At 44.1% G+C, this 144,179-nt stretch overlaps 1 protein-coding gene across 1 annotated transcript; it reads right to left on the minus strand.

Annotated features, from left to right (window-relative positions):
• Positions 1–67,950: 67,950 nt before the first annotated feature.
• Positions 67,951–101,632, minus strand: CRISPLD1 (cysteine rich secretory protein LCCL domain containing 1). Its single transcript, XM_066625066.1, has 14 exons — positions 101,375–101,632; positions 84,968–85,086; positions 84,045–84,177; positions 81,368–81,483; positions 79,519–79,619; positions 78,478–78,633; positions 78,321–78,381; positions 78,137–78,203; positions 77,591–77,721; positions 74,369–74,412; positions 73,693–73,765; positions 71,608–71,683; positions 68,521–68,651; positions 67,951–68,002 (listed from the first exon to the last, which is right to left on the minus strand). Exons 1-14 carry the CDS (start codon positions 101,630–101,632, stop codon positions 67,951–67,953), a joined length of 1,518 nt encoding a protein of 505 aa, XP_066481163.1.
• Between the last annotated feature and the right edge of the window lie 42,547 nt (positions 101,633–144,179).

The following is a 144,179-nucleotide window of genomic DNA, read 5'->3' on the forward strand; positions in this document are numbered from 1 at the left end:
CAATTTTCACAATGGAGAGAGGTGAAAAGCGGTGTGCCCCAAGGATCTGTCCTGGGACTGGTGCTTTTCAACTTCTTCATAAATGACCTGGAGACAGGGTTGAGCAGTGAAGTGGCTAAGTTTGCAGACGACACCAAACTTTTCTGAGTGGTGAAGACCAGAAGTGATTGTGAGGAGCTCCAGAAGGATCTCTCCAAACTGGCAGAATGGGTAGAAAAATGGCAGATGCGCTTCAGTGTCAGTAAGTGTAAAGTCATGCACATTGGGGCAAAAAATCAAAACTTCACATATAGGCTGATGGGTTCTGAGCTGTCTGTGACAGATCAGGAGAGAGATCTTGGGGTGGTGGTGGACAGGTCGATGAAAGTGTCGACCCCATGTGCGGCGGCAGTGAAGAAGGCCAATTCTATGCTTGGGATCATTAGGAAGGGTATTGAGAACAAAACGGCTAGTATTATAATGCCATTGTACAAATCTATGGTAAGGCCACACCTGGAGTATTGTGTCCAGTTCTGGTTGCCGCATCTCAAAAAAGACATAGTGGAAATGGAAAAGGTGCAAAAGAGAGCGACTAAGATGATTACGGGGCTGGGGCACCTTCCTTATGAGGAAAGGCTACTGCGTTTGGGCCTCTTCAGCCTAGAAAAGAGACGCCTGAGGGGGGACATGATTGAGACATACAAAATTATGCAGGGGATGGTCAGAGTGGATAGAGAGATGCTCTTTACACTCTCACATAATACCAGAACCAGGGGACATTCACTAAAGTTGAGTGTTGGGCGGGTTAGGACAGACAAAAGAAAATATTTCTTTACTCAGTGTGTGGTTGGTCTGTGGAACTCCTTGCCACAGGATGTGGTGATGGCGACTGGCCTGGATGCCTTTAAAAGGGGATTGGACAAGTTTCTGGAGGAAAAATCCATTATGGGGTACAAGCCATGATGTGTATGCGCAACCTCCTGATTTTAGAAATGGGCTATGTCAGAATGCCAATGCAAGGGAGGTCACCAGGATGAGGTCTCTTGTTATCTGGTGTGCTCCCTGGGGCATTTGGTGGGCCGCTGTGAGATACAGGAAGCTGGACTAGATGGGCCTATGGCCTGATCCAGTGGGGCTGTTATGTTCTTATGTTCTTATGACACCTCAATACAGCTCAGCAGCTGAGAGAAGTTGAAGGTTGTGCTGGGAGAGCCTGAGGGCTGGATAAAGAGCATCCCTGGCCGCATCTCCCCCCCCCCCCCCGGTCTTATGTTTGACACCCCTGGTATAGGCCAAGAGTACAGCTCCTTCCCCAAGCACTAGGATAGGCAGTCAGTAGAATATTTTCCTTCAATACTAGCTGCTGTTTTTCATCAACCAAATTCTGTTTTACTTGTGGTAAAGTGGTCACCTAGTTTTTTTTTCACAACGCTGAGTCATTTTATTACTTGAAGGCATGCCTCTTCTGAGGTTTCACCTGAGCTTGATCACTTTGGCAAACCCTAGCATTCATATGTGAATGCTGCAGAGGTCAGTAGCATGTTGAAAGCTAATACAAATGGAGTAAGTGCAGTACATTTTGCTACCCCCCCCCCCCAAGCAGTTGCCCCATGTGATCCAAAAGGTGCACTCAAGGATCCTATGCAACCATTGCCAGACCATGCCAGGGAACCAGTCAGGGCGCTGTTCAAGCTTGCACGATTGAAGTGTTGCATCCAGCATCTTCTGTGACTAGAGCTGGCCCATCCATGAGACCAAATGAGGCAGTTGCCACAGGCAACAGATTGGCAGTGAGTATCCACCTCCATCCCCCCACTTATCTCCACCATTCTGCCACTTTCCATTCTCTGTATTGGAAAAGGGAAAAGGAGATGGAGTAGAAGTGGGGAGGAGAGGAGGTGAGATCTGATGCTCTAGCTCAGGGGTGTCCAAAGTTTTTGGCAGGAGGGCCACATCATCCCTCTGACACTGTGTCAGGGGCCAGGGGGGAAAAAGAATTAATTTACATTTAAAATTTGAATAAATTTACATACGTTTACATAAATGAATATATTAAAGATGAACTTATATGAATGAATGAAGGTCTTGCAATAGCTCAAGGCCTATACGAGGCTTTGCACAAAGCAAGGCTGGCCTTTCCTTTTCTGCTACTACTACATCACAGATGTGAAACAGCAAGCAGTGGAGGAAGCCCTCATCCCACAGCTCACGTGAGAGGTCAAACAGTTGCCCTCACGTTGAGAGCAGTTGCATCCGGCCAGTGTGGGCTCCAACAAATCACTGGAGGGCCAGAGGCTCATTGGAGACTGGGAGCTCTCTGAGGGTCGCATTGAGAGGCCTCGAGGGCCGCAAGTGGCCCCAGGGCCGGGGTTTGGGCACCCCTGCTCTAGCTCATCACTTTCCTCTTTTCCATGCTTTCGCTTCCTCTCTTTTCCTCTCATCCTTTTACAGTTGAATAAGCAAGAAGAGCAGAGGCTATCATCACCAGATAAGGAGGGAATAGCATTTGGCATACTACCTCAGGCACTGAAAGATCTTGGACCAACCCTGCCTGTGACCCTGCAGTCATGAGGTTGCACTGTTTGGATTAAAATCCAATGTTTCATTGATACGTGCAATTATAGTGCCACCATGGAACAACAGCGTGGGTTTCTGCTGTAATCAGGCTGGCCTGGCATACCAAAATTTGTTGGTTGCTGGGTTGATTGTTTGTCCTGAATCATAGCTATCAGCAAGCTGCTCCAATATCTCCTCCTCTGTGCAGTGCCTCTTGGATTTCTTCCACAAGCCTTGATGATCGAACTGAGTTCTCAAGAATGCAGCCTAACTTAAAGAACAACCCTGTCCTCCTCCCTGCCCTGCTAGAGCATGCAAGCGTGCCAACACAGGCAGTACTGTATGCTATGGTGGGAGAGGCCTGTCAGGAGGCTTGGAAGATGCAAGGAAAAATAGTTTCATTTACACCTCCTTAAACCCCTTGATTGACTATGGGCCTCCTGAGACCTATGCCAGTTACATAGGTGGTGTATGTCCGAGGACAGAAAGGGGGCATGTTGGGAGGCTCCAAAGATTAGTATCCCAGTGTGCATTGCTCATGCCAGGATACACTCCCTCCCACCTCCAACATGCCTCCTGCCCAGACATGCCCTCCCTCACCCACAAAACACCACCCCCAGCCAATGCACTGGGACCGGCAGAGCCTCACCTAGCCCACACACAGGGTACCACTCACTATCTCTAACCACAGCTTGGAAGCACATGGCAACATGTTCAATTAAAACAGCATTGTTCCATAGTGCCAGTGTGTTCTACTGTCAGAATGCTAGTTCCAGCAGTGGAGACTGTCCATAGAATTGGGCAGTGTGTCAACTCTGCCAGTTGACTGAGCACCCAGTTGGCTGGCCCCAAGCGCCTTCACTCTGAGCACCATGCAGAGTTGCTCATCATCCAGGGAACTGAGGTGGACTATTGGGAATGTCAGACAGAGGTTGGCAGCACCATTCACATCCACTGCTGAGGGTGCAGAAGGAGACCACTCTCCCTATCCTGTTACCTTCAGAAGTACAGCAGTGTGGGTGGGTATGTGGCAGGGCTGCTTCTGTTTGATTGCTCACCCACCTGCTTGCTTCCATTTGTGTTTTCTTAATCACATGGGAACAGTTCATCCAGTTCTACTTTACTAATACTTGCAGTGTGTGTAGAGAGGTAGTTTGGACAAACTGTCGTCCGCCAAGCAATTAAGGAAACTGGTCTGGACATGAGGGAAAGGGCTAGGAAACCATGAGCGCAGATGTCCATAATCATGTGAGACTGGGGCAAATGGGAAGCCATCCAGCATAGGCCATACATTCCAATTTGAGTGCATTTCAGAACCGAATATTCAAGTCTAATTGGGCCTGAATAAACCTGTAGTATCCTTTTATTTGGCAGTCCGCCGCTCAGTGATCAGAACCAGAATTACAATATTAGATGACAGCACCCTAACAGTCTTTATAGTGTATGCATCTTCTAATGATTGCTTGATCCTCTGTTGACATGTAGACTTACCATGTGCTCACAGCTGTGAAACCATGCATTCTTACTAAACTAGAAAGTAAGTCCCATGAGACACAATGGGGCTTACTTCCGCTAAAGGTGTGCAGGATATCTGTGGGTATTTATTGTCAACTCTGCCAGTTGACTGAGCACCCAGTTGGCTGGCCCCAAGCGCCTTCACTCTGAGCACCATGCAGAGTTGCTCATCATCCAGGGAACTGAGGTGGACTATTGGGAATGTCAGACAGAGGTTGGCAGCACCATTCACATCCACTGCTGAGGGTGCAGAAGGAGACCACTCTCCCTATCCTGTTACCTTCAGAAGTACAGCAGTGTGGGTGGGTATGTGGCAGGGCCTTCATACCACATCAGACCCTTTTGACATCCGAAGCGGAGTGAAGCAGGGCTGTGTTCTTGCACCAACCCTGTTTGGGATTTTCTTCGCTGTCCTGCTGAAGCAGGCCTTTGGAACTGCAACAGAAGGCATCTATCTCCGGACCAGATCAGACGGAAAGCTCTTCAACCTCTCCAGACTGAGAGCAAAATCCAAAGTCCAGCTGAAATGTCTGCGTGACTTCCTCTTTGCCGACGATGCAGCTGTCACTACCCACTCTGCCAAAGATCTCCAGCAGCTCATGGATCGTTTTAGCAAGGCCTGCCAAGATTTTGGACTGACAATCAGCCTGAAGAAAACACAGGTCATGGTTCAGGATGTGGACTCACCTCCCTGCATTACAATCTCTGAGCATGAACTGGAGGTTGTCCATGACTTTGTGTACCTTGGCTCAACGATCTCCGACACTCATTCTCTCGATGCCGAGCTAAACAGGCGCATCGGTAAAGCAGCTACCACGTTTTCCAGACTCACAAAGAGAGTCTGGTCCAACAAGAAGCTGACGGAACATACCAAGATCCAGGTCTACAGAGCTTGCGTCCTGAGTACACTTCTGTACTGCAGCGAGTCATGGACTCTTCGCCCACAACAGGAGAGGAAACTGAGCGCTTTCCACATGCGCTGCCTCCGACGCATCCTCGGCATCACCTGGCAGGACAAAGTTCCAAACAACACAGTCCTGGAACGTGCTGGAATCCCTAGCATGTATTCACTGCTGAAACAGAGACGCCTGCGTTGGCTTGGTCATGTCGTGAGAATGGATGATGGCCGGATCCCAAAGGATCTCCTCTATGGAGAACTCGTGCAAGGAAAGCGCCCTACAGGTAGACCACAGCTGCGATACAAGGACATCTGCAAGAGGGATCTGAAGGCCTTAGGGATGGACCTCAACAAGTGGGAAACCCTGGCCTCTGAGCGGCCCGCTTGGAGGCAGGCTGTGCAGCATGGCCTTTCCCAGTTTGAAGAGACACTTTGCCAACAGTCTGAGGCTAAGAGGCAAAGAAGGAAGGCCCATAGCCAGGGAGACAGACCAGGGACAGACTGCACTTGCTCCCGGTGTGGAAGGGATTGTCACTCCCGGATTGGCCTTTTCAGCCACACTAGACGCTGTGCCAGAGCCACCTTTCAGAGCGCGATACCATAGTCTTTCGAGACTGAAGGTTGCCAATACAATATTGTAGTACATTACTCCTATCACTGCCACTAGGGGTCAATATAAGGTCATATTTGATAACTGTTCTCAAAGTGGCATTGTAATAATTAAGAAAATTGTTCCTTTCCTCTCATTGCTCTATAGTCTCTCCCGTACCTTTAAATATTTGTTATGACTAAACATATTTTTCCATGCTAAATATGTTAGCGGCAAAAGCCAAGTTACCAGAGATTATCAGTTTCCTTTGATTGCAACTGTATTTCCTTACATAAAGCAGTATGTTCAGGCCACACACACACACACACACACACACACACACACACACACACACACACACAGAGAGAGAGAGAGAGAGAGAGAGAGAGAGAGAGAGAGAACCGAGAAGACACAATGAATCATAATGAAATATATTTCATGCAAAATTCAGCAACACATTATTCTTTTTGATTTGCAGTTATCATGTCAGATGTATTAAAATTTGGTCTATACATGGGGAGGCAGGATAGATGGTTTATTGAGTTATTCCATTCATCTTATGCTGTCCAATATGAAACTGGGTTATGGTTAAATGTATTTAAAGATATTAAATATTTTAAACAAGAACTGTAAAATAAAATTAAAAAGTATGGTTTTGTCTACAACTTTTGAAAAGTCGTCCCCCTTATGAAAACAAGAGTCCAAAAATTAGTCCATGAATAAATCAAAGCCTATAAAACTCAGGAGTTCTGAGTTATATTTCAGGGGCGTTTGTATCTGTTCATTTATTGATACAAGTTGAATATTCCTATCCAGACTGCTTGGGATGGGAAGGTGTCTGGATTTCAGATTTGACTGGATTTTGAAATAATTGCATAAATATAATGAAAAATGCTTCCTCTTGCTGTTTTCACTGTTACCCCTACAGGTGTCTGCTGACGTCTTTGACATTTTTCAGCAGTGTCGGTACAGGTGTACATCACAGAGCAGACAACAGAACTTACAGCCTGTACTAGCACTGTATATGGGAATGAGCACAAGACCCTCTAGTGTTCACACTATAAAAAACAAGTCTTGGACAAAAATGTCTGGATTTCAGAATAGTCCAGATTTCGGATGTCCGGATAAGGGCTAATCTACCTGTACTCACAGCTGATCATTCTGTACAGCTGGATTGCACAATGGTTAAATCTGACTATGCTTTGAACTTTAATATTATTTTGGTCTGTCATCCAAATATAGTTGTTTTTTTTTGCGCAGAGTTCTTAAAAATGCTTTTAAAAATGACCATCACATTCTACCACTGTTTCTGTTGAAATTAAGTACCATTGCATTAGCGATAAATCATCATGTAGTATAGCAATGAGAATATTTCCAAATGACCAGCACTGAGTCATTCTATGTGACTGCCAAGCTAAAGGCCCAAAACGTAAGTGAAAAGCAGATTAATAATGTTGGTTGTGAACAGAGGTGATGAAAGAGAAGGAAACCCTCTGTGAATTAATGAGCTGGTTTATCCACATTCAAGAAAACACTGCAACATCCAAACATGTGTTTGGAAACCTGAAGGTGAAACATGACATGAAAGGAGTAGAGAAATGGAGGGGACTATATATATTCTGTAATATGCAATTGCAAGTATACGTGCAGTGAGTCCCTCAAACACCTTGCTTTGCTAAACAAAAAAGTGATGCTAAATGAAAGGGCAATGACTTTAACTAAAATTGTAGTCACTCACTTTTTCTTTGGGTAAGACTAAAAGTGAGTATGCTTTGGATGCTGAAGTGGAAAGACAAACTAGAGGTATTTTTTTTAAGTTACCCAACTCTATACATATTTATTTTTTTCCATTGTGGTTGGAAATCTATCCTCAGAATATCTATATTAATGCAACTTAATGATCCTGTGTTCTCAGCACATGTATGCTTTCACCATGTCATCAACAAGAGACTGATGTACTATGTAAAACAACAACAACAACAACAACAACAACAACAGATACATCAGATATCACAGTCTTCTTCGTCTTCTTTAGCCAGTTGTTGGCAACCTTCAGTCTCGAAAGACTATGATATCGTGCTCTGAATAGTGGTTCTGGAACAGCATCTAGTGTGGCTGAAAAGGCCGATTTGGGAGTGACAATCCCTTCCACTCTGGGAGCAAGTGTAGTCTGTCCCTGGTGTGTCTCCCTGGCTATGGCCCTTCCTTCTTTGCCTCTTTGCCTCAGTCTGTTGGCCAAGTGTCTCTTCAAACTGGGAGAGGCCATGCTGCACAGCCTGCTTCCAAGCGGGATGCTCAGAGGCCAAGGTTTCCCATCTGTTGTGGTCCATTCCTAAGGCTTTCAGATCCCTCTTGCAGATGTCCTTGTATCGTAGCTGTGGTCTACCTGTAGGGCGCTTTCCCTGCACAAGTTCTCCATAGAGTAGATCCTTTGGGATCTGACCATCGCCCATTCTCACAACATGACCGAGCCAACGCAGGCGTCTCTGTTTCAGCAGTGCATACATGCAAGGGATTCCAGCTCGTTCCAGGCAGCTATGATATGCAAGAGATGATGATGATAGTAAGACTGGCTGAGAATGACAGCTCAATCCTACCTAACTCCCCACATGGTGATGCAGAGGGCAAATGTGGCACCCACTGTATCCCACAGGGAAGTTTTGGCATTTGGGGGATGCCTTCCACATTGACCGATGTAGGCAGATCAGGCCTGGGAAGAGGGTTAGGATACAGCAGATGCTGCCATCACTGAACCTACCCTCTTCCTACACCTAATCCACCCTCCTCACCACCCTTATTGCCTACCCATTCTGCCCAATCCCCACACTTTTCCATTTCCTTCCTGCCTTCCTTCCGACCCCTGCCAGTCTCACCCATCAATGGCGGGCATCCACTGTCCAACATCATGCAGACCGGGCCACTTGCTGCTTGCATTAAGCCATTAACCTGGGACCAAGTCCCATTGGAATCAATTAGAATTTCTTCACAGTAGACAGTAAACATGCACAGGATTGCACTTTGCCCCATACAAATACGTACCCAAATCCTTAACATATATATGCGCATGTATCTTATATATCTTTTCCACTGATTTCAATTGAACCTGCCTCCAAATTAGTGCCCTTGGGATCACAGCTGTTGATAGAAAATAATTAATCTGTCTTGTTCCAGAGAGGACAGGCAGTCCAACAACATTACATAACTCTTCTAGTGTGCACATAAACACAAGACACTGCTGTGATGAATATGGCCCATTGCAAATTAGATTTATACTTCATGCCTAATTTCAGGAGAAGAACAAAATTAAACAAATAAAGGCTGCTTGCTGAATTTAAACTTTCTCTGCAAACAAACGACAACCTTTTGCATGGCTTCCTTTCAGTCATTACTATCAGCTTGGTATAGTTCAGTCAATATCTCTCCTAGGCCATGTGATCTAACAACTGGGTGAAAAGTTTGAATAACACAGCACTGGCAGAACTAAAGTACAGAAGGCCAGGAGTGCCCAAACCCTGGCCCGGGGGCCACTTGCAGCCCTCAGGGGCTCCCAATCAGGCCCTCCAGGAACCTCCAGTCTCCAATGAGCCTCTGGCCCTCCAAAGACTTGCTGGAGCCCATGCTGACCAGATGCAACTGCTCTCAGAATGAGGACAACTGTTTGACCTCTCACCTGAGCTGTGAGACAAGGGCTCCCTCCACTACTTGCTGTTTCACATCTGTGATGCAGCAGTGGCAGTGAAGGAAAGGCTGGCCTTGCTTTGTGCAAGGCCTTTCATAGGCCTTAAGCTACTGCAAGACCTTCATTCATTCATATAGGTTCCATCTCCAATGAAATTATTTATGTAAATTTATTCAAATTTTAAATGTAAATTAATTATTTTTTCCCCTGGCCTCTGACACAGTGTCAGACAGTTGATGTGGCCCTCCTGCCAAAATGTTTGGACATCCCTGCTCTAGACCATCATTTTCCTCTCCTCCACTCTTTCTCTCCATCATCCTCTTCTGTTTCCAATCCAGGCAGTGAGCTCTAGACCACCATTTTCCTCTCCTCCACTCTTTCTCTCCATCATCCTCTTCTGTTTCCAATCCAGGCAGTGAGAAGACGAGGAAGAGTAGAAGCAAGTGAGTGGACAGAGATGGGTGCCCACCGCAAATCTGCTACCAGAATTGACCTCAGTTTGCCTCATGGATGGTTGGTATGGTGTCTATGCAAATCAGAGCATTGCCTAATGAGTGCATGGTCTAGACCAGCGGTGTCCAAAGTTTTTGGCAGGAGGGCCACATCATCGCTCTGACACTGTTCTGGGGGCTGGGGAAAAAAAGAATTAATTTACATTTCAAATTTGAATAAATTTACATAAATTTATATAAATAAATATATTCAAGATGAACTTATATGAATAAATGAAGGTCTTGCAATAGCTCAAGGCCTCTAAAAGGCCTTGCACAAAGCAAGGCTGGCCTTTCCTTTGCTGCTGCTGCTGCTACAACACAGACGTGAAACAGCAAGCAGTGGAGGGAGACCTCATCCCTCAGCTCATACAAGAGGTCAAACAGTTGCATCGGGCCAGTGCGGGCTCCAGCAAGTCTCCAGAGGGCCAGAGGCTCTTTGGAGACTGGGGGCTCCCTGAAGGCCTCATTGGGAGTCCCCGAGGGCCACAAGTGGCACCAGGGCCAGGGTTTGGGCACCCCTGGTCTAGACCTATGGTATTCTCTAGCCATAAAGGAACCAGTTAATGATATTGCTGACTACAAAAGGAAGTTGCTCTTCACAATTTATCTCCCAGATTTAACCTTGAAGTCAGTCACAGGCTTAATGGAAGTAGACAGGCTTGGGCGTTAAGGCTCAGAATTACAGCCCAAATAGAGGACATTCAAAGTTATCAAAGTCAGTCGTCGTCCCCCACAGTAGATTGGAGGCTGATAACATGCCTGTTGTCTCTGGTTTGTTTTCCTTCCCTTCATTTCAGTCTTGCAGCTGGTCTCCAGCAGCGTCCCTGCTTGCAATTCTTATTTGACCTTTTTGTTGCAAAGTTATTGTGGAAGCTTTAAATAGTTCTTTATGAGATCTCAGTGGGCATTTCAATCTGAAATTCAGGAAGAGTTCTTGTTATAATCCCACGAATCAGCATATACAAGCTGACCTGCAGCTTAGTGTTCATTTTAGCCCCAAATGTCTATTGTCTCTCACAGTAGGAAAAGAAGAACACAACATATGGAAAGAAAACAGTTTATTAAAACTGCTGTGAAGCAAGCAGGAAATTTCAAATTCTTACACCTAGATGTCCTTGCCATCTTCTTCACCTTTCCAGCTACTATTAGTGCTTAAAGCAGAGGTGTCTTCCTCCCAAGCCTTTCCACTCCTCACAAGTAACATGATATATATTTTAAATCTTCTGTCCAATTGCTTGTAAATGCCTATTGTTTTTGTACCTATTAAATACAAATGGACCCTGGTATTTTACCTTGGGTGCAAGAGTTATTTTGTACAGAAAATATCTCTGTGCCGCAAATACATCCTACAAGGCAAATATAGCCTACAAGGTGGTTTATTCCTGCATTCAGCAGTAAATATGTTTGTTTCAGTATAAATTAAAATGGGGTGCATTGTTAATCAGAAATGTGAATTAAAATAATACTACTTTTTAAATACTAGTTGCATGCATGGAAAATATCCCCCCTCCATATTTGCCATTCTTCAACTAGTAGAGAACAATTACATTGTGGTTGCATTGTGTATAGTGGATAAAGACAGGAGACCACCTACCAGCTGGAAAATTGCCATGGAGTTCACATAAACACACACAAAGTCATTTTCCTGCAATATTCTCTCATTTTACCTAATTCTCCAGTTTCCCCATATATTTTATCAGTTGTTGATTACTCCACAGTACATTCATTGGCATCCTTCAGTCTCGGAAGATTATGGTATTGCGCTCTGAATAGTGGTTCTGGAACAGCGTCTAGTGTGGCTGGCCAATTCGGGAATGACAATCCCTTCCACACTGGGAGCAAAGGTAGTCTGTCCCTGGTGTGTCTCCCTAGCTGTGGGCCTTCCTTCTTTTCCTCTTTGCCTCAGTCTGTTGGCTAAGTGTCTCTTCAAACTGGGAGAGGCCATGCTGCACAGCCTGCCTCCAAGCAGGACGCTCAGAGGCCAAGGTTTCCCATCTGTTAAGGTCCATTCCTAAGGCCTTCAGATCCCTCTTGCAGATGTCCTTGTATTGCAGCTGTGGTCTACCTGTAGGGTGCTTTCCCTGCACGAGGTCTCCATAGAGTAGATCCTTTGGGATCCGACCATCGCCCATTCTCACGACATGACGAAGCCAGCGCAGGCGTCTCTGTTTCAGCAGTGCATACATGCAAGGGATTCCAGCTCATTCCAGGACTGTGTTGTTTGGAATTTTGTCCTGCCAGGTGATACCGAGGATGTGTCAGAGGCAGTGCATGTGGAAAGCGTTCAGTTTCCTCTCCTGTTGTGACGGAAGAGTCCATGACTCACTGCCGTACAGCTGCAGTACAGAAGTGTACTCAAGACGCAAGCTCTGTAGACCTGGATCTTGGTATGTTCCATGTTTCTGTGAACAGGCACATGGTTCTGTGAAGTACATGGTTCCATGAACAGTCACAGACCTGGATCATGGTATGTTCCATGGTTCTGTGAACAGTCACATGGTTCTGTGAAGTACATAGTTCTGTGAACAGTCACAGAAAAAAAAGGTTCTGTCATTTTCCCCTCAGTATAAATAGCAACATGGGTCCTATTCATATGTCGTGCTTCCTCCAACTAATTCCTGGATCTACAACCACAAATACTTTACGCACACTAATTGATTCCATACAACCCGTAATCCCCCAGAATCAGAACTGGAGACCTCCATCTGAAAGGAAGTGAAACCCATGCATAAAATGTTCACATGTTTATATTTTCATGTGGATCTAGGCACTCGTCCACATGCCAGGAGTGAACTCATTTCTGGAAAAAGTAAAATTTGAATTGGCCCTTACTCTGAGATGATTATAATGTGCAGGATTAGCCTGCAAAGCAGAACTTCCTGGACTCCACCATTCTGCAGAATTGGAATTACATGTTTGAATGCTCTCAACACTATCAGAAGAAAAGGAACACATATGAAAAGCTAGCATGTCACAGAGATTAGCCCAGCTTTCTCCCTGATATGCTAATTTTGCATGTAGGAGTTTACTATGGGAAACAGTAAATCATGAAGTCCCCTATCTGCAGGCTGAGGTATTGCAGTTACCAGTTTCACATACCTATAATGAGGTGTTCGCCTAAACAGTTTTAATAAGACCATTCCACATTAGTTTGAGGGTAATAGCTATCCTATGGTTATATTTTTTTATGGTGACTTCCAAACTGAATATTCTTTAACACTATAGGTACTGTGTATAACAATGACTACTAGCATTTAAATAAGTAGATATGAAGTTGGAGTGGGCAGAGTTGTGTCCGTCTAGGCCTAATGCAAGAATTTATATTTTTTATTTTACTTTTTTCACATTTTTATACTGCCCTTCCTCCAAAGAGCTCAGGGCGGTTTACACAGCTGCTCCTCCCCTCTTTCTTGTCTTCACAACAACCCTGTGAGATAGGTGAGGCTGAGAGAAAGTGACTGGCCCAAGGTCACCCAGGAAGCTTTGTGGCTGAGGGGGGATTTGAACCTGGATCATCCAGGTCTAAGTCCACCTCCCAAACCACTACACTACCCTGGCTCTCAGGAACCCACAAGGCACAACAAAGTAAACCAAGGCAAAGCAGTCATAGCTGCAGGACCTTGGAGAGCTCCAAGGGGACCTTTGATCTCAAGGAGTCCCAATTGCAACAGGGCTCTTTTGCACTTCAGAGTGAGGATCCTTAAAGGGGCATTCTTTGGACCTGGAGCCAAGCATTCCACTGCCCCTCAATCACCTCTTACCTGACCTATTCCCTTTTCAGTGAGGATGATCCTAGTAGGTCAGGATCTGACCTCTCAGAGGAATCTGGCTCAGGTGGAACCATCTTCAGGCAATTTGGTTGGGGCTACAGGGGCTTATCACTGTCTAGTCACCCTTCACACTCAGGGACTGGGTTCTGCACCTCAGCAACTGGTGCCGACCAATCAATCTCCTAAATCACTAAATGACAGGTTGTTCATTAACTGGCAGCCCAATCCACCATAGCTCCCTGTGAGGTGATGCAGTTGTGCCAACGTGGCATGTGCTGCATTCCACATAAGAGTTTCAACCTCCAGAGGTGCCCTCAGGGCAAGGGAATGTTTGTTCCCTTGCTCTGGGGTAAGCCCATGCCTGCCCATTAGGTCTATATCTTCAGTGATATTGCTAGTGCACATTTGTGTGGGCCCAGGAAGGTGCATTGGGACCAGGACAGGGGTTTGGTTTCGGTATGTAGCACTGACACTGAAACTGCCCCCTTCCTGATCCCAATTCACTCTCCTCTCTGCCTCTGTTGTCACTTTGTTCCATACACACACCCCACCCCATTCTGCACACCGTCACCTCCCTTACACTCCTGTGAATGCTCCCCAGGGCCAGGAGGCATCTGAGATCTGCTGGCATGATGAGCCAGCCACTTGTGGCTTGCATCGATGGTGGCCAGGCCACATGTTCTGGTATGTCACTTTTTGAAAGTGCCTAGAACTACTGGAACATTTGTTCTGGAGGTGCTAGGTGCTGGAAGGATTGCAACCAAAGACACTTAAGAAGAGATTCCATTACAAAGATAAAGACATTAGATGCTTGACACAAAAATGACGATTGTCAAACACCCACACACTGCATCATTTTCAAGCTGAAGATCTCTGAATGTCTATTGTCTGTGCACACTGTGCACAGGTTTTTCATGCAAGCTGCTATTATCACTCACAACACGGGCCTGCTGTTTTTTGTTTTTATTTGTAAATTGACACTTTGACTTTATTCTGTTTGTTCCAGTTTATTAGAGCTCACAATGGTTTTCGGTTTCATGGGGAAAAGGTTGAGATTTGTTTGAATTATTATTTTAGTCGTCTAAAACGAGTCTTAAAAGGTTTGCACGTTGGTTTACGTATCTCTGACACACGTGGGGGTAAATCTTCCATGTATATCAAAATAGCTACAGCTCCATAGGAAAGTGAGAAATGTAAATAATGCTCTCAAAGGTTCATTCCAGATATGCCTGCAAATGCATGTGTTCGACTCTTTTTAAAAAAAACTTTTTTAGCAAACAGCATGCAGAAGGCATGTGAAATGGTCCAAAATTGCAAAGGAGGTTAGGGGGACTTTAGTACACAGCTTCTGCCATGATTCCTAGCCTGATCTCACTTCCTATACTATTAGAAGTATAGCATACGTCTAATAGTTAAAAGGCAAGGAGAATGAAAATCCTGGAGAAGTGAGTTCCAGAATCAGGATGCAATGATAAAGACCTGACCCATGTGCCCAGATCACAAGGAGATGTCAAACACGGCCTCTGTCTAAGACCTCACAGCCCAATTCTATACTTCCTGGCATCAGCTGGAGCAGTGGCACCAGAACAGCTACTGCTGTATCCAACGAGTGCTAGGAAGCTGCCAGGAGTCTCCTTGGGGAAGGGGATTTTCATTCCCTTCCCCTGAGGGAAAGCCATGGCACTGACTATTTTGCTGGCACAGATGTGAGAGTTCAGGATCTGGCAAGGCAGGGCCCTGCTGGTTCCACCCTCTTCTCACCCCAGTTTCTCCCCCATCCTTGTTCTTACCCCCACCCCCACCCCAAGAGGCCACACCGCCGTCCAGCAGTCTCACTTACCTCTGGCAGCGGTGCAACCTCCTCCTGCCCAGCACCAGTGCTCCCTATGCTCTGGGTGCCGTAAACGTGCTTATGGCATATTTACGGCACCCAGTGCTGGCACTAGGGTTCAGGGCTGGCTCTAGGTAAGTATAGGCTTGTGCCTAAAGAGAGCAGATAGGTATGCAAGGAGATGTTCCTCAAGATCTTATAGTTACAGGAGGTTTAGGCAACTTCATTTTGGTCCATTAGGACAAGTGAGCTCCATTTTATTTCTGCCAGTTATAAGCTCATGTTGAAAGCAAAATGTACATTTTCACCTACCCAAGAATTTGGAACAATCTGGGATGGGGATTTGTGCCAGAAAAAGATCTAAGAGGTTAGAGGCAAATTAGGGGTGTGCTTGCCTATGCCATGTATTCAATAGGTAGCCATAGGCAAGCCATTCTTTCTCCCAAAGCCCGTCTGAGTCTCACTGCTGCAAAATGTTCACTTATCGTACATGTCTGTTGTAAGAACATCATCCAAATAAAAAATGTGAAGTGCTTTGTATATTCAACAAGAGCTACACTAATGCTAAGTATCATTCTTGCTGGATTATTATCCACTTGTATGTAGGATTGCAGCTTTAGTGGATCCTTGGAAGACTTTTGATTTCAGCTGCAGCTACAGACCAATTTTTTTCCAAATTCAAAGTATAAGGGGGTGCCATATCTGAATAAGATTCACTTATCCGCGGATGTGGCACCCCACGCCACATTATGAGAATATTATGAGAACAACTGCTCCTCCAAATCCTCTTTAAACTTCCTTAAAAATAATTGTCTGTCTTCAGTCTATGCTGATTAGAGAGTTTAAAACATTCTTGTGTTCCATAAATTAACACAAACTGCCCAAAGTTTTGGATACAGAATAATAATGTTTAAAAACCTATGACTAGTCATATTCTTTAAATGGAATGGCATAAATCACAGGGGATGAGCTTATCAAGGAAGGGCCATGTGTTCCGTATTCTTAAGTAAGGGCTGTTTATTCTGATAAGTCAATATGTTGTGGAAATTCCAGAAGGACATTTTGTTACATGAAAAGACTTGGATTGAAAATATATTCAGCTTCAGCCTTCATATTGGCCAACCTTTTGTTTTCATCTCTTATACCAGTGGGGAAGTGAAAATCCCATTTCCCAGATAGCACAAGCTGGCTGAGAGAAATCATTTTCTTCATTTCATTTAATTTCTCGTGCAGAATGGGCTAAGGATATAGCCTGGAGGCACCCTAGGGTTCCTTATACAAAGATGCCAAAGCACTAAATTTCCTAAAGAGGAAATCCAAAATAAAAGAGCGCTCCCCTCTCCTCCAGCCTGCAAACCGTGAAATGTACAAATATCAATTCAGATAACTGAGTCCTGATTACCAGCTTCCCCCTGCGTAGCTCTAATGCATACAACATAAAAGGCCATAGACATTTGGAAGGTTTGGGGGCTATCAATTTAGTACTGTAACGCTATAATAACCAAAAATACAGAAAGTACAAGGAAAGCACTCTGTCTTCCTTAAGCACAAGTTTCTAAAGGATTTTTACTGGTTTCAAAAATCAGAAGCTGGTCATGCAGACATTGAGACTTGGCTGACCTTTTACTGTACTGTGCCACAGTACTTGCACCTCTGAAAACCAGTAGTGTTCCAGATTGCTTAACCATGGTTAAGAGGTTGGCACTGGGCCTCATGCTCATGCACTCCCTTGCCTTCCTTCTCTTTAGTGTGATTTCTCCCTCCCTTTCTGGCCTAACAATAGTTTAATATTTTGTGCACCCTGGTGTCATCAGGACCAGCAGCAGGGGTCAGCCAATGTGGGCACTGGCTGAAGGTCCAGGGCCATCAAAAGGCTCACAGCCACCCCCTGAGGTCTTGGTCAGAAAAGATGGCAATTGCCATCACACTCCAAGCCATTGCCGCTCCCACCAGCAATAGGCCCATTTGCAGCACGTGACCTGGTACCAGCACTCCTAACCATAGTTAATGAAAACTAGGTTTCCTCTTAGCCAGGGTTTTCAAACCAGCTTTACATCCTGATTAGGATGGAAATGCAAATCCTGTAGTAATGTAACCAAAACTATGTTAACTTTTTATATGTGGAGAGAGAGATTTAAGAGTAAAATGATATCCAAGAAGTTTTCACCACCTTTCCAGCTTAGCTTTGCTCCAAAATGTTGTCCAACTATTATTTCTAGGGGGAAAAAACTGCCTTAGTTCTACTTCCAGGTAATATAGACATTTCAACAAGCTGTAGGCTGTAATGCCTTGGATTGCCCCCCCCCCCCCGTGGTGTTTAATTATCTAGTTATAATTGACTGCTTTGGTCACACAAGCAAACATGTGCCTAAAGAGACCTCTGACTGTATTTCAACACCAACTCTGAAATAGTTATGAAAGATTTAAGGGCCAAGAGTACAATAACTTTTATGAAGAGTGGGAAATGACTGATTACATTGTGGGTAAGCAATAAAAAGTGCCAAAGCACATCAAAGAAACTGTATCCAGTTTGCATTTGGAAATTTAAAACAGACTAAACCTATCCCCCCGCCAAACTTCAGCACACAGTTCCACTGCTAGAGGGATGCTATGGGGAGAGAGGTGAGCATTTGGCACTGGAGAGATAAGTAAAACTCTTTTTACCTCCTCATACTGGCCTCCGATAGGTCTCCTCAGGAGTGGCAACAAGAGTGGGGGTGGGGGGTGATCAGGCCTGGGTAGGAGACAGGTTTGGTGGAAGCAGTGGTGGCTGCTGAATTCCAACCCTCTTCACAGCCCCAATCCACCATCCTGGATCAACGCTGAATTGCGCCGAAGATTTTGCAAGTGCAGGTCTGTAGACCTCCCCCACCACTGAGGCTTAACCCCAGGTATGGAAATGAATGTTCCCTTACCCAGAAGGGACTCCTGTGACTGAACCCCCTCCACAGAATGCAGCAGTCACCTTATTGGCATTGCTGCATCAGTGGGGAGGGGAAATGGATAGGAGTCAGGCCTGGTTAGTACTTGGATGGGAGACCGCCTGGGAATACCGGGTGCTGTAGGCTGCCAACCATCTTTGACTCTCAGAAGATTCACAATCATCTGGTTCTGTGAAGAGCAGACACTTGGACTGGGCAGAGGGATATTGAGTTGGAAATAAAACGAAAGAGAAAAATCTCTCCATTCAAGAAACAGCACTGCGACACCAGTCAGGAAAAATGCTTCCTTCTTCACCCTAACTCCACCTGACCTGCTCTTCTGGACGTAATTTAAGGAACCTGAATTAGCTTGCTGAGTGTCCTCCAGATGTTCATTAAAAAAGTTCCAGCTCTTCAACTGCATCCAAAGCAGATTACGTCAATACTTCTTGTGCCTGATGGGAGCCTTCTTTTTAGCAAATTACCGAGGCAGGAGCTCCATGGGATGAAGTTGAACCAGGCACCAGGGTTGGGCCTCCCATAGGACTTAGAGATGGCTAAGAAGCATAGGAAATGTGTGCTTCCATGTTCTCAATGTTTCTAGATTCCATCACAAGCATCCAGAAATATACAAGATACAAAAGTAATTGACTGCAGAACCTGATATGACACCTTTCCACAGCCATCCATCTTGTTAGGGAAAAGAGGGGAACGAAAAATGGGTCCAAACGCTGAAGTGAAGCTTTCTTACCCTGAATTGTAGCTTAAATTGACATTAAATTGCCATTAAAAATGGCATAGAGATCATGGATAGAGGCGGGAAAATGATATCTGCTTTGAAATTTGCCCAATTTAGTCAAACACTGTTTAGGCAAGGCTAGGATTCTCTGCCCCCCCCCCCCCGCTACATTCATAACTATTAATTCCCTAGTTTTTGTCATGTACGTGAAGTGACTCTAATATTTGCACACCAGAAATACTCTGACATGGTACTCATGACTTAAATAATATCAGAAGTAACTGATTGCTGGGCAGACGGATATTGAGTTGGAAATGAAACAAAAGAGAAAAATCTCTCCATCTGAGAAACAGCTCTGCGACACCAATCAGGAAAAATGCTTCCTTCTTCACCCTAACTCCATCTGACCTGCTCTTCTCTCTGCATTCATCATTTTCAAAAGATTAAATGACCCGGAAGGCAATAGTGTTTCCTGCTTGGAAAGAGGCCAGTATTTTGAAATATGTTTCAACAAGTGTATAATTCAACAGAGACCCAAGAACTTTAAAAAATGTTTTCAGTTTCCATTTCCATGAGAAAAAAACATTTTCAAAATTAGCTAAATCCCTCATTCCAGTATATAGTGCCAGGAAAACTAGATAAACTGCAATGCAATGGGATTGGGGGGGGGGTGTCCTCAATATTTTGCCCTCACTTTTTGATCCCAATTGCAGGCCCTTCATTGTATGCTATTTTTAGTTTAAAAAATTCCCATTGATTATATCAATGGAAGAATTTTTTTTTTAAAACTGAAACTAGTGTGGGGTCCTTGATCAAGATCCAAACCAACATAGGGGTAACAGAGCCCCCTACCTCATTTCCAATTTTGCTCGTTTTCATGTTTTCATTATTAATTTTTTTTAAACTATGTACTCCTCCTCCTTATCAGGCTGCTTTGCATATTTAGGTGCATGCCTAATTGAGGGTCTTTAATAATGTTAAGAATTCCCTATTCTGCTGTTATCACCTATTCCAGATCAAGCCTTCCTCCCCTTTTTAAAGCCAGCATAGTTCCAAAAGTACTTGATATGCTTTACCAGCACATCCATTTGACAAATTTTATAAACTTCTTCTCAAAATCTGTCCTCTTCTTGGAAAAGGTACTCCATTTGCACTCCCCCCCCTCCCATTCAATTGCCTTGCGTGGGAAAGGTAGGATATAAGTTATTGAAATAAATGAAGGAAGGAAAGGTCAGAGGACGACTGGCACAGTTGTGTAGCATCATTAGTAAAGCAGAGCACCAGCTGCCACGGATCACAACAAAGTCATAAAAATAAAGAAGACAATGAAATAAGACAATCTTTCTTCTTGTAGGGGTTGCCATGAGAATGAGCAAACATTTCAACTGTGCCTGTTTCTGTTTTAACTGTGTTTCCCTCCCAAAGTAAAATCACATTTGGGAGGCATCTAAAGCTGACAATGTCCAATGGAACACTAGTTATTTTCCTAATTTGAGTTTACATTGGCTGTGGTTTGACCACCTTCTGTGTTCACAATTTATTGACACTGTACTCCGCCCAGATGATTTCAAAGATTAGAAGTGTACAGGTTTTAGCAGGAACACTGTCAGAGAAGTACATTGATTGTTGAGTTTCATCCAATAGTTTTACTTCAGACTAGCTGGAAAAGGCAGACATTTTGATAGTTTGGCAGTCTCCCTTTCCTCCCAAGCAATGAGAATCTGTTACATCATTGCACTCTACAGACAGGAGTGCACCATCTTGGTTTCAGCAGTACAAACTTTATTCAGCATGCTAGCAGGTGCAACAATGCTAGCTTCTCCTAATGTCTTATAAGGCATTAAAAATTTAATTCCTAGTTTCCCTCTAGAAATTGGTAGGGTGGTTTTTGTTTTGTCCCCCCCCCCCTTTTCAGCCATTCTGAAGCCTGCAGAGGCCACAGCAGATGTGCACAGCCTCTCCAGGCTTCAGAAAGTCCTTCAGAGGCAACCTTTGGTGCCCTTTGGAGGGTTTGAGGGGCTTAAAAATCTTTGGAGGGTCTAGAGGGCAGGAGGTCTGGTCTAGAGGGTAGAGCCTCCGTTTGCCTGAAGATAACATCTACAAGGTCGCCAGTTCGAGGCCACCGGCACCGTGCGACCTTGGAGCAGCTGACAAGCTGAAGCCGAGCAATTCTATCTGCTCTGAGCATGGGAGGATGGAGGCCAGAATGTGAAGCCAGATCAGAAAGAAACACCTTGAATGTAGTCGTTCTTGAAAGAAAGAACCTTCTTTGAAATTGTAAAAATCCCTATTTAATAGGAATTTAATAAAGCCTGCCTATGTAAACCGCCTTGAATAAAGTCTTGAATAAAGACCAAGAAAGGCGGTATATAAATACCTGTTGTTGTTGTTGTTATTATTATTATTATTAAAAATGTGGATTTGCTTATCTTCAGTTTTCTGTACCCACAGGGTCCAAGAACTGATTCCTCGCAGAAAGCGAGGCTCCACCTGTACTTCAATGGTCTAAGTAGCTCATCAGCCCATGCTTTATTTGCATCACTGGATCCAGCTCATCCTCCAGTGCAGCAATTTTCAACCTTTTTCATCTTCGTGGCACACTGACAAGGCACGAAAATTGTCAAGGCACACCATCAGGTTTTTGGCAATTGACAAGGCACACCATGCTGCCAGTGGAGGGCTCATATCCCCCATTGGCCCTCCTAATAAATGACCTTCTCCCAAATTCCTGTGGCACACCTGTAGACCACTCATGGCACACCAGTGAGCCACGGCACAATGGTTGAAAATGGCTGCTCCAGTGTGATAAATGGCATCACCAGCCAACAACTCTCTCTCAGTGTCGACAAACAATGCACAAGCCTGTCCCCCTCAGTGCATCAGTGGTCAGCACGAACAAGCTAGATGAACTACAGTAATTGTTTGAAGTGCTGTAAGTTAACTTCTTATGTTCTATGCATAGAATAGTGATTATGGCACTTTCACGACACTCCTGGGCCAGCGCAAGGGACTTGCGCCAGCCTAACATCATGTTAGGATTGCACCCTCAATTACATTCATTTAGGATTCAGTTGAGAGTAAGGTTGTCTCTCGAGGTGCTTTGCAGTCTCAGTTACTGGGATAGTCTTTTCCTAGGATCAGCTCTTCAGACAACCCTGCCTCCAAGAAAGTGGGGATAGGGAGAGTTCAGGCAGGCAGGGCTTGCTAGCATGCTCACATTAGCCCTTAATTGGAGAGACTTTCCACAGTTACAGTTTGTCTGAATTTGATGAGTGCCTCTTGCATTTCATGACCTCCTGGCAGCCCTATTTACCACTTGTTCATTCTGTAATCTGCCCACTGTGGATAACACTTCATGCAGCAAATAATATGGGCTCTAAGCCACAAATGTTTATGCCACAATAGACCAGTTTTAAGATGCCATAAACCAAATATTTGCGTTTGTTCTGACAAGTTCAGCTACCCTCTGCAACTTTTTCACAATAGAAAGTCAGAACTTCTACAGATGTCAATGTCTTATGTTTGGGGAAAGGGGAATCCCTCGCATAACAGCATATATCTGCAACCTTTTGTCAAACCAGCCCGAATTCTCCTACTGGAATTCTCTGAAATGATCCCTGGTTTCTGATACCCTGGACATTTTGTCACTTCTTACATAGAAATGGCTGCAGGTCGTTGTGTTGTGCCATCATATTAGGGATTGAGAGCTTTTGCATTGCACGAAAAAGGACATTCAGGGCATTCCTTTAAAGTTATTGTTGGGGGAAGGGGAGCTGTTTCAATGACAGGTTTTTTTTTAAAGTTTTCTGTGTTGTTTTTTTTTAAAATCTAATTGGAAGCAAATAAAATAAACACATTGACGAGCCAAGGGAGGTTCAGTGTTCCTACTGACACACGCACATGGAGGGAAAATGATGGAAAAAGTGGAAAAAATAGGTCTCTCTATATCCCAAAACAGGGGACAGAAAATAATACTGAAATCTGATGCATGTGATGCTGTTTTCACTGTGCATGTATGTGGGTGTGTAACACTGACAGGGAATGCTATAAAAAAGAAACTGAATAATCTAATAGAATTGTCAATAATAAGGAAAAGTGGCTTTGTTTGCATGAAGAAGAAATCACCTTTTAAACAGCCAAGTAAATCTCAATCTCCGTTGTTAAATGGTGTTTAGCCAAGCGTGGTTTAACAACAGTTCAATATTTACTGCCTCTTTCCTGCGTGGAACCTTCAGCCATACGGACTCCAGCTCTGAGATTCCCTTTTCCTGAGTGCTGTGTACAGCATACATTGGGGTGATAAGAAGTAGGTGCTCTGCAAAACAGGTGTGCCAATGGATGATATTAATAATGGCTTCTTCAGTAGCCATCCTTTCATCCCTTCCTTTAATCAAAACCAAGGTTTTCTGTTCTACTCTAGGGGCTAAATTAGCACAGCAAATCTGGGATAAACAAGCAGTTATGGTTATTCTTGTACAGTATTTTCTCACCGTGACCTTCTACAGAGTAGTAAAAGTCACAATATTGTGAAAAATGATTATGGCACAAACACTATTTCTTGGCTCCCATCTCTACAATAGCACCATGTGGGAAACCACAACAACTTTGAAATGAATTTCATATTCAAGATATACAGTGAACAAACTGAAAAGGGTATGTTGAGGTGGAGAACCAGGCATGAAGAATCATGGAACTTCTATACTTTTGGGGAGACAATCTATTCATTCCTACATTGGATACCTCCTTCTTCCTTCCCCATCAAATGTTTCTTTCGCCCCAGAGAAGACTTTTTTGCCGTACTACTATGCAAAGTCTTAAAAGGACAGAGAGGATGTGTTGACACACATATGCAAGAGATTCATCATACCTTAGGGCCAAGCTAGACGTGATGCATGGTTGGAACTCCCAACATGTCTTTTTGAAAAAGTAGCCATCGGGGTCTGTGGTTAACTGGCTTAGGCCTGAGGCATCAGGTGAGGTGGGGGAGGTGAACTGTTTGCTCCTGTGGCAGGCTCTGCCCCCTCCACTTCCTCCCAAGGATGTAGCTTGACATCAAACGGGGTAGGTTAAGGCAACGTAGGATTCATTTTAGTTAAAGGGAATGCTCAGCACCCAGAAGTACTGCAGGAAGCGTCTTCTATCAGATGCAATTCACAGGAGTCAGTATATACTAATCCTGCCTCCTTTCTTCTGTCCCCCTGAGTTCTTCTCACTCGGGGAAGTAGCACGGCCCTGTCTACAGAGAACTTTTGTGTGTCAGGAGTAGGGGTTGCCTGGAAGGAGGGGGCAAGCCCAGAAAGGAACCTTCTTCAGGGTGAATGGCCGACATGAGATGGGAAGAAACCAACAGCCTGGACCTTTGAACCTCTGCCCCCCTGTTGTGATCTGGAGCCAGGGCACCTATTAACCTGGCTCTTCTTAGTTCTGGCATGTTATTTTCTTCCTTCTCTCTCTCTAGCCCCTCCTTTGTCCCTCAGTTCTTTTACCCTTGCTTGTCTTTCACATTCTCTATCTTTTCTTCTCCTCACCTTTCTTCTTTCCATCTTCCCCCTTAATACCTCTCTCCAGCTTGCTACTTTGTCCTCTGTTTCTCCCTACTTTCCTGCCCCAGCCCTTCTTCTCTTTCTTCACCCTTTTTCTCTGCCCCTGCCCCTTTTGAATCTTGCTGCCTTGCTTGACCCTGCCCCCTCCCAATCGGCTGACCCAGCCAGCTGCCTTTAGTTCCCATTGACTCCCTGGTCCCCAGTGATGATATAATCCCAGCTCACCAGAGAGGTGAGCTGTCTGCCAGGACAGCTCAGCTTGGGCTGTGCTGCTCTACAGGGTGGCACAGTCCCTCACAGTCCCATTACCAACGTCCCAGTTTAAATCCTCCCCAATGCAGCTATTGACCACAAAGTGGAAAACTCACAGGCACAATTTTTGTGTCTATAAGATTTTCCCACAGCAGCTAATAACAGATTTTAGAGCACAGTTTGAATCCTGGTTGTGAGGAAAAACATTAGACCCCCCCCCCTTCTCACACCTACAGTGTCAATTCAAATTGTACAGCTGCTGCTTTTTGAAAAATAACAAGAAATCTGGTGTTTTAGTTGCAAAACTCCCAGAGAAATCTAGTTTGGCCTTGAGATTGTCTTTCTCTCCTTGGGCCCCCTCAAGCAGGCAGGGAGGGATGGTGTCAAGGGGAAGCCAAAACAAGCGCTGGTCCAGGGCACATAACCATCTGAGAGGCTAAGCATCTGAGCCAACCTAGATACCAAACTTTGGTTTTGGAAGCAGCAGTGCTCAGTGCCCCATGAAGAGGTGAACAAGGGGAGCCATGGGAGGCTCAGTGCAGGGCTTTGTCCCAGGACCCCCAGCAACCTGGCTCCAGTACTGTAGACAGGAATATTTATAAGATTTTCCTCATACTCTTTATTCTATGCAGATCATATAGTATCAGCTGGAGAAGAAGGGACTGATGGGAGCTGAGACACAGGCTGGTCAGTATAACCTTGCAAAAGGGTACGAAATATCTTTCAAGGAATCTCTTACTAGTCATTATGAATTTTCTGGTATAGCACCTGATACAACCTTCCAGAAACCTAAGCAGGTACAGCTGTCCAGGTCAAAACCATCTTCCAACCTGCACTTTGCCTCCCAGTCAAACGGAAGGGCTTAATTTTTTTTTTCCAGTTTCCACTAATGAGAGCAAGCTCTTTATCACAGGAAGCAACCACTTGTGAGAAAATCAAGTCCTGGAAAAGTTTCTGAAACAGCAGTATATAACTAAAATGAAATTAAAACGAAGAAAAGTGATCACAACCCACAGAATGAAAGTTTCCAACAGTTACCTAAAAAGAGAGGTTGTAGTCAAGAATACGTGAGCAGAATAGGATTCAGCTTTTCACAGCATCAGTTGCAATGTGAGCATTTGATATTACATAGAAAGAAACACTTCTTATTTTAACTGTGCTTCAGGATCCTTATCTGCCCTATTCTTTTACCCAAAGGTCACCGCAAACTGTGCAACAGAGATATAAAACTGGGATAGAACAAGAACCTATCACTTGACTTGAAGAAGGCTGGCTTTACAGATCAAATGATTGTTGCAAGATGTACCTTAATGCACTTTGGCTATGAATGTTGGAATATGGCTGGAGTGTTGCTCTACTTATTAAAAAGTGTTTATTTAAACCATTTTTTATCCTGCTTTACCCCACCCAAATGGTGGCGCTCAAAGTATCTTATAACAAAAATAACAATGAAAACAGCAATAAAACTTATCAAATTAACAAATGACAAAAGCAGCATAAATGAGAAAACATCAACATATAGCTGTGAGCAGAAAGAAAGATAGCAAGTTTATGAAAACAGTTAAACGAATGAATGAATGAATGAATGAATGAATGAATGAGCTGCAATGGGAACACTGGTAGAAAGGATGTCATCTCTGATCTCTATGAGTAGGGAGTTCTGCATGCAGGATGTAACCACAGAAGAGGTTCTCTCACACATCACTGGCAGCCCTCCCCACAGTGGATGGGCCATGTCACAAGAGGGGAGGCAGTCCTTTAGATAGCTCAGTCCCAAGTCATTTAGTGCCCCCTAAAAGAGTTCTTTTCCTAGCACTGCTGTATTGCACAGGAGCTCAGAATGAGACAACAGCTGTTGCTATTGCACAGAGAGAAAACCATGTTCTAGAACACGTGTGCCAACCCTGGGGCCTTCTGATCGACTCTTCTCTTGTATTGTTGCAAAGCAGTCGATCATGGGATTAGGCCATACATTATTTCACAAAGAGGGTCCTGTACCTACAAAAGGAGAGAGCCTAAAGACCACTGGAAAGCTGTTGCACAGCATGTGCTATTACCAGACTAGTCATGCTATTATCTGAGAATCGTTTGGTGCACATGATTTGGTATGGTTATGGTGGTCGTGTAAAAGGGAGGTGAAACAGATAAATGTGTCACATGGACAGAACCACATGCTGCCTTTTTGAACCAGAAGGCTGAGTCTGCAGAACTTCAGGAATCAGGAAATAAAAGCACCTGGTTATAATTTACCACCATTTTCTTTGGCAAGGCTAAACTGCTGGTCTTGTGATCTTTTATTGCTCTTGAATTCTCTCATTAACTCTTTCAAACTCCTTTCTTATTGCATTTCTTAGAAATGGCAACCATTTATTTCTTTGTTTTGTAGTAAAGATTTCGATCCCACCCTTCCCCCCCCCCAACAACAGGACGGCTTATTATAGTGAGTAAAATACAATAAAATACAAAGGCAACAACAGTAAAAAGGTTAAAAACAGAAGCTAGCATAATATATCATAAAAAAACATGAAAAGTGTGTACAATACCAAAAAGCATTAACCCGTTTCTGCCAGGCCCACAGGTGTACACATTTGGTCCCTGCTGTATATACGCAACGTTGAGCAGAAATGGCTTCAATAGATTGGATGTAGACCCAAAGAATGATATTTATTGTGCAGAGGAATATACTTCATTGTTTTTCTCAAAACAATGCCATCAACTAGAACAGGCCTTGGCAACCCTCTTATGCATATGGGCCAGGCATCAGGTCTATCAATAGTAAGAATGCATGAACTTTCAATACATGTGCATGAAGCTCCCAATTAGGCCATTAAGCTAAGAAAAAAGAGATGGGTATGGTGTATGCATGCACAGAGAGTGATGCTCAAAGTGATCTGTTGACACTGTAAGCCAGCCATTTTCAACTTTTTTCAGCTCATGGCACACTGTCAAGGCACTAAAGTTGTCAAGGCACACTACTACTTTTTAATTACATTATTATGTTACAGTTAATTTAATTAATACAACTAAGGGCACAAGCCTAACCAGGTCTACTCAGAAGTAAGTCCTATTTTGTTCAGTGGGGCTTACTATCAGGAAAGTGTGGTTAGGATGGCAGCCTTAGATCATTACATGACAATGAAAGAAATTCCCCAGAAGCTTGGAGAGGGAGGTGTATGTGGTTTCTGGAAAGGTTTTGAAGCAGGTCTGTTCAAACTGTTATCAGTTGATGTGCTCTGATATCCCAGGAAGTGGCAAAGAGATGAGACTGAGCACTGGAGAAATAGAAATGTGCTGTGAGGGACAGTGAGGAGATGTGGCTGAAACAAGTGCAGGAGTCACTGGGGTGGGGGGAGAGAGGGGGAGAGAGAGAAAGGGAATGGGAGGCACTTTCTGAACTTTGGAAGGTGGTGAAGAGGGAGGGGAGGGGCAGAAAGAGAGGGGTTAACTGCAATTATGACGGGGGATGTGTGTGCAGGAGGGGAGGAGGGGAGGAGGGGGGAGAAAATTATCACTTGCCTGTTCATTTATTCAAGAAAGAATGCAACCAAGCCTCTGTACGTCTACTCAGAAGTAAGCCCCATTATAGTCAATGGGGCTTACTCCTAGGTAAGTGTGGATAGGATTGTAGCCCAGTGCCTTTCCTGCCAAAGCCTTGCCAGGGGAGGCAACACAGGCAGGGTCACTTTGGGGCACTGCAGACAAGGAAAAGGGTCTCTCCAGGATCCTTTCCAGCTGCTTCTGGCTCCTACCTGCTTCCACCTTCAGGCTCGCTCTCACTCTCTCCTTCCTCTCGCTGCTCACTCTCACTCCTTCCATGTTCTGCCTGCTGGGAGCTCTTCCAGGCTTTTCAGCTGCCTGGCTGGCTGCCCAATCAGCGCGTGGGGCAGGCAACAGCAGGAGCATTCAAGCCCCTGTATGGCTGCCCCTTTCTCTCCTGCTGCAGTGTGAGGCTCCAATCCACCACTTCTCCCTTGTGCTGCTGCCGCCACTGCCATCTGACTCCTTGGACTTGCGGCACACCTAAGGCAGCCTCACGGCACACCAGTGTGCCACATCACAGCGGTTGAAAACCACTGCTGTAAGCCTTACAGGAATAGAATTACAAACTTTGAATTCTTTTTTAGGACTGCTGTGTGCCAGGTGAATATATCTTTTTGGACTATGGACCAGAAGTGTTTTGGATTTTTCCATATTTCAGAATACTTGCATGTACATAATGAGAGATCTTGGGGATGGGGCCCAATTCTAAACACGAAATTCATTTATGTTTCATATACCCCTTATATACATTGCTTGAACGTAATTTTATACAAGATTTTTAATAATTTTGCGCATGAAACAAGGTTTGTGCATGAAAAACAGTTTATTTTATTTGTAAAATACTTTTTCAAAAAAGGAAAAATAAAAGTCATTCTGGTTAAGGGTTACTCAACATGTACGTATGTACGTCTCTCTCTCTCTCTCTCTCTCTCTCTCTCTCTCTCTGTGTGTGTGTGTGTGTGTGTCCTCTGTACAATCAAGATGGTTCTTCACAGGATAAGAATTTTTTGCTTTGATGAAATTCATGAATGAAGTTTATATATCACATTTAACTGTCACTTTTGTACTCAAAGTTTCTGAAAGCAACACATACTATAGTCAATCATAAAATGCTTAAAAATCCATGCACACATTGTTACATAAGATTGCTTCCCCAAATTGCAGACCAATCATGAAAAACAACCCAAACTCTAAGATCACTATCCATGCAAGCTGCTTGCTGATCTTTAACTAAATAATGATTGAAGAAACCTACAAAAGACATGACACCAGTGGAGCTGCAAAAAAATGATGTTCACCAGCGACCACATATAGGACCACATGAAGCAACTTCAAAGCAGGAAACAAGACAGTTATGGACATGGTAACTCTACTCTGGTTTGATCTTTAAACTGAATGTCTGCAAGGATGACTCATGTCCTGGATTCAGTCAGAGTGTGTGGCAGGCTGTTCCACTGATTTATTCAACAACATATCAAGCTGATTGAGTAAGCCTCTGGAAGAAATCGCTGGTTAATGCACTCTTAGTGGACAGGTTCTTTGAAGAAATGTGAGCCATGGGCAAGGCTGGCACATCCATGAAGACAACTGAAGCAGTTGCATCACAACCCAATCCTATCCCAGATGTCACGGATGTGCCTTACGGCATGTTTGCAACACCCAGCTCTGGCACTGGAGCTCAGTGCCAGCATTCAGAATCCATAGGATTGGGCTCTTAGTCAGCAGATTGGAGGGCGCATCACTTACTTGCCTCTACTGCCCCTCCTTCTACTCTCTGGATTGGAAATGGAAGAGGGGGACAGAGAGGAAGATGATACGTAGAGGGGAGGAGAGTGCAGACCTAGAACATTGGAGAGAGAGAGGATCAGAGGCTGGCACATCATTGAGCAAGAGGGGACAGCATTTGGCACATCAACTCAAATGTCAGGAGGTCTTGTGCCAGCCCAGCATGGGGCATGGAAGAGAAAGGGCAGTGGAAAACTTGGAGAGTATTCACTACATAGCAGCACAGTGAAGTTCCTCTCTTGCAATAAGCATTAAAGAAAATTACATGGAGAGAATGCAATTCCCTGTGATAGGCTTGTGGATGCCACAGTGCTGCAAGGAAGATCAGCAATACCCAGTGCACACACACACTTCCAGTAGCAGACATTGATATGAAATGATTGGTTCCTCAATTTGCTTAGACAACACAGCCTGTTTTCAGCTGGCTCAAGAGGTCACACTTGCAGGCCATCTACAATGTAAACCTGGGGTGCTCAATAGGTGGATCGCGATCTACCGGTAGATCGTGAGGCAAAATGAGTAGATCAGGGAGCCCTGTCTCTCCAAACTGTTAATATGTCAGTTTCGTCTAGTGACTAGAAGAAACTGACATATTTAGCTAAACTGACACTGAAACTGACACTTTAGCTGCTCTTCAGGCATGCAGCAACAAAACTGACAAAACTGACTAGACTCCAGCAGGGGCTCCATACATTAAAGGGGGTGTCTGTCAGACGCTTCCTTCCCCCCTGGTAGATCTGTACTGTAATGAAATTCCTTCATCACTTCATACTGCTGGTTGGGATTTTCCATTTTCCATTTTCATGGAATGAAAATTTCATGAATGAAAATAGGTCAAGCTATCCTCACATTAGTTACTACAACTACAATTGCTTACATAGTCAATATTCCAAGTAAAAACTCATGATTATAACATTAATTTTAAAGAAGTTCATCAACAAAACTACAGCAAAAGAGTCCATAAGAAATTCTGCAAGCATAAATGTATGCATATGTACTCAGAAGTCCCACCGAGTATAGGGTAATTGGATATACACTTTCCTGGGAGTAAGCCCCACTGAATACAATGGGACTTGACTAGAAATGCATAGACTTGCAAAGTAACTTTGTGAACTGCAACAACAGCTTCCCCCCCCCCAATGACCTGAAGGTAAAGAAAGACACTTTAAAAAGTTAGCAAGAACTAGGGAGTATGGCGACATGAGTCCCACCAGTCAGCAAGACACTGTTCCCCACATAGCCCCAAAGATAGCCTGTGAATTTAATACTTATTAAAACCAAGTTCCATTTAAAAGTCAGCCCTAGAACTTTGTGTTGTTCTTGAGCATGAATTTTTCTAGGCCTTTTTACTGCTCCCAGGCCAGATGAAGCTGTTCCCCCAGGGTCAGAATTTTACACCATTACATTTTCAATATGGCTGGAGCCATCACATTGTAAGTTTCTGACCCTACCAGTGATTGCCTTTGATGTAGATTCATGGAAGAAAAAATTCACATTGAGATGACCCCAATTTACATTAAGATATCCTTGGAGGGCTCCCCAGACCTACCGGACCCTCCAGGACTGCAGCACTGGCTGCAGATAAACCATCCCATCCTCAGAAGCAGTGCAATCCTGGAAATCACATTGCGGCTTTTCCCTCCTCCCCTCCCCTTAAAGAGGCAGGGACAAGTGCTTCCCTGGCTGGTGGGTCACAACCCACCAGTTTGGGAACCACTGTTCTAGAAGTTGCTCTCTTCATCACAATGAAAAGGTCAAAGAGGTAAAAGAGCTTTTCATCTGTCCTGCAAATTCAAACTTGGATGGGCAGTAATAGGCAATGCGTTTAATTATCTTGGTTGTAGATCTGACTCTGAAATACCCATTCCTATAATTGAAAATAGATTTTATTGCAGCCAGCCTGGAACAATTGCTTACAGTAGTTTCTCTCACATTGACCTTAACTAACCTGACTTTGCTTGGCTCTTCTTTCTGCAGAAAGACGTTCCAATTCTTGATTTGTCCTGTATCCTCCCTTGATGGGGGCCTCTCAGGCTGGAAAGGGAAAATTACCGTAGTCACACTGAGAGGCTCAGTTCTCTTTCCAAAGTTTCAATTTTTCCTTTGCCTTATTCCTTCCTGGTTTTTTTCCTTAAATTATCTTCCTAACTCAATGTGAATTCAAGCACAACCTCTGGTCCGAATCTTCTCTTACCCAAGGTACGCTTGTGAAAAACCTCCAACCGGTAGGGGGTTCCATGTTCTATCTTGTCACTGTGTGAACCTGGGATGAGACACAATTCCAGCATATAGCACTTTATATTTATATCCCACCTTTCCTACCATAGGCAACTAAAAAAAGCCAATGATAAAAACATAATCAACAGCAATACGCAATAGCAGTAACACAAAAGCAAAGGATAACAATGACAGCACCAAAGCACATCCCTGACTCAACCAACAATCCACAGCCCAGTATCAACAGTGTAGAAATGGTGTCTGTATCAGTCCCTTTTAAAGGCACCCAACAAAACCTTCATGTTTTAAGCTGATGCCCGAAGGAACATAGTGTGAGGTTCACATGAACTCCAATGGGGGGTATTCTTTAAATCCAGTGCTGCCACCAAAAAGGCTCTGCTCCTGGTAGGGGGAAGGGCTGTACCTATGGTAGCCATCTCTGCCTGAAGCATCCCTCGAGAATTTGTTTTTCCAATCTGATGGAATGTTGGAAATTCCAGGAGGCCCTATTGAAATCTCCAGAATTGCTTTCAGTAGTTGATACAGATTCCTGGAGACTCCAGGCCAATCTCCAGGCCAAATAGTAACCTCAGCTATTATTGGTTACTTCTCCTGTTGGGTGCCCAATTTAAACAGGCTGTAACATCTCACCTAGTAAAGTTGAAGAGATCTTATCTTTTGTACTTGGGAGGCCACTGCCTTAATAAAGGCTGAAAGAGTTTTGAAGGGCAGCTATTAAGCCTGCTAAGCGACTATTATCTGACACCCTTAACCTTGTCTCTGAGCTTCATAGACTCTTTGAGCAGTTATGCACTGTGTCATTGTGGTATCCCCTTAACTGGAATGTTTGTTTGTTCACACTTGACTATATTTTGCTCACTCAACCTATCTTTACATTACTATAATTTGTCCTTTTCCCCTTTTTGCAAATGACTGGGGGGGAAAAATGACCACTCTCTTCATAGGGATCGCCTTCCTTTGTGCGGTTCTTGCTTTACAGTCATATCAGTAACAACTGTGACGTCTTTCAAATCCTCAGAACATGTGAAACTTATATACTTGAGGTTCTTACTCTTTCTCTCCACTCCTGACCCAAATTCTTCCTTAAAGCAATCACTAAACGTACCCTCTTTCAAAAAGCGCGGCTGCCTGTTCTTAGAAGTTTCCAACCCTTGCAATCTTGCCCATAATGGAAAGAGGAACTTTCCCCCCTTTAAAATAATCACTTCCTTGCAATTGGCATAATGTGCACTTTGAAACTATTTTGGCCACAGATTGTTTAGCGTCTCTCTCACCGAAGGGCAGCTCTCATTTGTTCCACAGACATTGCTATTTGCAACCAATAACCCTCATCCTTCAAGGGTCACAACTCAGATCGTGGTGCTCCAGGAAAGTGCTGTTCAAAATATCCACAAAATGGTGCGTTTGAAAGCAGAAGTGACCTTTATTCTAGAACAGAAGAATATTCTATTCATGGCTCGCAAGATAGTCACAGCTTGCCACTCCTTTCTTCTCTTGTTCATCAACCTAAGCGTCCTAGTTAAGAGTGGAGTTGAAGGTAACTTGTAAGGAGCACCAAGACTTTTTCTAAGTGAAGCCCCTGAACTCAGGGAGCCTGGTCAGGAAGATGGCACTCATTCCGATCAGCCCAAACCTCTTCTGAGTGCAGCTCCATTAGGCTGTTTCACCAATGGCTGGTTGCCATTCAGACTCAAAGCAGACTATAATAGACATGTATTTTCTTCCTCTGTACTTTTTCCAGCCAAAAACAGACCCCAGAAACTGCAAGTTTAAGAGGAGCAGTTGCAAAGCAATGTCCTACTTAATCAATTCCTCCATCATTTTCCTACTAGAGGGGGACAGAGAGTAGCCCATCTCACCCTCTCCTTCAGATGTTCTTTCCTCCCTGTCCTCTTCTTGTTTCTAATCCAGGCAGTAGGTGAAGGCAGAGGAACAGTGGACAGAAAGGGAGATGGGCATCCCCTGCTATCTTGCTGCCTGAGGTTACCATCTCAGTTGGCCTCATGTACGGGCCGGCCCTGCCTAGCCTATTCCTGTGCCATTAATAGCAAGACTACTTGTAGAAGTCTAACTTGTAGAAGTCAGCAGGTGATGCATTTCACAGTAGGAGGATCAATTTTATTCCCTGTTAATTGCTGTGGATCAACCTGCTGTCGAGCCAGTTCAAAACATCGGCCATGTCAACAAACTCCAGCGAGGAACTCTAAACTGAAGAGGTCTGGAATCAGGGATGGGAACGAGTCAGGCGAATAGCAAAAACACATTTTTTTTTTTTGCTGACTTGTGTACACTCAAGTCAATGACTTGATCAATGATTCAGAGCCCAAGCCTATGCATGTCTATTCAGGCATCAGTCCCATAATAGTCAATGGGGTTTACTCCCAGGAAAGTGTGGATAGGATTGTAGCCTCTGACACTGACTAAGGGCCCAATCCTATCCAATTTTCTAATGCCAGTGCTGCTATGCCTTTGGGGTATGCACTGCTTCCTATGTTGAGGAGGCAGTCACAGAGGCCTCCTCAAAGTATGGGAACATTTATTCCCTTACCTCCGGCCTGCACTGCGGCTGCACTGGTGCTGGAAAGTTGTATAGGACTGGACCCTAAGTGTCTAAGGTCACTAACTCGGAAACAAGTACCCCACATGCAGAGTCGAGCTAATTCAAAAAAGAAATAAATGTTCCAGCTGAAACAGAGAACACTTTTTAAAACGTCTGTGCCAAATCTTTCCTTCCTTCTTGAACATTTTAATTTTTTACCACAGCAAAGCACCAATTATGGAATGGGTTAATAAAAACAAAAACAGTATCTTTTATTGTGTTACTTTTGCTTTGTTACTCAAGATAATTTCCAGGTTAGCTTCACTGCAAGTACAAGACTCTCCAAAGAAAATATTTTTACTCTAACTGTTCTTTAGCAGTTTGCAAAAATGTCCAGTTTTATATTTCCTTCAGATAGACCAACTGTGTTCCAGCGACATGAATTAGCAGATTTTTTTGCTTGTACAGAGCATATTTCTAGATAATTAGGCTTATTGGCAAATGTAATATCTATAGTAAGGTTGAATGCCTATAGTGTTGAAATATCATAATAACAGATGATAATGATGTTTATCCTCAAAGTTACTGAATTGGTTATGCTAAGGCTCTGAATGGGAAAAAAAAGTTGACTGAGTTGAGTTGAATATTTTTGAGGCCATTAGGCGGGAGGGGGTGTTCTCTTTAATCTGTTATGCTTACTATTGTACCTATTTTAAGAATTTTGTTACTGAAGAGGAAACCAGGCTGGTTGAACCTATTGGGCTGCCTGAGCCCAATAGTGCCACCCTCTGTGATGCCACATCCTTTCCAAACTCTTGCATCCATTCTCTTGCTTGTGAGATTCAGAGAACGGATTGCTCCATTCAGATCCTCTAAGTGCAGAAATCTAGGCCCCTGCCACTTACTCCGCGTGGGCTCTTTAAGCAATGTGTGAAATCACACATGAGGGCTCAGTGGAGGAAGAGGCAAGGCCATCAGGCAGGGGGTTAGATTACTGCCCTCCCCTTCAAGGACTAGAACACAGTGATCCTGTTAGCTCACCCCTTCCTCTGCACAAGCTCTTGAGGGAGGAGATCAAGTAGGAAGCGGGGAAGATTGAGGTCAGGAGGGGACAGTGTCGGCAGCAGTGGCATCCTATAAGAACAGCCCCAGTGGATCAGGCCATAGGCCCATCTAGTCCAGCTTCCTGTATCTCACAGCAGCCCACCAAATGCCCCAGGGAGCACACCAGATAACAAGAGACCTGCATCTTGGTGCCCTCCCTTGCATCTGACATAAAATTCTAAAATCATTCATCTGACCATTTCTAAAATCAGAAGGTTGCACATACACATCATGGCTTGTAACCTGCAATGCATTTTTCTTCCAGAAATTTGTTCAATCCCCTTTTAAAGGCATCTAGGCCAGGTGCCACCACCACATCCTGTGGCAAGGGGTTCCACAGACCAACCACACACTGAGGAAAGAAATATTTTCTTTTGTCTGTCCTAACTCTCCCAACATTCAATTTGAGTGGATGTCCCCTGGTTCTGGTGTCATGTGAGATTGTAAAGAGCATCTCTCTTTTCACTCTATCCTTCCCATGCATAATTTTGTATGTCTCAATCATGTCCCACCTCAGGCACCTCTTTTCTAGGCTGAAGAGGCCCAAACGCCGTAGCCTTTCCTCATAAGGAAGGTGCCCCAGCCCTGTAATCATCTTAGTTGCTCTCTTTTGCACCTTTTCCATTTCCACTATGTCTTTTTTGAGATGCGGCGACCAGAACCGGACACAATACTCCAGGTGTGGCCTTACCATCGATTTGTACAACGGCATTACAATATTAGCTGTTTTGTTCTCAATACCTTTTCTAATGATCTCAAGCATAGAATTGGCTTTCTTCACTACCGCCGCACATTGGGTGGACACTTTCATCGAGCTGTCCACCAGCACCCCAAGATCTCCTTCCTGATCTGTCACAGGCAGCTCAGAACCCATTAACCTATATCTAAAGTTTTGTTTTGTTGCCCTAATGTGCATGACGTTACACTTACTTACATTGAAACGCATCTGCCGTTTTTCTGCCCATTCTGCCAGTTTGGAGAGATCCTTCTGGAGCTCCTCACAATCACTTCTGGTCTTCACCACTCAGAAAAGTTTGGTGTTATCTGCAAACTTTGCAACCTCACTGCTCAACCCTGTCTCCAGGTAATTTATGAAGAGGTTGAAAAGCACCGGTCCCAGGACAGATCCTTGGGGCACACCGCTTTTCACCTCTCTCCATTGTGAAAATTGCCCATTGACACCCACTCTCTGCTTCCTGGCCTCCAACCAGTTCTCAATCCACGAGAGGACCTGTCCTCTAATTCCCTGACTGTGAAGTTTTTTCAGTAGCCTTTGGTGAGGGACCATGTCGAACGTCTTCTGAAAGTCCAGATATATAATGTCCATGGTTTTCTCGCATCCACATACCTGTTCACCTTTTTGTTCAAAGGTTTGTGAGGCAAGACTTACCCTTACAGAAGCCATGCTGATTCTTCCTCAGCAAGGCTTGTTTGTCTATGTGTTTCCTATCCTATCACCCTTCCCAGTTCAATCTGCTTTCTCTGGTCCACTCGGACTTGCACAAGGAAAGTAGCAGGCCAGCAAAAGCTTACCTTCAGATATAACAATTGTTCCCTTACCCAGAGAAGACCTCCAAGACCTGAAACTCCCCAGCAGAATGCTGTGCACATCCCATTTGTGCAGCTGCATCAGCACAGGGGGAGTTCGGTAAGGTCAGACTGACTGTTTTTCCTCCCCATCAGTGACATCACTGGAGGGTGCAGGGGATGCAGACTGCACTGAAACAAACCACATTTTCATATATGTGTTCTATCAAAAGTTATTACCAAATAACCAAAAAATGAAAACACAACTGCCACAAAAATCTAACAAAAAATAGATTTCTTCAACTCAAAACTAACCAATAAGACTGATTATTCTGAGAGCCAATGAGATGTTATTATGACACGGCAGGGAACCAACAAGGTATCAGTATGAGTCAGCTCTCATTTCTTGATTTTTTCAGTGACCTGTACTGCTGTATATTTAAAATAAATAAATAAATAAATAAATAAATAAATAAATAAATAAATAAATAAATAAATAAATAAATAGTTAACCCTAGTGATGTCACTGCCTTTAAGTTGTGCGTATGTAATTGTAATTTATTCTGTATGGTCTGGTACAGGCAGAGATCCATCATGGGGGTGATGCAATAAGGTCTCATATGGGGAGATGCAAACTCTAGTGACGGCTCCGCTCCCCATTCCTATGTTACTTCATTTGTCACTGCAAAGCTCTCTTCCTGATTCACTAGCCCCACCAGCCCTGCTCTTCTTATTCTCTTTTCACCCTACCACCTCCATTGAAGCTACAGTTACCTACAGTCCTTAACAGTACCTTACAGTACCTTAAAAGAAAGAAAAATGGAACAACATGGATACTTGTCTCTTTTTTTCCTCACTGAAGCTAATGGCCAATTTTGATCAGGACAAAAAAAAAAAAACATTTGGGAGAAAAGGTTTAATGCGGGCTCCAAGCAAACCTCCTTAGAAAGGCAAGACAACATGAGCCCCGTGGTACTATGTTCAGGTCTTCTCAAAGATAATATCTGACTTTATGAAATTTAGGGTGCAGTCCTAATCAACTTTCTAGCACTGACCAAGCCACCATGCAACCCCAAGGTAAGATAACAAACATGCCTTTACCTTGAGGAGGCTCCCCTGATTGACTCCCCCCTGCAGGATGCAGTGCACGCCACACTGGCACAGCTATGTCAGTGCTGGAAAGTTGGTTAGGATTGCCCCAAAACCTTATTATGCTTGCCCAAGAAAGGCACACTTGGCATTCAGTGATTTTCAACCAGTCTGCTATGGCACGTTGGTGTCCCATGAAAGGTCCGCAGTTGTGCTGCAGAAGTTTGGAGCACAGCATTTGAAAATCACTGAAAAACTCTGGACTTAACACTGGGGGGAACCTTCACCTCTGCCTAAGTAAATTAGTAAGTAAGTAAGTAGAAGGCTGCAATCCTAGCAACACTGACCCGGGAGTAAGACCCATTGAATATCATTGTTAAAAATATATATGTAGTAACCTGTTAACAGTACAGATAGGTAACATTTCCCCAGATGCAGTCATATACCATAATAGCATCAAATCTATTAAAAATAAAATAAACACTGAAATGTATGAGGACTCAACTGAAATAGGCTCACGACCCACCTAGTGGGTACCGACCCACAGTTTGAGAAACTCTGGTCTATACCAATGCAGTCTGGGATGACAACAGAATAGCAAGAAACTTGGAAGTGGGTCTTTAAAGCCATTTTTCCACTGATTTCGTATCCATGGATTTTTTTAATCTTCTGAGGGTTCCAAAACAGAACCACAGTGGATAACAAGGCCCAACGTGTATTAAGAAAAGTTGAGGCCCCTGAACCCAAAGGATCAAGTACCATGAACAATGCCCAAGATTCCATGCTGGGAACCAAAAATGCTTTGTGTGCAATGTCGCTGATCCAGTAGGAGATGAATGCACAAACGTATGCTGCCCTCAGAGGATTGGAGCAATTTAATACTGGACAAACTGAGAAACATACTACCATACATATACGTATTATCCAATATCATTAATAAAAATGACAGGGTAGACATGTACCATAATTTTATTGTGCTTTTTGTATAATTATTTTCAATCAGTGCATTTATAGCAGAAGAGCATGTGTAGAATGAAACCACTTACTGATTCAGAATCTCCAGCCAAGGAGGCCACACACAGGCATGGTATATATCTGGCATTCGTGTGTTCCTTGAAGTTCTGGTACTGATTTTAAAGGAATTGGTAGAAGTGCTGTTTGCACAGGAAGGTGGTCATTTCCTTTAAACCAGCAACAAGAGGTACTAAAGACACATGCTTAACACATCAACAGTGATTGGAACTCTGGGAAATCTTGCATACCAAAGAACTGATATTTGGTTTGTAACCAAGAGCCCACTAAACTTTGGGAATTTTTCCCAATAAAATACAATGAACAGAATCCGGAAATTAATATTTTAAAGACATGCTTACAGTGCAAAGCTATACTTGACGGCAGAGAAAATAAATACATGTATGCTCATGTGTGTGCATGCGCATGTGTGTGGTTAGAGATGAACTGTTCAAAAATTTAATGAGCCAAATGAAGTTTTTTATTAATACATAAAATCTGTTTTGAAGTCTCTGACAGATGAACCATGATAATAATTTAGAATGAGCCAGTTAGTACTTCTGGTTTCATGACCAGGTTCACATGTGTGGGGCTTAAATGATCTGAAACACCAAGAAGTCCAGATATCATATGTTACAAAAGATGCCCACAATCCTTTGCAGACATCTTCCTGATTTCCTCTAATATCTACAGCAAAATACCACATGGTTTGGTATTGAAAAGTTAGCCTCCCAATATATACAATGTAAGCATTTCTTTTTATTTTAGTTGAGTCTGTCAAGGTTCTCCCCCTTCAGGAAAAAAGAAAAGCAGTAAGAAGGAAAGGATCTCTTATTTTATCTAAGGCATGAGCCAACAGCCCACATGCAACCAGATCCTGCTTTAGCTGCATCAGTCTGCATTATAGTCAGCTAGTTCAGAAAGTGTCATCTGACCAGCATAACAGTTGCTTCAGGAAGAATTAGAAGACATTTCCTTCTCCCACGCCATCCCTGCATAGTGATGTGGGGGTTGAACATGTGAACTGCTGATAGTTGGGCAGTAATACAGTAATATCATAACCAGAGGATGGGCAGCCCAATCCTACCTAAAGTCCCCCGCACCAATGCATTGGCGCTGGCATGAGCTTCGCTTCGTCCCATGGGGGAATTTTGGCTGCTGGAAATCTCCTTGGGACAAGGAGACATTTGTCCCCTGGCCCCAGGATAAGCCTCAGCAGCAGCAATAGGTCAACTCAGACCTGCACCAGCAGCATCACTGACACAAGTTTGCATTGATCTGTGTGGGTGGATCAGGCCCAGGAGGAGGGATAGGATATAGTGCAAGCTGGTGCTGCTGATCCCACCCCCTTCTGGGCCTGATCTGCACATCCTCATCTCCATCACTGCCCTCCCCCCATCTGATCCCCCCTTCCCCTGTTCCCTGGCCAAAAAAAAAAGGCAGATCAGGATTGAGACCTTGGTGGGAAAAGCTTTCAAGCCACCCTCAAAACATAGAGTACCACTTCAGATCAGTCTCCTTCCACCATATCTACTGTTTTACAAAGAAAAAACGAACATGCCTATTTCTCAGCCTCAGTCCTGTACCTTAAATATGACGATAATATAGACCGCTACTTTCTAAACGTGTGGCAAAGATCATGTGAAACACTTTGATAGCTTCAAAGTGCTACATAAATGCCACCATTTTTTTTTATGATGATCCTTACAGTTTGTTTCAAATGTCCATAGTGAACAGGAAAGTTGAAGGAGTGAGTAGTTAAGAGAGGGAAGCTCCAGTAAAGTTGATGCAGTTTTTTGTTTTGTTTTGTTTTCTATTTTCTGGGGTTTTTTGTTTGCTTTTTTTACAGCTTCAGGTGAATTTATGGCCCTGTTTGGTGTAGATTAGGTCAAGAACAAGACAGCTTTATTTCCCATACTGCCTATGCCAATCTTCAGCATGGGTGGCCTCCCATAAAGCTAATAAAACATATTTTTTGTACTGCAGCACATCTCCTACCCTTATACAGTCACATACAGTAAACTCACACTTTATTCTGAAAATTACATCGTACTGCAGAATTTTCTTGCAGAAGATTTTGCACACATGAGAAGAAAGCAAAGTATGTCTCATGACCTTTTGTTTCTTCGAGAACATCTGTGCATGAAAAAGAGAGGGTCATAGTGCTCCACACTCACACCCCATTTCATACTGCATTGTGCTGGAACTTGTGTTGATAAAGTATAAGATTCTCATTTCAGACTGAACCAAACACTCATCTCCTACTGTGAAGACATGTTCACTACTTCTTTCTTCTCTGTTTGGTGGTCCCCCGTGATCTCCACAATGATAGTTTCTCAACCTTTTCAAAAGGATGTTCCATAATGAAGGTGTATGTCCTGAAAACAGGACTTGCCTGTTCCTGAGAGAAACTGTGGTGGTTGCCTCAGGTACGGCCACCATCACTTCTGCCATCTTCATCCAGTTCCACCATCTCCCTCCACCTCTCCTGCTGTTGCTGCTGCTTCTCCCAGCAGTGTAGCTACAGGGGGGTGGAGCAGTTACATATTGCAGATGCCCCAATGCGCTGTATATGCAATACTGTCACTGCCCAGAAGGGCTCCAACAGCGATTGGGAGGGGCCACTTATACAGTGCGTTGCAGTACCTGCAATATTTATCATGCTGCCTCTGTGCAGACATGCTACTGACTCCTCCTCCTCCCATGCTTGAAGTATTAGGATAGGAATGGAGTGAAAGAGGAAGTTTGGTTGAAAGGCTGGTCCAAAACCTTCTGCTGCCTGAGGCAGTGTGCCAAATTCTGTTCCCCCTTACCTTGCGATGTGCCAGCATCTGCTCCCCCAACACTGTGAAGAAATTGATTGGGTAAGAAGAGGCAAGAATTGATTTCTAGAGGTTGTTCAAATGAGGAATGCAGGTTGGGAACCTTTGTCCTTGAATGGTAAAGCCAGCCTCAAAGGCTACTCAGCTTGGGTGTGTACGTGCGCGCAATTCAGACCTTAGAGCCAGAATGGGAACTCTCAAAATGAGTGATAAAAGCTCAATAGACAGCAACTGATTGTCTTCTCCAAGGTGCACCTTTAGTGCTCCTTCTACACTAAAAAGGGGTGGAGCTGTGGAATAGTTAGGACTGTGGCAACCTTTCTGTTAATGTATTGAAATAAAGATTGTGGCCTGTTTAAAATCCAATCTGCTTGTCTCATGTATTGAGGTGTACATGCAACAGATTTCGTCCCTCCCATCCCTCACCCCATGCAAGCAACATTGCACATGGACATTTTCTGTCAACAACCTCCGCCCCTCCAGCCATCCCACTGTGATCATCCTCTTGATAATAAATGAGCATTCACCATATTTTCCCTCCTCTGCCCCACATTTCACAATCCTAACAGTACAATCCTATGTATGTTTACTCCATTATGTGCAGTGGGGAAGAAGTCATAACTCGCTGGTAGAGCACATGCCATCTCCAGGTAGGGCTGAGAAATACCCTTGTTGGAACTCTTAGGGAAGCTCACGGCCAGTGAACTTCATCTAGCTCAGTGTAGACAGCACTAAGCTAGATGAAGAATGATCCTCAGTGTAGGGCAGGCTCTTATGCACCTAGTGAGTTGCATTCTGTATTCTACACATGAGTAATTATGAAAGTTCCCCCAAATCTTATTGTAGGAACAAACTGAGTGATAAAAGCTCAATACACCAACTTTCAATATTGAATGAGGCAAGCAGTTAACATTACACCAAGCCTGGTAAACCAGTTTGCCAATTCTACACCATGAGCCAATCATAATAAGCAGAAGCTAACCTTATACCAATTTGCCAAGATATACAGCTGAAGCTGTCACAAAGTTTCCATTCAATATTTTATATGACTCCTCACTATCCTTGCCCAAACATAAATAAACTTTTTTTTCCCCAAACATGAGCAACATTACATTCAAGCTATTGAATTGGGCAGGTTCCTTCTTGGCTTCGGGAGGCAACATTCTGTGTTCCCATCGACCTGTTAAAACTGTACGAGTGCCATCTGAGTCCTAAGAGTTGTGAATTTTCTTTTTTGCCTACTTTTAATTAAACTGGAGCTCTATCTTTGAAAGTACGTGAGGAGTGCCACTGTAAAATTCCATATTTACTTAGCACTTCTTATTTGCATTTGTCTGGTCATACTCCAAGCTAAGAGAAGCACTGTACTAGCTTGATAGTAACATACTGTAACTAGCGCAGGACTCAATATCTCCCCCCCCCCCCAATTTTTGCAGCTACTTTTGCAGGTGTAAAAAATAAGGAAGGAGGCTCATTGTTTTTATGGGGAGGCACTCACAAAAGTGACAGAGACCCTTTGGGAGACAGAAGGGTCACCCCGGTGGAGGAATGGTGATTCTCCTTTTTTAAACAGAAAAATGGCACAATTTCCACAAATTGTGACTACAGCAGCGCTAAGTGTGCCATCACTCTTCATGATGGCCTCCACCCATCCAAGTCTCTTTCCTAAGGAAGAAGTGGGCAGCAAGTAGCTGCCAGGAAGACCAGAAGTTACCTTCTGCAAAGGTAGCACCATTTTTTGTTTTAAAAAGAGAGAGTCTCCCCCTACCAGAGAGGCAGGTACTCCCCACTGCTAGTAAATCAGGCAAATTTCTGATGTCTTCATGGTTTCCCATGCATATATCAAAGTTTCAGAGTTTCTCCTACCACCCTGAAAGGCCTCCAGTATGGCAGGTCTAAGGATCTAAGGATCTAAGGTCTAAGGATCAAAATGTTTGGCCCAGCACTAATTGTAAATAAAATTGGAAAAATCACAGAGATTTACAGCACAAGCCTATGCGTATCTACTCAGAGGTAAGCTTAATTGAGTTTGATGGGCCTTACTTCCTGGCAGTGGCGTTGCTAGAGGGTGCAGGCAGTGAGGGTTGCACCAGGTGACAAGCACAGAAGAGAGTGGCACCACTATTGGCTAAAATTTTTAAAATCTTGGTATTTTTGAATAATACCATCATGTTATATATCATTCAATGTGTAATTTCATGCAGAATCCACTGAAACAAACCGTGTGCGCACATCTATCAAAAGTTATAGCCAAAAATCCCAAAGGGGGTGGGGCAATGGTGCATCACCACACCCACCATCTAGGGAATTGCCCCACCCACTGCATGGAAGGAGGTCTATCATGGGGGTGACACACTGGCCTCCCGCACCAGGTGACACAAGCCACAGCGATGCCACTGCTTCCCGGTAAATGTGCATAGGATTGTAGCGTAAAATACGGTACTCATTCTGCCATTCAAGGATAGGGCTATGTCCGTATTTACAAGATATAAATATTTTTGACTTTTCTCCTAAGTTACTCTTTTGCAAGGTACTTCCACTTGAACAAGAGAGGGTGATTTTCACTAATCTCCTCTAAACACTGCTGGCCTTTTTATCTCCAGATCCTAAGGACTGGATTTTTGGCAGGCACAGAGGGTTGCCTAGGCTCCTTAGGACACAACCTTTTGATTTAATTGTTTATTTGAATCTTGCATTTCCATCTAGAAAGGACCTGCTCCCCCAATAACTAACCATCAAACACAAACAATATAAAAGCAAATAACTAAACAGATAACCAACAACTAGCAGAATAAAATCCCACATCATAGTAGCAATGCTACAAAATAAATAAATATGGAGATAATTATTCTGACCTACCTCACAAGGGTATAAGGAGGAGGAGGAAGAGGAGGAGATGGTAACTGGGTTGTAATCTAAACTGCAGAACTCCACCACTCTACTCACAAAAAATGCCTCTTCCCAATTGTATTTACTTAATTTTAAAGTATTTGTAGTCTGCCTTGACCTAAGGCTCAAGGCAGCTAGCATCTTTAATGCAATAAACCTCAATGGAATACAAGAAGTGCAAATAATAATAATAATAATAATAATAATAATAATAATAATAATAATAATAATAATAATCAGGGCTTTTTTTCTAATGGAACGTGGGGGGACGGAGTTCCGTCACCTTTTTGCAGGGGCCCCTCCCCTTCGGAGGCATTCCAGGAGGCAGGGAGCAAAACAGAGGCATTCGCTGGGTGGCTGCTGGGGGGTGCAGGGTGGGCGGGTACCTGGCCCCTGCCTGACCGCACAATGACCCCCTCCTGCCCCCATCTCCTGAGCCCAGCCCGCCTCCCCTTCCCCCGCGCTCTGCTTCCCCGCGCAGCTTCCAAGCCGGTGGAGGGCACGGGGGACATGCGCCGACACCGAGGAGGAGGACGGACAGCCAGCCAGCCAGACGGGCTGCCACACCCACGGAACGCCCAGGTACTGGCTTGGCGGAGGAGGAGGGGAAGGAAGCTGGCTGGTGCAGCCCCTGTGCCAATCTGCAGCATAAGCCTAGGTGTGTCTACTCAGAAGTAAGTCTCATTGTGCTCAATGGGGCTTGCTCCTGGGAAAGGGTGCATAGCCTTGCAGCCTGAGAGCCCAAGCCTATGCATGTCTACTCAGAAGTAAGTTCCATTGTGTTCAATGGGGCTTGCTCCCGGGAAAGTGTCATAGCCTTGCAGCCTGAGTAAACAGGCAGAGGAGGGACTCTAAGGCTGCAGTCCTCTCCACACCTTCCTGGGAGGAAGCCCCATTGCCTCTAGTGGGACTGACTTCTGAGTAGACAGGCACAGGATTGGGCCCTGAGGCTGCTATCCTATCCACAGTAAGCCCCATTCACTAAAGTGGACTTCTGAGTAGACATGCATAGGACTGGGCTCTTAGGCTGCAATCCTAGGCACTTTCCTGGGAGTAAGCTCCATTGACTAGAACGAGACTTACTTCAGAGTAGACATACCTAGGATTGGGCTCTTAATCCTGGCAGAGATATATATCTGCACCTGTTTCACATGCTAAGGGCAGGTGAAAAGGGATTCTACGTGTGTACAATGTGCTGTCCAGCCTTGCCAGAGATCCTCCTCATCCTTCCCCCACAAGCATGCCCTCCACCAGCCAGCATTTGCAGCTCCTCTCTAACAATGCACAGCAGCTGCTCAGGGCAGCAGAGAACATACAATTGCATGCCAAGCGCCTTCCCAAAGACACGGAGTATTCTGATACCTGAATTAAACCATATTTAATCGCTTGTTTTCAAACGTAGCTGTTTCTATGTGCACCTAAGGACCCCTCTTGTGTAAGAATTCCTTTTTTGTTCTTACTCCCACAGTTGCTTAGAGTAATTTTACTACATGGAACTCATGTAAGCCATTTTTTGGAATCCATTCACTGGTTCCTCTCCTCAAAGTAGTGCCACACTACATACTACACGCTATAAGTGCACCTGTACAATATTTTTCTCCATGTGTAGAAAAAGTAGCTAGGGGGAAGGGGATGTGGAGTTTGACAGCCCAATCCTATGCATGTCTACTCAGAAGTAAGTTCATCTTTAGGGGGGAAGCACATAAAAAATATTTTATTTCTCCAATAAAAAATGACTTAAAAATAAATAAATAAATAAATAAATAAATAAATAAATAAATAAATAAATAAAATATTAACAAGTTGTGAGTTCCTGCACCTTTTCTTTTACAAAAAAAGCACTGATAATAACAATAACAATTATTACAACAATAGCAGCAGGAACCAAGACAAAAAATCATAAGAATGAAAAGAAATAACAAAACCGTTTTTAGGAACTTCTTGCCAAGCAACCTAGAAAAATGTAAAAAAAATCCAGCTTCAAATCCCATCCTAAAACAAGGAATCCATTTACCAGGGTACATTATCTAGAATTATCACAGCAGTTGATATCTAAGATAATTTATGGTAAAGATTTGATGCTTTTCAAATAAATCAAGAATCAGATGGTGAGGTATTTATATCAAATGATAATGATGCAGGAATGAATGGTAATCACTGTGGACAGCCTAGAGTTTGATAGCCCATAATTCGATATGGAACACAACAGATTCACATGTTCATCTGCAAATTAGAATTATTGGGTTTAGGCTGCCATCCTGTGAATGCTTGCTTGCTAGAAAGACCATGCAAGTCTTTTAGAATTATTGCTGTACAATGCTGAACACTGGGATGCCCTGCTATTTTAGTGCAATCACAGAAAGCAAGTTATACTCACCTGAACCCAAATACTAGAGTTACAGGTTCTGATTGCCCAGCCTGTGTTAACCTAATCACTTGCAAATGGTCAGAAATGATTCAGAAGAAATGATGGGCTGATTTTTCATCATGAGAGATAATTGTGCATGATGTTCTCCTGAAAAAAGGGGATCTTTCTCCAGCTTTGGAGATATTGTGCTCTTCAGAGTTTGGGAGGGGATTCTCTCCCAGGTAGCATGGAAGGGAGTGGAGATTGTGTGACATTTGAATTTAGAGAAAGTAGGGAGACAGAGAAGAGAGAACTGAAACTCCAGAGACAGATCTAATGATGTCTTCTCCTCATGCTTTGGAAAGTTCATGGATGTAGCAGCTCCCCTCAGCATGATGCCCAGGAACTGGCCAGCAGATGGATGCATTGTCCATGCTGGTAGAGCTGCAACAGTGAAGGAGAACTGTTGCTGGTCAGGTTGACAGGGGAGATGGGGAGCGGCTGCAGGGCCAGACTGTCCTTTTTCTTTCCCCAGCACCATTTTACCATGTCCCTGTGGTCCCTGTTACCATTTTACCATTTTACTGTGTCAGCAGGTAGGACACCTGGAATTTGTAAAATGGTGCCCACAAAGAGGTCTGCTGCTATGGTTACTGTCACCATCAGTTAGAGAGAGAGAGAGAGAGAGCTCACACTAGAAGTCTGACTGGAGTTCTGACATGGCTGAAGGTAACAGACCTCTCCAAGTGAAGGCCAGGCTCCAGACATTGCAGGTTGCCCTTTGGTTCCAGGTTGACCTCAGTTGTGATTAACTGAGCACAACCCAGGTGTGTTAAGGGACAGCAGAAGAGTGTGTGCTAAGAAACAGCAGAACAAACAGTGCATGCCATGGATCAGTGGACCACCCCATCCGATTGTGGTGGCAATAAATGATCCTGAGTGGGTACTGGCCAAGGGGAGTTCTCAAGGAGCAAAGGGCCAAGGGAAAAAAATGAACAGAACAATAGCAGGGCAGCACATGGGAAATTGAGGCTGGAGTCCTGATGTGTGCCTGTTGCCTCTGCCTTGAGTCTACAAAGACAATGCTACCCTGGAGTAGGCTTATATAAGTATGCTTGGAGAGGTGACATAGGCACAAATTAGCAAAGTAACATACTGAATTTTATGCTTCTCTGCAACCAGAATAAATCTTCAGGCTGTGTTGATGTCTTGAGACTCACTCTGAAACAGTAGCTACAAAAGAAAATATTTCTTTAGCCAGCATGCAATTATTCTGTGGAACTCCTTGCCACAGAAAGTAGTGATGGCATCTAGTAGTGGAAGTAGTGATGGCAGGAGGCCTGGTCTAGAGGGTTGAGCCTCCGTTTGCCTGAAGATAACATCCGAAGGTCGCGAGTTCGAGGCCACCAGCACCGTGAATGGCAAGACCTTGAAGCAGCTGACAAGCCCAGCCAAGTTATTCCACCTGCTCTTGGAGAGATGAAGGAGCTGCTTGTCAGAGGAATCTGGAGGCCAGAAAGTGATAACAGACCATAAAAGATCCATCTGAAATGTTGTTCAGTTCTTGAAAGATAGAACCTTTCTTCAATTGTAAAAATTCCTGCGGGGATTTAGAACAGCCTACTTATGTAAACCGCCTTGAATTAAAGTCTAAGGAGAAATCTGACGACCAAGAAAGGCGGTATATAAATGCCTGTATTATTATTATTATTATTATTATTATTATCTTACCTAGATACCTTTAAGAGGGGATTGGACAAACTTCTGGAGGAAAAGTTCATCACAGGTTACAAGTCATGGTAAGTATGTGAAAGGTAGAGGTAGGCTGCCTCTAATTACCAGATGCGGAGAGGGCACTAGGATGCAGGTTGTTGTCTGCTGTCTAGTGTGTTCCCTAAAGCATACAGGAAGCTGGACTAGATGGGCCTTTGGCCTGAACCAGTGGGGCTCTTCTTATGTTCTTATGACTATGAACTTCGCTATAAGAGCTCTGAATTGGACTGGAGCTTGATATTGAACTTAACAGTTTTTCGGGCTGGGTGCCATGGTCTAGCTTTTGTTTACCTAATGAACCTAAACCAATCCTAAAGGGGAGGGGGGGCTAACTATCACCAACACTAAAACTAAGTTAAAAACTGAAAACTAAAACTCAATCTAAAAAGCTAAAACTAAAACCAAGCTAAAAACCAAAAACACACCTGAAGCTAAAATAACTAAGGATTAAAACAAAACTAAACATCAAATAAAACTAGAGACTAAAGACTAAAACAAGAAGCTAAAAATTGAATCCTGACATTTCGCCCACAGCTTTGGTGAGCTTCCTCAGAGGCCACAGTTTTCCTCAGGCACAGGAACTTGGTGCTGTTCTTATACAGGTTGTAACTGATTGCCCATTGAATTATGGAACGTTGTTGTCAGCTGTTACCTGCCTCCTTACTCTCTGAGTAACATTTTTTAGGGCTGGTAGCCATGCATTACTAACCCTCATAGTTTCTTCTTTCGTCTTCAGATTGTTTTGATGCTTATATATTTCAATTGCTTCTCTAGACCAGGGGTCTCCAAACCCCGGCCCAGGGGCCAGATGCGGCCCGCGAAGAGCCTCTATCCAGCCCGTGGCCAGCCTCTGATCCCCTGTAGCCTCTGGCCCAGTTGACCAAACACAACCAGAGTTGTGCTTTTGGGGTGGGGGAATGGGGGTCCATTTAAGTGTGTGCTTTATTTCTTGGGCTGTGTTCATGCTTGGAGAAGTCCTGGACATTTGAGCCCATTCATTTATTCATTCATCTAAGTTCCATCTCTAATGCATTTATTTAAATTTTATATTTAATTTTTTTCCTGCCCTCGCCACTGTGCCAGGTATTTGCTGCGGCCCTTTGGCCAAAATGTTTAGAGACCCCTGCTCTAGACATACGTGCAAGATAATGTACAGTATTAGACCACAACTCAGTGTGTTCAAAATCCACTTTATGTCCTGTTGTCACTAATTGTTCTGCAATTGCTGATTTTTCAATCTATTTTAAGTGACGTGTCTTTCATGTTCCTTCACTCAGGTCTGTATGCTACTTTTTGTAGTGCCACTGGAGCTTGATACCTCTACACCAGCAAAGAAGAATCTCAGTTAACACTGCTAAGGGCCGACAGGGAGGCTTACTGGGACACAGCGGGAAGTAGGCCTCAGCCATGGCACTTATTTTCCTACTGCTTTTTAACAACTCCTGGATGCTGCAGCCCCAATGCAGAGTCACAGCACTAGATATTCAGAAATGGTAAAGAACGGCAGTGAGGAAGGAAGAAGAAGATGGTCTGCTGCCTGGTCTCCAGAATCTCTTAATGACCATCCCCATGGGACCTGGCTTACCAAGTGCTGATTGGGAGCAGCAGAAAGAACAAATCCCCATTGCTTCAGGGGTTGACCAGGAGGTGTGGACTCTTGCCTGGTGATGGCTCTCCAGCATGAGCCCTGGCTGGTTTCTGCTGCTCCCCAAGGAGCCATGACTCACAGTTTGGGAACCACTTCACTATTTATTTATTCATTCCTGCCTTTCCCATGCTGAAGCAAATGCCCAAAGTGGCTTACAAACTCCATAGTAGAGTACAAATGAGTTTTTACAAGTCATGTTCAGATGGAAGCCTTCACCATCACATCTGGCATCTGGGCACAGATGCACAGGAGGCACAGTTTCAGGTCTGCCAATTTGTAAACAGCAACTCCACCTGGCTCTGTCGTGTCACCCCAGCTTTATCATCTTTCATTCTCCCATCCAAAATTCAACCAGAACCATAACTGCTTAGCAGTTTTTAGGCAGGCTTTAGCTCAACCACCAAACCATACCTATTGCCTTCACCATTCTGGATCTCAAAATTAAGCTCCTAATTAGACAACGGTGCAGATGGATGTGCTTTAGGCCTTATGAAGCTCTTTCAATGCTTCTCTCTCCTTTAAACTGTAAGTTTGCTTGAGGCAAAGTCAGTAGCTGTCCTATCCCAATTGCAGCTATGTCAATTTGACATCTACTTAATCTCTGTACCAGTAGTGTGTGGGGGGACAGTAAGTACCACTGCCTGGAATGGCTCCAGTTGTGAGCGGGAGGGACTGCTTTCATGGCACATTGCAGAGCCTGCAGTTCTTACATCTGGCTATGCTACTGCTGTGCACCATCTCCTTATTGGTACATCTTAGGATGTGGTAAATTCGCATTCAAACTCCACTCCAATATTCTAGCACCTTTGTGCATAGAATTCACAGAGCATATTGTGTTTCATTGCCTAAGGCTGCAATCTTATACACACTTTTGTGGAAGTAAGCACTATTGAACCCAATGGTGCATACTTCTCAGTAGACATGCTTAGGCTTGTGCTGGAAATATCATTCTCCCAATGCATAAAGTTCTGTAACAGTGAGAACTCAAGGCTATGACTCAGTTTCTGTTTTTGTTTGCAGTGGAAAGGAAGCTGAAAATAAAATATGGTTCCTGGATAGTTAGTCTACTGTACGTGGAGGATAGGGAAAACTAAATGAAATCCATTCATAGAAGATTAAAGTTGGCCACAGGAACAGCTGATGTTGGAACTTTGCTAGAAAGATGATGTTGGCCATTTATTGACAGCTTCCCAAGCAGCAGGGATAAACAGAGCAGTAGGCTTTAATTTGGGGGTATATTTGCACCCCATTAAAGTAGAGACACCAAATGGCATCCATCTAAGCTAATTCCTGGCAACACTTTTTTTTAAAAAAACCTTGTTGATAGAGGATCATTCAGCACAAAAATGGTAAACAGGACATTGTGTATGTTATTATCCCAAGAGACCTCAGCAGCAAGTACGACCATTCAGATGCCCTGAAGTTCTACATTTACTTGTCTGACATTATGATACTATTTAAATCAAAGGGGTATACGTGCACCTGCATGCATGCATATTCCCAAACTGGATCACCTGATATAGATTGTATTCTGTAAACCAGATTCTGCAGTCCACTCAAAGTTACTGTATAATACAAACTAACTTTAAATGGAATGGAAAATCCCAGTGACTTCTCCTCTCCCACCACCATCTCCAATGATAACAGGAAATCCAAGTGGCAGCTGGGTTGGCTGTTTTCATTGGTGCCTCCTAAAAAGTATCAAAAATGTGCCCAAATTAAACAAAAAGCATGGCACAACTTCATATTTTCCTGATTGTAGAACTTTACACCAAATGGTGGCATTCATACTCTACCATCTGACACTATAGGTGGGTAAGCATATAGTTGATAGGGAATGGAAAGTATCAGTCTAAACGTAGGGTAACCAGATGGCTTGCTTGACAGAGCTGACCCCTGAATCCTTAGTACCAGTAGCAGTGGTTATTTTCAATTTGCCATCAGTGGCATAAGTGGACCATGGGGGCCCAGTGCAGGGCCCCCAGCAGCCTGTTGCCAGCTGTGTTGAGCAAGGTACATGTATGTACCTACACCAGACATTACACTAACATGATTCCCTTTTGAGGGAAACTCAAGCTGAAAGAGACTGGAATGGGGAAATCCCTTCGGGCTGACCACACAGGCAACCTGATCCTGTGTTGCCCAGCGCCGGTGCTCCAGTCCCACTGTTGGTGCTGGGCATTGTAAAAGTGCCAGCACTCTGATGCCAGCAGTGACCCTGCTGCACTGGCATAGAGGCCAGCACCAGTTGGCACTGGGCTTAAGCACTGGAAGGATGCAAGCTAGGAGTACCAGATAGTAAGTTTCCCTGCCTTGTGGGAGGCCTTTCGGGGTGGGGGAGTGTCGGGAAAGGTGGGGAAGGGTGAAACTGGGAGAGGGAGGGTGGGCCAGAGGGTGGATTGGGCCTGGGAGGGGAGCAGGGACGGTGGCAGAGGCTGCCACCAGATCCTGTTTCCCCCTCTTGAGCCAAGCTGCCTGACATGGGTCTCCTTGGTTCTGTACCAGCTCAAGGGAGACCTTTGGCAGCTTTCCTGACCCTACAGGATACAGTGGTGGAAATTTCGTTATGGCTGTACTAGCAGCAATGCTCTACCTGGGCATTTTAGCATTGGGCCCTAAATTGCAACATTATTTGAAGTGAGAGAAGGCGTTAGCCGTGAGAATTGCAGTTCCAAACACTGTTAAGTCTTCTTACAGCCAAGGTGGATTAGAGCTTCAAACCATTGCCTTCTTTTTATACTGGCCATATATTAGTCACCTGAAGAGACAGCACATAAAGGGGACACATTAAAAGGCCACTGTACAAATAACCTAGGATAGAGGATTGTGATGTGTTCCCAGACCACCAGCAAACAGGTTTGTATGGAGTGCAGCATACTGTCTCAAAGAGCACTTTGACCCTGATTTCCCTACATCTTCAGCCCACTCCCACCCCCAATTTTGTGTGTCTTTCCTTCCAAAAGAAACCAGATCTGGAACTATTTATTGCTGTATAGAACGTACTTATGCAATGATTTTACTTCTCAGTGACAAACAGAAAATACCTATGGATAAATCAAAGGCCACACACACTTTTTCAATAAATATAACTTTCTATATTTATAAAACACACAGCAGTCCCCCTCTTTATTCCAAATTAGATTTTAGTACACAATTTATTCTCCCTGGCATCTAGCTCAAGGGGCATTCTTGAAATGTCAAAGTGAATGAAAGAAGTAAAAAAGCTTTGTGGGATTAAGAGAACACTGTAGAAAGGTGCTTTTGTGGTATGCATTAAACTTTGACTGGCCCATTTAATATCCCATTGACGATACAAAAAAGAAATCTATGGAAAATTTGCCTTTAACCATAAATGTATGTAAGATGTGCTGCCTTAGGCACACAATAATTTACATAGTTATTTTTAGAAGGGGGTTAAGTGGAAATAATTGCACTAATGTATATGAAATCTTGGCTGAATCCAGATGTAGTTGGTTAGGATAAAGCTGATCATCGAAGATAGGGCTATCAGTTCCTATTAGTCATGAAAACTGCATAGAACCTCCACATTCACAGGCACCATTGCACACCTGAATAGTAGCAGTAGGGGACTAACAGCATATAAGGTCAATCACCTTTAAACCCTGCTTGTGGGCTCCCTGAACACATCTGGTAAGCCACTGTCGGAAAAAGGGTGCTGAGCTACTTGAGCTTTTGGTTTAATGCAGCAGAGTTCTTTCCTTAGACCCATTTGTTTAGATTTATAATCCATTCCTCCTCCAAGAGAGGAATTTATGGAGATAGTGTTCCACCCATTCTGGATGGGATTGCATTCCTCCTGAAGGATCAGGTTAGCAATCTGGGGGTGCTTGTAGATCCAGCTGTGTCGCTGGAGGGCTATGTAGCATCTCTGGCACAGAGCAGTTTTTACCAGCTGAGGCTGGTGCACACACTCTTGTCCCTTCAGCACAGAGACAGCTTGGTCATTCTATCCATGCTCTGATAATCCAGATTAGACTATGCTAAAGCACTGTACCCAGGACTGCCTTCAAAGACAGTTCAGAGATTGCTGTTACAGTGTAGACACAAGGTTCCTAACTGGGATGGGCAAACCAGAACACAGCTCCACTGACTGCTGTTCCATTTTGGAGCAAAATTCAAAGGGCTGGTATTTATCTTTAAAGTCCCCATGGGACCTAGGAACTGGAAGGCCCATCTACTTCAATCTATATTAGATAAATATCCTTATTATCACATGACGACAACAACTCCTCTGGCAAAAAAGGGCAAAAATTATACCAATAATAGTGAGTGCTTTAGGTGCTATTCCAAAAAACTTGGAAAAATTACACCTTAGGTATAAATGAAATTACTAGATATTTCTAGATTCTAATCTACTAGTTTCTAGATTATTAGATGTCCTAGATCCTTGAAAAGGATTTGATATTTAGAAAACACCAGCCACTATCAGGTGGGCTGTGTTTAACCAGATGGTGATGATGATAATTTACATGGGTATTCCTTCTTGATTTATAACAATTAAAATAACCCTGCTATATGCAGATGTATGCACATCATATCTTCTCCCACAGCACAATACCTCTGCACCACTCTGTCAACCCAATCTTGAGTTACCCAGAGTGCAGGGCTGCAGTAGCACCAAAAATAGCTGCTGTGGCATCCTAAGTGCAACTGGGCAGCCCCCAGCAGCTCTTCAGGGGAAAGGACATTCATCCCCTTCCTCTGGGGTAAGGTAAGTAGCCCCACGATGGGGCTACTCAATTCTGCAGCAGCTCTGGAGATGCCACAGAATCAAAGAGTTCCATGTCAGGCTGCGCAGCCTGACACAGAGCTCAGGGTCCGGTGGAGCTGAGATCTACTGGTCCTGACCTCCTCCTACCCTGCTTTGTCCTCCTGGGACACTGTTTAGCCAGATACCCAGTCCAAACTCCACCTGAAGAATTATGCCCACTTTGAGCTAATTAGCTCCCCTTCATTCCCCAAGAATGACCCTAGTTCTGCCTTACAGCACTGCTGGACCCCACCACCAGGATAGCTAGCCTGTTCCACCTCCAGAGGTCCTCCTTCCTCCCCTCTCCTCTCCAGCCAGCAGCTCCTCCTACCACTATAGCAGCACATTGGTCCTCCACAGGTCTTGGGCATGGCAGCCAAACACCAATCTCAGTGTCTCTAGCAGCCTGTTCCAGCAGTCTCCAAAGTCCATTCACACATCAGTCCAGCTGCAGTTCCAGTAGTCCATTAGCCATCAGTTCCTTAATCCAGTCTATCCTTCCTCAAGCTTTCCTCCTTCTGCTACCCACAACAAACTCACCCTTCATCAGGTGCTTTTATGCTTGAGGGCCCTGTTGCCTTCAAGTGGCTGCAGCTGTGCAGCACACTCTCTGCTGAATGCCCAGGCCTTAACCCTTAAAGGGGCCACTGCTGACACCACACCCTATCTCCTGGTATCTTGCGCATTTCCATTACACACGCCTCCTCCCCATCCCCCCATGCCTCCACCTACCTCTCCACCTTCCTGCAGTTCAGGTGACTGCTGAGCAGCAGAGCACCAGTTTTCCACCAGTGCAAACCCAGCATGAACTCCTGCTGGGCTAGCTCTGGTGCTGGGCTAGCGCTAAGCCCCACAGTGCGACATTGTGCACCTGCGGTAAGCCAACACGCAGAACTCAAGATTGGGCTCCGTGTCTGTGTTGTGTTAAATCAATTCCAATTCAACAGAACAACCAATCTCACATTCAGTCAAGCTCCTTAGACATCCAGAGGTTCTCAAGAAGCTTTAAAATAGATCTGGTATTGGGCACCAAATTGGTACTTTGAGATGCTGTGGTGTTTTGAATCCTGAGTTGCTCCTTCTCCAAAATGTTGTTTTCCTCAATGAAACATCAAATGTAAAAACATCAAATGAGAATGCAATGTTGCAGTTGACTTTGGCTTTCCTATTGATTCACAAGGGAGATCTTATATTGAAAGTCCTGTATTGTTGATCTAAACATGACAAAACATCAGCAGTATTTCAGCCCTGTTGTCCTCATACGTCCTGGAAATCCCAACAGAGAAAATGGCATACAATGCCATAGTGATGAAAAGCGCAAAGGCTTCCTGCTAAAAAGCAAAGTCCTTCACTTGTCTGACATTTTATGTGGGCAGAAAAGCTTTTACATTTGAAAAACAAATATTGCTTTAATCACATATTACAGATATTTTAACCATGCCTCTCTGAACAGCACATCTGTTCCTGTTTGCCACAGTGACGCAGCATGTGGTGACCTGTCCCTTCTATTTCTGTCAATCAGATAGGTCGTTTTGCACACTAAGTCAGACACACTATTCAGCAGAATAGGGTGACTACAGGGAGAGATGCCTCTTGCTGCAAGCAAATCAACTGGGGAGAGACCACTGGTAGAACAACGCTGTATTTGCACATACCTGTAGTCCTAGGTTCAGTCCCTGATCCAGTTGAAGGGATCTCAAGAAGCAGGAGTGGGAGAGATCTGGTTTTTGAGCTGTTGAAGCACACAAAACCATACCTGAAATGGCACAACCCCTTGGAGCCAGCAGGCCAAGCAGAAGAGTTGGAAGCTGCTGTGACTTCCCTGGACCAGCTTGGCTTCTTCCTCCTCCAGCCACCCCCACTCACCTGAGATCTTGCTGGTCACTCTGTTTGTTTGTTTGTTTGTTTGTTTGTATATGCCTTGTTCCCCCCCCCAATAATGGGGTACCCACTGTATCCTACGGTGTTCATTAAAATACAAAAGCAAAAACAGTAAAAAGATTTTTCAAAAGCACACATAAGACTTCATTAGAAATGAACATAATGTGAATAATACAGTTGCAACAACAACAACAACTATATAAAATAATAATAACATGCAGCAAAAACAGCACAGTCCACACCAAAACTAAGGGCCCGGTCCTATTCAACTTTTCAGTGCTGATGTAGCTGCAATACAGGCCCTAAGGTAAGGGAACAAACATTCCCTTACTTTGAGGAGGGCTCTGTGAATGCTGCCACACCACAATTTGCAGCACATGCCCCAGTGGCATGGGTGCATTGGTACAGGAAATCTGGTTAGGATTGGGCCCTAAGGTGGATAGGCTAACCAAAAAAGAAAAGCTCTTTTCCCCCAGCAGAATGCTACCAGGGCGGGCATAGTTCTCAATTCAACCGCGAAGGGGTTCCATAATATTGGCACCACTACAGAGAAAGCCCTGCTTGTCAGTCAAAGGATGGGGAACACACCCTTCTTCCATACAATTCCACACAATTCTAAAAGGAACAGGGGCCCTGTCTGCCTTTGCATTTGGTCACGGTAGGTGAAGTCCATCAGGGGAAAAAGACATTGCTTCCTAAAAGCAAGTGGGAAGCAGATCATCCGCTACCTTACTTGCCTTCATTGTGCAGTTTTTTTCCCAAACCAGGAAGTGTGGGGTTTGCTCCTTCTTTGTGTGGTCCTATACTTCCTGGGTTTGTTAAATTATGGTGTGACAGAGAAAGGTAAAGACATAAGGGCCTTTTTAAAAAGGTGTTGGAAGTGCTTACACCATCCCACATGCAGCCTTGCCATTCAAAGGTAATGAGAATGGCCTGGGTTGCGCTCTCCTGGCATGCACCCAGCAGCACATAAACATGTAAACCAATGTCAGACACCAAAATACAAGAAAAAGCTTTGTCGGGCAGCCATTCTCCCTACTGCCTTCAGATAAGAGGGGTGCCTGTTGGCCTATTGTTTAGGGGTGAGTTTTGTAATCCAAGAGAAAAAAATTCTAGGCACGCATTTGTACCATGTCTCTTAATAACCTCAAAGGCAATGCTCACATTCCTGAAAAGTGCTGCCTGAAAAATCTTTCAGGATTGCTATAATTTGCAACATTTGTAACAATATTTAATTTTCACGCAAATGCCAAACTTGTTTAAATCCATGAATAATTTCTTTCTTATCTGAATCCTGCGTGATCACCAAATTACACATATTCCCTGCTGCGAAGGTCAACGACCAGAGCTGATATGAAATAAACTCCTATTAAAACATACTTAGAGAGAGAGGTGGTGCTGGCTCAGGCTTGATCTTTCTACTCTCCTTGGAATGTAAACATATCAGTTTGCCTGTGCCTTGATCCCATTTCTGTACAGATCAGAGACCAGGCACCATGTCACAAGCTGAAAAATAAAGCTGGATCATCTCCAGAGATCATGCATTCATAAATGCAAGCAGGCTAGAAAAACTAATCCTGTTTCAAGATGTATACTATAACAACTGAAAGCTTACTTACTGCGACTTCATGGATGCCAAAGCAGTTGAATGGACTTTCCAAGATGCAGTGCTGTGTTGCAAAATGGTTGGAGAAATGTTGAGCAGCTATGAAGAGTGGCTGCTCAAAACACCACTCAAAGAGCCCAATCCTGTGCTCCCGGGGTGTGCGGCTACGGCAGCATGATGCTGGAACTCTAAGAACGGCATTTCAATGACGTCTCTGGTTTTCTGGGACTAACCACTATGATCAAGTCATCTTACCACTACTTCATTTGGACTCGATGGTATAAAACTCTCCTCAGTGACAAGATGACTAAAGCCAACAAAGAGGTCACCGGCTTCTCCTCCTCTTTCTTAAAAGCCAATAAAGCAATTGACACAGTTCAAGTGAGCATGTTTTAGCTTTAACCAACTCAAGCCTGTAATGCTGTTCATGCTTACTTGGGAGTACGTTCCCTTCAACTCAGTGGTATTTACTTGTGAGCAAACATGCATAGGCTAGTGCTGCCAGTATCCTACAAAGGAAAGCTCTGGTGCTGCTACTACAAAAGTAAAAATCTTAATAGCAAATATGGGTAATGCTTTGTAATTGACTTGGCTGACTCATGCAGGGTATTCCCATGACTGAGAACCTCTTCAGATGTTCTTTCAAATTATACGAACTTTGGGTTCTAAATGGATGTCAAGTTGCAAGGTTTTAGGGAACTCTTTGGTAAGCTACATTGGTTCATGTTTGTGACTTTCCTCATCCAATCAAGAATCTGGTGTAAACTGCAAGCTACAGCAGCTTCCTGCCCCCCCCCCCCCCCCGCAACCACAGGATGCAGTGCACACCCCATTGGCACAGCTACATCAGAGCTGGAAAGTTGGATAGGAATGGACCGACAGTCCGACACTTTCTGTCATGGTCTACTAATAACATAAAATCTGGGCAAGACTTATTAACAGTATTATTAACAGTATTTATATACCGCTTTTCAACTAAAAGTTCACAAAGCGGTTTACAGAGAAAAATCAACTAACTAAATGGCTCCCTGTCCCAAAAGGACTCACAATCTAAAAAGATGCAAAAGAACACCAGCAGACAGCCACCAGAACAGACAGTGCTGGGGTGAGGTGGGCCAGTTACTCTCCCCCTGCTAAAAAAAGAAGCACCCACTTGAAAAAGTGCCTCTTACCCAATTACCAGGGCTAATTACTCTGTAGCAGACTAAGAGCTTATTACTTATTACTCTGTAGCAGACTAAGAGCCCAATCCTGAGCTCGGCGCTCCAGCTTTCCGCCAGAGTGCACTGTCACAAATGTGCACGTCTGTGAGGCTTACCGGGTGCTAGCTTGGTGCTGGTTGGCACTGCGCTAGCACCGGGCGGGCTCCTGTCCCCCGCTGCTCAGCGGTCTCACGGATCGCTGAGCTGTGGCATGGTAAGTGGGGGCAGGGAGGGGGCGGGGAGGAGGCGTGACGGGGAGGTGGGAGGCGGAGAAAGGGCAGGCAGGAGGCATGCTGGGGAGGTGGGAGGCGGAGAAAGGGCAGCCAGGAGGCATGCCGGGGAAGGGAGGGAGGTGGGTCCCATGGAGCTCTGCTCCACCAGATCCAAGGTGTTTGTGTGGGGCTCAGTGCCCTATGCAAACGCCTTTACCTTACTGCTGACCTTTTGGTCGGCGGTAAAGTGAGTAGCCCTATTGTGGGGCTGCTTCCCTTACCTGGGAGAAGGGGACAAAAGTCCACTTCTCCTGAGGCGCTGCCCGCGGCAGACTGAGGCACGCAGGAAGCGGCGGGAGTCGTTCTCGGTGCCACTGCAGCCACGTGCCCCGGGCAGCTCAGGATTGGGCTGTAAGGGCCCAATCCTATCCAATTTTCCAGTGCTGCTGTAGCCTGGCCAACAGGGCATGCAATGCATCCTGTGGTGGTAGTGGGCATTCATAGAGGCCTCTGCAAGGTAAAGAAATGTTTGTTCCCTTATCTTGGGGTTGCATTGCAGCTGCATTGACACTGGAAAGTTGGATAGGATTAGACCTTAAGTGATATTGAACTCCATAAGTTAATTATGTGCAGGGCATTCTGTTTTGTCTGACCTGAACCTACTGCAAATCAATCCTTGAGGACTTCCAAACTTAGTAATGAGAGAGGAAGAAAAATGCATGTTCATAATGATGGTTGGCAATGGGAATTTTTGTTTGCTAAAGCTGTATGCTTCTAGTTCTCCCAAGCCAAGGGCAAGCCAACAACAGAAGTACTGGGTTAGATGGAGTTTTGATGCAAGCATGTCCATTCTTAGGAAAGGACCACAGCTCAGTGGTAGAGCGCATACTTTATGTGCAAAAACTGTAGAGTTCAGAATCTGATGTGTCTGGTTCAAAAGGATTTCAGGACATGGACCGCAGTCCTAGGAGAGGTATGTGTCAATACTGGTGAAATAGTATGATAAAGCAAACTTTGCTTTCTAGAATCATTGGCTGTGTACTTTTGCAAGAGATTCTATTTTACCATTATTTTCTCCAGATTTTAATGAGGTAGCTACTTGTGAAAACACAATGTGCTATACAATTTTTATATTGACCACTAAGGTGCTACCATTTTGCACTTGACCGAGGAGTAAAGTCAGGACATTTTGGGTTCTTTTGCTTGCATAAGGTATTTGAATTCTAACAACCCATACTGTTTCTGCTGTAACATCAGACTTATTTTTAAATTCTGTAAAAGACTTCAGCTTTTATATTGTTTATTATAAAGGCAAGCCATTTTTCCCCCTCCAGAAACCTTATTAGGGAGTTATCTGGCATGGCCAGCAAACCGGTTTGCTTATGTTGGAAGATACTTATTTACTTTTACTACACACATTAAGAAGGCTATTTTTGCTGTTTACACAAAGTGTGTAGTTAGATGATATTTTCCCTGAGATTGCCAAAGAACCAATATCTAAGTTAAATTTGATTTGTGTATGGAAGCTTACAACTTTGTGTATGGAAGCTGTGCCTTCAGGGGTAGCAAGGAAAAGGGCAGAGAATTCCAACAAACCCCTGGATAGGTAAAAGGTGTGCAGAATGCCAACACTGGAGAGCTAAGGCCATTGGTTCCAAGCAAGCACAGGAGCCCGGGCAGCTCTGGGGCAGAGACTGGCACTGGATCCCCCATGCCACTCCACACCTACTCCCTGTTGTTGCACTGAGCACCACAACTGCCAGTGGTACTGATGACTTCAGGGTCAGCCTGGCTAGGTGGGCCCTCTGGCAGGCATGGCTCCTTGACTGTGCCCAACATGGCTAGCCTCCAACCAGGATCTGGCTCTGACCACTCCTGCAAGAGAGTATGAATGCTTTTTTGGTCTAGAAGATTATGAAAAGCTCTTTCCATGAAAAACAATACTGTACTCCCCTCTGTGAAGCCTTCTGCTCTTCTCTCCCAATTGGATATTTTTTATTTGCTTTATATAGGGAAATAAAGTTTTGTTTCTGAATATTTATGTAGTATCTGCATCCTGTGGCGATTTACTTATTTGTACAATTGAGGCATCTGATGCTTTTTTAAAAAAATGTTCTTTGTAGCCCTTTGGCAGCCACTCATCTAGATGGCAGAAATTAGCCACACAGTACTTAAATGCAACAAATTCCTAAATTTGATATGCATGACAAAGGAACTTTCCATTTGACAGAAGCAGAATTCCTTCATGCAAATATTTTCACTCCAGGGCACCCTTGCCATATAAAAACCAGGGCAGGAGGGGTTTGGGACTGGCAGAGCTTTGCTCCCCTGTATCCTACCCTTTGTGTTAGGCAGCAAAGCCCAAAAATGGAGGTTCTCAAATCTGTGCTGGCAAAATAGCCAGTGCAGACTTGAGAAGCCCCGTTGCGGGGTTTTCCTGGGGACAAAAGTCCCCTTCCTCTGAAAACATTGTGGAAATGGAAAAGAGTGACTAAAGAGTGCAAAAAAGAGTGACTAAATGAGTGCAAAAATGATTACTGGACTGGGGCACCTCCCTTATGAGGAGAGGCTACAGGATTTGGGGCTCTTCAGTCTGGAAAAGTCACCTGAGGGGGGACATGATTGAGACATACAGAATTATGCAGGGAGTGGGTATAGAGATGCTATTTTCCCTCTCACACAACACCAGAACCAGGGGGCATCCACTAAAATTGAGAGTTGGGAGAGCTAGGGCAGACAAAAGAAAATATTTCTTTACTCAGCATGTGGTTGGTCTGTGGAACTCCTTGCCACAGGATGTGGTGATGGCATCTGCCTTTAAAAGAGCATTGGACAAACTTCTGGAAGAAAAGTCCATCATAGGTTACAAGCCATGAAGTGCATGTGCAACCTCTTGATTTTAGAAGTGGGTTACCTCAGAATGCCAGATGAAAGGGAGGGCACCAGGATGCAGGTCTCTTGTTGTCTTGTGTGCTCCCTGAGGCATTTGGTGGGTCACTGTGAGATACAGGAAACTGGGCTAGATGGGCCTATGGCCTGATCCAGTGGGGCTGTACTTATGGTCTCATGAGACCTCTGGCAGCCCCCTCAGTGTTGCTGGATGCAGTGGTAGCCATTTTGGCACCTGGGATAGGATTGGGCTGTTAGTCTTTAATAACCATGTGAGGTGAACTGAATGATACCCATAGTAACTCAGTTGAGTTTCATAAGAAAGTGACCTTCCAAAAAATACAACCTTGTCTATTTTACAAAATGTTACATAATCACCCACTAGAGATTCTTAAAATGTTGCAATACAAATCCCTTTCAACTGGGAAAATGCTTAATGATCATTCTATCTGCTTATGTATAGAATAAGAAAGTTAAATGTAACTTAGGCCCAAATCCTAACCAACTTTCCAGCACTGGCATAGCTGTGCCAGTGGGACAAATGCTGCATCCTGCAGTTGGGGGGCAGTCACAGAGGCCTCCACAAAGTAAGGGAATGTTTGTTCCTTTACTTTGGAGCTGCATCGCCCTTATGTTGGTGTTGGAAAGTGGGTTAGGATTAAGCCCTTAGTAGCAAAACTTTGTGTTAATCTTAAATGGCTAACTTTTGAAACTAAAGATTGGTGTAAGGAGAAAATAGTGTGCTTTATTCTTGATTCCAAAGGTGAAAGAGCCAGGTGTCATCTTCTGTCCAAACACCACATCTCATTTGTTCCATTAAACACACACCCACACACACAACAATCTAATTTTGCCCATAATTCATCCTAGATGAATGAAGGAGGATCAGGGTATTTCACTAAATCATTTTCTTTAGCTCCTGGATCAATTATAGCTGTGCCAGGGTTGGCATATCACCCCCAGTGCAGAAAGTATTAAAATAGTTCATACAATACTAGTCTTTGTTCACTCAAATGGTTTTAATCCAGAACTGGAAACGAAGCTTTTATGCATTTTTTTTAAAATCATGTCTCTGTTTCAGTGCTTAATGCTTCCTGCTTCCCAAAAGATTTTGGAACTGCACTGAAACAATCATAGAAGTGCTTATTCAGCAGGCAAATGCTTCCAAAATAAATAAAAATAAAATGAGAAACAGATGGATTTTAGCAAACAAGGAACAAAGACTGTGCAGACTGAAAAAGCAAGCTTTATTTAGTGAATCAAACTCTTATTTTTCTCAGTTGCCTTTATCTAAGATGTTATATAATAGTTGCATTGAAGAACAGAGAGTCAGTGGAATCTATTGGATTGTATGTGTTGGAATGATATTGAAGCAAGTGGAGTTCAAAGCAAAGTCCATCCATGCTCTTGAGTAGCTTTGTGAAAGTCACTCTATTTCCCAGTATTCAGTCTAACTCTAGCTTGATCCATCAACTGACCTATGGAGATAGGAGGAAGCTTGATTTTCAATAGCTAGCATAACATTGCCATGCTTATTCCAGTGTTTTCCTGATTGCATTCCTTTAATTTTCATCTTACATACTTGAATATTTATCATTGAATCTATGAGGAAAAGGAAAGTACTGCATGGGGAGCAAGGTTGCAGTGAGTGCAATACCTTCCTGCCACTACTGATGAGACTCTCTAGGGAGAAGAGCAACCCCCCCCCCAGCAGTTCCATGAGTAGTAACGTAGCCAGAGGAGGCAAAATACCAAGTACTACAGGTACCACAACATGCCGTGTAAGCTCTCCATCCCACTTGCCGCTGGAGCCATTCGAGGCAGTGACAACAATGCTAGCTGAACCAAATGGCATCTCCTGCGCAGTGCTGTCGCTGCCCTGAATGGCTCTGACAGCAAGTGTGAAAAGCCACTTATACGGTGCACTTAGCTATGATACTGTCCAGGATTGCTGGGAGGTGCCAATATGTTTGATATTCTCTACCCCAAACTAACAGTATACTTACCCTTTACCAAAACAGGTTTGGAGTTGAAGGGAAGCATTTCTCATAGCCTAGAGCAGTAGTTCTCAAACTTTTTAGCACCGGGTTCCTATTTTTAGAATGATCTCATTAACCTGGAAATATCATCAAGCAGGAAAATTTATAACACCCACATGATCAAATCAAATTAAATAATTAAGGGCGCAATCCTATCCCGCGCTGGAATAGGCAAGCCAAGAGACTTGCACTGTATCCAGCACAGGATAGAAGCCCAAAGTGGCTCAGCCAGAGGTAAGGGGAAACTTTTTCCCTTACCTCCAGGTAAGACACCCTAGCCGCCTGAGGTGCCTCATGAGATGGCACAAGTCCGAGGAGAGGAGAGCAGAGCAGCCTGAGTTCGCTCTGAATTCCTCAGGAATGGAGGTTGGGATCTAGCATAACTGCTGGATCTCAGCCCTGCCTCACACTCCCCGCCCGCCCATCCCCAGGGCCGCCCACCACCCGCCTCCGCCCGCCCCAGAACACCTCCTTCCCGCCTCCTTCCCACCCAACCCAGAGTCTTGCCTCGGCCAAGCTTGGTTGACGCAAGACTCGGTGCCTCCGTCGGTGCAGAAGCTTGTGCCAGCCTCATGAGGATCTGCAAACGTGCTATACTTTTCTGGATTGCACCCTTTAAAATAACTATCCTCCTAACCTTCCCAAGCAGTTGCTGATCTGTATAAGAAAAATTCTCCAAACATCTCAGAGACTGCAGACCTATCCATACTTATCCCGGGATACGATTGGGCCCTCTGACCACAGCAGCACTCCAAAAGCTCAAGGAGAAGCCTTTCCTAGTCCTGTTGCTCTTAGATGCTTCCACTGGAGATGCTAGAGACTGAACCTGAGAACTTTTCAGTATACAAATCATGTGCTCTACCTATGTGCTCTGCCTAGCTTTGTCCCCCTGGTCTGTATTTGTGTACAGTGTTTTTATTACAATATGCCCAAAATATTTTTATTAGATAAAAAAGAGCCCCAACTATATTATTATTTACATGATTTTTATTCAAAAGTATTTTTTCTAAAAAGCTAAGACTACTTGCCTAACTAAATGAGGTAGTACATGCAGTAATATGAAGGGCAGAATATACTTGGATCCATGTATGAAGAATATCAGTACTAAGAGTATTTTGAAAGAAATTAAAACAAAAACCAAAAATACAAAAAAAAGTTTTTATCAGCTTTACAGTCTTACATTTTTCATAAAAAGATTGCTACTGTCATTTTTATATGTTTTCATAATATACCACAATATGGTAGAAGTAATGCACAGGTTCTATGTACCATAAACGTAATCAAATAAAATAATATGTGAGCTAGTAATCTTTGGCTGTGTCCTGCCCTGCAGGAATATATGCCAGGTGAAAAAAAAATCAGGGTATTTTGGGCCTGTATTAGCCATTCTTTAACAGTGTAGTTTCACTATTCACGAATGCTGTATATCGCAGAATACATAGTTTGGAGCATCAGTCTTACACGCAAGCATGAGCTTAGCTTTAGGTCTCAGTTCTAAAAATTTACGCAAATGTAACTTCCATTGATGCCTTGGAAGTTCATTTAAAAAAAGCCTTCATTTTTATAATACTCCACACTTCATTATGCAAATCACCACTTAGTACCAAGTTAGCAGTGTTGGATTATTTTCTTTTTAAAAATTGTGTTTTACAAACACAATTCAAAAACTGACTGCTTAAAATAGTTAATGAATTTAAAGAACTACAGTTTGAACATCCCAGACCTTGTTCTAATTGACATTAACAACAACAGATCAAAAGAGAAAAATGGTGTAAAACAGCAAAATGATCCCATTCACTACTGGATTCAGGGCATCAGTTTTTTCCCCAATTTATCAGCAATTAAAAATTATATATACAGTGAATATAAAATCTATCATAGATATAACTTTACAGAATGTTAGTGGCATACATAAAACACCATCATAAATGTATTCTGATTTTTAAAAATTGTGGAACATTTATGAGTTCTGAATGAACTGCATAGGAATAAATGCTAAGAAAATATAGCAATATTTAACACAGGACTCTAAACAAGTTATTTATCATCATGATTTCTCACATTCCTTATGTCCCATGTTTAATGTTACAGATTGCTTCCCATTTAGTTTTATATGCAGTTAAATTCTTTTTTGCTCAGAAAACAGTATGTATCTTCTGTACAGCAATATTACACCTTTTTACAAACTTTAGGAAGTATATTAAATGGCATCTTCTTTCTTCTCTTCCAAGAGCTGTGTTTTGATATTATTTCAAACATTTACTTGTGGTCTTCAAACCACAGCAAACACTCTGAATGCTTTGCCTCCTGGAGGATTCTGTAAACTGTGAACGAAAAATAAAGGAATTTATTTTAAATAAAATTTAAATTTCACACAGGCTAGTTTATAAGAGTTGGGCAGCCCAATCCTAAACTGCCCGGCACCCCGAGAGTAGCAGTGGTGCCAAAATGGCTACCACTGCATCCTATGGATGACGCAACAGCCTCCAGTGTCTCCTTGGGGGAAGGGCTCAGGTGCTGCAATGGGTCTCCTCCAGTCTGAGCTATTTTGCCAGCGCAGTTCATAGGAACACCGTGATAGCCCAACATGGAGTTCAGGATCCAGTAGAGCCCTGCACCACTGGTCACTGTGTCAACAGGGGGCAGAAGAGATAGGATTAGGCCCTCAGTAACTTTTAGGGACTAGGAAGTTCCAATACCACTGCTTCTCTCTGACACCAGCAACCATCCTACACCCCAAACTGCTTAATTAAAATTAATTACAAGACAATGCTGCAAAGAATGTCAAGCGTCTTCATGTGGTCAGTAAACAACATTTGTTCTTTAAAGCTGCGCTCTGTACCTTTCTGAAAAAATCCCATTTTGAAATGAAGCAATGTACATCCTCCTCTTATCTACTGGCATAACATCCACAAAGCCCCCTTCATTGCGCATTACTCCAGCATGCACCGCTGTCCGGCAAATACTGGATGCCTGAGAGAAAGAAAATTAGAAGAATTTATGGAAATATACATTCTTTATACAGTAAACATTGTAAACATATATTAAAAAATGTTAGACAACTGTAGATCAATTCTTCTATTATTCTCAATTTGTTTTTGCTTCCTGGGTACATTTCTGTTCATTAATTCCAGAGGACAAGTTAAGCACACACACAGCTTGCTGTCTTTGAAATAAGTGGGAGATTGGAAAGTGCTTACAGGAACTTTGACCAGATCTAGAAAAAGTTAGAACCCCACTGAAAATAATAGGACAGTTAACTGTAAGTACTATTACTTCAATGGTCCTTAAGTACTGCTAACTTTCTTTGGATGTTCCTACTGCCCGTTCCTCCTTAGATGAAACAAAAGTTGTTGTTGTTTTCCTAAAAGGATCTTTGTTCTTTCCTGTGAGATGTACTATATTACCATTATGGAGCACATCTTTTATGTTATAAATCACTTTTAGTCTGAGATCCTCTGCTCCTTCTTGGCCCTGTCATTAAAAAATGGAAAAGACGAGATGCCCAAAACCTCTGACATTTTAAATGATATGGTATGTGCCAATGTAACCATGAAAATATGCTACTTGTCCTTTGTATCTCAGAGGCTGGGTTTTCATGACAATCCTCATTTTCATTAGGGTTGAAAGTATCACAATAAAGTTCCAAGTGGTCATACATCTTAACTATGAAAGGTACTGAATGGCTCATAAGCCATATTTGTTTAACATACAGTTTGCTAAGCAATATTTATGGCAGCACTCTTAAAGGCATACCTTATTCAAGCTGATGAATTTACTGAGATGTGCTATAGCTTCAAGTATACATAAGGCAGCCTAATGTATTTTTTCAGTTAGCAGAAATATTTCATACAGTATTACAAGTCCTTGCTTTATTTCTGTGCTATGAACCCTTTGGCATTGATCAGTATTTAACAGGTCACAGAATCTGAATACCAAGCTGCTTAATCGCTTTCCTTCTTGTGCTACTCAGCAAAATACCAGATATCTACAGCAGCATGGCATTAGTCCACAAAGGCATGTTAACCACATTTAAAGATATTTTTAAGCCTCTATTCCCAGAGATAATATATTTTTATAGTATTGTTAATGACAGATGGGACTTCCTGACAATTCTGCTTATTTTGCTGTAGAAAATTATGACAGTGCTTTTAAATACAGTCGTGCATCACTTAGTGACAGGGATGAGGACCGGTATCCCCATTGCCAAGTGAGGCTTGATGTTATGTGAAGCCTCTGAAGGCAAGGAGAGCTACACTTCCCTCACCTCTGGAGGCTTCTCTGAGCCTCTACAAAACACAGCGCTTGTTTTGGCTAAAAACATATAACTTTCGGTTCCCGGGAAACTGGAAGTCACGTGTTTTTGGCTGAAACTGCCAGTCTGAGTCTCAGCCTCACCAAGATTCAGAAAAGCCTCCAGAGGTGAGGGGAGCGCAGCTGGAGGAGGTCAGGGATCAGCGGCAGCTATCACATATGCTGCTGTCACTGGTCAGAACATCGCTAAGCAATGCTCAGCATGTGGTTGGTCTTTGGAACTCCTTGCCACAGGATGAGGTGATGGCATCTGGCCTGGACGCCTTTAAAAGGGGATTGGACAAGTTTCTGGAGGAAAAATCCATTACGGGATACAAGCCATGTTGTGTATGCGCAACCTCCTGATTTTAGAAATGGGCTATGTCAGAATGCCAGATGCAAGGGAGGGCACCAGGATGAGGTCTCTTGTTATCTGGTGTGCTCCCTGGGGCATTTGGTGGGCCGCTGTGAGATACAGGAAGCTGGACTAGATGGGCCTATGGCCTGATCCAGTGGGGCTGTTCTTATGTTCTTAATGCTCACCTGTACATAAAAGATATTCCATATAACCCAAATCACAACATGGTTGTCAGACGACAAACAGTATAATCCAGTGGTTCTCAAACTGTGTGAGCAGTTTCTCAAACTGTGGGTTGTGAGCAAAGGTGCATTGCCCCTGTGGCATAACACAGTGCATGCCATGGGTGCCATTGAGAGGGGCAACTCCTTCTGCGTCAGGAAACAGGTGGATCATGAGCACGCTGATGAGGTCATGATGCTGCATGGCATCATGATGTCAGGCATTGCCCTGAGCACCAGAAGCCCTTGGTACGCCACTGGTCACAAACCAACTTCAGGTGGGACGCAGGCACCTAGTGCAGCCTTCATTGAAAATACATGAAGATGGGATGCTTGTGTGGTTATTTTGCTAGTATTTCTGTTTGTTTTCTGTTTCTGATTCACTTTGCTATCGGAAAATGGGTGAGAAATAACCCAACTTATTGCTGCATTCTCAGGAAAGCAGCAGACTCTGGTGTCACAATGACTGCATTTCCAACTTGATGATGTCACTTCCAAGTCATGACGTTACTTCCAGGTTAATGATATCACTTCCAGTGGGTCCTGGACAGATTGTCATTCTAAAAAGTGGGTCCCCATGCTAATAAACTTGAGAATCACTGATATAACCTATGTCAGCTTATACGGATATGTTCAATTGTAGTCATGAGAGTGTACCAGGGTGAGCTTCAACATGAATGATTTGCACACAAGTCTGAACAAGCCAATAATGCTACAGTATTCTCCAACAATAGCAGACTGATACAAGGCAATGGAAATGAAGCATGAAAATATGAATTTGGCAGGAACTACGTCTAGCTTATTTGACTACTAGCTGTGCCACGTTCCTTTCAATAACCTCAAAGGGCCTGGGGTAGCTTGGAACCATCAGCTCTTTCAAACAGCAAAACAGAGAAGAGTCAAAAAAAGGAATGATGAATCTGAATAGAAAATAAACCCAAATATTTAATTGTTTGACTCCCTGCCATTTAAGATAATCTTAATGAAACGTTAATATGTATTTATATAAATGCAATTATTTCACAGTCCAATTTCAGAATCAGGTAATCCTGCTTACATCAGAATAAATTCGTGTTCCAATTACTCGAGCATAATGTGGATTTGCCTGCATGCAATTGTGAGGACAATAGACTCTGAAAAATGGAAAAGAAGAATGCGTAAGTAGATGGACAAACAACAATTTCAAATGTGAATGTTATACTAAACAAACTAAGCTAACTGGGTAAGAGGCACTTTTTCAAGTGGGTGCTCCTCTTTTATTTAGCAGGGGGAGAGTAACTGGCCCTCCTCACCCCAGCAATGTCTTTTCTAGTGGCTGTCTGCTGGTGTTTTTGCATGCTTTTAGACTGTGAGCCCTTTAGGGACAGGGAGTCAATAGTTATTGGATTTTCTCCATAAACCACTTTATGGCAGTATATAAATACAGTTAATAATAATAATAATAATAATAATAATAATAATAATAATAATAATAATAATAATAATAATAATAATAAGGTGTAAACAAAGACAATTCCGTGTTTTTACTCAATGAAAGGAAAAATTAAACTGACAAAGGAATAGTACTATGTTTGTCCATTAATCTGTTCTATTACCTTCCTTGCTCTCTCTAGCATTTGGGATTCAAAACTGTACAATATGGCTCACTTACAGACTCTTTCAACAGTTTTGACTGTACTACCAATTCATAGTTCAGTGCATGCTCTGATGTGTATGTGTTGGTGGCTTGGAAATGACTGCCATTGGCACATGCCACTCATTGACAATAGCCAATTGACAACAGTGGGACAATGTCCCATTGCCATGAATCGCCTGTGAGGATTGGGCATTAATGTATTATCTTGTATTCTTAAAATTTAGCATATTTTCACCTGCTTGAAGGTTAAAAGATACAGTCACATGACTCTTAAAAATTAATAGGAAGAGTGACACAGCATACTCAGTATCTATTATTGTAGTTTAGTAGTTCATATGACATTTAGTTTGGGGTATACTTCTGAAACCAGCTTTGCATCTGGACACCCAAATATCAGCTGTGGCCAGGAAGGCATTTATCAAACAATACGCCAATTGCAACCACTGGTGAAAATTCCTTGGTAACATCAAGGCTGGATTACTGTAAAGCACACTACTTGAGATTGTTCTGAAAGGTAGTCAGAAACTGCAGCTGGTACAGAATGCTATGGCTAGACTGTTGATCAGTGCCAGATGTTGGGAGCATATAATCCTATCACTACCACAGCAATATTGTCTTTACCCGAGCCTAATTCAAAGTGTTGGCTTTTACATATATAGCAACATTACCAGGACACTTGAAGAAGTGCCTTCTTCCTACAAAATTGGCCATATGTTAAGATTTGTAGGAAGCTTCTTCTCTGCATCTTGCTAATATCCAAAGTACATCTGGCTCAGGCCTTCTCTGACAAAGGCCTTCTCTGTTGCTGTACCCAGACTCTGGGAGTCCCTTCCCAAAGAGGGCAACCCAATCCTAAGATTCCTGGTGCCCACTGGAGCAGCAGCGCCAAAGTGGCTACTGCTGCATCCAGCAGGTGCTCAGAATCTGCTGGGAGTCTCCCGGGGGGGGGGGAGGAGGAAAGCCCCAGGCCCCACAATGGGGCTTCTCAAGTCTGTGCCGGCTATTTTGCCAGCACAGACACCATGTCAGGCTTTTCAGCCCAACACAGAGTTTTGGATATGGGGGGGGGGTCCCAGCCTCCCCCTGCCCCCCCAAAGCTGCATCACCGCATGGCAGTTTCACTTACCCCTGGTGATGTGTCCTCCTCCTGCCAGCACTGGGCCTGGCACTTGACTGGGCCCAGTACCAGAGCTCCCTGGTCTCCCAGAATGTTTATGGCACATTTACGGAATGTTTACAGAATGTTTACGGCACCCAGCACCAGGCCTGGGTTCAGCACCAGGAGAGTTCAGGACTGGGCCCTCAATTTCTGCTTCTATAGCTATATTTTTATTTGTTGAATATCATTTTTTTTTCATTTTTAATGATCTTATTTTTCATTCTTGCTTTTTATTGTTATTGTACTTTGTAAGTCAACTTGTAAGGCAGGATATAAACTGATATAATAAATAAAAACAGTAGCTTTTGAAACAGAGACATAAATAATATATTTTTTAATTGTTTTACCTTGGGCAGTGTGTGGCTGGCTTATAAAATGGGCATAATTGTTCCACAGTTGTTTCACAAGTGATAGCTTGCACTGAAATTAAAAAAATAATAATAATAATTCAAAAATCACATAAATGTATCCTATGGGCAGCCTAAGCTATTGGGCTGATGGATCTTATGATCCATCTGCATAGGTCCTGGAATGATAGTGTAAAAGTTGCTTCATCGTTCTGTGGACCATGGCCGCCAGGGCAAATAGCTAGAAGAGGCATGCAGGCAACTGCTCCCTGCTGAACCTTCTCCATCCCACACTGCCACCAGTGAGTCAGTAGGGGGGGGAAGCAGAACGGGGGAGTATTGTGGGTGGTTCAGGGTGGAGAATGGGCCAAGCTGGGGGCAGGAGGCAGATGATCTTGGCGGCGGCAGCACACACTAAGATCCTGTCCCCCCTTTTCCCAGCCCAATACTTCTCCTGATTCTTCTTGGACTTAAACAGCTGGCATAGATCCAAAGAGCCCCATTGGAGGTCAGGTGGTCTAAGCACACAGCCTTTCCCAGGCTGTTTGCCCCCTGCCATAACATGCAGCACTTGCTGTGCCAGTGACAGCGTGTGCTATGGGCCGGTGGGGAGTAGGATTGGGCCTTAAATAATCCAATAAGCTACTAATATTATCGTATGTAAATAAATACTAACCTGCTACTTTTGCGACTATGAAGGAATTAGCAGACTGGAATTTGCTGCAATAAAAATAGTAAATGATTATTTATTATGCACAAATTGGTTTTATATATAAGAAACAAGATGATGCACAATAAAATCATAAATATAGTAAAACAATTTAAAATAGAACACAATCACAATTGAAGTGTACTACCAATAGAGCCAATAGAAGATGTTTTCCAAGGTAAATACCATGCTGAGAGGTGTACAATTCAGATTGGAACTGCTGCCAACACAGGGCCCAATCCTATCCAATCCAATTTTCCAGTGCCGGTGCAGCTGTGCCAATGGGGCATGCACTGCATTCTGTGATGGAGAGGCAGTCACAGAGGCCTCCTCTAGGTATTATTATTATTATTACTAACAGTATTTATATACTGCTTTTCAACAACAAGTTCACAAAGTGGTTTACAGAAAAAAAAGTATGGGAACATTTGATCCCTTACCTCAAGGCTGCATTGCAGCAGCATTGGTGCTGGAAAGATGAATAGGACTGGGCCCAAAGTGTTAAAGTAGCTCTTCCCCTCTCCCATGGTTTCAATCATAGTTACATGCTTCCATGCATGTTATTTATACCACCACTACCGCCCCAAAAAAGGGAAAAGAGCAAGATGTATTAAAATTGTTATGAACCCAACTGTGGCTTGCTCAAACCATGGTATTTCAAGTTCTGACAAAATGGAAAACTGGAAAAAAAATTGTGATATATAAAAACATGGAAGCTTTAAGTCTCCTCCCCCTGCATATGAGGAGGTGTACAAGCCTAAAATTATGAACCAATAACACCAATAACTGTTTAGACCAGGGGTCTCCAAACTTTTTGGCCAGAGGGCCACATCAAATATCTGGCATGGTGTGGAGGGCCGGAAAAAAATTTAAATATAAATAAATAAATTAGAGATGGAACTTGGATGAGTGAATAAATGAATGAATGGGCTCATTCATTCCACCTCTCTGGCCCTCAGAACACCCTCCAGACACAATCAGAGCACAGTTCTGGTCATGTTCAGCTGAGTGGGCCAGAGGTTTTCAGGAGACGCGGTTGGCCGCAGGCCAGAAAGATGCTGGCTACGGGCCACATCTGGCCCCTGGGCCGGGGTTTGGAGACCCCTGGTTTAGACCATTGGTTCCCAAACTGGTGGGTAATGAGCCACCAAGGGAACTGGAAAAGCACCTTTAGCAGGAATGGCCCAGAAATCAGCAGCAACACGATCAAGACAATTGTGCTGCTGCAGGGAAGGGAAGAGTTGTACGTATATACTTACCTGGGGGTCACTATGGCTCTCTGGAGGGTCCAGGGACCCAGCAAGTCCCTCTGCAGCTCTCCCAGCAGCTTCAAAATCCCGTAAAAAAAGAAAAAAACTTCCAGTTTCTTTATGAAAATAAGAAGTGGTGCCCCCCCCCCTTTACAGGACTCTGAAGCTGCTGGGAGGGCTGCAGAGGGGTCACAGGCTCCCCAGACCCAGTAATGGACTTATGCTTCGCTGCACCCAGTGCAAAGGTTCATGATACCAATCCCCCCCTGTAATGCTTCCCCCCCAGCATGACGGAGCTTCACAAAACTCCAGGAAGCGTTCTGAAGCTTCCCCGCAGTTTTAAACAGTACTTCCAGAAAACTGGAAGTACTGTTTCTTTTTGCTTCAGGAGCCTCAGAAGACTTCCCGTGCAGTTCTGTAGTCGCAAGGGCTCAGCACCCCGGGCATTTTCCCCGTTTGCTCCGCCTCAGGTCCACTGCTGCACAGCTCCCCCCCCCCCGAGAGAGCCATAGCGAATGCCAGGTAAGTGTAAACAATCTTTCCCTCCCCAGCAGCACAATTGTCCTGATCATGCTGCTGTCCCCTGCCCTCCCCTCCGCTGCAAATACTTACAGGATTCCCAAAGTTCAGTTAGGACTTTGGGAACAAATGATTTAGACCAGTGGTTCTCACACATTTAGAACCAGGAGCACTTGTTAGAATGAGAATCTGTCAGGACCCACCGGAAGTGATGTCATGACCGGAAGTGACATCATCAAGCAGGAAAATTGTTAACAATCCTAGGCTGCAATCCTACCAACACTTACCCAGGAGTAAGCCCAATTGACTATCATTGTTAAAAGAATATACATAGCAGCTTGTTAAAAGTACAGGTCTGTCACATTTCCCAAACACACTCATATCCCATGGTAGCATCAAGTCTTATATATTAAAAATAAAGTATTGAAATGAATGGGGTCCCACCTCAAATTGGCTTGCGACCCACTTAGTGAGTCCCGACCCACAGTTTGAGAAACATTGGTTTAGACTACAGCAGGCTTTGAGTTTTAGACAGGCATTCATAAGTACAATGGTTCTTGGTTAAGAGGACTGCTAATTTAATTTTTTTACAGCCCAATCCTATGCATTCTCAGAAGTAAGTCCCATTACAGTCAATGGAACTTACATTCAGGTACGTGTACACAGGATTGCAGCCTTAGAGAATATTGTGCTCCATAGCTGCTATATCATCAGGCAACACAGCAGTCAATGTCTACAAGTATCACATGTTTTTTGTCTGACACATCTATATAGCTTTCACAGTAGTTTTTAGTAAATTATTTAATAATTTTTATTAGTTTAATACACCAAAACACTATTTGAGTCCTAACATTATATTTGTAGATACTGAGGGGACAATCCTGAGTGCGTCTTGAGCCGGCACAAGCCCCTTGCCCCAGCCCAGGACGGTCGCAAACGTGCCGTAAAGCATTGTTTGCACCTCCTCCAGAGTCAGCTGGGCCAGCGCAGGGACACATGCTGGCCCAAGGAGGCTGAATCCAGCCTCCACACCAACTGACAAGGATCTGGGGAAGAAGCGGGGAGAGAGGCGTTCTGGGGCAGGGAGGACAGTGGGCAGAGGGCATTCCGGGGTGGGGTGGGGAGTGGGAGGTGGGGCTGGGACCTGGTAGTTATGCCGGATCCCAACTTCATTCCCCGAGCAGCGTGGAGTGGCTCAAAGCCGCTCCATTCTCCTTGGACTTGTGCCACCTCCTGAGGTTGTGCAGGTCCGAGCAGATCCATTGGGGCTGTGGTACCCAGGGATAAGGGGAAGAATTTCCCCTTGCCTCCAGCTGAGCTACTTCAGGCCCCTATCTTGCACTGGATACAGTACAGGCCTCCTGGTCTGCCTGTTCCAGCTCCAGATAGGATTGTGCTGATAATTATGTTTTTTACTCACCCAATTGACTGGACTCCATTTCTGTAAGACTTGATGAAATAATTTCTTCTTCCTTGCCTGGTAACATCAACCCAGCCACCATCATTGTCTATGATGCCAGAATGTATTGCAGCTCTGCAAACACTTGATTGCTAAGAAAGGTAAATGCAGAGACAGAAAATGAAATCCATTGGATCTTATTATTTTTTTCCACCATGTTCTAATGGGAGAAAACATTTCTGGTATCCAATTTCTGAAATTCTTGTTTTTGTTACATCTGGTATTCTGGAAGATAGTCATAAATTAGCCACTTTCAGTTTCCTGTAGGTGAAGGGGAGTTAGAAGATAATATTAGAGACAGTATGCTGTTCTGACTATTCTTGCAAATTCTCTTCCAGTTTGATTTGTTTGTTAAGAATGAAACAGTAAGTGAAATCTCAAGTCTACACCTGCTCAAACCAAATCATTATCTCTTCAGGGATTTCTCTTAAATTTGGGTTATCTTTTAGGCAAGCTTTGTTCCAATCTTTTCCCCCAATAACACACATTAATAATATATGTCTTTACCATGTCATAATGAACACTTCCAACAACTTTGGCAGTGCTGTCCAGACAGCCAGCAGGACATTCATACCTAGAGAATTAAATAGAAATTGACCTGAGACTCTATGATGCCAAATTATATATGTTTTCTGAGATGAAATGCACATGGTCTCAGGTGTTCTAGAACCAACTGCAAACTATATCCTACCTATTACAGGTTGTTCCTTTGCACTGGTCCCTTAACCGTACATCACAGGAAACAATCTGAGCTGGGGGAGAAGAAGAAAACAAGCAGTGTTAATGCAGTGTTTCAGGGAATGTGAGATCCAATAAGAAAACAGATTTTACAAATGACATTTGCTTACACATTTGTTGTTTGCTGATGACTTCATTTCTTTCACTATCATCTGTGACAGAAGCATGTGATCTTAGCCGATTCTGTGATGTATCCTGAACATGGGATTGCTGCCGTTCAATTTCATTTGTTTCCATCTCTGGAGAATAAAGCCTCTCAGAACCTTCTGCAGTAAATAAATGAAACATTTATCATGAAGTGCTTTATTCAGTTACTGCAAATCTTAAGATGGCATGGATACTGGATACATTTTTACTGGGCACGATGAAGCACTCGAAGTCTCATCATGCTTCAGTGTCTACCAATGAAATCAATGCAGCTTTGATATGAATAGTGCTGGCTGTACTGACTGGTGCCCATTATTTTTATTACCAGCTGTTGCTTTATAGTGGGGATCATCTAACCATGGTCTTTAAGTGAGTGGAAAAATCAAAAGCCAATATACTAGGAGCCAAATGCAAAACCTATTAAAACAATGAAAGAGTTTTCTCTACTGAGTTCATTCTGAATTTAGGGGATCATAAAACTAAAGGTGTTTCTTGATGATTAATGAATTGCACTGATATTTGTGTTTCTCATAAAAAGGCTAATTGTAGGTAAGTTCAGGTTTTCATCCCAAAAACTTTTTCAGATACAAAATGTGAAAACCAATTTGTGAGTCAGAATTTCAAAGGTAGCAGAATAAATCATGATGAGAAAAACTTGGGAAAGTAATCTATAGTTAATTAAAAGAACAAGCTAATAAACCACCTTTTACTTTTTAAAAATGGAGTTTAAAACAGGCTTTGATTAAGGGAAACCAACCACTAAGTTTCTCACACAATTAATTCCATCACCACTTGTGTGAATGACACACAACTAATATGACACAACACCACCATCAGGGATGTTTTGCTATCAGAGTTATTGCATAGGAGAAAACAAGAACAATCCATGCCTAATACAAAGGGTTCCCCCTGAGACCAGAACCCTTTCCCTCCACTTAGGGCATCAAGATAAATGGTAATTTCCTTCAAGGGACAATGGTATAATTGCATTGTTGATTACACACCTTTGTAGCAAAGATTTTCTCTGCAGCCTCCTCCAAAACTAGGTGGGCATGCAGAACATGGCCGGCCATGCTTGTATGGTGCATGTCCCCACCAATTACCCCTAGGAGAAAAAGGATGCTATTTAATGAAATAAATTCATGATAAACATTGTCACAAAAAAAAGACTCACATTGACCTATCACAACATACTAGCACCTATGGCTGTGAGTACTGTACAGCGTTGTCTCTCATCTACCTCCTGTGTGATGTCTCTAAGGGGAGTGGTAACTATAGATTGCAAAATAGGCTGTGAACTGTAGATAAGATATAGAAGAGTTGCACCAAACAGCCCTTTGGCAGGACATGTAGAAGGACATGTTGGTGGGCCTTCAATGGGCTTTTGGCAGTAAGACTTGTTGAGCTGCAAGAGCAGTAAGATTTTTGATTACAGAAGGGCATGATCTATAGAGAATCTCCTGAAGCAGGGGTTGAAAGATTATCCTTCCCCATTGGTGAGAAATGCGGTAATGAAGGAATTGTTGAGTTTCCCAAATGAGACCTGGGACATGGTCTGATGGTTGAGCTGCCTGAACTGTTTGAAGAGCTAAGGAGGAACAAACATGGTCTTGTTCTGGATGGGAGACTGATAGTAGGCTGATAAAGCTGATAAGCTGCTGTTACATGGAGCTGCTGCTGAGTTGATGAGGCACCACAAGTGGGAAAGCGACAGGAGTGTGTGAGAAGTGATAGGTCTTCTCCACCTTCTCCCCAGGCAGTGTGCGGCGGACTTCCAGCTGGCACTGGACTCAGTGTGGACTGGCACTGAGTGTTGTGGGCATGCCTTACAGCACATTTGCAGCACCAGTGTAGGGCCAGCGCAAAGAGCTCAGGATTGGGCTCCAAATCATCATCAATTGTTGACTGACTTAGGGTGCAATGGGCACAGTCCTAACCCCTTATGTCAGTGCTTTCCAGTACTGGCACAGCAGTGCCAATGGGACATGTGCTGCATCCTGCAGTTGGAAGTCACTCATGGAGGCCTCCTCAAAGTTAGGGAATCTTTGTTCCCTTACCTCAGAGCTGCATTGCCCTTTCCAGCACTGACATAAGGGGCTAGGATTGCGCCCTTAATGTTGCTCCAAAGTCAAGCGAAATTGTGGAGAAAGCACAGGCTTATTGAACACCACATAAAATCACCATAATCCAGGTGAACTACTGCCAATCAAATCTCTTTTAATCATCCCTTACAAAATGAACAGATTATGTTCATAAACAGAGCTGGCAGATTTTAGAGAATGCTTGGAATGTTGCGATTTTGGACTAAAACAGATTTAGGCTGAGCTCTCAAAACTCAAAATGTGTTAGCGCTGCACTGTGTCAAAGTACCACCTGAAACAATGCAAAACACTGTAGACACTCAAAATACAAAATTTGGTCTCATTTCTCTCCAGTACCTTTATCTAGTGGATTACATGTCATTTTGCTCATTCTAAATAAACATAAATGTTAAGAGTCTACTGTCACAACGTATTAAATACAAATATGTGTGCAATAGATCCCTAAATCTTTTAATAGTTTATAAACCTTTTAAGGTTAGGGAGGAATTGGGAGTGGAGATGAAGGGATGCGAATCAGGCAAATTTACATTTGACAGCCCATTCGAAAGAAAGCTATTTGGGATTCGGGATGATTTGGAGTGGAGAAGTTGTAGATGGGAAAAGAGTTAAGTATCCACTCCCTCTGCCTCTTCTCTAGTCCAAACCAACCCATTCTGAAGTAGCTTTTCTTTAAAAAAAAAATATGACATGGGACTTTTACACGTTTCCATACAGTGTGTATTTAGCCCCACAGTTCGCTGTACATACTTACTTGGGAGAATAATTGCACACCAGGTAAATTGCTTTTGGCCATATCTGTCCCCAGACGTTCATGTTATGGCACAAATTAACAGCGCAACCCATTCTGCTGCTTGTTGCCCATACCACCTAGAAGGTATACACATACAAAAAAGGTTAAACGCTTTTGGATTTTAAATTGTATATGTTCTATTTCTGTATGGTTTTTATTGCTGCTTTTATTGTTTTGTGTGTCTCATTTTACAAAATTTTGTAAGCTGCTTTTGGCATTTGCTTCAGAAAGGGAAAGATGAGGCATAAATTTTTTTAAAATAAATTGTGTACCAAACCGCAATTCAGAAAAATGGAAAGCAGCAATTCTCATATTTTTTCCTTACATAAAAACACACATGTATAGACATAAGGTGTAACCCAAAGTAGTGCAAACACAAGAAAGCTTTCAAAAGCAGGCTTTCTTCCTCCTCTTCCCTTAGGCCCCAAGCAAATTTGCTTCTAAAGCTCCAGCACTCTCGAGAATATGATGGCATGTGGCGTTCAGGGCATCAGGAGGAGTGGAAATTCCCAGAAATCAGGTGGTGGCAACTTGTGTGAGCAAAGAAAGTAGTTATTAGTGCAAAAGGCAAGCGGGCTGCATGAACATTGTGATGCTTATTATTACAATTATATAGAACTATAAAGGCCTTACTTGGCTGAAAATCAATATTTTGTTTTGTTGTTACAAATGATGCATGTGTTCTTCAGGAAATACATGAATCACAAAGTGAGAAAGTTTGATTTAAATCAATCTTTTTGTTGGTTATTTAAATAGCTAAATGTCAGACACATTTTTAAATTATTATCATTTTATAAGAACACCATCGTAACACTTTTCAAATGTATAACTATGGTGTTCTAATATGGTTTTCAAAAGTGGAAAGTGAGTCATCTTCACAAGCCAAGAGTAGAAAAAGTCAATTAAGTTATGGTTCTGTGAGAAATCCTTGGTAACAGCTTCTCCAAAGTGAAAGTCAATCCTCTTTCCACATATCCACATATGCCAGGTGGCATATGTCTGAGGTGACCCATAGATGGCTCCAGGGCTTATGCAGAGATAAGTATACATGTTTTATACTTACCTCCCATTTGTCCTCAGGTTGTCCTTCCGCCACTGAATGAGCATGCACCATTTTGGCATGGCTACATCAGGGCTGTTAGTGCGGGATAAGATTAGGCTCTAAGGGCGCAATCCTAATTAGTAGTTAGGCCTTAAATCACGTTTGTGCCTCCTCAAGAAGCCAGGCTGGCACTCTGAGAAGCGCCAGCCTGCAGAGGCTGACATAAGCCTCCACACCAGCTTGCCCTCAGGTGCTTGCGTCAGCCCCACTGGGGAGACGCAAGCGGAAAAGGTATGCAGGGGGAAGGTGGGGAGGAAGAGGGAGGGAGGCGTTCCTGGGCAGAGGAAGGAAGGGCAATGGGCAGCCCAAGGGCGGGTGGGAAGTGGGGGGGGGGGCTGGGATTCAACAGTTATGCGGGATCCCAACTCCCGTTCCCAGGGAAAACGGAGCAGTTCTAAGCTGTTCCGCTCTCCTTGGACTTGTGCCACATCCAGAGGTGGCACGAGTCTGAGGAGACCCAATGGGGCCAGCAGCCCTTAACAAGGGGTAAGGGAAAAAGTTTCTCCTTGCCTCTGGCTAAGCTGCTTATGGCCCCTATGCTGCACTGGATACAGGATATCCTTGCCTGTTCCAGTGCAGGATAGGATTGCACCCTAAGTCTGACAGTGGGGCCAGACACAATTTACCAATTCGCCCATTAACAGCCCAATCCTATGGGCCAGTTACACTGGCATACCAACAGGGCCCCCACTGGTGGCTGTTGCACAGTAGCTGTTGCACACCACCAGCAACATAATGCAGGTGGGCTGCTGGCAGGGTTCTGCCAGCCGAGGGCAAGGAAACAGGCAGGGATTAAAGCATGGCAGATCACGGAGGAGCCAGTGGCTCCCAGATCCCAAAATCCCATCATAGGTCGGACACATCCACAGCAAGCTCCTCAGAGTTATGCCAGCAACAGAGCTGGCATAGATCTGAGAAGTGCCCTCAAGATACATGCAGCAGCCAGGAAAGTCTGTTAAATATTTTCCCCTTATGCCTCTCAACCAGCCTCATCTCTTGAAGGTGTGTAGGAAGTGTTGGTGGCCCTGCATCTTATGCACCATTACCAGATAGGATTGGGACATACATTTACCAACATTTACCACACTGGCAGATCAGATCTAGTATACCGAAAAATTTGTTGAGTGAGCAGGCCAAACATTTCAATTGTATATTGTGCCTACTGTTTGAATGAGCTGCTGCATGCAAAAAGCAAATGCTGCATGCATATATATGACTACTGTTGTATAAACAATAGGCTGTGTGGATTTTGTGATACAATTTACTGCATATGTGCTAGCACCATATACTCATGGCCACCAATTCATACAGCAGGTTCAGCTTGCACACATTCCATATATACCAGAAAAATACAACAGATACATAGAGTGGCATTTCAAAATGGTTGTATGAAGCAGCCCTTAAAGATTTTGAAATACTCCATAACAAATTATTTTTATTTAGACTTCTGTATTTTCTGTCTTGACTTGTACTGCTCTAAAATAGTTCCCATGCAACGTGATGACTACATGCTTACTAGTAAATAAACATACATACCTGTGTATAATGAGTGCACACAGGACCAGAACATCTAAAGGGGCAATAAGGGTTGCATTCTTGAGGATAAGGATAACTAAAGTCTCTCACTTCATCATACCATGCTTGAACATGGAATGTTAGGGGTCTATATCTATAAAAAGAAAAGACATTTTGTGTTACCAAAACTTCATAGTACCTCTTTCTAGAAAAGTCCAAAACAGTTTGCAACAAAGCTAAACAAACAAAAAAAGTATTCACATCTTAAAACCACAATTACGCCAAACATTCTCATTGACTTGGCAAAACAACCCTTCCAAAAAGAAAACAGTGATGAGATATTCCAAACTGCTTCTGGAAGTTGGTTCCAAAGTTTGGGAACTATTACTGAAAAAGCCCAGCCAATAGCTGTCTTCATCCAAATCTGTCATATAAACAGGATGTACAGCAGGGCCACTTCATTAAACTTGAGCTGGTGAGTGGGCTTGTACAGCTCTAAAGGCAGAAGGGTCCCATGCCAAGCAAGGAATTTAATGGTTAAAACCAGCATCTTGGATTGGGTCCTGAAGCACATAAGCAACCAGTGTAACTGGCGCAGAACAGGTTGAATATGTGTCCACTTCCAAGTACAAAACATAAAGGTAATTCTGCTATCTGCTAATTTGCTGCTATCAACAAACAGAAACATTCTATCACCTTAGCAGCCCAATTCTATGGGCCCTCTATAACAGCAGAACTTTAGATTCACCATCATAAAAAGCCCAGTGATGGCATGAATATTGTGTCACTGCTGGGCCATTCAGAGCTGCTGATGTAAAGCATCAACAGCTATGTGCATCCACCACCATAAAGCCTGGGCTGCACTGACCCATGTAAGTTGGCAGTGGGGGGTAGGATGTGTCATGGGTGGGGAAAAGGGGTGGATCTCTGTGGAACTGACTTACCTTCCCCAATGTGCTCCCAGGTTTTGTCCAATGGATGGAAGCAGACTTGCAGGCCCATGTTCCCATAGACATGTCTCAGCCCAAGACTGTGCTGATCTCTCCAGCTCTACATCCCAAGTCTAGGTTTGAAAGGGGGGGGGGGGGTGAGGAGGAAGAGAAGACACAAAAATTGTTCTCAGTGTAATAGGCTTTAAGCTTATAAAAGGAAAATCTTGTTTTTTGTAAAATGATTTCTTGTTAGAAACAATTGTTTTTAGAAAAAGTATGACACATCCTACTTTCTACTCATGAAGTTACATGGAATTAAACAGTCATCTAGCCAAACCCTTTGCTTCATGGAAGGACACCAGACTCTATCCATCTACAGTCAATTCTCATTAACCACTGGGGTTAGGTTCCTAGAAACAGCAGGTTACTCAATCATTGATCCTATGGGGAAAATGGAGTTAGCTTCCTGCAGACCCTCTTTGCTATACACTATATGAACTTGAATTTTACCTTGAACACTTTGAGCTGGGTGATAGACATCAACATCATGGTAAAACATTTTCATTAGCACTACCTAATGAAGGTAGTCTAGAGGAGGTCTGGTCTAGAGGGTAGAGCCTCTGTTTGCCTGAAGATAACATCCGGAGGTCGCCAGTTCGAGGCCACTGGCACTGTGCGACCTTGAAGCAGCTGACAAGCTGAACCGAGTTATTCCATCTGCTCTGAGCATGGGAGGATGGAGGCCAGAATGTGAAACCAGATCAGAAAGAAACATCTGAAATGTTGTGGTTCTTGAAAGATAGAACCTTCTTTCAACTGTAAAAATCCCTACGGGGATTTAAATAGCCTGCCTATGTAAACCGCCTTGAATAAAGTCTGAGGAGAAATCTGACGACCAAGGAAGGCGGTATAGAAATACCTGTATTATTATTATTATTATTACCTGTTGCTGCAATAGTTGAAATTATTGTTGAATCAGCATAACACTAGTTAACAATTCAATTAGCACTTAGCACTTAACTGCAACTTGTTAAGCTGCAAGACAGCAGAAGCCAGGAGAACTGCCTGGGATCTCCCAGACTTATTTTGGTTACTGCAAATGGGAGCAAATGGACGCAAAGAGACCACACAAATGGCAACAAAGGTTACACATTTATTGCTGTGGATAAGCAAATCCACCAGAAGGGAGTCTGAGGATAACGAGGCCTGACTGTATTTATACATTCCAGATCACTGTATGCACAAGCAAATAACAGGAATATCACAAAATAGTGCTCAGAGAGCATAGCAGCCAAGTGATATTTTGCAAACAATGGGAAAACATACCCAGAGGGAGATTCCCTCCTAACTTCAATTAAGGCTGACTTTGGAGGGGGGGGGGGAAGAGATCAGTGTGCTTTCTCAAACAAATTTTAAGGAAAGGGTACTGCCACACACCAACCATTCTGTTTGGTGTCTCTGGTTGTGAGCCCTTAATTCTACTTCTTCCTATGCAATGCAAGAAATGGTACTGTGACACCTGTGTGTATACTCACAAATACAGCCCCTAAGTAGGTGAAGCAGTATGGATGTCACCCACTCCAATTAGCACCCACTGCAGATAAATAAGCATAGCAAAATCAATAATGTAAACACACACCTAAATAGGACAATCACTTTCCATAGTGAGCTAACATATATTTGACAGGATTCTGTATTCATCTGTGCTCCATGTGTACAAAGTCCATTATATATATTAGACATAACAGCCCAATTCTAACCCACTCTGGAATGAGGAGGCCGGTTGGCCTGTCCCGTATTCAGCATGGGATTGGGGCTGCTAGTGGCTCAGCCTGGGGCAAGGGAATTCCGCAGCAGCCACAATAGGGTTACTTGGGTCCATGTCACCTAAAGAAGTGGCACAGATCCTACCACCTCAGAGCTGCTCCAGGTTGCCTGGGACTAGGGTTAGGATCCAGCACAAGTGCCAGATCCTGGCCCAACCCCCTGCCCAGCTGCGGCCCACCCATGGGCCTGCCCACCACCTGCCCTCCCCCACCCTAGAACGTCTCCTATCCGGCCTCGCCAGACCCCTGCATTGGCCCAATATGGCTGGCGCAGCCTCACCTTTCCTCCAGCGCAATGGCACTGGAGGCCGGCATATATTCGTGCACTGGCCTCCCAGCTCCTGAGTCATCACAGAAGCATCTTAAGGCACTTTTTCGACATTCTGGGGCCAGTGCAGAGGAGGAGACATGCACTGGTCTATCTCGGGGCCAGGACTGTGCCCTAAGTGAATCTTCAGTTAAGTTTCACTTAGTATCTTGTGATGTTGAATCTGCTGTTCTATTGTAACTACAGGTGCAGCCTATTTATCCACATATTTTTAATCTGTGGATTTGTCTCAGTGCAAATGGGGTGGGGGAACCAAAAGTCGCACACACCTTTGCCTCCTTTGCCCTGCGCTCTCCCTGCATCTCCCTCCATTTCCAGGCAGCCCAAAACACTGCAAAAAGGCTCTGCCTCACCCAGGCAGGGAAATAGCCCTGGAGCCCTGAAAGAGGTTCCCCTTGCAAAGGAACAGTAATGCTCCTGGAGCCCCTGAGCCAGCAGAGGCTGAAGAGGGGAAGGGGGGGGGGCAAAAATCTCTGTAGCCAGAACAAGTGCAGCAAGGTGGAGCGCGCTCTCTCTCTCTCTCTCTCTCTCTCTCTCTCTCTCACAGCGGCAGGTGTGGTAGCAACAGAGGGGATTGCTTTAAAAAAACCCAGGGAGTGTTTGCCAAATTCCCCCCCCCCACTGAGATGGTGCAGGCAATCACTGACACAAGCAACCCCCCCCCCCATGGTGCAGGCTATCATGGACACAAGCAAGCATTTCCACCAAGTAAAACATGAGATATAGCCTACAATCCTCTCCACACTTTCCTGGGAGTAAGCCCCATTGACTACAATGGGGCTTACTTCTGAGTAGGGCAGCTGGCAACGGGGAGGGCTGAGTACAGAGCGGAGGGGAGGGGATTGATGACAGCTGCTTTAGTTTCCTTCCATCCGGAAGTGTCAGGCTGCAGTGTATTTGCGTAGCTCTATGGAATTTAGCACAACGCGTTTTTTGTTAATTGCGCCAAGTCACGGAACAGAACTAACACGGATAAATAGGCTCCACCTGTATTAGTTTTACATACAGCAGAGTTTCTGAAATTGTGGATTGGGACCCACTAGGTGGGTTGCAAGCCAATTTCAGGTGGGTTCCAATTCATTTCAATATTTTATTTTTAATATATTAGACTTGATGCTACCATGGCATGTGACTGCATTTGGAGAAATGTTACAGACCTGTACTTTTAACAAACTACCATGTATATTCTTTTATCAATGATAGTAATTGGGACTTACTCCATTGGATAAGTGCGGGTAGGATTGTCAAAAATTTTCCTGCTTGATGATGTCACTTCCGGTCATGACATCACTTCCAGTGGGTCTCAACAGATTCTAATTCTAAAAAGTGGGTCCCGCTGCTACATGTGTGAGAACCACTGACATACAGTATTGGGTTTCTTACTCAATAGAATGCCAGGAGCCCTCTTTTTAAGATTTCTAGCAAACATCTTTCAGGATCCTTGATCGGCAATTATGTGAACTGTTTGTAACATTCCATATACAGTATTGTTTCCTTGCTTTAATTTCAACTTTTCTTTAACTTTTTATAGCACTACAGTTCTCTGTAGTACATGAAAATCAAACAGCCCAATGCTCAATTATGTATTCCCCAAATTATTTCTCCAAAGCAACTTCATGTTAATTATGTTACCAAGGGCACAATCCTACCCTGCGCTGGAACAGGCAAGCCTGGAGGCTTGTGCCGAATCCAGCGCAGGATAGGGACCAAAAGCGGCTCAGTCAGAGGCAAGGGGAAACTTTTCCCCTTACCTCTGGGCAAGGCGTCCTTGCTCCTCTTGAGGTGGCGCAAGTCCGAGGAGAGTGGAGCGGCTTCAAGCCACTCCTATCTCCCAGGAACAGGGGTTGGGATTCAGCATAATTGCCAGATCCCAGTCCTGCCTCCCACCGCCCCCCGGGCCGCCCACTGCCTGCCCTCCCCTGCCCAGGAACGCCTCCCTCCCACTTCCTTCCTTCTCCCTCCCCACCTACGTCAGAGTCTTTTGTCAACCCAGCTGGGCCGACACAAGGCTCAGTGCCTTCTTTAGCGCAGAGGTTTGTTCCAGCCTCTGCAGGCCGGCTTGCCTCTGCGTGCTGGCCTGGCTGACTCCTGAGGAGGTACAAACATGCTTTATGGCACATTTGCAACCCTCCTGGGCCGGCACAAGGAACTTGTGCTGGCCCAAGTGAAGGGCAGGATTGCGCCCTTAAGCAATTACTTAAACCAGGTCAGTCTTTGACCCCTAAACACTTCACAGGTTACCCACTGAAAAATTATTAACAGTATTTTGAAGATCTGTCTCCTCATACATTCACCCCAAAAATATAAATTTCTTTAACCAGCTAGTTCAAAAATGAACTCTGATTAACTGCCAGATCTAATCTAGTTAATCTGTCACTAGTGTCTTCAGGCAAGCAAGACAATGTTTGTGATCAAGTGTATTTTTAACAGGAAACCATTTTCTGCAGAGAATGATGAAATGCAGCTGCCCAAAGAAGTGCAAAAAAAAAAATGCCTTCAATGAAACATTTCATTTATTGTGGATGTTCATGACAAATGAACACATACACTTCAGGGAACTGTTGTAGTTGGATAGAATATTTAAGAAGTTTCTGAAAGGCTTCCATTTAAAAAAAAAAATCTCCAGCCAAAGAGAACAACATTCTCTTTTCTGTGGTGTCCACATTACAAAATATCCTCCTCACATCTCAAATGCAGACAGAAGAATGTTTACATCCTTTAATTTATTGGCAAAGGGCACTGCTGTAGTTGAAAAGCATGCAACACACATGAGGTTGGTAAATAAGGCATTTGTTCTCTTAGTGCCAATTCATCCAATGGCTCAGTGCACTTCCACCAGTTACCTTCTCAATTAAACTTATTTTCAGGAGGGCACAAGTGGAGTAAAGGAAGGCTTCAGGTGTGCTACCAGTAACATATTTAGATGGAATGACATTGGAGAAATTATAGAAAGAGAACTCTATATAAAACTGAAGCAAATACAGGTTGAGACTAATTCCAAACACTCACATGGATTAAAAAAACACACTATAGCAAATCAATTTAAAAAACAGTTTCTTTGCTCCAGTGATTGAAAAACAGCCTTGCTGACCTTTTGACTCTAAGATAACGTGCTGGAATCCCTAGCATGTATTCACTGCTAAAACAGAGACGCCTGCGTTGGCTTGGTCATGTCGTGAGAATGGATGATGGCCGGATCCCAAAGGATCTCCTCTATGGAGAACTCGTGCAAGGAAAGCGCCCTACAGGTAGACCACAGCTGCGATACAAGGACATCTGCAAGAGGGATCTGAAGGCCTTAGGGATGGACCTCAACAAGTGGGAAACCCTGGCCTCTGAGCGGCCCGCTTGGAGGCAGGCTGTGCAGCATGGCCTTTCCCAGTTTGAAGAGACACTTTGCCAACAGTCTGAGGCTAAGAGGCAAAGAAGGAAGGCCCATAGCCAGGGAGACAGACCAGGGACAGACTGCACTTGCTCCCGGTGTGGAAGGGATTGTCACTCCCGGATTGGCCTTTTCAGCCACACTAGACGCTGTGCCAGAACCACCTTTCAGAGCGCGATACCATAGTCTTTCGAGACTGAAGGTTGCCAATACAAAAGAGTCATTAAGAAGACAATCCATCAGCACTTCACTCAGCACCCCCCCCTTCACCAATGCAAAATGATCATCTTTCTTTCAAGTGCTGGGGGAAGGGAGGGGTCCACAGGAGAGAGAAGGATTGATGGATTGTTAGCCTGCTGCCCTCTCTCTCTCTCTCATTAAGGAAGCTGTTGTTAAATGCTTGTTCAGTTTTTTAAACTGATTTTAAAGGGGTGCATTTTTCCCCTTCTCCAGGGATCAGTACATTCTCTCTCATTTGCAGGGGCCATTTCTGCTGAGTCAAATCCATGTAAAAATAGGCTGGACCTGTATGAATCTTTAAAGTTAAAGGCTGCTCAACATTAATCACTCAGCTAATATGAACCTGTCTAATGGGAAGCTATATATTTATATGGGATACATCATCGGGTTCTAGTTTATGCGGAAACAGGGATTAAATATCACCAGTCACAGAGATGAATATATCTGTAAACTTTGTTATAGAGATGAAGAAAAAATTTCAGTAAGAAAAGGTGTGCATAAGGTTTCAGATATCAATCACACTTATGACACATGGATATCACATGGATGGCACATCTACTTCATGGTGATGATACATGAATGCCATAGCAATGACTCACTGCCTTCAGGAGTCCACTTCATGGATAACAGGTTGAGTTGGTGTTTCCATGGAAAAAATGGGGTTGTTACGAGGAAGGGCTGTTGCTTTGACAGGACAGACTTGGCATTTGGTCCTTGTCGCGCTGGCATCATTGTGGTATCAGTGCAGCGTTACCAGAACAGCTTAAGACTATGCATTTTCAGCATGGCAACCAAATACAATTGAACCTTAACAGGGTCACCAGCTGTTGCACGTTGAAATGTATGAAACGTTTACTCTGTATTCAACACGTTTCAGGCAAACATTTCACAGAACTCTTGTTCTATTCCAGAAGAGAAAGAGTATCCTTGAACAGCTAGGTGTAAAAACCTCAAGCAAATTAAAAAGAGCTAAGAGGAAAGACAGTAATGCATACAGTTGGCACCAACAAAAAGTAAACATTTACTGTGGCAAGATATAAAGCTTGAATGCTGTATTCATTCTAACTATGAGGAGTTGACTGGCAACATAAGCATCACAGGACAACACGGCACTTACGTATTTTCTAAAACACCCACCATATTCTTTAAGAAAAATTACAATGAATAAAGAGAAAGATACAAAAAATGGATATCCTATGCAAAGAAAAAGATGATTATATATCAGCACTTGGAACGTGGGAGTTGCTGCTACTGCTCCTTGCCTGGTCCCAAAGAAGGTGGAAGCTGCCTTTACCACTGCTTCTGGTGTGCTCCTTGCCTCTTCTTCCTTGCCTGCATCCCCCAATGGAGACAGTATTGCTCCTACCACCTTGCCTTCTCTCCTTCTCTCCCAGGAAAATGTGCTTTCTTTCTTGCACTCCCCAAATGGCATTAGCAGCAGTTGCCGTTACTACAGCTGATGGTCCAAGCAGCCTCCTTTACTTCCTTGGGGGTTCCTCCTAGTTCATGCTATGCTGCTGCTGCTCTTCCCTGTGCTTCTGGCCATTTTGGCACACCTGTTTCCATGCCAAGGCTGGCATTAGTACAAAAAAAATTACTAAGGATTATGTATGGGCACACGTGAGGAAGTCCACGTGATGACACCATGAGTTACTGCACTGGATGATGCCAACCCTATTGATCCCACTGACACTATGAAAATGAATCTTTATGCAATTGTATATTTAATCCCATCCACACCTTTCCTGCAGTGTTTTATCAACATGCATGCGCTCATTTGCAACAGAAGAATAAAAGATACAAATGAAATGAAAACTGAAACAATCATTATATAATCTCAAGTACTAGAACCCATTTTAAGAATTTCTGCAAATTCAACCAGAGAAGTAAAACTTGGGAGGCAGCAAACCCATAAAGCAATAAATAGAATGGAGTCAATCTTTGCATCTACAGGTTGAGACTAATTATTCACATGGGTTCCGTTCCAAGCACTCAAGTGGATGGCAAAAAACGCACTATAGCAAATCAATTTAAAAAACAAAGTTTCTTTGCTCCAGTTGTTTAAAAACAGCCTTGCTGACCTTGTGATGTAAGATAAGAGTCATTAAGAAGACAATCCATCCATCAGTCCTCCTCCAAGAGCTTACACAGAGCTGAGAGCTTACACTCAGCCTCTGCCTTCACCAATGCAAAATGATCACCTTTCTTTCATGCTCAGGGGGAAGGGAGGGGTCCGCTGGAGAGAGAAGGACTGATGGATTGTCAGCCAGCTGCCCTCTCTCTCTCTCTCTCTCTCTCTCTCTCTCTCTCTTTCTCTCTCTCTCTCTCTCCCCCTCTCTCATTAAAGAGACTATTGTTAAAGGACTGTTCAGTTTTTTAAACTGATTTTAAAGGGGTGCATTTTTCCCCTTCTCCAGGGATCAGTACATTCCTTCTCATTTGCAGGGGCCATTCCTGTTGAGTCAAATCCGTGTATAAAAAATCTGTGTATAAATAGGTTGGACCTGTATAACCAACAGAAACCATAAGGCCCATCAATCCAAAGTTTTCACTTCACCTTGTCTTTGACTAAAGCTTATTAATGTCCTAGTTAATGTTTACAATCCTAGTTATTTTTGCTAATTTAGCAAATTATAATTTATTTTTGCTAAAATAACTGAACAGAAAATAAATGATAAAGAATTCTTTATGAAAGTTAAAGAATAGAATGCTTCTATATTTAAAAACCATCGCTACTTTCAATTTAAAAAAAATCTTGTGTCTAAATCACCACTGCTGTTTTGACATTCTCACAGTTATGGTTTTACAGTGTCTAAGTTTTTCTGACTACATCACTGAGTATCACAGTAAAGACTTACCTATTTGCTATCTTGGCCACTTTCGAAAGGCAGAACCCATTGCTGAAAAGCTCCAGAAAGAATAAGAGGATAAGCTGACGTCACTCTGTCCTTTGATGCCATGTCAATAGCCTCTGGGTGCAGGCAAAGAATCTGGAGCTCTTCCACAAAGCTTTGAAGTGGAGCAGGAAAGTGGAAAGCCAGAGAGGAAGCATATTCACTTTGAAAACTCAAGCTAGGCTGTTGGCTAAGTGCGCCACTTATGAAAACCAACTACTTAAAATGATCCCACAGACAATATCACTCTGTACTTAAGAAATATGAATTATGTTCAGTAAGTGTCTTTGAAAACCACTGGTATGGCTGAGATGAAGAAAAGAAAGCAGATTCAAAAAGAGAAAAAAGAACTTGAAAAGCCAAGGATTTAAACTAAACAGGAACATGTACAGAACCTTTCTCTTGGCTCTCAAATCAGGTCACCAGCTCCTGCCCTCTTCAGTCCCTCTACGTTACAGGCCTTGTCTTTCAAGAGAAAGTGTATAGAAACAGAGCCATAAACATGGACCATAGATTAATCAGGGGGTAAGTGCCAGGCTCAGCTCCACTTCACTTTATTCTGTGGTCCTGCATTTTTCTCCAGTACTTCATTTTCTCTCACCTTTCTCTGGCCCTTTTGTTTCTGTTCACAGTCAGATCTATCTCTGCTTTTTAGTCACCCATGGCATCCACACATACTCTTTCCTTCTCCTAACTTCCCGATCCAATTTTCTATTATAATACGAATATCACATCCTAACCTTCTTTGTTTCTTTCTGTCTTTGTATCTTTCATTTTTTGCTTTACTAGCTTGACTGCTTCAGTCTTTGCTCACCTTTGTCTAACTCCTTACCACAGGCCCCACCCCCTCAATTTCACCTCCTTTGTTTCAAGAGTTGTTACAAAAGTGTGAATGAAACCACTCACCTAACATCAACCATTGCACTTTTTCCTCTTTGTCACTCACTTCCTCCATACACCATCCTCCTTTGCCTCTGTTCACTTTCCCTACTTCTCCCTTCTTCATAAAAATACATGTGTGCATGCATTTGAAAGAGGTGAAACATTACTGTAACTGGAATTCACCACAATGAACGTCAGCAACAACCTTGTATGCCTTGGTTGCCATTCACAAACTATTTACTTTGGAGAAATTTTTCCAGATTAAACAACCAGTAGAGTGCAACCAGAGCTCTACAGTACTCCCTTGCAAGGCACAGGGGTACAAAATTTCCATCACACATGGGTTCTGCAACTCATTTATGGTGAGAAACAGAAAACCACAGAATGAGTACCAAAAACTAGGTTAAAGTATCAGCAATTCAAAAGTTTATTCCACTAAACACAAGGGTTTGTTAACTGGGTAAAATAAAAACCTCTGATCTCCTAAATGGAATGGCACTGTATAGCAACTGAACACATAAATTTATATACCAAGGCCAAGATTGTGTGTACAGTGGAGTCACATCATATATATGCACTGAACTTGGGCAAATCCAGCTATCTGCACTGGGCAAACAATTCAAATAGTGTGATTCTGTCTGCCATTCCACTCAGTGAACACATGCCCCTGAGCGTGTGTGAGATGAGAGATGTGAATTCCCTCAGTCAATCTCAGTTCCCACATGCCTCTCACAGTGTGATTCTACTTTTTAAAGATACAATAAATATTTTTCATACAACACAGCCCCTTAACACAACTGATTTAAGGGATTTTCAAGGGTAATTGTTACTATACAGTATACAATATTGGTTCATACAAGATCCATCTCCACTGTACTTGATATTTCTTGAAGCACGGTACAAATTTAAAACAAAATTAAGCATGGAAAAAGTTATGAAAGCCTGTATATTTCAAGGGCTAGTCCCATTCTTAAAATTACATGGGCTACCATCCAAGTCACAGATAGCTACATGTTGAAAATGAGAAACATTCTGTTCATGTTTCACTTACCAGTACCAGAACTACCAGTACCAGAACTTACCAGTACCAGTACCAGAACTAAGGCACAAAAGACAAACACGCATAGTACTATTAAAAGTGGACAGATTACAATATTACTCTGTACATTTTAATTCAGGAAGCAAATTAAATTAGGAATAATACATAAAACACAGCTTATATTTACATAGGCATAGTTGTAACCAAGTCTACTGAAGCCAGGTGTCTATAAATAAAGTAATTCTAATATTAAAAAATGGTGCATTTTAGTTAGTTTATTCTACAATTACTTCTCTTCCATCTCCCTAACAACAACCAGGCCACTAGAGAACTGTTTAAAAGATCCTGCATTATTGTTTCCCTCCAGTTACAGTAGTTGCTTGCAAAACAGTATTTTCAGTAGTATATGGCCAGAAGCCAGGGAATTCCTTGTTGCATCAAGAGGCATTTATATTAAACAGAACTGGGAACAAATACAACTGTGACACTTCAGTGAAATGAGGGTCTTGTGGGAACTGGAATTAATCCACTTGTTCCATTTATACATTGGAAAGTATGTCTACTTGCTGCAGATTGGAAATACTTGAAAAGAGTAAGCTTAGATGAAAAGTTCACAAGTTCAGTGCTGTAATGCTGCCCCTTTGTAACACAGCTCCACCCATATCACTGGAAAGAGCCTAGTTAGAAAGGCTCAGTCCAAATTTCTCAAAAGAAAGTTTGCCACTTAACTTACAATCAAAGCTTTTACATTTGCTGGGCAGAATAACCTTGTACAAACTTCATTCAGGAAATGGACAGTATTGCGGTGTAGTGTCCTGTAAAAATTGAGCCACAAGTGCAGTCCTGTTTACAGACACAGGATTGCTGTTCTTGAAGCCAGTGGCTAGTATGTTTATGATTTTTCACATTCACAAATCATTGAATAACCTGGTATCTTAAGACAGACTTTATGGATTGTTTCTCAAAGAAGTTACAGTCCAATCCTAACCAAAGTCCCACACTGTGATGCAGCAGCACCAACGCAGCCTCAGCTGCACCCACCACGGGACTAGAGGGACTAGAAGCCCCAGAAGTCTATGGGATTACTCTGGTTTGCACTGGCAGAAGTCTGAAAAGTCCAGTGTTGGGGACTTAGGCCTAGGATACAGTGGTAGCCACTGCTACCATTCCCACCTTTCCCCAGGATCTGATTCACTCATCCCCCCAATCCTCTACCAGCCTGCCAAGCGCTTGCCTGTTCCAGTGGGCACTGGCCTCTGGCAACAACAGGCCAGTGCAGGTCTTTCCACCAGCACCAGGATCCTCCACATTGCTGCACTGTGCCTTACAGCATGTTTGTGACAGTTTGTGTGCCCATCCTGCTGGCACAAGCCAGCTCAGGATTGGGATGCCCATCATGACTAAATTCTATTAAAACTAATAGGTTCAAGATAGTCACAGTTAACCAGCCTCATTGATTTCAATTATGCTTAGTCACAACTAACTTTCTTAGGACACAGCCGTGTACACTACCTGGTATTTTGAAATGATGGTTATGGCTTCCAAGAATGAGCCTTCATAATAGAACTCCCAACTAAGCATTAGCAGCTATGGATGGAATCACAATTGATTGAAGAAAAAGGTACTCCCACAAGAGTGGCACCAATGTTTCACTAGCTCTGAGTGAAAGCATTTTGAGGGCCACCAACAGTATGATCCCACCTCTATTTCAAAGTGCATACATCACACACTCGCCTCCTCCCCATACACACAGCAGCAAAGGAGATGTTTGACATTTTCACTGATGCCTGGTTAACTGTCTCTGTGGTTAATTGGGCAATGGAGGGGAACGGCAACAGACAGAGTTAGAGCGGACATCCACAGTGTGGGAGGTGGGTTCATGAGACAGTCCATGGGACTCTGCAGGGGTATGAGCCAATGGTATGTGCCCAGGCCTCACCCTAAAAGTTAGACTTGATTTCACCCATCAACTTCCAGAGTTGTTCAAGAAGGAAAACAGGAATTACCACTCAAAAAAGATACAATGAATCTGCACAATTGACAGCACAATCCTGACTGTAACTTGACGTAGCACTACCATCCCCATGCTGGTTTTATAGCACTTTTGTGCCTACTCGGGAGCCAGCTGGATCATGACTTTACACTGTCAGCAGAGATAAGTTCATGCTGGGTGGCGTGGGAGTGGTTTGGAGGCAGCATTTTTGGGTGGGGAAGAGAGGAATGGGGGAGGATCAGGCCTGGGAAGGGGTGCGAATGATGGAAGCCTCCTCCACTGTATCCTAACCCTCAGTTAGGCTTCCCAGATTTGCCCCAGCTATACTGCTGATATGGATCCGAGAAGCCCTATGGGGGGGGCTGGGGTGTTACTTGGGGTAAGGGGGAAAATATCCCCTTACCATGAGGAAACCTCCAGCATGCATGTAAGTTGCATTGGATGCCTGGCTGAGCCAGTACAGTTTAGCACTGGGCTGTAATGCTCCTTGAAGCTGCCTGCAATTGTCTGTATCACTTCCGGTGGGTCCTAACAGATTCTCATTCTAAAAAGTGGGTCCTGGTGCTAAAAGTTTGAAAACCACTGGTGTAAGGACTAACAGTGATCAACGTGAGTTGTGGTACTTCTGACATCTAGGGGCCAAATCCTAATCAACTTTCCAGCCCTGGTGTAGCCATGCCAATGGGGTGTGTGTTGCATCATGTGGTGGGAAGGTAGTTATGGAGCTGTCACAAGGTAAAGGAACATTTGGTCCCTCACCTAGGGACTGCATTGCAGCTGAACTGGTGCTGGAAAGTTGGATAGGATTGGGCCCTAGACTGACATCACATCAGCACTATGGGAAAAGCAGATGTGGTCCACAACCTCTTGGATACTTCAATTTGCCCTGCTTTCTTTTCTTTTTAAAAGGGTTAATAACTTTAAATTTACTCCAAAAACAACTAGGCTATAGGCATTAACTAGGCTGTAAAAAGGCAATAATGATTTCTGAAATAAGTGAAAATAACAGAACTTCACCACAAAATCTATATACTAACCCTAAAGTATCTAAAAAAGTATAAACAATGCCATTTGAATTCATGGTGGATATACATGCCAATTTTAAAATATCAAAGCAGAAAATATCTGAGTTTTGAAATGCTTGCCAAATGTCTCATGCCTCACTCAAATTAGGATTCAAGGGAAGTTTCTGCAGTGGGTAGGACTTGTGTCATTCAGCCAAACCACATGGTTTCTTTGTACAAACATTACTAAAGCAGTGTGGGACTTGACAGAATACAGCGAAATACCCTGCACTCTGCTCCAGTAACATAAGACTCAAGACTAGGCCAATGACTTCCAATATACTATGGCCACCACAAAGCTTTAGTTTGGCTCTGAAGAATCTTATACCACACACTATTCTCACCATGTGCACACCACACAGTATGGCGTTTAGATAATACATTTACAGGCCAATCCAAACTCTGCCCTGAGCTGGCACAGACCTTCCTGCTCCGACTTCAAGTGTCACAAATGTGCCATAAGCCACGTTTGAACCAACTCAAGAGCTGGCAATGCCGGATCCAATCCCTGGATGGTGCGGGGATGGGAGAGAGCAGTGCAGAGACAGGCTGAGAAGGGGAAAAACTTGAGGGAAGGGAAAAAATTTCCCAAGGTGACCTGCAGCCTACTCCTAACCTGCATTTGATACAGTGCAAGTCGTATGGTCTGGCTGTACTGGCACAGGTTTGGGGGATTGAGCTGTAAGGTTATGTATTATATCCTAGAATGCAACACAACAGCTCCTCTCAGATGCGGTGATGGTTAAATTGGAACCATGGCGTTTGAGTTTAATTGTGTTATGTCAATCAGTACTACAGAGCACTTGTCCTATTATTATTATTATTAACAGTATTTATATACCGCTTTTCAACTAAAGTTCACAAAGCGGTTTACAGAGAAAAAATCAAACACCTAATGGCTCCCTGTCCCAAAGGGACAATCTATAGAGCTTGTATTCCTGTTTTTGGAATTCAGCTGCTACACAACAGGATACAAATATACATCATTATTTAAAATCCCTCTTTCTTTATACATCTTTAAAGTAGCTAACAAGAAATGAAAAATAAACAATACAGTGGACCTGCTGTATTTGAGGATTTGGAACCCATGGATTTCACTATTCACAGGGTGGGTCTGACATGGACCCTCCAGAGGTGACCGGAGCTGTGCTCTGGTCACTTCTGAAGGGTGTTCTGAGGCCCAAGGAGGCCATGCACAGCCTTCTGAGGCCTTTGGGAGGCCCTAGAAGGTCATTTCCAGTTGTTAAGATAAACTGGAAGTGACCTTCTAAAGCTTCCTGAAGGCCTTAGAAGGCCTTCTCAGGGCCAGGGAGGCTGTGCATAGCCTCCCAGCCCTCAGAACATCCTCCAGAGGAGACGGGAATACAGCTCCCATCACTGTCAGAGCATTACAGGGCAGACACCCATGGTTTTAATCATCCACGGGTTTCAGTTTCTGGAGGGTCCTGGAACAAATCTGCCATGGATACTGTGGGGCCAGCAGTATTACACAAAATGATGCCACTTGTATTATACAAACAGGATGTTTGAAGTGCACAGAGCCTCCTTTATCTTCCTTCCAAGGTATTTACAAATAACTGGAAGAAGCAACAGTGGAAACGAAAGAAGGAAATGCGGGAACTGAAATACAAAATACCATAGTTCCAAAATAGTTCAGAAGCCCATGCACAATGTGTGATGAGTTCAAAGTCCCTCTGAAGTTCAGGCCCAATTCAAAATGGGTTTGCTGTCCCTTCCAACAACACTTCCTTGCCAGTTCTCCACAGTAAACTCATCCTTGAAAAGGAGGAGTGGTTAACTGGTGGCCTAGTGAGAAGTGAGAAGACCTGGTTCTTAAGACCTGTGAACTAGGCACACTAGTGCACAGGCCTGGTTCTTAAGGCCTGAACGTCCTGAGCATCATTTCGCACTGAAGTACATGGGGACTTGTAGGTTCTTAATCCTTAGTATCTATCATGTCTTTAGTTTACAGGTCCTTGAAAACCTTGGGTTGTAGTGCTTGCTTCAGCAGCACATATACTAAAACTGGAATGAAAACCTTGGGTTGCATAACTAAAGACATTATTGTCTCCAAGGTCCTCTGGCATGACTAATTAAACTTAAGATAAAATCCATCATTTTGCATAATGTCATGTTGAATCATTTCTACAAATTCATTGAATTTGTGTGTATTTTAAATTCATTGAATTTGTTGGTTGTTTTTTTTTAAACCTGGACTTCTTATTGAATCCACAAGATATGCTACTTAATTAATATCATAACTTCACTTACAGATAAACAGATATTTTAAAGCAGTGGCCTTCAACTTTTTTCATGCCACAACCCCAATAAATAATGAGACCGACAACCCACTACTGATCCCAGCCCCTTCCTGGGACCTGATACACCCAGCCCGTCTTCATCCTGCCCCATTTCCCTCCACCACTTGCATCTTTGCAACACATTTGTGAGGTAGCAGTGTAAGCAGGGCCAGCCTCAGGAGTTGCAGGGAAAGACACCAAGGTTGTGCAGAATTATATCAAGAACTCAGTTTTGATAAGGCCGTACCATTATTGGATTGGATCCAAGTCCTCTCTTGCACAGGCTTTGAAAGGTTGCCACAGCCTCCCTCCCAAATGAGGCTTCATGACCACACTGAGGTCATGCCTCACAGGTTGAAGAACACTGTTCTAAAGAAGCAAGAGTTGAACAAGTGATATTTCTACAAGAAGACAGAAAGTATTTCATCATTATCTTTTTCTTCCTGGAAACCATGAACAACACATCCTTACCATATATTCCATATTGGAAGCTTGTGGGTACACCTGACCCCGTAATTTATTATGAAGATCCAAGATGCTCTGCATATCACTGTCTGTGATAGCCCTCTTCCCTCTTTGCTTGGCAGTCCACCATTCACCATCTTCATTCATGTACTTCTCCAGCAGCTCCTCCCATAGCGTTGAATTCTGTAGGACCATGGCAGAAACTGCTTCAGCTATGAATAGCAAAGCAGTGACTCTGAGCCATTCCTCTGCTGCATGCCTCATGATGATGATCTCGGAACTCCTCTGGATTAACTCCAAGACAAAGCCTTCTTCTAGGTCTGCCGGCTGCAAAAGCAAAAGGGAGTCACATAATTTTGATGTTAAGGTACTGTCCTGAATTAATTTACTAAATAACAAAAGTCAAACTGTACTTGGAAAATGCCAGTGTGGTGTCTAGGGAGACTGATGAAGGAGCCAACTAATGCAGACAACCCAACATTTACACTGTGGGTTTGAATGAAACAACTTATTTTCACCCTTGTGAACTGAAGGCTGTTGAAGTATGTTGTACGATACTATGTGAATGCACATTTGAGATCCTGCATGAAAGAAATTCATTTTCCCCATGAATGTACTGTACATAAAAAAGCAGTCACTGAATTAACTGGTTAAATCTGTCCTCTTACAATGGAGCTCTTCTAAAACCTTTTTTTTTTTGGAATTTCAAGATGAATCAAAAATGAGGAATTTGAAGACACATCCAATCAGTGAGCACAACCTAGAAGCTTTCTTGAAAGTCTTTCAAAAAATTAAAAAGGTACCATGGAGTCAAATACTTCAGGTCCTGTTGATTTTAGTTGGAGAAAAATAATTGCATAACTTTCCCACTGAAATCAATAGGACTTAAAAATATTTCATGTTGACTGCATTTTTTCATAAATTTAGTTTTAAAATATAAAACAAAAGCTCTTTATATTTTAAAAAGTATTTTCAGTGGCCTAAGTTACCCAAAAACCTAAGCTTTTAAAACCACTAAGTTAAATATTGTTAAGCCTTATAAAGAAACCTGGGGTGTTTTAAATGAGTAGCACAAACTGTAATTATCACGTATGATGAATAGAAACCATATCTGCAATATTGAAGTCTACAATCCTCTGCATGCATGTAGATAAGTAAACTCTTTAGAATCTAGAATCTTACTTCTGAATAAACATGCATAGGATTGCATTGTAAGAGTCCGATCTATGCATGTCATATAAACTGTCATTGTCATATAAGAATGCTTCATTTGGAAAGTATCCACAACCATTAAGGTTTTTCATCATCCCTGTTCAAGACTTTCTGGCACAGTTGTGGTCTAAGTTATTAGGGCATAGAAGTTAGCCCCCTGAATTTGCCCCTTGAGTCCCCTTTGGTATGGGAGAAAGGCAGAATAAAAATCCTATAAGTAAGTAAGTAAGTAAGTAAGTAAGTAAGTAAAGAAGGAATACCATTTATTACTGAAAAATCAATGGCATCTAGAAGTGACTACATAGCACCTTAGAGCAGTGATTTTCAATCTTTTTTGTCTCATGGCACACTGACAAGGTACTAAAATTACCAAGGCACACCATCAGTGTTTTGACAATTGACAATACACACCATGCTGCTGGTGGGGGGCTCACATCCCTCAATGGCCCTACTAATAAACCACCCATCCCCAAACTCCACAGCACACCTGCAGACTGTTCGTGGCACACCAGTATGCCATGGCACAGTGGTTAAAAATGGCTGCCTTAGAGAATCAACTACTGCAATACCGTACAGTATTACATTGACTTGGTCTTCACTCCTTGTGAACAACAAGGCTGGCTTTCTAACATCTGCCTGGAAGTTTTGTCTAAGCCACTTCTGCCCAATGTTGCATATACGCAACAGGGACCAAAAGTGTACACCTGTAGGCCGGGCAAAAATGGCTTGTTAAGGAACCCAGAGGTTCTGGTTCAATCAAAAAATGTTATCCCTTAGGCTAGCCAACAGCCCAATCCTAGCCACTCTTTCCTGGGAGATACTTTAGAATAGACATGCCTAAGATTGGGCTGTCAACCATCACAGCTCCTTTGGCTGCAAGCTAGCCACCAGATCTGCTGCCCTTTATTTTGGAGATGCTCAACGGGGGGGGGGGGGGCCTCTCTCATAGCCCTTCTTCTCTCCAGGGGCTGCCTGCAGTTTCCTCTGCTGATAGCTGCCTGCCCCATTGGGGGGGGGGAGCTTTTCCTCTCCTGTGCTAACAGCTGCCTTTCCCATAGGGGAGGGCTTTTCCTCTCCTGTGCAGATATCTGCCTGCCCGGGGGGCGGGGAGCTTTCCTCTCCTGGACTGAAAGCTGCCTGCCCCATGGGGGGGGGGGGCTTTTTCCTCTCCTGTGCTGATAGCTGCCTGCTGCACAAGGGGGGGGCTTTTCCTCTCCTGTGCAGATAGCTGCCTGCCCGGGGGGCGGGGAACTTTCCTCTCCTGTGCTGATAGCTGCCTGCTGCACAAGGGGGGGGGGCTTTTCCTCTCCTCTGCTGATAGCTGCCTACTGTACAAGGGGGGGGCTTTTCCTCTCCTCTGCTGATAGCTGCCTGCTGTACAAGGGGGGGGCTTTTCCTCTCCTCTGCTGATAGCTGCCTGCTGCACAAGGGGGGGGGCTTTTCCACTCCCCTGGACAAAACTTGGCACGTTGCTCTCAACGGAGCCGACGGAGAAGAGGCGGTGGCAGGCGGGCGAGAGAGAGAGAGAGGCGCGAGCCCGCTGGCTCCTGGACGGCTGTCTCGGTTGCGCTTGGGAAGAGCAGCGGTTCTTCAGGGCCTCTGCAGGGAGGGAGGATAGCGGGCGGCCGCTGCAGGAGGAGACCGCGCGGGAAGGCAGGGAAGCGCTTACCTCGGGGGGCCTCTGTGGAGCGCAGCAGCGAGAGCGCCTCCTCTCCTCCGCTCCCGAGCCAGGGGCAACGCGAGGAGCGGCAAGCAGGCGCCCGCGGCTGCACACTTGGACTCGTCCCAGGCGGTGCCCGCGCGCGTTCAGCCTGCCTGCCTGCCTGCCTCCGCGGGGGTCCCCTCCCTGCAGCAGCTGCGGTGCCTGCGCGCCTCTCCGCTCGCCTCCCTTTATCCCCACGGCATGCCCGGCGCCCACCCCCAGCGTGACGCGCAAGGGGTGCTTAGCCCTCCCCAGCCTCCCGCGCCGCCGACCCCGTTCGGGCGAGGAGGTGCAGCCACCGCGGCCCACGTCAGGGCTCTGGCGAGGACGCGGGGCGTGATGTCACGCAGGACCTGCTCAGGGGCTGGGTCAGTGGACATCAAGCAGTGAGTGCGCTGGCTGGCTGGACGCGAGCAAGAGGCACCTGAGAACAGGGTGGGGAGTTTCTGGCCAGGGCTCCACGCTGACAGGTAGACAAGTGACATGGCCACCACAGTTTACCCAGCGGGTAATCGATCTGTGGAACTCCCTGCCACAGGAAGTTGTGATGGCATCTCGCCTAGATCCCTTTAAGAGGGGCTTGGACAAATTTCTGGAGGAAAAGTTCCTCATGGGTTACAAGTCATGATAGGTAGGTATGTGCAAGCTCCTGGTTTTAGAGGTAGGCTACCTCAGAGTGCCAGATTCAGGGGAGGGCACCAGGAGGCAGGTTGTGTCTTGTGTGCTCCCTGAGGGCCCAGTCCTATCCAATTTCCCAGCACCTGTGCAGCCACAATGCAATCCCAAGGTAAGGGAACACATGTTCCCATACCTTAAGGAGGCCTCTGTGTCTGCTGCCCCACCACAAGATGCAGTGCATGCCCCATTGGCACAGTTGCATCGGCACTGGAAGATTGGATAGGATTGGGTTCTGAAGCATTTGATGGGCCGCTATGAGATTCAGGAAGCTGGACTAGATGGACTTTTGGGCTGATCTAGCAGGGCTCTTCTGATGTTCTTATGTACTACAGGAGAAATCCAACAGGTACAGCTCCTCACTCAGGCACAAGTCCTGGCATGGAGGTGCCTCAGCGAGAAGCTGTACCTGTTGGATTTCTCTTGTGGTGCAACTGTGGAGGCCACAGAGCCTCCCCAGGAACTTCAGTTCACCCAAAGAGCTAAAGGTGTGTGCATACCCACACCTGCCAGCGATAGACATGGTTCTACTGATAAAATAAAATACAAAAATCATATATACTGTTGGCTGGGGCTTTATTTTTCTTTTTAATGTCATTCTGCAAGCAGCCGCAACAACAGGGCTTCAAAAACTGCCTCTGCAGAGGGTGGTGGTTTCTGATAGCATTCTCAGTAGTCATCATTTTTTCTTCCAATATGCACCAGGAAACAGTGTCATGCTACTTTCTGGAATATTGTGGAGAGGGGAAAAATGGAAGGAGTTGGCTGCCAAGAATTCTGTCAGCACTTAAAATGCCGCTGAAACCACTGCCCAGGGAGGCATAGTGGATTAAAAAAGTTTAGGAAAAACAGTCTCATGGCTGCTCCTCATCTGTTGGAAATTTCAAGTCACCAGTAGTGACTAGGCAAGTGATCAAATTCAAGGTTGCCCTGTGCAACTTTCACTCTGTACATATACTGAACACATGGAGGAGGATCCTGATCACACCCACTGGGCCCCCTCCAACTTCCATGTGTTCAGTGGAAGATCTAAAACAGATCTCTGTTTAGCAACACATAGACCCTCCCATGTGAGCAAGGATCCTTCATAGATAATCAATTTGGAGTAGCATGAAAACATGCATACTCAACATCTTCAGAATTTAATCCAGTAGACTGTTTCACTGTACCTGGTCTGATTCAGCAGAGTTCTTCTTATGTATTTATGTACTCATTTTACATCTCCTCTTAAAATTTATTGCTACTTTTATGTTCAGGAAAATATAACAGAAACAATAGATCTTGTGATGATTACAATTTCAATTTGGACTGTTAAATTATCAGAAAGTAAATAAGCACTTAAAGTTTATGGCTGTGCTTTGACTGCATTTGTTTGATTTGTGGGAACATAACATTGTGACCTTGACAAATGTGGATTTGACCAAGACTAGAATAATGCTGCAATCCTATGCACATTTACCTGGAAGTAAACCCCATTGATTATAGTGGGACTTACTTCTGAGTAAACATGCACTGTACATCTACATACAGACATGAATGAAGAATTTAAAGTGAATTACATGTATAGAAGGTAAATAAAAGCCTACTTTGCATTTTATTATTTCTCATTATAGAACTCTTGTGAATGATATTACATAGAAGACAGGATGGTAATGTATGCATGCATGTGTGCATTTAAAAATTGCATTTGGACTTTCATTTTAAAAATGATTTTATTTATAGCCTATAAATTATAAGGTAAAATAGTTAATAGTTCAAATAGGAATCTTATTTTGCTGCCACATCTGAAAGATTCTTTTTTTCCCAACAAAAAAGTATATGTCTTATACTGGGTTTTAGATGCTTTGAGTAAAAATTTTCTTATGAATCTGTGAAGTCAATTTTATGGTTTGGCTAGGTATACAAGTATGCAAGCAATTCCTGATGTAACTTGATTTCAAACCATTCATTTTAATCCAAACTCAGAAACGATCTGATTGCCAGTGTAACAAACCGATGTAATACACTGCTGCTACTAGCACTTGCACAGTGAACCAGTTAAAGTTTCTGAATTGCCTTTTAAGACAAAACCCATCCAGAAAGCATTGCAGCTGTCCAGTCTTGGTGCGACCAGTGCATAGGTAACGAAGAATTTAGACAAGTTCACTTTGGACACGTTCACTTTCTCCAAGTTGGACTGAAGCTGGGAAACCAGCCAAAAGGTAAAAGATGCTCCTAGCTGTCAATGTCACCTGAATATCTAAGGCTAACACCAAATCCAGGAAAATCATCAAACAACATATTGAGTTCCTCAGAGAGAGAGAGAGAGAGAGAGTGACGCAATCCAAATAAGTTTGTGCACTTCCACCCAGATCAGAACTCCCCACCGGTAGCAGCAATTCTGTCATGTCTGAATTGACATGTTCAATGTCTTTAGCTTGTTCACCCTCATCTGGACAAGAAACACCTCCAGTCACTGATTCAGAGTTTTCATTGCCTCCCTGAGATTAGTTAATAGAAACAACAGGTGGAGATGAATGCCTTCAGCAAACTGTTGACAATTCAGCTTAGACCTTCAGATGATCTCTCCCAGTTTCATGTAGGTATCAAAGAGCACAAGGGATACTCTGAGGTACCCCATAAGCTAAAATCCATGGGGTAGAATAATAGTCTCCCAGCACCATCTTTTGAGAATGACCTTCTAGAAAGCACTAGAGCCCCTGTTACACCATGCCTCCAAGTCCCATTCTGGCAAGTAGTCTCAGAAGAATACCATGAACAATAAAATCAAAAGCTGCTGAGAGGTCCAGAAGAATCAACACAGTCTTAATTCCTTGTCTGTTTCCCAGCATGGACTATTCAGTAGGGTGACCAAGGCAGTTTTTATTCCAAAACCAGGACAGAAGGCAAAGTATCCAGATAATCAGTATCATGGATATATTGTAGAATATGACCTTGAGTTGAGATACCATCACTCTAGCAGTTTGCCTCAAAATAGTAAATTGGATACCAAATAATGGTTGTTCAAATGAATCAGGCTAAGGGTTTTCTTCCGAAGGGAAGCACCATCACTTTCTTTGGAGAGGAAGAGACCACAACCTCTCTCAGCAACCCAAGTACATAATTCAACTCTTGCAGCTTTACTGAGTCAACAAGGTGTCAAGTGGCACAAGTGGTGGGCTTAATGCTGCAAGTAGTCTGTCCATACAGCCTGCTTATTTGTATGCACTTAGGATCTGTCCACACAGTCTGCTGAATGCATATAGGTCAACCCATGCAGCCGGACCCCTGCAACAGTTTTGTTGTCCATCCCTTCCCTCATATACATATGGTCACAATTTGCTTTGTTGTCTTCTATTATACCTGTTTAAACTAACCACCCTATGCAGTTGGGAAGGCTGCACTTGAGTGATGCATCAAGAGAACACTTCATGGGTCCTACTCACTCAGATCCTCCTGTTATTGTATTACCTCTTTTCCCAGAAGAATGCCAGGAGAAACATCTTTCAGAATTTGAGGAATCCTCAATTACTCAGCCTGAGATTTCTGTTTTTAATTAATAAAACTTCAGACGAGGGCCGTGCACAACTCAAAACCTTCCGGTTACCCCTGGAATCAAAGAACTCCCCTGTCCCAAGCACACGTGACTTTAAGCTTGCAATCCTAGACCCAGTTTCCTGGAAGTTAGCCCTATTGAACACAATGGGACATACCTCATAGATATGCATAGGATTGTGCTGTAAGAAGACCTACATCATGGTACAGTACCATTAAGGATGCAATCCAAGCCCGAGCTGGAGCAGGCAAGCCAGGAGGCTTGCGCTGCATCCAACGCACGTTTACAGCGAGCAGTGGCTCAGCCAAGGGCAAGCGGAAGCTCTTCCCCTTACCTGTGGGTAAGGGCTGAGCGCCCCTATGGGTCTCCTTGGACCTGCGCCACCTCTGGAGGTGGCGCAAGTCCGAGAAGAGCGAAGCAGCTTGAAGCCACTCCACTCGCCCAGAGGACAGGGGTTGGAATCCGGCATAACCGCTGGGTCCCAGCCCCACCCTAGGCTCCCCACACACCCGCCCCAGGGCCACCCTCCCCCTGCCCAGTAACGCCCCCTCCCCACACACCCCCACACCTACCTTTGCCACGTGTGCCGGCGCGCTCGTGCCGACACAAGCGGCAGCGTGGGAGCTGCAGCGGAGGCTTCTGCCTCCATCCACGTGTTGGCGCATCTGAATGCGCCAATGAGGCTCCTGCTCACGGAGGCGCAAATGTGCTTTACAGCACGTTTGCAACCCTCCAGGGCCACCTATGCCGGCATAACTGCCGGTTAGGATTGTGCCCTAAGTGAATGGGGATCAACTTGGTTGAAGCTGTTTTGCTATCCCAAGGAAAAATTAGCCTCTCCACTTGCATACCATTCTGTGTGTGTGTAGCCTCATCAATTACTTTTTTTTTTTACAGCCACTTCCATTCAAATGAAAAGATAAAAAGAACTTTAACTCCATTCAGTTGTATGAAAAGGTAGAAAAGACACTCAATGAGACCAAAATGTGGTTCCCCTGGAAATTTTTTTATATAACCTGGAGCCCCTGGAATTTACCTATATATAACCTAGAGCCCCTGGAATTCCTGGAACCTAGAGCCCCTGGAATTTTGGTTCCATGGCCTGTTGCCTAGACAGCTCAACCATCTGTACCTCACATCCACACATATTAGCTAGCTATTTGCATGACCTTTGAATGTCTCTCAGAATTGCTTTTAAATTATATCAACCAACAGCTTATGTGCATCAAAATGATGGAAAATGTCATACAGCCATTTATTATCCAATTTTAGCTCGTTCCAATCAAGTGTATGGTTCTGAATAAAAACTGCGTTGGACAATGAACCAAAAGCACATCTCCAAAAAAGATTTACATTAGTAGTTTCTTAGTATTGCCCAGCAGCAGTTTAGCTAGACTTGTTCAGGTTTTATTAATATTTTAAAATCTTTTTTTTAAAAAAACCATTTTAATTATTGAGTGGGCTTATGCAAAAATTAAAGCACAGCTTCTAGCTATACTCAAGGAACACTCAGAAGAGACCTTATGAAAATCAGATTTCTCCTGTAAATCCCATAAGATGGATTCAATTTCCATTTTAATTAATAGCTTATTTGCTTGTCATTTACAGTTCAGTTTATGGACTTGAATGTTAACCTGGCTAAGCAGTGCTTCCTTGTACTGGTCAAATTGCATTAAAGATGTTAGGTCAATATGTTTTTTAGAAATGTTATAAAGATTAATTATGTGAATAATAACACAGGCATTGTACTGTAAGTGTCCTGGGCTGGGCAACTCACAGCCCAATCCTGAACTGTTCGGGTTGCCCAGGCTCGGCAGCCCTGAGAAGGGCTGCAGCTGGATCCTGCACCTCCTGGGCTAACGCGGGAGGCGCCTTGGGAGAAGGGGATGCTTGTAAGGTACTCACTTTACCACTAACCGAAAGGTCAGTGGTAAGGTAAAGGCACTCATGTAGGGCGCGCAGCCCTACATGAGCGTCTTGGATCCTGTGGAGCTCTGCGGACCCGCCTCCCATACCTCCCCCAGGCATGCCTCCAGCCTGCCCCCCTCCCCATGTCACACCTCCCCTTCAAATTTCCTCCCCGCCCACTGTCGACCTCCTCCCTTCCTGGAATGCCTCCTCCCCGCCTCCGCCCCCGCCTACCATGGGAGACTGCTGAGCCGCAGAAGCTGGGTGACTGCCCTGCGCTAGCCTAGCACCGGCCGGCACTGGGCTAGCATGGGCAGGAGGCCACTGGTGAGGCTGGCAAATGTGCCTTATGGCATGTTTGTGACAGTGCTCGGCTGCATGGAGCCGTGTCGCTGAGCACAGGATTGGGCTCAAAGTCTGCTCTGCAGAGCACATGCTCTCTGCTGTGGATCTGTGGTGAGTTAGTGATAGCTGGTCATGCTAGGTGAGCTTTAAATACCTCTCATTAATACCTTTGGTGGACCCAATCCAGCAAAAATTAGTCATGACTAAATCCCTTTGAAAACAATGGCACTAGACTTACAATGCAATCCTATCCATATTTATTCAGATGTAAGTCTCACTGTCTCCAGTGGGGCTTATTCTCTGGAACATGTGCATAGGATTGCAGCCCATGTTGAGTCTAACTTTGGTCACAATCCTAACCAATTTTCCAGCAATGACATAAGGGCAATGCAACTCCAAGGTAAGGGAACAAACATTGCCTTACATTGAGAAGGCCTCCATGACTGCCCCCCCCCAACTGCAGGATGTAGCACATGCCCCACTGGCACAGCTATGCCAGTGCTGGGTTTGCACCCTTGGTCCTGTTGATATCAGTGGCCCTTATGGACCGTTCCTGTCCTGGGCCAGCGCCAGTCTCTTGTGTGCTGCTTTGGAGATGGCTGTCGCAAATGTGGTGTAAGGCATGTTATGGTGGCCAGGAGAAAGAAGGTGCTGGTGGGGAAGGCAGTGCTGGCAGGCGCTGAACCTTCACATCAGTCAGGCAACTGCCAGGAGCCAGCAATGGAAAGTTCCCTGCCAAGTAGCAAGGAGGTGTTCTGAGGTGGAGGGAGGGCAGGGGAAGGCAGGGAGAGGCTGAGACTTGATGGTGGGAGGGTGGGCAGGAGAGCGATTCAGGCCCAGAAGAGGATGGGGACAGCAGATCCTATCCCCCTTCCCACACTTCAAAGCCCACAGGTCTACTCAGTTCTGCACCAGTGATTCAGCTGGCGCATATCCAAGTATACCCATTGGGGCTGGTGAGGCCCAACATGGGGTAAGGAAACCAATGTTCCCTTACACCAAGGAGACCTTTGGCTGCTTTCCTGGTTCCATGGAATACAGCAGGGTATTTCAGTGCTGCTGTACCATGGGACAGGCAGCCCAGTTAGGATTAGGCTGTCAACCATCATTAATTTGGCTGGCTAGTGTCCTGATTCGACAACAGCACAATACAGACAAAAGATAAAATCTGTGGTTGCCTAAGAAAATCCTGGCTGAAGATTACAAAGGACCCTCAACACTTTGTCCTTTCTACTACATTGGCTCAATCATGGAGTAAAGGTGAAATCTATATCATTCAAGCAAATGCCATGCCCAAGATAAAATAATCACTATATGAAATGTACTATGTTCAATACTATTACTAGGGCCTTCAAACCTTCAAAAATTACACACATGTAAGCACGCACATCAATTGTGCAGTTTCCTCCTTTCTTTTTTTCAGTGACCAGGCAGGTCAGCAGGTGCCCCATGGCTGCGCACAGGAGAGATAGCACCAAAGGGCAACAGGGGAACATGAGGCAGCTCCCTGAAAGAGCCACCAAGAAGCGCTGGGCTGCCAATATGGAAACAAAACAAAACCCAGATCCCCGTTTATCGTCCACCACTGCCCTTCCCCACTAGCGTGGCAGCTTTGGGGGGGGCTATGCATCCATGGCCACCCCTTGGATCCGCCCCTGGTTGGGACCCATGTTTAATAGGGAGATAGATTCAATTTCTCTCTAATTCAGATAGTTATGTTGTGTAATATGCTTGTTTAGTTCATTAGAATTAGTCCATAGTAATTCACTCTTTTTTGATGCTTTATCTTTTGACTCAGTACTGGAAAGCACACAAGAAGGTATGAAAGATCACCTAGCAGTTTTGGGAACAGTGCTCTTTAACTGCAGGAGCTAAGAGCCCAAGTTGAGAATGAATACTTGTTCTATGTACAAAAAAATCAAATAACTAAATCGCTCCCTGTCCCAAAAGGGCTCACAATCTAAAAAGATGCAAATGAATACCAGCAGACAGCGCTGGGGTGAGGTGGGCCAGTTACTCTCCCCCTGCTAAAAAAATGGAGCACCCACTTGAAAAAGTGCCTCTTACTCAATTAGCAGGGGTTATCAAGTTCCAGAAGGTACGCTGCTTCAACTGCAGCATATACAGCTGCAGCATATATATCAGATATAGGATGCAATCCGAACTTCACGTTAGGCCTATAAGTGTCAAGAACATGCCATAAAGCACATTTGTGAATACCCATGAGCTGCATAAGGGTGTGTGCTGGCCTGCTGGTGCCAGATCCAGCTCCAGACCCGGTAAGTTCATGGCAGCCTGTGCAAACTGTCTCAGGGGGGAGGAGAGGATGGCAGGAGAGCATTCTGGCAGTGGAGAGGGGACATTTTTGGGTAGGGGAGGGTGGCCCAAGAGGCAAATTGGGCTTGGGAGAGGTGGGACCAGTCTCAGCAGTGCAGGCCATATCCTAACCGCCGTCCCTGGCCCAGAGAACTGTACACAGACTGCCAAGATTTGTGCCTGTGATTTCACTGGCACAGATCCAAATATTCCCATGGGGTGGCTGGGGCATTACTTATGGTAAGGGGAAAAATTCCCCTTACCCCGAGTTGCCCTCCAGCTACCTCCTAACTTGTGCTGGATACAGGGCAGTCCACTCAGCCTGCCTGTTCCAGCACAGGTTAGGATTGGTGTGATAGTTGGTTATGTAGATTCCATTTGCTGGTTTGTTTTTTTTGAGAAAGACTGTTTATTCTTTTTTAATGGCTATAGCTCCTTGCTGTAGAAGATTACTGTCCTCCTACATGGATGTAAGTTGAACCTACTCAAATATTGTTGTTCATTACTTTTCCTTAATTAACATTGCCTGCTTAATGGTAAAGGAGCACAGTATTTCACTAGAAAAAATGTTGACACTTTTGCAAATAGATAATTGGTTGATGTGAGCATTCACCATTGACAACAGTTTGCAGGATGAATATTAGAAGAGGGTATGCAAATAGATAAATGTCCAGCAGGTTTTTCTCCACAAAACAAGGTGTTATGGCTGATGGAAATATACATGAAGTACAGAACAGAATGTCAAGCTAGAGAATAAAGAAAATGCATTTTAGTACTTTTCTTGACAACCTGTTCTGCACTTAAGCCTGCAAAAAGCATAAAGAAACCCTTCTGGATCTTTACTTATTTATGACAGCAACTGTCTGTTACAGAGAAAGAAGTACCTTATTTACAAATTTAAAGCTTTAGGCTGCAATTCTATGTACACTTACCTGGGAGTAAGCTCCACTGAGTGTAGTTACTTCTGAATTCACATGCATAAGATTGCACTGTTACTGATGCAACATTTTTGTATTACCGATTAAATATGCTCTTAAAAGGATCCATATGGCATGTATTTTTTAAATTTATTTTTATTTATTAAAAACATTTATTTTATTAACACTTTTAAAGGTTTTGTATCCAGGAAAAGCCATCATGAATTATAGTTTGCATTGTAAAGTTGAGGGCCAGTGCTATTCAGCTTTCCAACACTGATGCAGCCATGCACAGAAGCATCCAGTAACACAGCAGGCCAGTAGCATTAGCAGTCTTCCTTTCCAAGACAGCTATTTTCAGCATATGAGTGAGCTATACAACATTATCATCAGCATTTTCCTTTGCAAACTGACAGCATCCTCATGAGATACAGTCTAACTCAGTGCCTGATTCAATCTTCTCAACATCATGCAGCGGTCTGGAGTGGATGTCATCTGGCATCAATTCTTGATGTCTAGGCAGGTAGAGTTCATCTTGACTGTACTGAGAGAGTAGACACATTAAGGGGTAAGATGATTCTGGTAGTCACTGACAATGTATCCTGTTGTACTAAATCATGGTCGGAATTCATACTGGTGGATGAAAATATGAGGTAGCAGCAGGCAACAGGAAGATCATACATACCTTTTCCTCTCCCAGTACAGTTTGAAGTCACTGAAAATGGCAACAAGTTCACCAACATCACCCCATCACCCCACTTCTTCCTGGACAACTGCGACTGGTTCTTTTTTCCTGGCCTCTTTTGTTATAAATTCCCCCATTTTGGCTTAATTCTGGGTCAGGCATCCCAGACGCTATATGTGCATGTGCATATGTGCATATAGTGGCAGACATGTGTGTATGTGAGCAGTGTTAACAACAATACTGTACAAATCTATGAATGTGATCTGTTCCCTCCTTCAAATCCTGAAGATTCCTTCAAATCCTCCTTCGAATTCTGAAGATCACCAACCCTCTAACTTAAAATGATAAGGGTCTGAAAAATGATCTGTCAGCAAGACATAATATACATTTTAGCAATCTAGATAAAAAGGATCTGAAATTGTATCTGCTACCAGACATGATGGGGGTTCTTTTAAAATGTCACAGAATGCATTAATTTCAGATGTTTCATAAATTTCATATTTCTTTTTAAAATGCTAGAAAAGCAGTTTCTCCCATACACAGCAAAAAAGAGCGTGATCGGAGTGCATAAAGTGAGCTATGTTAACTGAGTAAGGGCCCAATCCTATCCAACTTTCCAGCACCGATGCAACCCCAAGGTAAGAGAACAAACATTCTCTTACACTAAGGAGGCCTCCATGACTGCATCCCCACTGTAAGATGCAGTGCACATCCTGTTGGCATGGTTACACCAGTGCTGGAAAACTGGATAGGATTTGGCCCTAGGTTGTTTAATAAAAGCCGACAGTAAAAAATAAAATTAAAATTAAAAAAAGCATTGTAAGAACCAGAATAGTCCAATCATCTTGTCAGAATAAGATCCAGGGTTTCAAAGCTGAAGAGGATCTGGGCAGAATAGAAATGAACAGGCTTGAAAAAGAATTCCAGACAAATAGGTAGGATGATGTCCAGAAACAGAAGCAAAGCAAGCAGGCAGGCAGAAGGGAAGCTAGGAACCGGCAATCACACAGTAAACACTTGAGCCTGGGCAAAGTTCCAGAATCTTTATATGCCTTCCAGACCCTTGTGAGCTAATTCCTGACCTATGTGGATATAGTCACTGCAGAGCCTAGGAAAGCTTTACAAGCCAGAGAATACTCTGACCTGTGGCTCACCATAAGGGGCAGCAACCCACAGATCCATGGCTTTCTAGTCCTATTCCTAGCTGCTCCTGATAGATGCGCTTCAATGTCAGTAAGTGTAAAGTCATGCACATTGGGGCAAAAAAATCAAAACTTTAGATATAGGCTGATGGGTTCTGAGCTGTCTGTGACAGATCAGGAGAGAGATCTTGGGGTGGTGGTGGGCAGGTGGATGAAAGTGTCGACCCAATGTGCGGCGGCAGTGAAGAAGGCCAATTCTATGCTTGGGATCATTAGGAAAGGTATTGAGAACAAAACGGCTAGTATTATAATGCCGTTGTACAAATCTATGGTAAGGCCACACCTGAAGTATTGTGTCCAGTTCTGGTCGCCGCATCTCAAAAAAGACATAGTGGAAATGGAAAAGGTGCAAAAGAGAGTGACTAAGATGATTACGGGGCTGGGGCACCTTCCTTATGAGGAAAGGCTACGGCATTTGGGCCTCTTCAGCCTAGAAAAGAGACGCCTGAGGGGGGACATGATTGAGACATACAAAATTATGCAGGGGATGGACAGAGTGGATAGGGAGATGCTCTTTACACTCTCACATAATACCAGAACCAGGGGACATCCACTCAAATTGAGTGTTGGGCGGGTTAGGACAGACAAAAGAAAATATTTCTTTACTCAGCGTGTGGTCGGTCTGTGGAACTCCTTGCCACAGGATGTGGTGCTGGCGTCTAGCCTAGACGCCTTTAAAAGGGGATTGGACAAGTTTCTGGAGGAAAAATCCATTATGGGGTACAAGCCATGATGTGTATGCGCAACCTCCTGATTTTAGAAATGGGTTATGTCAGAATGCCAGATGCAAGGGAGGGCACCAGGATGAGGTCTCTTGTTATCTGGTGTGCTCCCTGGGGCTTTTGGTGGGCTGCTGTGAGATAGAGGAAGCTGGACTAGATGGGCCCATGGCCTGATCCAGTGGGGCTGTTCTTATGTTCTTATGTTCTTAGGACAAATAAACATGCAGAGAAAACACTAAAGACAGCTGAGGATGCCTCAGTAGCATAGCTAAAGGGGGGCAAAAAGGTAAGTACTGTGAGCACCTCAGATACTTATCAAACCAAATGGTGACTTCTGAGCATCACCGTCACTGCTTGAAATGGCTCCGACAGCAAGTGGAGGGAGCCGCTTACAAGGTACGTTGAGGTGCCTGCAGTACTTACCATTTCCCCCCCCCCCCAGCTAGACTATTGGGATGCCTAAAAGTCCAAGCAGTGGACTGCAAGTTCAATTGGCAAGTGGACTTAACAGGCCAATACTATCGCAGGCCAACCCACATTGTACTGTGGCACTGGTACAGCCTCCAGTGAATGCTATGGGCTAGCTAGGACCCAAAACGACCTTACCTACTCTGCTGCTGCCTTTTCCCCAATGGGCGTGATCAGATCTGTGCTGCTCTTTGCTTGGTATAAATCCAAGTGAATCCAAGGGGACATGTCAAGCCTGGACCAGAGGCATGGGATATCAGCACTGCAACTGCCAGCAGTACCTGCCCCCAGCCCACCCTTGGCACACCCCTGCCTGGTCCCAATCTCTGTCCTGATCCTCCTCTGGAATACCAACTTACCTGTATTTCTGCCGACTTACCTGTATTTCATGGAACCGCTACTGATAGCTTCTGGTTATATATCTAGCCAACTAATCACACAGCTTTACTTCCCACATCCTGCACTCATCCACATCCAACTGGCTCAAGAACCAATGCTCAAATGAAATCAGTTAGGAGAAAAGACGTGCCAGAGGCTGTGCACCTACAATTAAAAAGTCATGCTGAGCATGACTTAAAATATACATAAACAAAAGATGGACTAAAAGATGTCAAGCAGTAGAATGCCATTAGGTTCTATTAAAAATGAAAGATGTTCATTCTTCTATAAATTAAAGCTGAAGATTGTTACTGTTAAAGAAGGTTATTTCTGTTACATACTGCCCTCTTCCCAGGCATCAAAATTCTGTTTTTAAGGTGTTCCTTCTCCAGTGTACTGACTAATTATAGCTTGATATGGCAAGAAGAAATTGCGCAGAATTCCTTTCTGTATATTGATTGGGCTTGACTCGTTACTCTTTGGCTGCTAGACCCACCACAACATCAGCCTGCTTGTTTAAGTGGTAAAAGAGACATGCTAGGCAGTGAAGAGAACTAGTAATCACCACTGAAACCACAGTCCCACAGTGGTATAACCACAAAACTAGCATACATAAAACATTTTGCTTTCCTCATGAGAATTCCCACACTGAAAAACATACTACACCAAAACACTAAGCGCATTACATTTAAGCAAGCATAAGGACACTTTCCTGATCAGATTCAGAAATAAACTTGCAAGAATATCTCAAAGCTGCTCTGAATGTCAGAAGAGAGGATTATAAATAAAGCACCGAGAAGTGTTCACATTTATTTGGTTCAACATCATCATTACTACCTATGGGACCCCCTCACCTATCTGAATCTTATCAAACATGCATTTTGGAAAGTATTTATGCTTAATTTTGTATGTGTGCACGCATATTATATGACAAATTCTGCACGGATTACACTTGAGAACTGATTTGAACCTTTCCTAATCATCTGGTCCCGAGGGCCAAACTAAATGCAACATTAACAGCCCAATCCTATCCTTCCCCCCTTCCTCCCCCATTGAAGCAGCCATGCCAAAAAGGCTTGTAGTGTTTACTTATTGGGGCCAGACCCAAAGGTTTCCTCTCGTTAAGCCTCTGAGGTCCAGATGGGCACAAGTCTGCATAGACCCAAGACAGGGGGTTAGGTGAGGGAAGGGGGTTTTGATTTGGCAGATGTCCCTGCCTCTGAATGCCTCTGCCTCTGTGCCCTTTCCAGACCTAGTCTACCCTCTTCCCCACTCCTGTTGCTGCCCCATTCTTCCCATCCCTGCACCTATTCTGCCCTCCCTTCACCTCATTCTGCCTCCCCTACTGGCTTACCTGGGTCAGTGGACCTTCGCTGATCTGTTGTCCATGTGTGGGTCCACTCCAGTGCCCCGCCAGTACTCCAGCATCATGCAGCTTCATGTAGTACAGGAGAGGCTTTATTTGACTGCCATAAGGCATTCCCCACTGGCAGAACTGGGTTCTTGGGTTTCTTTCAGGAATCTTTTTCCATCTGCACTACTCAATAGGCTGCCTGGTCGATAATGTGTCTCCTTGAACCCATGCCAGCTATGTAGCTGGTGTAAGTCCAAGGAGAGAAAGGGGGCATGTAAGACAGTAAAAGAAGGGATAATATCCTGTACAAGTTGCTGCCACCAGGATCTACCCTTTTCCTATCCCAAACCATTCCCAGTTTGGGCAAGAACAGCACAATCTTGCACCACTGGAAGATCTGCTGTCATCCAAGGCCCATACAATTGGGTCATCAGTTCCATAAAATACTGGAAATTCATCTCCCCAGCAATCTTCTGTCCATGTAAAATGTACTACATAGAATGCATAAAGATGGTACTATAATGATGATAATAATAAGAAATGCTGTGAGAAGGTGTAGAGAGGAGGTCTGTGGGATTAAATGTTTTAGCACAGGCAATAAAAGTCATTTTGCACATGTTTTTGCACATGAAGCACTTCTTTCAGCCCAATTTCTTCCACAGTTTCTCATTCAGTTTCAAGCAGCAAGCCTCAACAGTCACAGATTACATAAGTAAAATCTCATAAAATGACAGAAAATGTTGCTCTAACACTTTTTAATGTGATCACTTGTCAAAGCTGACCACCTTTGCAGCGCATAAAACATGCGAGGAGCCAAATGGCTTTATATGGGAAATCGTTCATTCAATAACAACCCAATCCTATGGCTTTCCCTGCCATAGAATGCAGGCACTCCAAAACAGGCTGCACTGAATACTGTGCTGGAGGGTGCCAATCAGGAGGCATGGGAGAGGAAATATTTTCTCTTACCCCTCCACAAGCCCCTCAATCACCAGTGGGTTTACTTGGACCTATACCAGCTTTTTAACTGGCACACTTCTGAGGAGTCAAAAGGGGGTGTGGTTGGCAACCTTCAGTCTCGAAAGACTATGGTGCCTACAGCACCTGATATTCCCAGGTGGTCTCCCATCCAAGTACTAACCAGGCCTGACCCTGCTTAGCTTCCAAGATCAGACAAGATCAGGCATGTGCAGGGTAACAGTTGCTGCTCAAAGGGGGGGGGGTATATCAGCTGGCAAAAGAGGGGATAGCATCTGGTGCACATTGCTCTTGCCAGGTGCCACCCTGTTCTTCCTCTAACATACTCCCGGCCCTCCCCCATTATCACTTCGTTACACCACCACCCCCTTTCCCATTTCACTCACCCTGCCAACTCAACCTCCTTTGGTGTGCTTCCATTGTCCTGCCACCCCATGTGTGACTTTCACAATCTATCTCATAGCAATCTAGATGTGCACAGCTATGCAAGCTTCTATATTGCCTTTTGTGACTGCAGAAAAATCTGTTCTGCCACTAGAACACTAGTTATGGCAGCGGCGGTCCATAGGATTGGGCCATAAGGCTGTGCTCGTATACCTACTTACCTGGGAGTAAATCCCATTGAACTCAGCAAGACTTACTTTTGTGTAGACTTGCATAAAATTGTACTGAATGCATAGTAGTACTTGCCAATTAAAAAAAAAAAATCACAAAAGTGAGATTTGCAGGACCATGAATATAATTCCAACATAGAGATACTATGCATCCATTTAAACTATCTCTTCAGTATTGCTGATTTCATTAGGACTGCCCAAGTTTTGCTGGCACCTGAGGCAGGGCATCAAATTTTGAGCCGCTTTGAATTTAATGGGACTATGAATGGATGTGAACATGCAAAGCATATCAAATTTGCTTATGTTCTTCAGACTGTTTCTCCACTAGTGCACTGATGTGCATTGCTGCTTGTATCATCATGTGGTGCCAGCCTGGCTGAAGTGAGAACATCACAGTAAAGGGCCTTCATCTTGGGTAACACGTTGCCTGAACCTGCCATTGTGTTTCAAATGACTCTGTGGCACTGATAAAACTGCATGCAAGAAGATATCTCTGTCACTGTGCATTATTGAGGAAAATGTTTGGGTTTCTTGGATTTGGCATGGCAGGTACTGTGTTTTCCACTATACTTCAGTAAAACAATGTAGCTGAAATTTCAGCTGACATTTTGAAACCTTGAAGAGCACTATTTCCAGAACTTTCTCATTTGCTTCCAGTGGTAAGTTTTAAATGAATATATCACAGTGTGGTGCAAAAATGTACCACCTTTGTGTTCAGCACATTTAGGTGTCTCTGCTATGAGCAGAGTCCTTGTCCTTTTGCTGCTGAGAAACAAAACATTAGATATGAGTCCTCAGGTTCTACTTAACCAAGGAAAAGAAAGTCTGTAGGTGCCACACTCCCTCTCCTGGAAAAACAATGCATAGCAGTGGTTTTTAATGGCTTCAGACTGCTGCTTAATATTGCATCTTTTGAAATATTGCCACTTAACCAAAAGTGAGAACTAAATGAACATGACAACAACACTGATCAGCCCATCATCTGTTTGTGATATATAGTTATGTTATATAGTTCACCACTATAGGAGAACCTCTCAACCACTGCTTGGCTTCTATTAAGTTGCTCTCATATTGCTTCATCTGTCATAATTTTAGTATAATCCATTGGACAGATATACTGATATAAGCTAATTATCCACAGATTTTTTCACCCAAAGTTTTTATCTCAATGCAATCAGAAGGGCCCTTTAAATTAAGGGGGGAAAGTCATTTAACAATGCGGGAGAGGGCAGCTGGTAGACAATCCATCAATCATTCTTTCTCCAGGCACTTAGAGCAGCATCAGTCTGAGGCAATTGACTCCTCCCTTCCCCCTGAGCACATGAAAGAATGCAAAGGGAAGTGACTATCATCTCCTATTTGCATTCTTTCCCCAGCTGTGCTCCCAGTGAAGGGAGGGGCTACTGCCTTTCTAAGCATCTGGAGAGAGAATGATTGCATGGTTGTCTTCCTGATGCCTTTGTCCTGCATTATAAAGGTCAACAAGGTTTTTCTTTCTTTTTTTTTAATTGCTGAACAAAGAGTCATTGTCTTTTAAATGGATTTCCTTTAATGCGATTTTTGGCATCCACATGGCTTCTGGGACGGAATTCTTGTGGATACCAAACCTCAACCTGTATTATTAAAAATCATCACTGACATTTTTATTTCTCAGTATAAAATATTGCCCTATGTCACCCACATAGATGCCATAGATAAAATCTGTGGGGGTCTTCCAGTTCTGACAAATTAATACAGAGAAGAACCAGGTCATTCTGCCCATCTCAACACTGTCCATGTTTCTGTGCATGCTTATACAGACAGGCACCCTACCTGGATGTCCAACCTCTCCTACACAGGGCCATTCATTTTTCTGTCTCCCAACCCATCCATTCTGTAGAGTTCATGCCATGTGCACCATGAGCAGAGAGCAAATAATGAGAGATGGCTCACATAGACTAAAACAGCTGCACATTGTCCAGTTTCTTTCCAGCTCTAAATATGGCAATCAAACTGTTAGGCCAAATCCTCTCACCAAGCCTAGAGATACCATTTCTGGTTTTGGGCTTCTAGCCATGAAAAGCAATGTTGCAGGAGGAGCTTGTTGGGATTGGAGAGAGTTAAGCTGAAAAGCAATGGATTGGGGGGGGGAGGCAAAATATCTTCACCTACTGCTTCTTTGCTGAAAATCACCCTCTCCGGAAGCAGGAGGAGCTGGCTCAGATGCCAAGTGAGCAGAATCTTCAGAGCAGTCAGGAGTGGTTAGTTGTTGGAGGAGTTGGCAGTCATTTTCTCCCTACCACCCAAGGCACAGAGAAGCATATACTTCAATGGCCACAGCTAATAGGAGAGGGAACCTCAAAAGTACACTGGGGGTGAACCCAGTGTTTTTGGAGTCAAGTGATAAAACAAAGACATCTTCTGTACTGCCTCAGGGTTATTCCGACCCTGGAGGAGAAACAGATTTGGCTGGGGAAGGGACTGTGCCCTCTTCTGTTGACACCTAAACTCATTTTGGGATCATACAGGTGTTGTTCCTCTTTCTTTTCCAACTAGGCTTCCAAATGGAGCAGTATGAACATGAATTTTCATTTTAAAATTTGAAAGTTCTGAACCCTGAAATGTCTAAAGGAAGGGAATACCAAAAAGAGAAGGGAGTAATGTGCACAGGTGACATGCTCAGGTTAGAGGGAGCTTATAATACCAGCTCCTATTGTGACTTGAGAGGGCTATTGGTGCAGCCAACATCTCCTCATCATCTCAGGGACTGCTTGAGATCTGCCTGTCCTGTGGGGAGGAAAGGTGCCCAGGCCAGAGGAGTTCCTCTGGAGACCAGCACTGGCTTTATTACTGTATGTAATGTAGCAAAATTGCAGAAGATATTACCAAGGAGATAGGGTGTAGTGTCCACAGTGCCCCTTGCTCTAAGTAAATGCAGGGTTAAAGCCCAGGTGGTAGCTGGAGGTGTGCTGCACAGCTGCAGCCACTAGAGGCTAAAGTGAACCTAGAAGTATATAAACAGCACCTGGAGGAACTAGGGGGTGTGGGTTGTAGAAGAAGCGTAGGTTGGAGGGAGGCTTGGCAACTCTGACTTACCTACCTGGAATCTGACCTTGGACTGTGACTCGGCTTATTGACTCTGGACTGGATACTCTGACCGATTTGACTGACTTACCTGGAATCTGTAGAGTGTGACTTGGCTCTGACTTTTGCTTGCTGCACTTGTGAGTTTAACAAGGGAAACTAATAAGCCTTTAGTGGAAACGAGGGCTAGTGAGGAGGAGCTCTGGCAAGGCATGTGATGGGGGGGGGGTTTCCTGAGGTAGTAAGGTGAGATATAAATAACTGGATAAATGAATAAGTAATGCAGTCACCTATAGGATAAAAACCTCTTTTTATGATGATGATGATAAAGAACTCCAAAGCAGACAGGCTTAGGAAACAAACTCTAAAGTAGACAGGCTTAGGAAGAAGCCTGGAGATCCAAATGCCTGTTCAAAACTATCTGCACCTCAGAAAGGGTGCATTTTCACACCTTCCTCTTCCTAGTCCTTTTAGGTCTTCCTCCTTCTCACAGGTCCAGTCCCTCTCACTTGCCAGGAGTGCTATCTGCCAAAAGCTCATCCATTCAGGAGGAGCCCAAACATCCTTCAGATGCTTCTCTTGCCTCCCCTTTCATGATTAACCTTCTCATCTGCATTTAGATCCACTCCACCCCCACGCAACCTCTTGTTTTTTTTGTCTGGTTGGAGATTACTGTGTCCTTCCTTTCCCACCCTTTGCCAGCCGCTTCCCCTCTTCAGAACAGCACAAAAGCACAGAGGCACATGAAGTAGGAAAAGACAAAATCACAGAGAAATAGTGGGGGATGCATATCTGCAGTATGGGATTCCAGCTGATTTTCAGATGGGGCAGAGGGGGATCTATACAATAGAGTCAGTTCAGCATCCCTTTTGTCCCACCCCTGAAGACCCAGTTTTTCCCTGAAAGCTCACGTGGGAATTTTAAAATTGGAGCCTACCATATCCCTGGTCACCAGGCTCTATTAATGGACCAACCTGTGGTACACAGGCTCCCCCAAGCTTCAACAGTCACCTGATGACCTCGTTGCTCCACTTCCAATGGAACCAGGGAAGAGGAATTCTGCTGTACTTTCCCAGGTCTACACAACCTTCCTGGGCAACCTTTGAAAGAACTGTGTTGAATTTATTCTCAGATCCTGAAGAAGTCAATAGGCATAGCCTTGCTGCTAGGCAGAATGTAGGCAATACAAACTGTGATGTTTAATCCCTTTTGAATAACCCATTTAACATGAGCCAAGGTGTAGTTCACAGAATGTTAAAAGCAGCTTCCTCATTGGGTAGAAGAACTGGTAATTTTAGATGGAGTAGGTGGGGCAGATTTCATGTCTCTATTATCATAGACTGTTTGCCTCTGTTTTGGATCTAAAATGTAAATAAAGTTGAACTTTTTTTTCCCCAGCCACAAATGTTGTATGAGCAATAAATTTCTAAAGTATTCCTTGGATGTCATGAATACATCTCATCCAAAGGCAATATTTATTCTCAGGCTACGTTTTGTTTAACTTTGTGGCTGTATCTATGTGCATATGATACATTTGTATTTCTGTTAGGGTACATGTGATTTTAGCAGTGTGTGTTGGAGTGGAGGTCAGTGTTCCAAGAAGCATACAAAGGGAAGTTCTTTTAAATAGTTTGATTGAGAAAGACAGCTTGATTACATGTGCTTCTTGATCCACAAGTGGAGTTTGATAATTAGGAAGGGATCATTAGGAAGGGTATTGAGAACAAAACGGCTAGTATTATAATGCCGTTGTACAAATCTATGGTAAGGCCACACCTGGAGTATTGTGTCCAGTTCTGGTCGCCACATCTCAAAAAAGACATAGTGGAAATGGAAAAGGTGCAAAAGAGAGCGACTAAGATGATTACGGGGCTGGGGTACCTTCCTTATGAGGAAAGGCTGCGGTGTTTGGGCCTCTTCAGCCTAGAAAAGAGACGCTTGAGGGGGGACATGATTGGGACATACAAAATTATGCAGGGAATGGACAGAGTGGATAGGGAGATGCTCTTTACACTCTCACATAATACCAGAACCAGGGGACATCCACTAAAATTGAGTGTTGGGCGAGTTAGGACAGACAAAAGAAAATATTTCTTTACTCGGCGTGTGGTCGGTCTGTGGAACTCCTTGCCGCAGGACGTGGTGCTGGCGTCTACCCTAGACGCCTTTAAAAGGGGATTGGACAAGTTTCTGGAGGAAAAATCCATTATGGGGTACAAGCCATGATGTGTATGCGCAACCTCCTGATTTTAGAAATGGGTTATGTCAGAATGCCAGATGCAGGGGAGGGCACCAGGATGAGGTCTCTTGTTATCTGGTGTGCTCCCTGGGGCATTTGGTGGGCTGCTGTGAGATACAGGAAGCTGGACTAGATGGGCCTATGGCCTGATCCAGTGGGGCTGTTCTTATGTTCTTATGATAATAATACATTAACCATTTAAGTAACTGGATTCAATCCAAGGGTATACCAAGGACTGCTTCATATCACCGAGGGCAGGATGGGGGATTGAGAGTGGAATGGGGCAGTGTCAGGGCAGGGAGAAGGGCAGTTCAGGCCTAGGAAGGCAGTAAGTTTGGCGGCAGCAGCATCCCTAACCCTCTTTCTGGGCTGATCCACCTGCATGGCTCAATACTATCGAGCTGACACAGGTCCTAGTTGCCCCATAGCAGTTGCTGAGGCTTACCTCAGGGCAAGGGAACAAATATTCCTTTGCACTGAGGAGGGCTCCAGAGGCCAATACAATGGTAGCTACATTGGCATTGCTGCATTGCCACATGGGGAGTTAGTCAGGATTGGGGTATAAGTTAATGTTTTACCTGCCGCAAACATTTTGCTTCTTTTCTAAGATCACAGCTACTACTAAACATTAACCCCAACACTGTTATAGCTACTTTCCTAGCCATTGGCAGTCTTTTTTTTTTTTTTTTAGTTAAGCAAGAAACGTAATTTTACAATGAAGCAAGCAAAAGAAAATATTCAAAGGTTCATCATTACAAGCCAGGAAGAAGGTCACAATCCATTAAGTAGTTCGCCTGCGCAAGACCCATCGGATTACTTCTTTTTCCCTTGTCGTTTTCCTTCTTTGCTCTTACAGTGCCCAGCCTCATTGTCACACTACCATTTAATCCTATTGGCCTTGGTGAACCACATCATTTTGAAAACAAAATCACAATGACCAAGTCATTGATGCTTGTAAACAAAACTGTGTGGGGCACCCAGTCAGTTGGCTTTCATGACAGTGTAGGTGAAGGTGGCTGAGGATTGGGAGGGCATGGAAAAATAAGAAATATAGTGCCAAGAAGAAAAAGAAGCCCGAGGAAACCAACGGGGACTGAGCAGCATTGAAACAACCTTGAAAGTTCAGGTTGAGCTGGATGGGGGCCAAAGTGTGAATCAACGCTTTTCTTACAGGCTGTCATTATACAACCCAGAAATATATCAGAGGAGTGAATCGGCAATAATAACCCCTATTGTCATATCTACGATTTCTGCTCTAAAACGTTGGCTCTTTTTGTGCTTTCCTTTTGGGAATAAGCAAGTTTTTTCCCCCTGAAATTTGGAGCTGAAATTTCTAAATACAGGCAGTACCAGTGCTAAGCCAACAACACATTGCCAGGTTAAACACTTGTATGAGATCAAAATATAGCAAGTATTCCACAGGAAAAAGACACCTACGCCGTTAGCTTTCAATCAGTTGCCTGCATCTAGTGCTTTTCCCAGAAATGATGCTTAGAGGAGCTTACCAGTTGAAGCAGAACCATTGTGCCTCCATACTTTACGAAGTATTATGAAACTTCTTGGACAAAAGTTTTAGAAAATCTCCTGCACTTCTGCCACATTCCACCCCCACATTTTGTTTAAAGTTTCAGAGACGCACTTAACGTTTAATAGGAGACTCAAGCTACCTTGGCCCAAACTGACCCATTGGCTCTAGTGAACAGAAAGTGTTTTCTATTTAACTGCCATGGGGAGCACTCCTGAGAAATGTTTGCCATCATGAATTGCATATTACACATTTGGTATGTATGTGAGCAGGACCTTTAATGGCCCAATCCTATCCTCTGCTGGCCTGTAGTGTGCAGCATCCATTGCATGCTGTAGACTGGCCAGGGATCAGTCTGGCCAGGAGAGGTAAGTAAAGAATTTTTTTTCTTGGCTGCTCCATGGTTCCCAATGGGCATACTCAGATCTATGCCACTCTGGCTGGTATGCCAAAAGGGGTGGGTACAGGCTAGGATAGGGAGCATTGAATTCAGCATGTACCACTGCTACTGAGATTCACCCCACCCACCCTAAACTGCTCTGCTCCCTGCCCCAATTGAACCCTGCCACCAGCCAAAAACCACAGATGGCAGGCCGGTCAAGTTCCACTGGAAGAATGAGGCCCTCTGGGTTTCGTGACTTTGGCAGCTCTCCACAGAATGGTGGAGCTGCTACCATGTGGATATATGCTAGTAGACCTAGTATTGGGTTGAAAAACTGTACCATGTTCTTCATTTATGCAAAATGAAGAAATCTTTGCTTTCTTTAAACCATTTATGGGATGCCCAATAATGACCAGGTCGGCTATTCCAGTCATCTGAAAAATCAGCTGCACCTTACCAATATATATAAAGCTGAAACTGATAGATTGCACCAAGCAGGCCTGAGAAATGGGGTAGGGCAAAATCACTTGTGCCCAGGCTTCCAGGGGGCCTGGGCCAATCTATACAGTACAAGTGTATTACAATTAAATTTGGGTGCCTCAATTTCATCCTATCCTGGGCTGCATTTCCACTACAGCTTTAATCCACTTTAGGGCGCATTCCTAACTGACACATAGGCCAGCATAAGTCCCCTGGGAGGGTTGCAAACATGCCATAAAGTACGTGCTGTAAAGCATGTGGATGTGCCGATGCGCGGAGGCAGGCAGAAGCCTCCGCGGCGGCTTCCGCGCCTGCGCCGACACAAGCAGCAATGGTAGGCATGGGGGAGCAGGGAGGAGGCGGGAGGGGGGCATTTCTGGGCGGGGGGAGGGCGGGTGATGAGCGGCCCCGGGGACAGGCGCATGGGGAGCCAGGGGCAGGGCTGGGACCTGGCAGTTATGCTGGATCGCAACCCCCATCCCTGCAGAGAACAGAGTGGCTTCAAGCCGCTCTGCTCTCCTCGGACTTGCGCCATCTCCAGAGGTGGAGCAGGCCCGAGGAGACCCATTGGGGCGAGCAGCCCTTACCCAGGGGTAAGGGGAAGAGCTTTCCCTTGCCCCCGGCTGAGCCGCTGCAGCCAACGAACCTGCATTGGATGCAGCACAAGCTTCCTGGCTTGCCTGTTCCAGCGCAGGTTTGGATTGCGCCCTTAATCACTACCTCCTGGTTCTAGAAGTAGGTTATATTTGTATGCCAGATGCAAGGGAATGGCAACAGGATTCAAATATTTGTTGTCTTGTGTGCTCCCTGAGTCATCTGGTGGGCCACTGTGAGATGTGGGAAGCTGGACTAGATGGGCCTTTTGCCTGAACCGGTGGGGCTCTTGTTATGATATGTTCTTATGCACTTTCAATACACGTCTTTCCCCAATGCATTCTGGAGACCATAGTTTGTCAATGGTAGCTCTAACAGCTTACAGATTCCTTAACAAGCTACAGTCCCTTCATTCTTTGTGTCCCCCCCACCCTCACATCCATGGGGGAATAGAAGTGCATTGTAAGTGGATTAAAGCTATAGCGGAAATGCAGTCCAGGTCTTCGCCATAAGCACCAAGACGTACTGTATTAGTACAATTCAAACATGGGAAACTCAAACTTACACCTTCAGACCAGAACTACTAGGTCCCAGTAGTAACTAATCCAGGGCAGTACACAGAATTCCTAGGCCCCAGTAGTAAACTCCACCCCTTCTTCTAGTTTACTGTGTGTGTTAATTGAACACACTTCCTCTCGTTTAGTGTGTGTGTGTAAATTGAACACATGGCATTGGATCAAGTCAACGTGTGTTTTGGCATTGTTTGAAGATGAAATTAACAGTATGGAGTCCAAATATAAGCCTGGTGTACAGAAAAGGAAAGAAAAAAGAGAAATTGTTTTTTTTAAAAAAAAGCCAGGCAAGTTTATTTCACCTGGGCTTTGTTTCAAAACCATTACATAGTAAGGATGGAGATAGTGAAAGCCAGTCCTTGGATGCCCATGCATTATCCAAGAAGAAAAGGCAAATTACAAGGACATTGCTTAGGTAAAAGAAACCAGTGAGAGACAAGTAACTTTGACTGGAGTCGCAAAAATGCATGATTTTGGGTGACTCAGCAATTCGTGAGTTGCATGCGTGGAAGACTCAGAAAAAAACTTGAGTCAGCCCCCCCCCCCCCGACAGCACTCATCCCCATGTGTGCTGACTCGAGTCTGCCTGTGTATGGGGGTGCCTTCTTACTGTTTTCGTGGCATGGAAAGCTTCATGGGGCCATCATTCTGACCAGCGAGCAGCAGGGAGTTCCAGCTGGGAGGCAGGGAAGGTTTAATGAATCAGGTAGGAGGAAGGAGGCAGCTCTTTTTCTCCATCTCTGATAGGAAGGAAGGAACCAAAGGTCCAACTATGAGTATTTGTATAATTTTATTGGCTGAGGAAGAGCAGGAGGCAGAGCCCAAGGGGTTCTTGCCTTACAATTGGTTGCAAAAGCCCAGGGAGGCAGGATAAAACTCTTCTGTAGATTCTGCTTTCCAACCTCATGGTTTTTGCTTCTGTTGTTACTTGGGGGAACAAGCCTCATTGAATGACTAGCTACAGTGGGATTACTTCTGAGTAGGGCTGGCAAGGATCAGGTTGTCCTGGTAAACCTCCCAGCTGCGGCTCGTGACTCTCCTCCTCCCTCTTGCCACTTCTGCCCCGGCTCTCACTCAGTCTCTCCATCTCTTCCTGTCCTCTTTACAGGTTGCTGGGGACATCAGGGGAGTCTTCAAAGAGAGCTCCGACACACACACAGAGCCCGGCAGCAGCCCTTATTGAATCCTTATTCATCTACCTACAATTTACAAGTACCCTGTACTCACTAGAGTGGTAAACCTGTGTCTTGGCTTACCACTTCAGAATATCAGTGGGCACTCACAGACTTGAATGTTCCTCAATACAAAACCAAATCACAGGAAAGGAATGTGTCAATGAGAATCTAGAATAACTTTTTCCTAACATCTAGTTTTCTGCAGGAGGGATTGCATGTGAGAGCTTTCAATCACGGGAGACCCCACCTGCAGTGGTACAGCCCAGACACAGGTTTGCAATCAGTGAAAACTAGATTCTTATTACATGAAAAGACATGGCTTGAAACTGACTCACTGCCCAATCTTATGCTCACTTAGGGCCCAATCCAGACCCATGTGCACCAGCTCATTGCCAGCGAGCACTGTTGCAAACCTGCTGTAAGGTTCACATTTGCAAGGCTTACTGTGGGTGCAGCACCAGAGCTAGCCCATCGTGAGCCCACACTGAGCCAGCTCCAGCACTGGGCCCGTGGACCGCGTCGCCCGGTGCTCTGTGCAAAGTGACAGGTGATGGAAAGGTAAGATGGCACAGGGGGAGGCAGGGAGGAGACATTCTGGGGCAGCCGGAGGGTAGGAGAAGGCGTGGCGGGGGAGAGAGTGGGGCGGGATTGGCAGAGCTGAGCTCTGCCGGATCCAGAGCCTGATGTCAGGTCATGTGACCTGACACAAGATTCCTTGATTCTGTGCTGGCTCAAGAGCTGCCACAGAATTGAATAGCCCCATTGCAGGGCTACTTCCCTTACCAAGAGAAAGGGAACAAAAGGTGTTGCTGGCAGCTGCCCAGTGTGCTCAGTATCCCGTGGTAGCCGTTTTGGTAGCCGCGTGCCAGGCAGCTCAAGATTGGGCTGTTATTTAGATGTGTTATTTTCAGCAAAATGTGCATAGTGCTGGCAGGCTTACAAATTTTAACAAGTGACTAGGACCGAATAGAACCTTGTTGGCTACATTCCAGCTATGTCTGTATAAGTGACTTACGGGCTGGACTGTTAATGTGTTAAGGCTGGGGATGGATGATTCAGTTACATTCACTTACAGCTCGTATTACTCTCACTCACATTGCTACTTTAACAGTTTATAATATTCCCATAGTAATTTTAGTGGGGAAATGCCAAAAACAACATCCTTTCAAAATCAAGGAACACCATAATGAACTGTAATGTTTAAAGAAGGGGTCTGTGTAAACAGATCCCACCACCATGCCACAGTCAGTAAGGGGGAGGAAAACAAGAACCCAGACATTTCATCTGCTGTGTGACATCATCTTTCCTATTAGATACCACATCTCTTGTGATAGCTTTAGGTTTTTTCTTTTTAGTTTTCATGCTTTTAATTGTACACTACCTTGAGAAATGTGAAAACAGTGAGTGTATTTTCTCCATGTACATACAGTATATAAAACACAGAGATAAAACAGAATTTAAATACTAAATAAAGTAAAATAAGTCAGGCAATGGCATTGAAAGAAAGAAAGAAAGAAAGAAAGAAAGAAAGAAAGAAAGAAAGAAAGAAAGAAAGAAAGAAAGAAAGAAAGAAAGAAAGAAAGAAAGAAAGAAAGTTTTAGTAGAACCAATATTTGTAAGACAATGCAGACTTCCATGTGAAGTTACCAAGACTTCTCATCTTTGAAGAATGATGAACTAAAAACCTGGCAAAGAGTAACCATCAGAAATTTAGACCAAGAAAAGACAGCAAAACAACTTGGCCTGTTTTGTCTGCCTCCCCCCCCCCTTCCCCTCAGCCTCTGGGGCTAGCTCAGAGACAATGTACTTTTGGGTACAATTCTCTTCCTTTTAAATCCAATAGATGGCAGTGAAACACTGTCAATCCACTGAGCCTTTTAGTGATTATTATACTTTGTAATGGGAAAATATAAGAGTCTCTGCCCCCTTTAACTTGACTCGAAACGAGCCTTAACGGGTGGACTTTCCAAGTTGCCCAGATTGTTTTGGGAACTCTAAAAGACTCAAGTCCCAAGACTTTTTAGTAAAAATGTCAGCAACGGCTCTGCAGAAAAAAACAGAGCTGCTGCCGGGGTGTCTGTGTATGTCTTGGAGACTCCCCTGATGTCCCCATCCCATTTGTATACAAGGTGGGAGGGGGTGGGACAAACTGCATGAGAGCGAGGGCAGAAGTGGCAAGAGGAAGGGGATCATGTGCAGCCACTGGGAGGCTTACCAGTATGATCCGAACCTTTGCAGCTCTACGCAGAAGTAGTCCCATTGTGGTCATTCAATGAATCTGCTGGAGTCATGCCATGAGTTTCTCCTGGATAGCTAGGAACTGCCTTTCCCCCGCCTTCTCCCCTCACTCGTTCAGAGGAAAAAACCATCCAATGATCATTGGTTCCTTCAGAGATGGACAAAAGAGCCTGCTCCCACCACCACCCACTACCTCCTGCTCAGCACAAAAGCAAAACATTAACCCTTCCTTTCCTCCTGGCTGGAACTTCCCACTGCTTGCCCAGTCTGAATGATGGCCCCACAAGGTGTTTCACACCACAAAAAAAAGTAAGTAAGCACACCCAGACACAGATAGACTCAAGTCTGCATGGGGACTCATTTCTGAGTCAGTGGCCTCAGACTTGAGTCAGTGCCGGAGTCATTGACATGCCTAACTCAAGTGTACACAAGTCAGCAAAAAAAAAAAAATCCTTCTGTGACTCGGACTCTAGTCACCTGACTCAGGTTCCCAACCCTGACCTTGTAAACTAAATGGGCGTATCTCAGGGTATGTCTATAGATTTTCAAGCACTGTGCTGTAGCATACTGGTGTGCCACAAGTGGTCCACAGGTGAGCCACAGGAATTTGGGGGAAGGTCTTTTATTAATAGGGCCAATGGGAGATGTGAGCCCCCATTGGCAGCATGGTGTGCTTTGTCAATTGTCAAAATCTGGTGGTGTACCTTGACCATTTTCGTGCCTTGTCAATGTGCCATGAGATGTAAAAGATTGAAAATCACTGCTATAGATCTTTTTAGGGAATGATGAATGCAACCATGTTTGTAATTGATGCATGGATAGGCCTGCCTATGGAACTGAGGCTATAACTGGCTCAGGAAAAATAGCTTATGGCATTTAAGTGGTGTCTGAACCTGGCCAATACAATAGATGAAAATATGAAGATGAACCATGTCATCCAGCTAGAAAAGTAGCAAATTAGACAGCGCATCAAAGACAAAATGAAACAGATACACTGCAGCCTCTCCTAGCCAGGGGGACCAGTTGCACACCTTTGTAGGAGATTCCACAGCCTTTGTCATTGAATATTGTGTTACAATATTACTGCTTCATGTTTTGTGTTCAGAAAAAGAAATAACAGTTTAAAAAATAATACTCAAAGATGATGATATAATGTTGACCAGAGTCCTATAAGATTGTCCACTGGGGACCGCTCCTCCTTTTCTGCAACACACTGTTTCTCAAACTGTGAGTCAGGACCCACTAGCTAGGTTGCGAACCAATTTCAGGTGGGTCCTCATTCATTTCAATATTTTATTTTTCGTATATTAGACTTGATGCCACTATGGTATGTGACTGCATTTGGGAAGATCTGTACTTTTAACAGGCTACTTTCACAGCCTAGGATTGTTAAAAATTTTCCTGCTTGATGATGTCACTTCTGGTCGTGACATCACTTCCAGGTTAGTGACGTCACTTCCAGTGGGTTCCAAAAGATTGTCATTCTAAAAAGTGGGTCCTGGGTTAAAAAGTTTGAGAACCACTGCTTTAATAAAAGAAAGAGTTTTTTCAGCAATGTAGCTAGTAAATGCCAACTTGTAACATATATAATATACTGTACATGAAGTTCAAAACAGAGAAGGAGCTACTTTTGGCCTTAAAAATATAATACACTTTTATAGATCAACTACAGCATGAGAATGTTCTCTTTCTAACTTCTAACATTCAGGTTGTTTGTGGGGTTCTTACTGCAGTAGCTTTGTGGTTTTCTTTGAGATAACACATTATATTGTAGCATAAGAACTTAAGTGGCTCTCTAAAGAGATTGTCAGGGTCAAGATCCATTCTTTAGCGCATACAACTATGTAATCTGCAGTACTAAACTGTGTGATTATGGTTTATCATGTCAGCTTGGATAGATGTGAAGCAAGCCCCCATTTTTAATAGTAACATGGTAAAACAAAAACAAAAACTGTTCAACAAGCTGAAATTAAAAAGCATGTACTTTCCACGGAACCACAGAAAATCTTGAGTCCACTAAGAATCTAATTGGAAACCACAAATTCTAGTGAATATAGAGTTAAGGCTAAAAATACAGCCTTAACTCATTCTGCTGTGCTTCAGTATTCAAGAGATGGGTCTATCTCGGCAGAATAGGGTTAGTTAAGGACCCACCATGCAATTTGAATATATCCACAGACACAGCATTATATGTCGCCAGTCTCATTTGTGGAGAGTGCTATATTAATGACACAATATTTGTTTTAGCGGCCACCCCATCCCGCTGCCAGGTTAAACATTGGTAATCTGGATCCAACCTTAATATACCCTTTCAAACGGGAAAGCCACAAAACAGCCATACACTACATCAACATTGCCTCCCTCAATCTGCAGGCCTGTCAGCTGTGACAGAGCCAGTAATAGCAAGCACCTTCCACGAAGGCATTAATTAGAATGTGAGCATCATGAGACGCTGTACTATGTACAAATCTTTATCTCACACACGGCAGGGTTTTTTGTTTTTTTTAAAGGCGAACAGCAGTTCGCCCAAAAGTTTGCTACAAAGTACATCTGAGCCAAACTACACATTACAATAAATGTATTATGTAACAAGCAAGCTTAAGACCATAAACTAACCTTTCCTAACAAAAAGCAGCCGTGGGCAGCTGCGGGCAAGGCCACAGTCCAGAGGATGGGCAGAGGAGCCAGCCTTTTATCCCGGCAACAATTCTCTCCCTTCTCCCAAGCCCAAGGTGACCCTTTGAAAATAGCATATTTGAGGGCAAATATGGAGCAGGGAGGTATTTTTGGCGGGAGAATGTCAAAGAATTAACCTCCAAGTTGGATTGTTCATCTCTGGACCTGATTGTTGTTCAAGAAAAGACATGTGTAATTTTAAGCAGTATTATATAGCTGCCAGTTTGTCCCAAATGACCCTGCTTCTCCCAGTTTTTGCTTTGGGGTGAATTAACACCAAAGATTAATCTCTGATTATATGGTGGCTGCTGCTGGGATCCTCCCTGATATCAGATTCCCCCTGTCATTTCTCAAGGGTTAGCAATCTTATGACATCATCAGACCCCAACACAGAAAACCTTTTCTTGTTCTCTCTTTGCATGTACAGTGCAGGCAGCTGACCCAAACTCAGGACTAGCCCAAGGCCTCTTGATGCCTGATGTGGCATGTCAGCTGCTCTGGCCCCTTATCCAATGATGTGCCTGTATGTGCTCCTTCCATGTTCCATGTGCTTGGTCAGCACTCTCCTTTCCTCCCCATTTTCTCTGTCTTTTTTTCCCTTTTCAGTCCAGACAGAGGAAGGAGAAGGAGGAGCGGTGGAGGCAAATAGGTGGACAGAGGCAACTAGATGGACAGAGATAAGCGATAAATGCCTCAACGACTACTTCAGTTGGCCTCATGAATGGGCCAGCCCTGCCCAAACTGATCAAGATTCAAGACAGAATTCCAGTTCATTGATCTTCAGATTTTTCCTAAAGTTCCACATAGGGTTGCCAACAGAGGTCTTCTGTGTAGCGGAACTCCCTGAGCCTGGAGAATCAGCAATCCATTTCAGTTTTTATGCAAAAAAAAAAGGACTTTTTTGTGTGGGGGTTTTTTTTGGGGGGGGGGGGCTCACCTCTGATAATGCTTTGATGCTTTGCTGAAACAGTTTGCTTTATAGTTTTCATATTGTTTAATATGCAATTTGTATGCCTCTCTGAAGGCCCTACTTAGGGTGCAGGATAAGCACAGTTTACAAAATGAATAAAAAGTCTTACTGGTTTCGACCACTGTGCCTTTAGTGGCAGCTCAACTTGCAGACATAAGCAAAAGACATAAATGTAATTCACCTGCTGATTCAGGACACACTTTGGCAGTTACAGTCAGGGCCAATGAGGGTCCTTTTCAGTCAGCACATTTTTGCATACCATGAATGAATAGCAAATTTTCCATTCTTCACTAAGTGGGGGTGCCATTTGAACTTTCTGCCTGAGGCACCAAAACATCTGATATTAAGTGGCTTTTATCAAGGCATCAACAGGGCTGACATCAGAGGTCCATGTCACTGGGTAGCTGCCAAAGTAGCGCCCTGCTGATCTCTGAGACCACATTTGTGGCCACAGCCATTAGTGCAGTAGGGGCTGAGAGACTCTTCAGGGGGCAGGCAAGCAGGAGGGGGGGCATGAAGTTTGCCAAAGATCCCCCTAAAATGAGCTCTGGACACACAAACATGTCAGATCAGGTGCTGGGGAGCTTCACCTGGCAAATGCCAAGTCACATCTCAAGGAATTCCTGTTGGGAATCAACAAATCAGAGCTGTTCAACTTAGTAAAAGGATGGTGATAATTAACATAAACTTTATTTCAGGCCTTTGAAAATGTGCGTGTTAATGCATGGTTATTCTGAGAACAAGAAGATGTAGGGGACCTACATCTTCTTGTTCTCAGAATAAAGTAAAGGCTTCAAGACTTAGCCGTCCACTGCATCTAACATGATTGTGGTAAGGGATTCATTGGCAACATCAATGTCTTCAATCCATAATAATGTTGTGGTGCTCTCTGGTGGTGGAAGCAATTTCTTGCATGCTGATCCAGGGATTTTTCCTTTCTCAGAATTCAGTAGCTGTCTCCCAACCCTGTATTTTTTTTCTTGAAATTTTGTTTGTACAATTTAATGACATGACGGAAACACTTTTTCAAAAAAAATGTAAGCAGTGTGAACATCTTGTGCTTATATACAAATATAGACTCCATACCAAGTGACTACACCAAGAATTCTCAGTATATTTAAAAATAAAGATATAACTGGATGATTGTTCAGTATCAATAGTCCTTCTGGAGATGGAGTGTTCTTAAAAACATGTTGATTGCTGGCACCAGGTTGCCAGGATGGTGTAGTGGTTTTGGTTTTAAATTTATATCTGGAAAATCCAGGTTCAAATCCTTGCTCAGCCACAAAACTTCCTGGTGACCTTGGCCAATATCTCTTGCCTACCTCATTGGGTTGTTGTGAGGACAAAAAGAGAAAACTATGTACAGCATCCTGAGACCTTGGAGAGAGTGTGGTATAAAAATGTGAAAAATTGCTGGTGGGGGTCCTTGGCCAAATCCATGCACTGGGCCCCTTTTGTCAACTCCTTGATGGTGCTGTATACCACCATTGAAGTAACAGTTTAGATGTCACTGTGGGCAGATGGGCCCTCTAGTTGCCATAGGCCTTTGGTCCATGACCTTCCCTTGACTCCTGGTTGAAGGACAGGGAACCAGAAGGTTGGTGAAGAAAGGATGGCAGAGAAGGGAACTGTAGGAAGTTCTGTTGATGTAAGTGGCATCAACACTAAGCTAAGTATGTGGCAATCGCAGCAATAGCCAGGAAGAGTTGAGGTCATCTTTGGGAACAAAGAGAAGAGGACATCTTAGGAGAGGTCCTTTGTTGAACAAAATGGCTGAGGGCAATAACTGCAATGCACTTACCAGAATAAAAATCCAAAACCCAATCCTATCACCTGCCATGCTGACACATAGCCCCCCCCCCCCCACGGCCTCTGGGTCTCCTACATCAGCTATACTGCTGGTGTAAGCCTCAGGAGAGCAAGGGAGTGGGGCAGTCTAAAAAGGGGGATAGGATCCAGTGCCTGCAACTGTGGCTGCATCCCCTCCCCCACAACATGCCCCCAGTTCCTTCCCCAGAACATCCTGTTTCTCCCCCTTCCCACAGCCTACCTCCGCTGACAAGTTACCAGGGCATCACGGAGCCATGGCTATATATGCCACTCTGCTCACCATTTGCACTAGTGACCCAGCAAAGTATGACAGTGGCCTAGTTTTCACACTTCTGGAAAGTGCTCTGCACTGCCGGAACTCGAATTCCCTCAGCACAAGGTGACCGTAGGATTGGGCTTATAGTAACATTTCCAGTTAGATATATCTTCCTCAGAGACAACTGAATAGTTTCCTTAAGTGACAGCTAAAGGAATCATTCCAATTACCATAGATATTTGCCTATAGGGCAAGAAATTTTTGAAAATAACTGATGCTTAGATCATTACCTCACCTTATCTCTGAGGTTGCAATTGGGGTGTGTGGGCGGAAGATGAGGAGCAGACTGAGGGGGACTGTTACTCCTCAATCGATCCTCTGGGCTTTGTAGAGGCAGGAGCCTTCTTTGGAGTTCCCTGCCTCAGGCCTGGCTGGTGGGCCTGTGCTCCATTTCAGCACGGTGTGGCTTGACTTGCAGCAGCAAGGCGGCGACAGATGTTCCCAATGGATACACTTAGCTCTTCATCGAGGCTCCAGTCTTCCAGAGCCTGTGGAAGCCAGCAGGTCCTGTTGGAGTGCCTTGGGATAAGGAGGATGATCTTCCCCTCCTTGCTTTCTGGCACTGCATGACGCCTTAGGAATCTGTTTTGGCAGCGAGGGCCACGCAAGCAGGAGGGAGTGACTGAAGGGATCCTGTGGTGTGGTGGTCGGAATAGGGATGAAGGAGCCCATTTGTTGGAGGGACAGGCAAGCGAGGGTGCTCCTCTGAGCCCCTTCCTTCCTGAGTGCTGTGATTGGGGCTGGCTGCTAGCTGGGGACCTTACTGGGGGGGGAGGGTTAATTCCCCATGACAGTACTAAGCTACAATCCTGTCCATAACACTGCAGAGTTAGGTATGATTGGTTGTGATGCAGCTTACAGAATTGTCAAAGGAAGAATTCTGGATATCGAACAACAAGAGCTGTTTAGTGCCGCCAGAACCACATGTTCTCCACTCCATCTTCATATTCCAGTCAGTTTTGGGAAACCGGCCTCCTTCTTTTACCACCTGGTGTGCCCACAGGCCCGGAGAGCTTTCACACTGGCAAGGTGTAACGCTCTTCCATCAGCCTTGTTAACGGGCAGGTTCAGCGGTATCCCCTACTCAGAGAGGAAATGCAAGCATGGTAGGGATTGCGTTGAGACTTTAATGCATACCTTTTTTTACTGCCCGCTACATGATGCGTCACACAAGAAATATCTAGGTCCATTGTTAGCTAGGATGCAGGGCTGGGAGGATTCAACCATGCTTCAGTTTCTCCTTTCCACACCTGATCCTGAGACTCTGGATAATGTCGCTTCCTTTTTATCTGGGGTAATAGCCAGGCAGAGCCCTGGGACTCTGGGCAGCGACTGATGTTTATGCTTATGTTGTGTTGTGTTGTCTTTGTATATTCTTGTTTTGTTTTGTTCTTTCTCTGTATTTTATGCCAATAAAGGTCTTACTGAACTGAACTGAATCCTGTCCATACTTACCTGGGAATAAGTCCCGCTGACTATAATGGGATTTATTTCTGAGTAGATATACTTAGGTTGGGGCTCAGACTGCAGTCCTGTCCACACTTGCCTGGGAGTAAGCTCCATTGACTATAATGGGACTTGCTTCTGAGTAGATATGAAAATTTTTGTAATTAATATGAATAATATAAGCCCTCCTCTCCTCCATACGAAAACCAAAACTTCATGTATTCATTGCAGCATTTTCTCTTTGTATATGTTTGAAGAACTGAAGACTATGCCTTTGCACTGTTTTGCGCCAGAAGTGTCCTGAGAAATTCTTGGTGATTGATCACTTTTCATATTATGTTTCAGCTTTTTTACTGTGCTGGTTTTCAATCACTGGTTCATACATGAACTGATGACCAAAAATTAGCTATTGGTGGGGCTTTCACAGCCAACTAGCTACCTCCCTTCCTGCCTTGCTGGCTCTGTAAGGCATTCTGGAGCAGTACTTGCTTTTTTCTGTCATTTAATTCTATTTCAAGGACCCCTAAAGGTCCTGTTGAGTGCCCCTGGGGGTACATGTACCCCAGTTTGTGAACCACTGTTCTACTGGTATGTTGTTAACATGCACTGACTCTGATAGTGTTTACAAAAGGGTTGTGAAGACCAGAATTTAATAAGTTAAAGAATAAAAATGTATCTTATGATCTTTTACTATATTTTTTAAGAAACTAGAGACTGTACAGTTCTTAGGTAGCAATTACTGGCAGGTTATTTTTCAGGATCTGGTCTTGGGTAAAATCAGACAAAACTATAGACAGACACCCCCTAAGTTTAACCCCTGACCTAACTGAGGGTCATAGAAAATGCCATAATTTTGGATCAAAATCTGCCCTCAACTTACCTGTGAGACTGACTTAATAGGAGAATATCTGCGGTGCTTTCAGAGACGACGTGAAATTTCTTCAATTGTATCCTAATGAATGTCAAAGGGGTCTGATGTGGAGCCATCGAAGACAACAGTGCCCTTCATGTCCTTGTGGAAGGATCTGATGATGCTGAGGAGCCTGGGTGGACATCCAATCTTGGGGAGAATCTTGAAGAGGCCATCCCTGCTGACCAGGTCGAAGGCCTTCGTGAGATCTATGAAGGCTATAAAGAGTGGCTGTCGCTGTTCCCTGCATTTCTCCTGCAGTTGTCTAAGGGAGAATACCATATCAGTGGTGGACCTGTTGGCTCGGAATCCGCACTGTGATTCTGGATAAACACTCTCTGCAAGTACCTGGAGCCTCTTAATGCAACTCGGGCAAACAACTTTCCTACAATGCTAAGGAGAGAGATGCTACAGTAGTTATTGCAGTCACCCCTGTCACCCTTGTTCTTGTATAGCGTGATGATGTTTGCATCCCTCATGTCTTGAGGTACTCCTCCTTCTCTCCAGCAGAGACAGAGGATTTCATGCAGCTCAGTGATGATGATCTCTTTGCAGCACTTTAGGACCCCTTTGACATCCGAAGCGGCGTGAAGCAGGGCTGTGTTCTTGCACCAACCTTGTTTGGGATTTTCTTTGCTGTCCTGCTGAAGCATGCCTTTGGAACCGCAACAGAAGGCATCTATCTCCGGACCAGATCAGACAGAAAGCTCTTCAACCTCTCCAGACTGAGAGCAAAGTCCAAAGTCCAGCTGAAATGTCTGCGTGACTTCCTCTTTGCCAACGATGCAGCTGTCACTACCCACTCTGCCAAAGATCTCCAGCAGCTCATGGATCGTTTTAGCAAGGCCTGCCAAGATTTTGGACTGACAATCAGCCTAAAGAAAACACAGGTCATGGTTCAGGATGTGGACTCACCTCCCTGCATTACAATCTCTGCGCATGAACTGGAGGTTGTCCATGACTTTGTGTACCTTGGCTCAACGATCTCTGACACTCTTTCTCTCGATACCGAACTAAACAAACGCATCGGTAAAGCAGCTACCACGTTTTCCAGACTCAGAAAGAGAGTCTGGTCCAACAAGAAGCTGACCGAACATACCAAGATCCAGGTCTACAGAGCTTGCGTCCTGAGTACACTTCTGTACTGCAGCGAGTCATGGACTCTTCGCTCACAACAGGAGAGGAAACCGAACGCTTTCCACATGCGCTGCCTCCGACGCATTCTCGGCATCACCTGGCAGGACAAAGTTCCAAACAACACAGTCCTGGAACGTGCTGGAATCCCTAGCATTTATGCACTGCTGAAACAGAGACGCCTGCGTTGGCTCCGTCATGTCGTGAGAATGGATGATGGCCAGATCCCAAAGGATCTCCTCTATGGAGAACTCGTGCAAGGAAAGCGCCCTACAGGTAGACCACAGCTGCGATACAAGGACATCTGCAAGAGGGATCTGAAGGCCTTAGGAGTGGACCTCAACAAGTGGGAAACCCTGGCCTCTGAGCGGCCCGCTTGGAGGCAGACTGTGCAGCATGGCCTTTCCCAGTTTGAAGAGACACTTGGCCAACAGTCTGAGGCAAAGAGGCAAAGAAGGAAGGCCCATAGCCAGGGAGACAGACCAGGGTCAGACTGCACTTGCTCCCGTTGTGGAAGGAATTGTCATTCCCGGATTGGCCTTTTCAGCCACACTAGACGATGTTCCAAAACCACCTTTCAGAGCGCGATACCATAGTCTTTCGAGACTGAAGGTTGCCAACAACTGATCCTAATGAAACTGGTTTAATTGCTCCTGAAGGCTAGTCATCTAGCTCAAAACATATTAAACTTCCACACATTGTTTTGAATGCACCTCTTGAAGTATCTCTTTTTCAGTTCTCATCTGACATTTTCCCTTTTTTCAGTTCTTCCTGACCTTTCATAAGAACATAAGAAAAGCCCTGCTAGATCAGGCCAAAGGTCCATCTAGTCCAGCTTCCTGTATCTCACAGTGGCCCACCAAATGCCCCAGGGAGCACACAAGACAACACGATACCTGCATCCTGGTGCCACTCCCTTGCACCTGGCATTCTGAGGTAGCCTACTTCTGAAAGTACACACCAAACTGGTTTTCCCCTCCCAAGTATTGCTCGTGATTATAACATCACTTGATAATTCATCACCTCAAAAACTGCTGATGGTACCGCCCCACCACAGGGCCCCAGACATCTTTAACATTGGCTAGATGATGCACGCATTTTAACCAGCACACTGTTGTCAAAACATAAAGTTTAAAAGACTAACACCCAAGGATTGTGGCCACAAGCCAAGTTGTAAAATCCTAAGCCAGCATCTTTACTTGCAGCTGGATCTACAGTACTATTCATTAGATTTAGCACCTTTGTGCTGAATCTGTCAACCACAGTGTACTTACTACAAGCTCCACAGAAAGCAGCATGGTACTGAATTCTCCTTGGGTTCAGCTTGGTAAGCCACACTAAGACAATTGAAGTATACAGAGTACTTTCCTATCACAACACTTTTCACATAAAGAATGGGTGGCTGTGCTTTTTCATAGCTGTGTTGTGAGTTCCTGGAGAAACCAGTTTGCATGCTCAGAAATCTGTCTCTTCTCAATTAGCTAAGTCCTTATCACATTGTGCACAGTACCTTAAATGATGAATATGTGATAATTATTGCTTTGGCTTCTTTCAAAAGAATGTAATGCATATGAAAACAAATTATAAGCAACCAGCCTTCCAAGTTGTGACTGTATGTAGTCAGGCAACTGATAAATATGTTAAGACAAGAGCTGGGCTTTTTTTTTTTTTTTTTTTTTTTTAAGTTAGATTTATTCCTATTGGGGGAAAGGTCAAATTCCCAGCATGTAGAGTATTCAGCTGGCTTTTGTCAGTGGTCCTGAATGCACTTGAAGAGTGGCTTGGTTAAGAAGCATGACGACAATTGCTGACAAAAGACCTATGGATTAATTCAGCCTCTTGTTAGCATTAACACTGAAAGTTGCCTGATTTTGTCATTAGTGAGGCAGATAACTGCAGTTCAGCTGTTCCTGACTTGGGCTGCTGTCAATAACAGACTCAAACTGGGGCAGCTCCCTGTTATACCTAGGTGGAATCAAGGGGGGCAAATGTCCCGGGCCACATCTGCGGGGGCAGTGCCACCTTCCTCACCCCTGCCATCTTCCTTTCCCCACCCAGGGGCCTTTGGAGGGCCGCAGAAGGCCCTAAGCAGCCTCTGAGCCTTCTGAGGCCTCTGGAGGGCTTTTAAAGTGCACCTCCAGTTTTCAGGTAAAGACTGAAGTGATGTTTTAAGGCCCTTTAAAGGCCCTTTGAAGGCCAGGGAGGTCTTCCTGGATTCAGAAGGCATTCTAAGGGCCCTAAAACATT

This window comes from Tiliqua scincoides, chromosome 4 (assembly GCF_035046505.1).
Source record: "Tiliqua scincoides isolate rTilSci1 chromosome 4, rTilSci1.hap2, whole genome shotgun sequence".
Taxonomy (NCBI): Eukaryota; Metazoa; Chordata; class Lepidosauria; order Squamata; family Scincidae; genus Tiliqua; species Tiliqua scincoides.

Excerpts from the sequence above, each read along its gene's own strand:
- CRISPLD1 (XM_066625066.1), bottom strand. The coding sequence starts at position 101,632 with ATGAGGCATGCAGCAGAGGAATGGCTCAGAGTCACTGCTTTGCTATTC. Across the intron at positions 78,634-79,518 it reads AGAAAATCTTTGCTACAAAG|AAGGTTCTGAGAGGCTTTAT; the intron begins GTGTGTAATCAA and ends TATTTACTGCAG. Across the intron at positions 68,652-71,607 it reads GAACACGAATTTATTCTGAT|GCATCCAGTATTTGCCGGAC; the intron begins GTAAGCAGGATT and ends TCTTTCTCTCAG.